The sequence below is a fragment of the Rhinoraja longicauda genome, chromosome 41, assembly GCF_053455715.1.
Source record: "Rhinoraja longicauda isolate Sanriku21f chromosome 41, sRhiLon1.1, whole genome shotgun sequence".
Lineage (NCBI taxonomy): Eukaryota > Metazoa > Chordata > Chondrichthyes > Rajiformes > Arhynchobatidae > Rhinoraja > Rhinoraja longicauda.
In genome coordinates this window covers 6,467,906-6,612,084 of record NC_135993.1, presented here as the reverse complement: position 1 = coordinate 6,612,084, position 144,179 = coordinate 6,467,906, and the positions used below count along the sequence as shown (strand labels likewise).

The 144,179-nt window shown below is 47.7% G+C and overlaps 3 protein-coding genes across 3 annotated transcripts; 2 read left to right on the top strand and 1 right to left on the bottom strand.

Moving 5' to 3' along the window:
• Positions 1-29,356: 29,356 nt before the first annotated feature.
• Positions 29,357-51,826, bottom strand: LOC144611745 (transmembrane protein 229B-like). The gene is made up of 2 exons (XM_078430978.1): positions 51,660-51,826; positions 29,357-30,557 (listed from the first exon to the last, which is right to left on the bottom strand). Exon 2 carries the CDS (start codon positions 30,549-30,551, stop codon positions 30,012-30,014), a length of 540 nt encoding a protein of 179 aa, XP_078287104.1. The 5' UTR covers positions 30,552-30,557; positions 51,660-51,826; the 3' UTR covers positions 29,357-30,011.
• A 3,246-nt stretch (positions 51,827-55,072) lies between these two features.
• paf1 (PAF1 homolog, Paf1/RNA polymerase II complex component) lies at positions 55,073-87,228 on the top strand. The gene is made up of 14 exons (XM_078430881.1): positions 55,073-55,154; positions 63,468-63,497; positions 67,571-67,663; positions 68,598-68,719; positions 69,772-69,838; positions 70,540-70,641; positions 73,186-73,291; positions 74,849-74,917; positions 76,442-76,545; positions 78,317-78,433; positions 79,801-79,929; positions 81,563-81,674; positions 85,415-85,496; positions 86,501-87,228. Exons 1-14 carry the CDS (start codon positions 55,111-55,113, stop codon positions 86,905-86,907), a joined length of 1,584 nt encoding a protein of 527 aa, XP_078287007.1. The 5' UTR covers positions 55,073-55,110; the 3' UTR covers positions 86,908-87,228.
• A 6,162-nt stretch (positions 87,229-93,390) lies between these two features.
• On the top strand, positions 93,391-129,012 carry clptm1 (CLPTM1 regulator of GABA type A receptor forward trafficking). The gene is made up of 14 exons (XM_078431025.1): positions 93,391-93,499; positions 100,753-100,883; positions 103,196-103,319; positions 107,297-107,455; positions 108,478-108,595; positions 110,659-110,744; positions 110,851-110,971; positions 112,704-112,948; positions 116,121-116,214; positions 119,182-119,372; positions 120,584-120,679; positions 123,856-123,991; positions 128,324-128,491; positions 128,595-129,012. The coding sequence occupies exons 1-14, from the start codon at positions 93,446-93,448 to the stop codon at positions 128,759-128,761; spliced, it is 1,890 nt and encodes a 629-aa protein (XP_078287151.1). The 5' UTR covers positions 93,391-93,445; the 3' UTR covers positions 128,762-129,012.
• The last annotated feature ends 15,167 nt before the right edge of the window (positions 129,013-144,179 follow it).

Sequence of the window (144,179 nt, the reverse complement as noted above, 5' to 3'; positions counted from 1 at the left end):
TCGACCTGAAACGTCACCCATCCCTTCTCTCCAGAGATGCTGCCTGTCCCGCTGAGTTACTCCAGCGTTTTGTGTCTGTCTTAGGCTCCTTCCTACATAGATTGCCCCTGGTGTGTGTAGGATAGTGTTAGTGTGCTGGGGGCAGCAGGTCAGTGTGGACTCGGTGGGCCGAAGGGCCTGTTTCCGTGCTGTATCTGTAAACTAAACTAAACTAAACTTGATCGGAGATAGAAACATAGAAACATAGAAAATAGGTGCAGGAGGAGTCCATTCGGCCCTTTGAGCCTGTACGCACCGCCATTTAATATGATCATGGCTGATCATCCAACTCAGTAACCTGTACCTGCCTTCTCTCCATACCCCCTGATCCCTTTAGCCACAAGTTGTGGGCTTCATACAAATCTGGATAATGTAACTATACGGCACGGTGGCGCAGCGGTAGAGTTGCTGCTTTACAGCGAATGCAGCGCCGGAGACTCAGGTTCGATCCTGACTACGGGTGCTGCACTGTAAGGAGTTTGTACGTTCTCCCCGTGACCTGCGTGGGTTTTCTCCGAGATCTTCGGTTTCCTCCCACACTCCAAAGACGTACAGGTATGTAGGTTAATTGGCTGGGTAAATGTAAAAATTGTCCCAAGTGGGTGTAGGATAGTGTTAATGTGCGGGGATCACTGGGTGGCACGGACTTGGAGGGCCGAAAAGGCCTGTTTCCGGCTGTATATATATGATATGATATGATAAGTGATAGCTGGAGTAGTTACATATACATAGTATAGTTTATTGTCACGTGTACCGAGGTACAGTGAAAAGCTTTTGTTGTGTTCTAACCAGTCAGCGTAAAGACAATGTATGATTACAATTGAGCCACTCACAGTGTCCAGATACAGGATAAAGGGAATAACGTTTAGTGCAAAGTAAAGCCTGATCATAGATAGTCCGAGGGTCTCCATTGAGTTGGATAGTATCTCAGGAACGCTCTCTAGTTCCTCAGGAACGCAGCATCAGTAAACTTCAATACATTCAAAACTCCGCTGCCCGTCTACTCACCCACTCCCCGATCCGTGACCATATCACCCCCGTCCTTTACAAACTCCACTGGCTCCCCATCCCCCAGAGAATCCAATACAAAATCCTCCTCATGACCTACAAAGCCTTCCATAACCTGGCCCCATCCTACCTGACTGACCTCCTCCACAGGCATACTCCCACCTGCACCCTCCGCTCTGCTGCTGCCAATCTCCTGTCCCCCCCCCCCATCCGGACCAAACTCAGATCCTGGGGGGACAGGGCTTTCTCCATCGCTGCTCCCACCCTATGGAACTCACTACCCCAAACCGTCAGAGACTCCTCCTCACTCACCACATTCAAAACATCACTGAAGTCTCACCTCTTCAGCACTGCCTTCAACCACTGAAGGTCACCTCACCTTCTGTCTCCTTTCTCTGTTCGTTTACTTATTTATCTATTTATTCACTTCTCTATGTTCTGGAAATCCCTGTAAAGCGTCTTTGAGTGTTTGAAAAGCGCTATATAAATGTAATGCATTATTATTATTATTAGTTGTTGGTCAGATGGTAGTTACTCAGTCAAGGCACTCCCAAGGCGTTGTTCAATTAAACTTTGACCCTGTGATGTGGCACAGTGGCGTAGTGGTAGAGTTGCTGCCTCACAGCGCCAGGGACCCAGGTTCAATCCCGACTACGGGCGCTGTCTGTACGGAGTTTGTACGTTCTCCCCGTGACCTGCGTGGGTTTTCTCCGGGTGCTCCGGTTTCCTCCCACACTCCAAAGACGCGCGGGTTTGTGAGTTAGTTGGCCTTGGTTTAACTGTGAATTGTCCCTAGTGTGTGTGTAGGAGTGTGTCAGTACCAGTGACAGACATAGTTAATTCAGAAACAACGGTTCTGAACTTAAAGAAAGGTAACTTTGAGGGCATGAGACGTGAATTGGCCAAGATAGACTGGCAATTGATTCTTAAAGGGTTGACGGTGGATATGCAATGGAAGGCATTTAAAGACCGCATGGATGAACTACAACAATTGTTCATCCCAGTTTGGCAAAAGAATAAATCAGGGAAGGTAGTGCATCCGTGGCTAACAAGAGAGATTATGGATAGTATCAAAACAAAAGATGAAGCATACAGATTAGCAAGAAAAAGCAGCCTACCAGAGGACTGGGAGAAATTCAGAGTCCAGCAGAGGAGGACAAAGGGCTTAATTAGGAAAGGGAAAATAGATTATGAAAGAAAACTGGCAAGGAACATAAAAACTGACTGCAAAAGCTTTTATAGATATGTGAAGAGAAAAAGATTAGTTAAAACAAATGTAGGTCCCTTGCAGTCAGAAACAGGTGAATTGATCATGGGGAACAAGGACATGGCAGACCAATTGAATAACTACTTTGGTTCTGTCTTCACTAAGGAAGACATAAATAATCTGCAGGAAATAGCAGGGGACCGGGGGTCAAATGAGATGGAGGAACTGAGGGTAATCCAGGTTAGTCGGGAAGTGGTGTTAGGTAAATTAAATGGATTAAAGGCCGATAAATCCCCAGGGCCAGATAGGCTGCATCCCAGAGTGCTTAAGGAGGTAGCCCCAGAAATAGTGGATGCATTAGTGATAATTTTTCAAAACTCTTTAGATTCTGGAGTAGTTCCTGAGGATTGGAGGGTAGCTAATGTAACCCCACTTTTCAAAAAGGGAGGGAGAGAGAAAACGGGGAATTACAGACCAGTTAGTCTAACATCGGTAGTGGGGAAAATGCTAGAGTCAGCTATTAAAGATGTGATAGCAGCACATTTGGAAAGTGGTGAAATCATTGGACAAAGTCAGCATGGATTTATGAAAGGTAAATCATGTCTGACGAATCTTATAGAATTTTTCGAGGATGTAACTAGTAGAGTGAATAAGGGAGAACCAGTCGATGTGTTATATCTGGACTTCCAGAAGGCCTTCGACAAGGTCCCACATAGGAGATTGGGGTACAAACTTAAAGCACACGGTATTGGGGGTTCAGTGTTGAGGTGGATAGAGAACTGGCTGGCAGACAGGAAGCAAAGAGTAGGAATAAACGGGTCCTTTTCAGAATGGCAGGCAGTGACTAGTGGGGTACCGCAAGGCTCAGTGCTGGGACCCCAGCTATTTACAATATATATTAATGATTTGGACGAGGGAATTGAATGCAACATCTCCAAGTTTGCGGATGACACGAAGCTGGGGGGCAGTGTTAGCTGTGAGGAGGATGCTAGGAGGCTGCAACGTGACTTGGATAGATTAGGCGAGTGGGCAAATGCATGGCAGATGCAGTATAATGTGGATAAATGTGAGGTTATCCACTTTGGCGGCAAGAACAGGAAAGCAGACTATTATCTGAATGGTGGCCGATTAGGAAAAGGGGAGATGCAACGAGACCTGGGTGTCGTGGTGCACCAGTCATTGAAAGTAGGCATGCAGGTGCAGCAGGCAGTGAAGAAAGCGAATGGTATGTTGGCATTTATAGCGAGGGGATTTGAGTATAGGAGCAGGGAGGTTCTGCTGCAGTTGTACAGGGCATTGGTGAGACCACACCTGGAGTATTGCGTACAGTTTTGGTCTCCTAATCTGAGGATAGACATTCTTGCCATAGAGGGAGTACAGAGAAGGTTCACCAGATTGATTCCTGGGATGGCAGGACTTTCATATGAAGAAAGACTGGATAGACTCGGCTTGTACTCGCTGGAATTTAGAAGATTGAGGGGGGATCTTATAGAAACTTACAAAATTCTTAAGGGGTTGGACAGGCTAGATGCAGGAAGATTGTTCCCGATGTTGGGGAAGTCCAGAACAAGGGGTCACAGTTTAAGGATAAGGGGGAAGTCTTTTAGGACCGAGATGAGAAAGTTTTTTTTCACACAGAGAGTGGTGAATCTGTGGAATTCTCTGCCACAGAAGGTAGTTGAGGCCAGTTCTTTGGCTATATTTAAGAGGGAGTTAGATGTGGCCCTTGTGGCTAAAGGGATCAGGGGGTATGGAGAGAAGGCAGGTACGGGATACTGAGTTGGATGATCAGCCATGATCATATTGAATGGCGGTGCGTACAGGCTCGAAGGGCCGAATGGCCTACTCCTGCACCTATTTTCTATGTTTCTATGTTTCTATGACAGTGCCAGTGTGTAGGTACAGGCGGACAGTTTGGGTAACAATGCTAGTGCGTCTGTACAGGTGGACAGTATCAGTAACGGTGACAGTGTGTGGGTACAGGCACACAGAATGGACAACAGTGCTAGTGTGTGTGTACAGGCGCGCGGTGCCAGTAACGGTGACAGTGTGTGGGTACAGGCACACGGTGTGGGTAATAGGGTCAGTGTGTGGGTACAGGCACACACAGTGCCAGAGTGTGGGTGCAGGCGCGCGGTGCCATTAACAGTGTCAGTGTGTGGGTACAGGTACACAAGGCCAGCAACGGTATCAGTGAGTGAATGCAGGCACACAGTGTGGGAATCAATGTCAGTGTGTCTGTACAAGTGTAGCGTACCGGCCATGGTGTCCTTGTGTGGGTACAGGCACACTGTGCCAGTAACTGTCTGTGTGTGTGGGTACAGGCACACTGTGCCAGTAACTGTCTGTGTGTGTGGGTACAGGCACACTGTACGGGTAACAGTGTCAGTGTGTGTGGGTACAGGCACACTGTACGGGTAACAGTGTCAGTGTGTGTATACAGGCACACAGTGCCAGTAACAGTGTCTGTGTGTTGGATCAGACAAACAGTGCCAGTAACTGCCTGTGTGTGTAGGTACAGGCACACAGTGCCAGTAACAGTGTCAGTGTGTGTGTACAGGCACACAGTGCCAGTAACTATGTGTGTGTGTGTGGGTACAGGCACACAGTGCCAGTACCGGGGTCAGTGTTGGGTACAGGCACACTGTGTCGGTAACTGTCTGTGTGTGTGGGTACAGGCACACAGTGCCAGTAACTGTCTGTGTGTGTGGGTACAGGCACACTGTGCCAGTAACTGTCTGTGTGTGTGGGTACAGGCACACTGCATGGAGAAGGGCTCCACAGACTGACTCTCTCTGCCCTCTCTGCCCCTCAGGGTCCAGCAGTGCTGGCAGCTGGAGCAGGAGCTGCTCACTGACTGTACCCGCTTTGACATCGTGATGCAGAGGGCGGAGGCTATCGCCAGGGTCCCTGAGTCATCGCTGGTCTGCTACTCGCAAGCGAAGGAAGAGCTCGACAAGTTTGAGGTAGGAAATCTGCCCGCCATCCCCCCGGAGTTCAGGATCATCGCTCAGAGCCAGGGTTGCCAACTGTCCTGTATTATTTAGAACAAAGATGAGGAAAAACTTTTTCAGTCAGAGAGTTGTGAATCTGTGGAATTCTCTCCCTCAGAAGGCAGTGGAGGCCAATTCTCTGAATACATTCAAGAGAGAGCTAGATAGAGCTCTTAAGGATAGCAGAGTCAGGGGGTATGGAGAGAAAGCAGGAACGGGGTACTGATTGAGAATGATCAGCCATGATCACATTAAATGGCGGTGCTGGCTCGAAGGGCCGAATGGCCTACTCCTGCACCTATTGTCTATTGTCTATTGTCTATTGTCTATTAGCCAGGACATCCCGCATTTTGGGCTAAATTAGTTTGTCCTGTACGGGACCGCCCTTGTCCCGTATTAGTAGGGTTGCCAACTTCCTCACTCCCAAATAAGGGACAAAGGGTGATGTCACCGCCCCGCTCCCCACGTGACCTCATCCAGCCAGCGGCCACGTGCTCCCGCTCCACCAATGGCGGTTAATCTGTGGAATTCTTTGCCACAGAGGGCTGTGGAGGCCAAGTCAGTGGGTATTTTTAAGGCAGAGATAGACAGATTCTTGATTAGAACGGGTGTCAAGGGTTTTGGGGAGAAGGCAGGACAAAGTGATGAGGAGGCAGAGATCAGCCATGATTGAATGGCGGAGTGGACTCGATGGGCCGAATGGCCTGATTCTACTCCTGTAACTTGTGGAGCTTGTGAACTTGCGAACCTCCTGGGATTGGAGCATCTCCAGCCATGACTGCGCAGTGAGGAACTAGTGAAGTCCATCTCTACCTTACTGGCTACAAACAGCTGCCACCATTCCCACTTGAGATAACAACTTGGCATCCGTCGGACACTGGAGTGGCTCAGCGGGATCTCTGGAGACCATGGCTCGGTCACGCTTCGCCTTACCGCGAATGCAGCGCCGGAGACCCGGGTTCCATCCCGACTACGGGTGCTGTCTGTACGGAGTTTGTACTTTCTCCCTTGTGACCTGCGTGGGTTTCCTCCGAGATCTTCGGTTTCCTCCCACACTCCAAAGACGTGCAGGTGTTTAGGTTAATTGGCTTGGTAAATGTAAAAATTGTCCCTAGTGGGTGTAGGATAGTGTTAGTGTTAGTGTACAGGTATTGCTGGTCGGCACGGATACGGTGGGCCAAAAGGGTCTGTTTCTGCGCTGCATCTCTAAACTAAACTAAACTCAACACCTTCGCCCAGTCCGCTTTAAACAACACCTTCGCTCAGTCCGCCTTAAACAACACCTTCGCTCAGTCCGCCTTAACCAACCTGATCTCCCAGTGGTTGAGCACTTCAACTCCCCCTCCCACTCCCAGTCTGACCTTTCTGTCATGGGCCTCCTCCAGTGCCATAGTGAGGCCCACCGGAAATTGGAGGAACAGCACCTCATATTTCGCCTGGGCAGCTTGCAACCCAACGGTATGAACATCGACTTCTCCAACTTTAGATAGTTCCTCTGTCCCTCTCTTCCCTCCTCCTTCCCAGATCTCCCTCTATCTTCCTGTCTCCACCTATATCCTTCCTTTGTCCCGCCCCCCTGACATCAGTCTGAAGAAGGGTCTCGACCCGAAACGTCACCCATTCCTTCTCTCCCGAGATGCTGCCTGACCCGCTGAGTTACTCCAGCATTTTGTGAATACCTTCGATTTGTACCAGCATCTGCAGTTATTTTCTTACACTTCTAATCTAAACTAAATCCGTTTTTGCTTGGATAGTCTCTTCGGAAAGAAGTGGAAGAGACGATGGTCTGGTTGGAGGCGATGGACCAGAAATACAGATGTGGTCTAGCCAGCGAGCCAAGGGCGGGACTGGCCAGTGACCTGAAGAGGGTGGTCCATGATGGCAACCAGAGAGGGGACGTCCTCCACAGGAGAGTTGGCACCATCTGCAGGAGGCTAGAGGTATCTCAACCCGTTCTGTCCCCTTGGCTGGCTTTTACCCTCAAACCGCATCACAACACCAATCAGGGTGGGCCCAGGTTCTGCAGGTACTAGAGTGGCCTGTCTTAGAAACATAGAAAATAGGTGCAGGAGGAGGCCATTCGGCCCTTCGAGCCTGTACGCACCGCCATTCATTGTGATCACGGCTGATCATCTACAACCAGTAACCCGTGCCTGCCTTCTCCCCATATCCCTTGATTCCACTAGCCCCTAGAGCTCTATCTAACTCTCTCTTAAATCCAACCAGTGATTTGGCTTCCACTGAGAATTCCACAAATTCACAACTCTCTGGGTGAAAAAGTTTTTTCTCACCTCAGTTTTAAATGGCCTCCCCTTTATTCTAAGACTGTGTGGCCCCTGGTTCTGGACTCGCCCAACATTGAGAAATTTTTTCCTGCATCTAGCTTGTCCAGTCCTTTTATAATTTTATATGTTTCTATAAGATCCCCTCTCATCCTTCTAAACTCCAGTGAATGCAACCTAGTCTTTTCAATCTTTCCTCATATGACAGTCCCTCCATCCCAGGGATCAATCTTGCGAATCTACACTGCACTGCCTCAATTACAAGGATGTCCTTCCTCAAATTAGGAGACCAAAACTGTACACAATACTCCAGATGTGGTCTTACCAGGGCCCTATACAACTGCAGAAGAACTTCTTCACGGAAAGGAACACAAAAGCTGGAGCAATTCACCGGGCCAGGCAGCATCTCTGGAGAATGTGGATAAGTGACCTTCTCGAGAACCTTCGTTGAGCCTGAAGGCTATCAAGGCCCCCTCTCCATGTTCTCCAGGGGCGCTGCCTGACCCGCTGAGTTATTCCAGCACTTTGTGTTTTTTTCTTGCAAGGTTGACTGGGTTTAGTTTGGTTTAGTTTAGTGCTACAGCTTTGAAACAGGCCCTTTGGCCCACGGAGTCCATACCACCCAGCGATCCTCACACACTAACACTATCCTACACACACTGGGGACAACTTTACACTGATATCAATCCAATTAACCTACAAACCTGCACGTCTTTGGAGTGTGGGGGGAAACCGAAGATCTCGGAATAAACCCATGGGGAGAACGTACAAACTCTGTGTTTACTGGTGCTTCGTGCTGGCTTCTTGTTTACAGTATTTTATAAGCCAGAGGGAAGAGTTTGAAAGCAAATGGGTTCGTCTGTGGGAGCAGCTTATGGACTTGGAGAGCAGACTGACGCAGCTGGAATATTGCTTCAGAGACGGGGCAGCTGAAACGATGGACCATTTGCAGGTAACACAGTCAAATCCTCAGCAAAGGAAGCTTCCCTCCCACCTGATCCCAGTGAGGAGACGGTCGGAGAAGGAGAGAGTTGCAAGGAGGGTTTAGTTTAGTTTAGTTTAGAGATACAGTGCGGAAACAGGCCCTTCGGCCCACCGAATCCGCGCCGACCAGCGATCCCCGCGCACTAATACTATCCCACACACACTAGGGGCAATTTATAGTCACACCAAGCCAATTCACCAACAAACCTGCACGTCTTTGGAGTGTGGGAGGGAACCGAAGATCTCGGAGAAAACCCACGCAGGTCACGGAGAGACCGTACATTGGCGCTGCGGTAGAATTGCTGCCTTCCAGCAATTACAGCACCAGAGACACAGGTTCGATCCTGACTACGGGTGCTTATCTGTACGGAGTTTGTACGTTCCCCCCGTGACCTGCGTGGGTTTTCTCCGAGATCTTCGGTTTCCTCCCGCACTCCAAAGATGGCGAGGTTTGTAGGTTAATTGGCTTGGTGTAAATGTAAAGGTTGTCCCTAGTGTAGGATGGTGTTAGTGTGCGGGGATCGCTGGTCGGTGCGGACTAGATGGGCCGAAGGGCCTGTTCCGTGCTGGATCTCTTAAACTAAACTTACACCATTGTACACACACAAGGGACAATTCACAATTTACAATGTTACCGAGCCAATTAGCCTACAAACCTGGACGTCGTTGGAGTGTCCCTTCAGAGGCTGCCCGCAGTTCTACAACGGGACCACCTCTGATGGGATCATCACCCCTTCACTCCATAGACCATGCTCTTACCAACCAGAGAGCAGCCCTGACCTCCCATCTACCTCATTGGTGACCCTCGGACTATGTTCAATTGGACTTTACTGGACTCTATCTTGCACTAAACATTATTCCCTTTATCCTGCATCTGTACACTGCGGACGGCTCGATTGTAAACCCATGTTGTCTTTCTGCTGACTGAATAGCAACAAAAAGTTTTTGACTGCACTTCAGTGCACAAGTCAATAAACTAAACTAGGTTTATGAACTAAAGTAAGATAAACTCAGCTAACCTAAACTAAACTAGACTAAAGTAATCTAAGCTAGGGTAAGCTAAGCTAAGCTAAACTAAACTAAACTAAAGTAATCTAATCTAAGCTTAGCTAAGCTAAGTTAAGCTAAGGTAACCTATAGTAAACTAAACAAAATTATACCCAGTGCGTAGATAGACTTTCTGTCATCAATGGGACCACCTCTGATGGAGCCCCCCAGTGTATGGCCCCTCATTGATGCCCCCCCCCACATCCACTTGACCCTTGGTGCAGGACCCTTAACCACACGACCCTCACTGACTGGGCTCACATTGACCGAGTTCTCAACGCTGTGGCCTCAACGCCTGGTCCCCCTCATCACAAACAGAGGCCTCACAACACAGGGTCCCTCAGGCTTTGCCTTGTGTCTCTCTCCATTGCTTGAACGTTTCTTTCTTTGCCCCCCACCCCCTCCCCAAACCCTTGTGTCTCCAGCAGGAGGTGATGTGCATTACGGACGGGATGGACGGGCTGCTGGAGGCGGCTGAGACCCTGCTCCAGAAAAGCGAGCCCTCGGACGCGGAGACCATCAAAGCCAAGGTGTGGGATCTCCTCCAGATCCAGTTCGGTCTGTTCGCACGGATGGTCCAATTCCCAGAGAGATGCCACCAGGCAGTAAGTGTCCAGTTTGGTTCAGTTTAGTCTAGTTTCACCTAGTTTAATTTGGTTTAGTTCAGTTAAATTGAGTTTAGTTTAATTTAGTTCAGTTAAATTTTGTTTAATTTAGTTTAGTTTAATTTATTTTAGTTTAGTTAAATTTAGTTTAATTTAGTTTAATTTAATTTAGTTTAATTTAGTTTAGTTAAATTTAGTTTAATTTAGTTTAATTTAATTTAGTTTAGTTTAGATTAGTTTAAATTAGTTTAGTTTAATTTAGCTTAGTTTAGTTAAATTTAGTTTAATTTAGTTTAATTTAATTTAGTTACATTTAGTTTAATTTAGTTAAATTTTGTTTAATTTAGTTTAATTCAATTTAGTTTAGTTTAATTTAGTTTAGTTATATATAGTTTCGTTTAGTTTAATTTAAAGGTCCAATGTAAATTGGAGGAACAGCACCTCAAATCTCGCTTAGGCAGCTTACACCCCAGCGGTATGAGTATTGATTTCTCTAATAACTCCAGCATTCCCTTTTCCCCTGCTCCCCCACTCTAGTCATCCCACTAGTCCCACTGTTCGCATCCCTGTATGCCTTCGTTATCATCTCTTCCCCAGTCAACAATGTGCCATTGTGGGCTCTACTCATCCTTGCTCACCTATCGCTGGCCCTGCTTTGCGCTGGCCTTTTCCTATCTCCAGTTCCCCCTCCCTGTCCACATTCAGTCTGAAGAAGGGTCCCGACCCGAAACGTCACCTATCCATGTTCTCCAGAGATGCTGCCTGACCCGCTGAGTTATTCCAGCACTCTGTGAAATGTCACCCATCCGTGTTCTCCACAGATGCCGCCTGACCCGCTGAGTTACTCCAGCACTCTGTGAAACGTCACCCATCCATGTTCTCCAGAGATGCTGCCTGACCCGCTGAGTTACTCCAGCACTCTGTGAAACGTCACCCATCCATGTTCTCCAGAGATGCTGCCTGACCCGCTGAGTTACTCCAGTCGTTGGGCTGTTTGCTGATATTTTGCTGTTCCCGTTGTTGCAGGAACCTGCTGGGTTATCCCGCGGGGAAGCTGACTGTCCCTGCGAGAGGGAGCTGGGGGAGGGCGGGAGCATCCCAGCCCAGGAGGGGGGTCCGAGTGATGCCGACTCCGGCCGCTCGAGCCCCAGCAGCCTGGACTCGCTGGCCCTGGAGTGGGACCCCTCGGTTGACGGTGGAGACGTGAACGTGGACGAGGAGACAGACGGACCTCACAGCCCAGCGGCAGGTGCGTGCTGCAGCTTCCGTGTCTTCCCGGTGTACATAGAAACATAGAGACATAGAAAATAGGTGCAGGAGTAGGCCATTCAGCCCTTCGAGCCTGTACGCACCGCCATTCAATATGATCACAAGATAGCCACAAAAAAGCTGGAGTAACTCAGCGGGACAGGCAGCTTCTCTGGAGAGAAGGAATGGGGGATATATTTTGGGTTGAGACCCTTCTTCCTCTCTGGGCCTCGACCCGAAACGTCACCCCATTCCTTCTCTCCAGAGACGCTGCCTGCCCCGCTGAGTTACTCCAGCTTTTTGTGTCTATCTTTGCCTTTGTGGAATCCGGTTTTGCTGCCAGATTTTCTCACCTGACTACACCGCTTTATAAATGCTGAGGCGTGCGTGTCCTTTGCAAGATGGTCCTGAGGGAGACGGCTCGGGCTGCAAGCTGTGCAATGCCCCAGAGCCTCTCCAACTCTCGATATATTTAGTATATATCTAGTCCTGGGATGGCAGGACTTTCATATGAAGAAAGACTGGATAGACTCGGCTTGTACTCGCTGGAATTTAGAAGATTGAGGGGGGATCTTATAGAAACTTACAAAATTCTTAAGGGGTTGGACAGGCTAGATGCAGGAAGATTGTTCCCGATGTTGGGGAAGTCCAGAACAAGAGGTCACAGTTTAAGGATAAGGGGGAAGTCTTTTAGGACTGAGATGAGAAAGTTTTTTTTCACACAGAGTGGTGAATCTGTGGAATTCTCTGCCACAGAAGGTAGTTGAGGCCAGTTCATTGGCTATATTTAAGAGGGAGTTAGATGTGGCCCTTGTGGCTAAAGGGATCAGGGGGTATGGAGAGAAGGCAGGTACGGGATACTGAGTTGGATGATCAGCCATGATCATATTGAATGGCGGTGCGTACAGGCTCGAAGGGCCGAATGGCCTACACCTGCACCTATTTTCTATGTTTCTATGTTTCTAAACCAGCGTCTGCTTTTCCTTCCGATAGATTCCACAAAGGCAAATGTGTTTACTGATTGCAGAGTTATTGAGCTTAGTTTTAGTTGAGTTTTGAGATAGAGCTTGGAATCAGGCCCTTCGGCCCACTGAGTCCACGCCGACCATTGAGTCTACTTTAGACTTTAGAGATGCAGTGCGGAAAAAGGCCCTGAGTCCGTACTGAACAGCGATAACTAGTTCTATCCTACTCACTAGGGACAATTTACCGAGGCCAATCAACCTACACATCTTTGGAGTGTGGGAGGGGACCAGAGCACCCGAAGATTGGGTGGGATTGGGCTCGATTGGGTCGAGAGTTGGCGCAGCGGTTGAGTTGCTGCCTCACAGCACCAGCGATCCGGGTTCGATTCTGACTGCCGGTGCTGTCTGTACGGAGTTTGCACGTTCTCCCCGTGACCGCGTGGCCTTTCTCCGGGTGCTCCGGTTTCCTCCCACACTCCAAAGACGAGCCGGTTTGTAGGCCATTTAGAACGGAGATGATGGAAAAAGTTTTCAGTCAGAGAGTTGTGAATCTGTGGAATTCTCTGCCTCAGAAGGCAGTGGAGGCCAATTCTCTGAATGCATTCAAGAGGGAGCTAGATAGAGCTCTTAAGGATAGTGGAGTCCAGGGGTATGGGGAGAAGGCAGGAACGGGGTACTGATTGAGAATGATCAGCCATGATCACGTTGAATGGTGGTGCTGGCTCGAGGGGCCAAATGGCCTCCTCCTGCACCTATTGTCTATTGTCTATTGCCTGCTGTAACAATTGTCAAATTGCCCCTGGCGTGTGGGACAGTGGTATCAGTGTCTGGTGTAATGGCTGGTTAGCCTGGACTCAGTGGGCCAAAGGGCCTGTTTTGCACTGTATCTCTAAAGGCTCTAAAATCTAAAACGTTAGAGAGACACAAAATGCTGGGGTAACTCAGCGGGTCAGGCAGCATCTCTGGAGAGAAGGAATGGGTGACGTTTCGGGTCGACTTCTGAAGAAGGGTCTCGACCCGAAACGTCACCCATTCCTTCTCTCCAGAGATGCTGCCTGTCCCGCTGAGTTACTCCGGCCTTTTTGTTTTGTGTCCATCTTCAGTTTAAACCAGCACCTGCAGTTCCTTCCCATGCTGTTTCTAACTTTAGGCAGGTTCGCAGGCCTGGCGTGGACGAGCTGTGGGATGGGTGACTGGGACTGGCGATGGTCAGAGGCTGAGTGGAGCTCACCAGAGCAGGTGAGAACAGTGCGGTCTCCTTCCTCGTGGGGTCCAGGGCCCATCAGACACAGGCCAACCTACGGTTGCCAACTTCCTCGCTCCCAAATACGGGACAAATGGTGACGTCACCGCCCCGCGCCCTACGTGACCTCACCCAGCCAGCGGCCATGTGCTCCCGCTCCACCAATGGCAGACCTGTGTGAGTGTATGTGTATGTTAGACTATGAGTGTGTGTGTCAGACTCTGAGTGTGTGATTGTATGTGTGTGTCAGACTCTGAGCGTGTGTGTGTGTATGTATGTGTGTGTCAGACTGTGAGTGTGCGTGTGTGTATGTGTGTGTCAGACTCTGAGTGTGCGATTGTATGTGTGTGTCAGAGTCTGAGCGTGTGTGTGTGTATGTATGTGTGTGTCAGACTGTGAGTGTGTGTGTGAGTATGTGTGTGTCAGACTTTGGTCTCTCCATTAGCACCAAAAAGTCTGAAGTTATGTACCAGGCCGCGCCTGGAAAGCCCCACCAGGAACCACACATCACGGTGAAGGGGCAGAATCTACAGGCAGCCGACAGCTTTACCTATCTGGGTAGTACACTCTCACGAGTGGTGAACATTGACGCTGAGGTCAACAACAGGATTGCCAAGGCCAGCGCTGCCTTTGGGCGACTCCGTGGGAATGTTTGGGAGCGGAGAGGACTCAGCCTCACCACCAAGCTGAAGGTCTACCATGCAGTGGGACTCACCACTCTTCTCTATGCCAGTGAGACCTGGACTGTCTACAGCAGACATGCCAAACAGCTCAACCACTTTCACTTGAGCTGCCCACGCAGACTCCTTCACATCAGGTGGCAGGACAAAATTCCCGACACAGAGGTCTTGGAACGGGTCGGAATCCCCAGCGTCCACACCCTCCTACGGAAAGCCCAAGCCAGATGGGCAGGCCATGTCATCAGAATGCCCGAGAGTCGACTGCCAAAACAGCTTCTGTATGGAGAACTGTGTCAGGGCAAGCGCTCAGTAGGAGGACAGAAGAAACGGTTTAAGGACTGCCTCAAAGTGTCCCTCAAAGACTTGGACATCAACCTCAGCACTTGGGTCTCTTGCTCTGGACCGTCCAACCTGGCGTAGCAAGCTCACCACAGGAGCTCGTGCAGCAGAGAACAGACGCACTGCAGAGGCCCAGAGGAAACGCACCGCGCGCAAGGCCCGGGCTACCTCCACTTCCACTGCAGCACCCATCCACTTGTGTCCTACGTGTGGGCGTGCCTTCCAGGCCCGGATTGGCCTCACCAGTCACTTCCGGACCCACAGACACCAATCCTCCAACTGAAAGTGAAGTCATGGTCATCTTCCAACCCGACGGATGAACAACAACAACAACAACAACAACAACATGTGTGTGTCAGACTCTGCGTGTGTGTGTGTGTGTGAGAGAGACTCTGAGTGTGTGTATATGTGTGTGTCAGACTTGTGTGAGTGTGTGTGTGTATGGAATTTAGAAGGATGAGAGGGGATCTTATCGAAACGTATAAGATTATTAAGGGGTTGGACACGTTAGAGGCAGGGAACATGTTCCCAATGTTGGGGGAGTCCAGAACAAGGGGCCTCAGTTTAAGAATAAGGGGTAGGCCATTTAGAACGGAGATGAGGAAAAACTTTTTCAGTCAGAGAGTTGTGAATCTGTGGAATTCTCTGCCTCAGAAGGCAGTGGAGGCCAATTCTCTGAATGCATTCAAGAGAGAGCTAGATAGAGCTCTTAAGGATAGCGGAGTCAGGGGGTATGGGGAGAAGGCAGGAACGGGGTACTGATTGAGAATGATCAGCCATGATCACATTGAATGGCAGTGCTGGCTCGATGGGCCGAATGGCCTCCTCCTGCACCTATTGTCTATTGTCTATGTCAGACGATGAGTATGTGAGTGCATGTGTGTGTTAGACACTGAGTGAGACCATGCTGCTCACAGTGTTTAATCCCTGTCCTCCTTCTCCCCAGGTTTGTGTGGGGCGTCAGTGTGTGTCTGACATTGGAGACGTATCGTGTGAGCAGGGGCCGGGTGAGGCAGGGATACTGAAGGCCAGTGCTGGAGGCGGTCAGGGTAAGTTAATATGGGTTGCCAACTGTCCCGTATTAGCCAGGACATCCCGTATTTTGGGCTAAATTAGTTTGTCCCTTCCCTTGTCCCATATTAGCAGGGTTGCCAACTTCCTCACTCCCCAAAGAAGGGACAAAGGGTGACGTCACCGCCCCGCGCCCCACGTGACCTCACCCAGCCAGCGGCCACGTGCTCCCACTCCACCAATGGCGGCCGCCATTGGTGGAGCGGGAGCACATGGCCGCTGGCTGGGTGAGGTCACGTGGGGCGCGTGGCGGTGACGTCACCCTTTGTCCCTTATTTGGGAGTGAGGAAGTTGGCAACCTTAGTGGACACAGACAGCGATCAGTGTGGGGCGGTGGGGCCTGTAGTCGGGGAGTTCCGCTTGCTGGATGGGTGTCGGCGCGGCGATGCAGCCAGAAGATGTGGGAAGAGCTCAGAGATTGCAAGGGATTAGAACAGCACAGGGCAGGAACAGGCCCTTCGGCCTGTTAAGTTTGTGCTGAACAGGACCTGCACTCTCTTTAACACTTCCACATCCTCGCTGCCATGGGTTGACCAGAACTTCACGCAGTTTTCGGGCGGTCACGGTGGCGCAGCAGTAGAGTTGCCGCCTTACAGCGAATGCAGCGCCGGAGACCCGGGTTCGATCCCGACTACGGGCCCCGTCTGTACGTAGTTCGTACGTTCTCCCCGTGACCTGCGTGGGTTTTCTCTGAGATCTTCGGTTTTCTCCCACACTCCAATGACGTGCAGGTTTGGAGGTTAATTGGCTTGGTAAATGTAAAAATTGTCCCTAGTGTGTGTAGGATTGTGTTAATGTGCAGGGATCGCTGGTCGGTGCGGACTCGGTGGGCCGAAGGGCCTGTTTCCGTGCTGTATCTCTAAACTAAACTGAACTAAATGCTGCTTGTAGGTTAATTGACCCTCTGTAAATTGCCCTAAGTGTGTAGGGAGTGGATGCGAAAGGGGATAGCATAGAACTAGTGTGTTGGAGGGCCAAAGGGCCTGTATCCATGTTTTATCTGCAAAACAATACTGCAGATGCAGGAGTCAAGCAAAACACAATGTGCCTAAGAAACTCAGTGTGTTTGGCAGCATTGTTTAGTTTAGAGATACAGTAGGAAATAGGCCCTTCGGCCCACCAGGTCCGCGCCGACCAGCGACCCCCCACACATTAACACTATCCTACACCCACTGGGGACAATTTTTACATTTACACTAAGCCAATTAACCCACAAACGCGCACGTCTTTGGAGTGTGGGAGGAAACCGAAGATCTCGGAGAAAACCCACGCAGGTCACGGGGAGAACGTACAAACTCCGTACAGACAGCGCCCGTGGTCGGGATGGAACCCGGGTCTCCGGCTCTGCATTCGCTGTAAGGCAGCAACTCTACCGCTGCACCACAGTGTACAGGGAATAGATAGTCGACGTTTTGGGTCGGGACCCTTCCTCGGACATGAATGGTGATGGATTCCACAGGGATTTTGGGCGGATTCAGAGGGAAGGACCCTGGAGGAGATCAAGGGGAAAGTGGGTGTAGGTCGGTCTGGTAAGTAGGTGGGTTGAATTGTTCTTGCAAAGAGAGCTGGGGGTTAAGGACCGTGTGATATGTATGGAGTTACCTGCAGCTCCAGCATATCGCATCTGGGCTTCAGGACCATGGATAGCTACCCACATTTTAGTTTAGTTTAGAGATGCAGCGTGGAAACTAGGCCCTTTAGCCCACCGAGACCACACCGACCAGCGATCATCCGTACACTAGTTCCATTCTACATTCAAGGGACAATTTGCAGAGGTCCATTAACCTACAAAACCTGTACATCTTTGGAATGGAGGAGAAAAAGCCCTTTCCCCTTCATCTTAAACCTATGTAAACTTTCTCTTCTCATCTTAAACCTATGTTAACTTTCCCCATTTCTCCCTCATCTTAAACCTATGTAAACTTTCTCTTCTCATCTTAAACCTATGTTAACTTTCTCTTCTCATCTTAAACCTATGTTAACTTTTTCTTCTCATCTTAAACCTATGTTAACTTTCCCCATTTCTCCCTCATCTTAAACCTATGTTAACTTTCTCCTCCCGCAGGCTGACATTTTCAGCATTTTCTGTTGTTTGTTTAGTTTAGAGATACAGCGTGGAAACAGGCCCTTCGGCCCACCGAGTCCGCGCCGACCAGCGATCCCCACACATTAACACTATCCTACACACACACACTAGGGAACAATTTCCATTTACACGAAGCCAATTAACCTACAAACCTCTCGACCCGAAACGTCACCCATTCCTTTTCTCCTGAGATGCTGCCTGACCCGCTGAGTTACTCCAGCATTTTGTGTCTCCCTTCTATTTTACCAGCATCTGCCATTTTTTTTCCTACTAACCTACAAACCCGTACGTCTTTGGAGTGTGGGAGGAACTCAAAGATCTCGGCGAAAACCCAAGCAGGTCATGGGTAGAATGTACAAACTCCGTGCAGACAAGCATGATCGAACCCGGGTCTGTGCCATAGAGGGAGTACAGAGAAGGTTCACCAGATTGATTCCTGGGATGGCAGGACTTTCATATGAAGAAAGACTGGATAGACTCGGCTTGTACTCGCTGGAATTTAGAAGATTGAGGGGGGATCTTATAGAAACTTACAAAATTCTTAAGGGGTTGGACAGGCTAGATGCAGGAAGATTGTTCCCGATGTTGGGGAAGTCCAGAACAAGGGGTCACAGCTTAAGGATAAGGGGGAATTCTTTTAGGACCGAGATGAGAACGTTTTTTTTCACACAGAGAGTGGTGAATCTGTGGAATTCTCTGCCACAGAAGGTAGTTGAGGCCAGTTCATTGGCTATATTTAAGAGGGAGTTAGATATGGCCCTTGTGGCTAAAGGGATCAGGGGGTATGGAGAGAAGGCAGGTACTGGATACTGAGCTGGATGATCAGCCATGATCATATTGAATGGCGGTGCAGGCTCGACGGGCCGAATGGCCTACTCCGGCACCTATTTTCTATGTTTCTAAGTCAGTAGCTCTACCGCTACGCCACCCTGCAGCCCTAGAATTTTTTATTTAAACAAAATGAGTTTTATTTTAGCTTTGACTGGAGAAGGGAAGGTGAGATTCAGGCAGGGCTTAACGCAAAGGTAACCAATCTGAGTGAACATAAACTTCACTGATCCTTCTCTCTAGGTGCTCCAGGCCTTGGAAGGACAACCGTGGAGACGAGGAGGAGGATCAAGGCAGGGGTGGACTGTCGAATGGGGCAATGTTGGGACTGTGAACCACCGGGAGTTCAGCTGGGTCGAGTCCAATTGCACCCGGAAGGGGGGCCAAGTCCGATGTACGTTTCACCTCTAAGAGACAGCGATGTGGAGAAATGGCTGGACACCACAGAGGTCAGTGAAGGTCGCGGATTCCATCAATGACAGCAGAGACCCTAATCAATAAATGGATGAACGCGTTGTTGTCACAGAACCAGGGGCCACAGTCACAGGCCCCATCCCTTCTTCCCCCCCCCCCCCCCCCCGCCCCCATCCATCACCAACCCCCAAACCATTCCACCTCCCATCTCCCTTGCCCCCAACATTTTCACCTCATTCACTGGAGTTTAGAAGGAGGAGAGGGGATCTTATGGAGATGTATAAAATTATAAAAGGACTGGACAAGCCAGATACAGGTTTATCCCTGGGATGGAGGGACTGTCATATAAGGAAAGATTGGAAAGACAGGGCTTGTATTCACTGGAGTTTAGAAGGGTGGGAGGGGATCTTGTGGAGACGTATAAAATTATAAAAGGACTGGACAAGCTAGATGCGGGAAGAATGTTCCCAATGTTGGGGGAGTCCAGAACCAAGGGCCACACAGTCTAAGAATAAAGGGGATGCCATTTAAAACTGGGGCGAGAAAAAACTTTTTCCACCCAGAGAGTTGTGAATTTGTGGAAATCTCTGCCACAGAGGGCAGTGGAGGCTGCAAATTTAAAAGAGAGCTAGATAGAGCTCTAGGGGCTAGCAGAATTCAAGGGATATGGGGAGAAGGCAGGCACGGTTTACTGATCGTGGATGATCAGCCGTGATCACAATGAATGGCAGTGCTGGCTCAAAGGGCCAAATGGCCTCCTCCTGCACCTATTTTCTATGTTTCACATGTGACAAGTCGCAGTGAAATTCTTTGCATGCATACCTGAGGTATGCAAATAGTCGCCTCATAAAGGGCGTGGACAAAGTTACAAACTATTTGCGCCAGGTCCCCCTTTGTTGTCCCCCACCCCCCACTCTGTTCTTCCCCCTCACCCCCCCCCCCCTCATGCCGGGTCCTCCATTGTTTCCATTGTCCATTGTCCCCCCCCCCTCATGCTGGGTCCTCCATTGTTTCCATTGTCCATTGTCGTCGTCCCCCCCCCTCATGCCGGGTCCTCCATTGTTTCCATTGTCCATTGTCCTTCCCCCTCCCTCACGCCGGTTCCCCTCCCCACACACAGGGTCCTCCTTTGTCCATTGTCCATTGTCCTTCACCCTCCCTCACGCCCACCCCCCCACACACAGGGTTCTCTTTTGTTCCTTTCCCCGGTAGCAGTGTCCTCACTTCCACGTGTCCGCCCTCGTCCGTCGGTCGGCGTCGCACCGACCTCTCCGCTAACGCCGCCGTGTCCTATCCGGACGCCTCGGGGCCCCAGCCGCGGGCTCCGCAGACCCGGGGGCCGTTGACTCTGTCGGCCGCGGGGCCCGGACTCGCGAGGCTCCAACCTCGGCCTGTGCCGGGAGATGTCTTCGACAGCGGCCCGCCGAGACACTATCACTCCCCCATTCTAACATGAACATCCCGATAAACGGACTCTCTCGCGGGCTGGAAGAGCTATGTACCACGTGTACACGGAGTGTGTGTACCACGTGTACATGGAGTGTGTGAGTCCGTGTACCACGTGTATATGGAGTGTGTGTGTGTACCACGTGTACATGGAGTGTGTGAGTCCGTGTACCACGTGTACATGGAGTGTGTGTGTCTGTGTACCACGTGTATATGGAGTGTGTGTGTGTGTACCACGTGTACACGGAATGTGTGAGGCTGTGTACCACATGTACATGGAGTGTGTGAGTCTGTGTCTGTGTTCCACGTGTATATGGAGTGTGTGTCTGTGTACCACGTGTACACGGAATGTGTGAGGATGTGTACCACGTGTACACGGAGTGTGTGAGTCTGTGTACCACGTGTACATGGAGTTTGTGAGTCTGTGTACCACGTGTGTACGGAATGTGTGAGGATGTGTACCACGTGTACATGGAGTGTGTGTCTGTGTACCCCGTGTGTACGGAATGTGTGAGGATGTGTACCACGTGTACACGGAGTGTGTGAGTCTGTGTACCATGTGTAGAGTGTGTGTACCACGTGTACATGGAGTGTGTGAGTCTGTGTACCACGTGTATATGGAGTGTGTGAGTCTGTGTACCACGTGTACATGGAGTGTGTGAGGTTGCAGCCCCTGTTCCAATACCTAAAGGGGCTGCTCCTTGCCTTCTGGCTGCACTTCACACCCACCGCCCTCATCTCTGGACACCCGTGTACGTAGGGGAGGGGGTAGGGGGGGCTGAGGATGTCCTGGTTGGGTTGCTCCTGGGCCTGGCCAAGTTGGCCATCCGTGAGTCACGGCGCCAGGCAGAAGAGGGCTCTGCCCGAGCCAGCTGCCTACCCCTTTTCTGGGGTTATGTCCGCGCCCGGGTGGCACTAGAGAGGGACTATGCGCTGTCCACAGGCACCCTGGGGGATTTCCGGGACCGCTGGGCACCGCGGGGGGTGGAACGTTTCCGTAATGAGGATGGGGAAATAGTGATTTAATTTTCAGTATTTAAGAATATTTGCTTTATTTTTTATTATGGTGGTGGGTTTGTTTGTATTTTTGTACTGGACATATCATTTTTGTAAATAGTTGATTAAAATTAATTTTGGTATAAAAATTCAACCATGATGATGGTTAAGGTGATTTACTGGACCTTAGAGAAATGGGACTGATGGGGTTGGTGTACCCAGACTAGGGTTGCCAACTATCTCACGCCCAAATATGGGACAAGGTGACGTCGCCGCCCAGCGCCCCACGTGACCTCACCCAGCCAGCGGCCACGTGCTCCCGCTGCACCAATGGCGGCCGCCAGGGCCGGGAGGCGGGTTGCTATGCAACCTCCGTTAGGCGGCGCCCGGGCCTCCGGACCTGCACTGTCCGGTCCTACAGCAGCTTCCAGACCTACACTGTGTGAACCTACACTGTCCGGACCTACATTGTCCAGACATACAGCGTCCGGGCCTACAGCGTCCGGGCCTACAGCGTCCGGGCCTACAGCGTCCGGGCCTACAGCGTCCGGGCCTACAGCGTCCGGGCCTACAGCATCCGGGCCTACAGCCCCCCCTGGTCCTATTATGGGACAAGGGAGGTCCCATCCGGGACAAACCAATTTAGCCCAAGATACGGGATGTCCCGGCTAATAAGGGACAGTTGGCGACCCTAACCCAGACCCAACACAGACTTGACGTGCAGGACTGACTGACCCCTTCTGTCTTCTTGGGTGAGACCAAATATACTAGAGGAGCAAGATGGACCACTCCGTTAAAATCGCCTATACTGAAGTGTAGTACGCAGAGGAGCGTAACGTCCGCCATTTTAGTAAGCAAAACCCGCCGTTCGCTATGCCTCTCGCAGTGTAATCAGTGTTTTGGGGGAACAGTACGTGTGACGATACCATTAAAATGCAGAATATATCTCATCTATCAATTCACAGATTGTTGTTATTTTTCTTTTTAAATGTTTTAAAAGTTTCTGCCTACTAAAATGGCCGCCGTGACGTATTACGGCTTTTAGGGTCGAGTGGTCTATCTTGCTCCTCTAGTGTCTTTGGGTGAGACAGAGGGAGGGATACAGGGAGTAACGCTGAGGGAGGGAGAGTGCAGCACCAAGCGGGACGGAGAGAGAGATTCGAGAGTGGAACCTGTATCCATTTTAATGCCTGTCCTAATTCTGTCTTCCCATACAGCCAGAGCAGAGCTGGAGGCTGAGAGAAACAGCGGCCTTGAGAGAGGATTCTGGAGTCAGCAACCAGTGAGTAGAGTCTTTCGCATGTTGCTTAGAAGTGTAGGAAACAGGAGAAAGAGTCAACTATTCGGCCCTTTGAATGCATGAATTAGTGTTGGAAACTGCTCCTGTCTACATCCACAAGATATTGCAGAGTGTTGTGAACAAAGCGCAGTCCTTCAAACATTCATGGTAACTCACATTTCACCGTACCTTAATTGGTACATGTCACAATAATGGGGAGAAGGCAGCAATGGGGTACTGATTGTGGATGATCAGCCATGATCACATTGAATGGCGGTGCTGGCTCGAAGGGCCGAATGGCCTCCTCCTGCACATATTATCTATTGATATGGGAAGAGGGCAGGCATGGGTTACTGATTGTGAATGATCAGCCATGATCACATTGAATGGCGGTGCTGGCTCGAAGGGCCGAATGGCCTCCTCCTGCACCTATTGTCTGTTGTCAGAGAGTTGTGAATCTGTGGAATTCTCTACCTCAGAAGGCAGTGGAGGCCAATTCTCTGAATGCATTCAAGAGAGAGCTGGATAGAGCTCTTAAGGATAGCGGAGTCAGGGGGTATGGGGAGAAGGCAGGAACGGGGTACTGATTGAGAATGATCAGCCATGATCACATTGAATGGTGGTGCTGGCTCGAAGGGCCAAATGGCCTCCTCCAATTGTCTATTGTCTATTGTCTATAATCAATCCATTTACGCAATGTATAGATACATGATAAGGGAATAACCTTTAGTGCAGGGTAAAGCCAGCAAAGTCTGATCAAGGTGTGTAGGAAAATAACTGCAGATGCTGGTACAAATGGCGGTGCTGGCTCGAAGGGCCGAATGGCCTCCTCCACCACCTATTGTCTATTGTCTATAAACTGATCTTGAAATCTCTTGAAATCTCGACCAGCCTGTCTAGGAAGGAACTGCAGACGCTGGTTCAAACCGAAGATAGACACAAAATGCCGGAGTAACTCAGCGGGACAGGCAGCATCTCTGGAGAGAAGGAATGGGTGACGTTTCGGGTCGAGACCCTTCTTCAGCTCTTAATATATACTTGAGACGGTTGATGTCACGCCGGCAGTTAGAAATAGAGTGGTCTAGAGAGGGTAGAAGGCTGTTCTGGGGAGTCCAGGAGGAGGGGGACGGGTGGAGACGGGAGAAGGCGTCATCTTTGGGCGGTGAGGACTCCTTCCTTTAGAAAAAGGCCCGGAGTGGGAGGTGATGGAAGAAAAACTCTACGTCGTGGCGGACCTGGAACCCCTTGAGGCGGGGAACAAAGGTGAGGTCTCTGCTGTGGACTGACCGTTCCGTATCGTAAAGGGGGAGGTCGGGGGGGGGGATGGTGCAGACAATACAAGGGTGGGGGGTTGGGGTTGGAGGAGAGCAGGTGAGAAGATGGAGGCCGAGGTGAGGTCTGGTGGAGGGGACCAGCCCGCTCCCTACAATGACTCCATCTACACTCCAAAGACGTACAGGTATGTAGGTTAATTGACTGGGTAAATGTAAAAAATTGTCCCTAGTGGGTGTAGGATAGTGTTAATGTACGGGGATCACTGGGCGGCGCGGACTTGGTGGGCCGAAAAGGCCTGTTTCCGCGCTGTATATATATGATATGATATGATATGATATGATACACCTTCACGATCTCTCTGGAAAGCAGCCTCCATGATCAAGGACCACTCTCATCTCCGTCGATCCCTCTTCTCCTTCTGGAGTTTAGCTATAGTTTAGTTTAGAGATGCAGCGCGCGGAAAGAGGCCCTTCGGCCCAGCGAGTCCACGCCGACCAGTGACCCCCGCACATTAACACAAGCCCACACACACACTAGGGGACAATTTACACTTGTACCAAGTACACAAACCAATTAGCCTACGAACCTGCACGTCTTTGGAGTGTGGGATGTACCAAGTACTTGTACCAAGTACACAAGCCAATTAGCCTACGAACCTGCACGTCTTTGGAGTGTGGGATGTAACCGAAGATCTCGGTGAAAACCCACGCAGGTCATGGGGAGAGCGTACAGGCAGCACCCGTAGTCGGGATCGAACCCGGGTCTTCGGTGCTGCAAGCGCTGTAAGGCAGCAACTCTACCGCTGCGCCACCGTGCCGCCCACAACTTACTCCAGCATTTTGTGTCTATCTTTGGTTTAAACCAGCATCTGCAGTTCCTTCCTACACATTTCCCCCGCTATGTACACATTGCTACACAGGGTAACAGCACTGCCTTGTCTTTTACAGGCTGCATCTCCCACCTGTGCGAGCCACGAAGAGGAATCTACCCCTTGGGGCTCCAGTCTGCCTTCACTATCCGTACCGCCTCCTCACTGCCCTCTGCATCTTCCTACTCCTTGTCCTCATGGCCGCCATCTTCCTTCTCCCTTCACTGGCAACCCAGTACGACTGGCACAGGGGGAGTACCTTCCTGTCGTTTCATTTCACGCTGACCTACACCGACGGTCCACCACCAACATAACCGGAGGAGTTGCAGGCCCTTGGTTTCGAACTTCTGGACAACTGAGAGGGGGAGCCTGCAGTGAGTGAAGAACCTGCGGCGGCCAGGAGGAGGCAGTCAAGAGCCAGAGCGCGGAGACTACTTGGGTGCATGTGAAGCTAATGTCGCCCCACCTCTGAATTCATGTCAAGCCCAGCCGCGTGGGTTTAGGGTCACAGGTTCCAGGGTCACAGACGCCTATTCTCCCAAGGTCGCTAAACATCTGCTTCCCATGACAAAGGCTCTGGTCTGCAGGGTCAGACCCCAGCATTGCACAGTGAGGGGAGGGGGGGAGGAGGTTAGATTCCAACTCAATAGTGAAAGCCCAGAGTTTAGATTAGTTTATTATTGGTACCGAGTGAATAGCCTTTTTGTTGCATGCTATTCAGTCAGCGAGAAGGCTCCACATGATTACAATTTTATGATTATTAAGGGGTTGGACACGTTAGAGGCAGGAAACATCTTCCCAATGTTGGGGGAGTCCAGAACCAGGGGCCACAGTTTAAGAATAAGGGGGAGGCCATTTAGAACGGAGATGAGGAAAATCTTTTTCAGTCAGAGAGTTGTGAATCTGTGCAATTCTCTGCCTCAGAAGGCAGTGGAGGCCAATTCTCTGAATGCATTCAAGAGAGAGCCGGATAGAGCTCTTAAGGATAGCGGAGTCAGGGGGTATGGGGAGAAGGCAGGAACGGGGTACTGATTGAGAATGATCAGCCATGATCACATTGAATGGTGGTGCTGGCTCGAAGGGCCGAATGGCCTCCTCCTGCACTTATTGTCTATTGTCTAAGCCATCCACAGTGTATAGATACAGGATAAACTCGCACATATTGTGTGCAGTTTTGGTCTCATAATTTGAAGAATGACGTTCTTGCTATTGCCGCAGTGCAGCGTAGGTTCACGAGGTTAATCCCCGGGATGGCGGGACTGTCATATGAGGAAAGATTGGAAAGACTGGGCTTGTATTCGCTGGAGTTTACAAGGATGAGAGGGGATCTTATAGAGACGTATAAAACTATGAAAGGACTGGACAAGCTAGATGCAGGAAAAATGTTCCCAATGTTAGGGGAAGTCCAGAACCAGGGGCCACACAGTCTAAGAATAAGGGGAGGCCATTTAAAACTGAGGTGAGAAAAAACATTTTCACCCGGAGAGTTGTGAATTTGTGGAATTCTCTGGCACAGAAGGCAGTGGAGGCCAATTCACTGGATGAATTTAAAAGAGAGTTAGACAGAGCACTAGGGGCTAGTGGGATCAAGGGATATGGGGAGAAGGCAGGCATGGGTTACTGATTGTGGATGATCAGCCATGATCACAATGAATGGCGGTGCTGGCTTGAAGGGTTAAATGGCCTCCTCCTGCACCTATTTTCTACGTTTCTATGTTTCTATAAAGGGTATAAACGTTTAGTGCTGAGAGGAGATTAAAAAGAACCTAGTGCATAGTTTAGTTTAGTTTAGAAACACAGTGCGGAAACAGGTGCTTCGGCAAACCAAGTCTGCACCGACCAGCGATCCCCGCACATTAACACCGTCCGACACAGTTGGGACAATTTACATTTTTACCAAGCCAATTAACCTGCGTTAATTGTACGTCTTTGGAGTGTGGGAGGAAACCGAAGATCTCAAGAGAAAACCCACGAAGGTCACGGGGAGAACGTACAAACTCCGTACAGACAGTACCTGTAGTCAGGATCGAACCTGGGTCTGTGGTGCTGTAAGACAGCAACTCTACCTCTACGCCACTGTGCCGGCCACAGTTAGTGTAAGAAATGCAACTGTTGAAATAAAGATATAATAGAGTGGGAGCAATTGTGATAAATGATAGCAGATCCACTTTGGGGAGCACCACACAAAGAGATGCCTGGCTTTGACGCCATATTGTTTAACTTCATCTTTCAGCAATGGGCCTCACGAGCAAGGCCAACATCTCACACCCAGAGAGTTGTGAATCTGTGGAATTCTCTGCCGCAGAAGGCAGTGGAGGCCGATTCACTGGATGTTTTCAAGAGTGAGATTTAGCTCTTCGGGCTAACGGAATCAAGGGATATGGGGAGAAAAGAGGAACGGGGTACTAATTCTGGATGATCAGCCATGATCATATTGAATGGCGGTGCTGGCTCGAAGGGCCGAATGGCCTATTCCTGCACCTGTTTTCTATGTTTCTATGATCCGTCCCCAGTTACCCATGACTGAGTGGCCCATTAGACCATTTTTATCAGAGGATATATTTCATTGCAGGGAAAGTAGAGAAGGTTCGCTCAGTTGAAGGGGTTAACATACGGAGAAAGATTGAACAAGATGGGCCCATACTCAATGGAGTGTGGAAAGAGGGATCTTAGTGTCAGATACAAGACATGGGGGAATTGGCAAGCGAGGTCCTATCCCCACAGAGAGGGGTATCCATAACTGCCAGGCACTGTTGAGAATAAATGGTAGCATGCAATGCAGTGAAATTCCACTGTGAGGAACCATAGCATTGCTGGAGATGGGCACAAAATGCTGGAGTAACTCAGCGGGACAGGCAGCATCTCTGGAGAAGGAATGGGTGACGTTTCGGGTCGAGACCCTTCTTCAGACTGTGTCTCGACCCAAAACGTCACCCGTTCCTTCTCTCCAGAGACGCTGCCTGTCCCTCTGAGTCACTCCAGCATTTTGTGCCGCCTTCTTAAGCCCTTTGCTCCTCTAGGGAGCACAGGCCATTGACAAATGTCCTCCACCTCACTCGGTTGTTGGCGGTTCTTTTGAGATCTCCCCAGTTGAGCCCATTTCTGCCTGGACACCTGGGCTGCATTTTGTGCCTATCTTCAGTTTAAACCAGCATCTGCAGTTCCTTCCCACACAGGACCTGAAACCTTATTCGTGACCAAAGGTCTTTGGCAGATATGAGGAATTTTAATGAGCAATAACTATCACAGCCAGATGGGAAGTCCAGGCTTCCCAGTTCCGTGCAACCTGGGGACCTGTAAGCTGCTGTAACTGCACCTGGAGTACTGTGTGCAGTTTTGGTCTCCAAATTTGAGGAAGGATATTCTTGCTATTGAGGGCGTGCAGCGTAGGTTTACTAGGTTAATTCCCGGAATGGCGGGACTGTCATATGCTGAAAGACTGGAGCGACTAGGCTTGTATACACTGGAATTTAGGAGATCTTATCGAAACGTATAAGATTATTAAGGGGTTGGACACGTTAGAGGCAGGAAACATGTTCCCAATGTTGGGGGAGTCCAGAACCAGGGGCCACAGTTTAAGAATAAGGGGTAGGCCATTTAGAACGGAGATGAGGAAAAACTTTTTCAGTCAGAGAGTTGTGAATCTGTGGAATTCTCTGCCTCAGAAGGCAGTGGAGGCCAATTCTCTGAATGCATTCAAGAGAGAGCTAGATAGGGCTCTTAAGGATAGCGGAGTCAGGGGGTATGGGGAGAAGGCAGGAACGGGGTACTGATTGAGAATGATCAGCCATGATCACATTGAATGGCGGTGCTGGCTTGAAGGGCCGAATGGCCTCCTCATGCACCAAAAGACAATAGGTGCAGGAGGAGGCCATTCGGCCCTTCGAGCCAGCACCGCCATTCAATGTGATCATGGCTGATCATTCTAGCTCTCTCTTGAATGCATTCAGAGATTTGGCCTCCACTGCCTTCTGAGGCAGAGAATTCCACAGATTCACAACTCTCTGACTGAAAAACATTTTCCTCATCTCAGTTCTAAATGGCCTACCCCTTATTCTTAAACTGTGGCCCCTTGTTCTGGACTCCCCCAACATTGGGAACATGTTTCCTGCCTCTAACGTGTCCAACCCCTTAATAATCTTATACGTTTCGATAAGATCTCCTCTCATCCTTCTAAATTCCAGTGTATACAAGCCTAGCCGCTCCAGTCTTTCAATATATGATAGTCCCGCCATTCCGGGAATTAACCTAGTAATCGTCTAGACACCTATTGTCTATTGTAACCCCCCAATGACAGTCAGTATCTGTGGAGCCTGTGCCTCAGTGGGAGACAGCATTTAAGGGAGCTGTACCCCCTGGTACACTACATCCACATCCGTCCAACATGCATTAGATTGAGAAACCGAGTGCCTTGAGGGGACCAAGAGTGAATGGTGGAAACAGTGTGTCAGCGATATCTTGATGGGTTTTATTGAAACAACTGCAGCAATGTTTAATTAGGCGGTGGAAGTGATAGCAGCCCTCGGACAACAATCGGGCACGCGTGGCTTCCGCGCTGAGGTTCAACGTCCAAGAGCACACAGTGTCCCGTCTGTGGTGGCATCGTATCTCGTCCGCAGAGAGAGAGAGAGAGAGAGTTCGACGCAGTCGTACGTATCCCCTGCCACCACTGCTCTCGAACAATCTGAGGGTGAATTATTGCAAAGAAGCTGCAAGGAAGCAAAAGGGTTTTAGGTGCGACTTTTGCACGGGCTTTGTGGCCACTTCCACAAACCCCTGGGGGGGGTGTGTCACAGAGTAGCAGAGCAACTCCCCAAAAGCAGCGACTGATTTGTGGAGGTTAGTTAAGAGATTTAAGGAGCTGAAATAAATTAGTATAAACACATCTGGTGATCCGCTGGCTTGAGCCATGATGATAAAATACTTGCCGATAATCACTGCATGCACTAGCGGTGTGGACACCACACAGAGTGCATCGACCAGGTCACAGAACACTGGAGCCTGAACTCCTGATAAAGCTATTCCTGAAGGTACAAAAACAAACGGTCTGGATGGTTGTCCCTGGGCCAGCTCTGGAAAGCATCGAATTCAGCGCAAGGACGCCCACTTCACTCCTCTTTCCTCAGCGTCAAGTGGTCCCACAGTGTAGCTGGGGCAACGGAGGGAGAGCGCGGCTCCCCATTCTCATCGAACCGCAGACACAGGGTGTTCCTGATCACCAGCTTCTCCATTATAATGGAGGCGCAGAACCAGGGCACTGCGTACTCCAGAGTAACCAACCCCATGAAGTCGTAGTCGAACTGGGAGTAGTCCCAGGGGCAGGCGTTGAACTGGCGAAGGATGAGGCCCGTGGAGAACTCCCAGACGTAGGTCCACAGTGTGTAGATGAGGCACCTCACCAGACCTGGGCACCGGTTCTTGAGGGACAGGTACATTTGCTCCACCACCATGATGGACGTGCCGTAGATGAACAGAGCCCACACGCTGGTAACTCCCGGGAACTTCCAGTTGAAATTGATGACAAACTCCCAGGCGGCCGTGAACATGACCTCACAGAAGTATCCGTGGATGGCGTAGAGGTACCAGCGGGAAAGGGCTCCAAGAGGTTCCAGCGCTCCCACCATCCTCTTGGCCTCTTTATGTTGCATCGAGACCTGCACAGACAGAGATCAGGAATGAGTGGGTTAACATACCATGAGCGCTCGACAGCACCGGGCCTGTACTCACTGGAGCTCAGAGGGACGAGGGGGAGGGACTGCATTGAAACTTACCGAACAGTGAAAGTCCTGGACAGAGTGGATGTGGAGAGGATGTTTCCACTAGTGGGAGAGTCTTGGACCAGAGGCCATTCATTCCGAATTAAAGGACGTTCCTTTAGGAAGGAGATGAGGAGCAATTTCTTTAGTCAGAGGGTGGTGAATCTGTGGAATTCTTTGCCACAAAAGGCTATGGAGGCCACGTTAATGGATATTTTTACGGCAGAGATCGAAATATTCTTGACTGGTACGGGTGTCAGGGGTTATGGGGAGAAGGCAGGAGAATGGGATTAGGAGGGAGAGATAGGTCAGCCACGATTGAATGGCGGAATGGACTGGATGGGCCGAATGGTCTAATTCTGCTTGAGTACACCACTGCACACTGGGGACAATTTACGATTTTTACCGAAGTCAATTAACCTACAAACTTGTACGTCTTTGGAGTGTAGGAGGGAACTAGAGCACGCGGTCACGGGGAGAACAGACAGCGCCTGTAGTCGGGGTTGAACCCGGGTCTCTGGCGCTGTAAGGCAGCAACTCTACCACTGGGCCACGTGCCGCCTCTGTGCCACCATGATGGCTTGCTTATTTATCCGGTGAATTTGGAGTATTTTGAAGAAGCACACAAGTCTACATTAATGACAGATAAAAAGGACTGAAGCTTTTGAGGAGAAATTTACTGGTGGCATGTTGGAAAACAAAGTTCCAACGTAGTGTGGACTACATAGTGGGTAGAGTGGAGGGGCTAGATGATTAGGAAGTCAGATAGAATGCTGGCTTTATTGTGTGAGATAAGGAGTACAAAAAATGAGAACATTTGGTACATTGTCCTGTACCGAGTATAAAAAGATTTTGCTTGGGTAGTTTACAAAAACACAGGTGTCAACTTCTCTACATCGGCGACACCAAGCGTAGGCTCGGCGATCGTTTCGCTCAACACCTCTGCTCAGTCCGTCTTAACCAACCTGATCTCCCGGTGGCTCAGCACTTCAACTCCCCCTCCCATTCCCAATCTGACCTTTCATGGTCCTGGGTTTCCTCCATTGTCAGAGTGAGGCCCAGCGCAAATTGGAGGAACAGCACCTCATATTTCGCTTGGGTAGCTTACACCCCAGCGGTATGAACATTAACTTCAGATAGCCCTTGCTTTCTCTCTCTATCCCCTCCCCCTTCCCAGTTTGCCCACTAGCCTTACTATCTCCGACTTTGTCCCGCCCCCTCCCCTGACATCAGTCTGAAGAAGGGTCTCAACACGAAACTTCACCCATTCCTTCTCTCCCGAGATGCAGCGCGGAAACAGGTCCTTTCGGCCCACAGGGTCCGCGCCGCCCAGCGATCCCCTCACACTAACATTATCCTACACCCACTAGGGACAATTTTTACATTTACCAAGCCAATTAACCTACATATGTGTATGTCTTTGGAGTGTGGGAGGAAACCGAAGATCTCGGAGAAAACCCACGCAGGTCACAGGGAGAACGTACAAACTCCGTACAGACGGCGCCCGTAGTCGGGATCGAACACGGGTCTCCGGCGCTGCATTCGCTGTAAAGCAGCAACTCTGCCGCTGCGCCACCGTGCCGACCAGCATTTTAGGTGAGAGGGGGCAAGATTTAATAGGAATCTGTGGGGCAACCATTTCACACATATGCTGGGGGTGTATGGAATGAGCTGCAAGATTAGGTCATTGAGGTGTAGGGAAATAACTGCAGATGCTGGTACAAATCGAAGGTATCACAAAATGCTGGAGTAACTCAGCAGGTCAGGCAGCATCTAGGAGAGAGGGAATGGGTGATGTTTCAGGTCGAGACCCTTCTTCAGTGACATAGGTCATTGAGGTAGGTACAACAGTTAAAGGACACTTGGACAGGGACATGGACAGGTAAGGTTGACAGGGATATGGTCGAAATGCGGCCAAATGGGACTAGCTTAGATGCAGCATCTTGGTCGGTGTGGATGAGTTGCTAAAAGGCCAGTTTCTGTGCTGAATGACTCCAGCTCTTGCTTCAACATGCATAGAAACATAGAAAATAGGTGCAGGAGTAGGCCATTCGGCCCTTCGAGCCTGCACCGCCATTCAATATGATCATGGCTGATCATCCAACTCAGTATCCCGTACCTGCCTTCTCTCCATACCCCCTGATCCCTTTAGCCACAAGGGCCACATCTAACTCCCTCTTAAATATAGCCAATGAACTGGCCTCAACTACCTTCCGTGGCAGAGAATTCCACAGATTCACCACTCTCTGTGTGAAAAAAAACTTTCTCATCTCGGTCCTAAAAGACTTCCCCCTTATCCTTCAACTGTGACCCCTTGTTCTGGACTTCCCCAACATCGGGAACAATCTTCCTGCATCTAGCCTGTCCAACCCCTTAAGAATTTTGTAAGTTTCTATAAGATCCCCCCTCAATCTTCTAAATTCCAGCGAGTACAAGCCGAGTCTATCCAGTCTTTCTTCATATGAAAGTCCTGCCATCCCAGGAATCAATCTGGTGAACCTTCTCTGTACTCCCTCTATGGCAAGAATGTCTTTACAGGGTTTGTTGATGACACCACACCCAGATTAACCCATAGTTCCATTATCTCCTATTAGCGTTTGAGGCCCTCTGAGGGGGCGCTGTGAACTGTTTATGTATGTGCTGTGATGTTTGTGTGCCATTGTATGTTCGTTCTTAGTACCTGAACTGATGTACAGCACTTTGGTCAACGTGGGTTGTTTTTAAATGTGCTATACAAATAAAATTGACTTGACTTGGCTATTATTTAATAAGGGATATCCTTGCATTGGAGGAGAATGTAGAGGAGGTTGATTCTCCAACCATGAAGTTATAAAGATTTAATAGGAATCTGTGGGGCAACCATTTCACACATATGCTGGGGGTGTATGGAACGAGCTGCAAGATTAGGTCATTGAGGTGCAGGAAAATAACCGCAGATGCTGGTACAAATCGAAGGTATTGTAGTGGCCTGGCGGAGGCCAGAGAAAAGGCAAGACGCCAGGCAGTGTTTTGTTAGATTCTTTATTAGGCTGTGAGCTGGTGCCCACAGCGTAGTTCTCCAAGGGATGAACCACGCCTTCCCTTGGTCTGGCTTTTAACCCCTTTCACCTGTCCGTCACGTAACGAGGGGGCTGACCCGAGGAGTGGCCTGATCCGCCACAGGACCCCCCCCAAGAACCGGAGGTACAAAACGGACAGGAGGGCGCACGAGGCGACCAGCCCGGGTGCGCACCATGACCGGCGCAGGGACCGGCGACTGACCGACAGGTGGAGGGGTCGTAGCAGACACTGGAGGGGGTAGCTTGGACGGGGGGCGACCGCGCGGGCGGGGCTGTGCAACCGGCACCGGCCGATCAATGTCCACGTGTGCCGGCTTCAGCCGTGCGATCGAAACAGTCTCTCTGCGACCCCCCATGTCCAGAACGAATGTGGCCGAGCCGTGTTGTAGGACCCGGAAGGGGCCCTCGTACGGCCGCTGGAGAAGTGATCGGTGTGCGTCCCTGCGCAGGAACACGAACTGGCAGTCCTCCAGAGCGGCAGGGACGTGTGGCTGGAATGTCCCATGACGTGATGTGGGCACAGGTACCAGCCTGCCCACCGTCTGCCGAAGACGTTGCAGGGCGTCAGAAGGCTGCTCCACTCGACCGTGCGCTGGTGGGATGAAGTCCCCGGGAACCGTCAAGGGGGCCCCGTACACCAACTCGGCGGAGGAGGAGGCCAAGTCCTCCTTGGGTGCGGTGCGGATCCCCAGCAAAACCCACGGCAGGGCGTCCACCCAGTCTGGGCCCGTGAGCCGAGCCTTCAAGGCAGCTTTCAGCTGGCGGTGAAAGCGTTCCACCAACCCGTTCGACTGTGGATGGTACGCCGTAGTGTGGTGTAGGCTGACACCCAAGAGTCTTGCCATGGCCGACCACAGTTCCGAAGTGAACTGTGGCCCCCGGTCGGATGTAATGTCCAGTGGTACCCCGAACCGGGCGATCCAGTGCGCCGCCAAGGCCCGCGCGCAGGTGGCCGTCGAGGTGTCTGCCAGCGGAATGGCCTCCGGCCACCGCGTGAAGCGATCTACCACAGTGAAGAGGTGGGTCATGCCCCAGGCGTCAGAAGGCTGCGTGTTCAAATCACGTCGGGGTCACCAATGTAGTGGCCTGGCGGAGGCCAGAGAAAAGGCAAGACGCCAGGCAGTGTTTTGTTAGATTCTTTATTAGGCTGTGAGCTGGTGCCCACAGCGTAGTTCTCCAAGGGATGAACCACGCCTTCCCTTGGTCTGGCTTTTAACCCCTTTCACCTGTCCGTCACGTAACGAGGGGGCTGACCCGAGGAGTGGCCTGATCCGCCACAGTATCACAAAATGCTGGAGTAACTCAGCAGGTCAGGCAGCATCTAGGAGAGAGGGAATGGGTGAATGTTTCGGGTCGAGACCCTTCTTCAGTGACATTTACGTTCTGTTCTTTGATCTTTTCTGCAAGTCGTGTGTATTTCTCCCTCCAGCGATTGACCCATTATTTTCAAACCTTATTACAATATCCACCAGCACCACCTCTCCCCCCCCCTTTGCCAAACACCAGGTCTGGTTTCCATTACACTCCGCCATCACAACTCAGGTGCAGCTCCACAAATGCCTCTCAACCGCATTGATTCTTCGCATGAGAGCAATGTCTTCCAAAATAAAAACACGACTCCAGAAGAACTCAACAGGTCAGGCAGCATCTGAGGAGGGAAAAGATGTATGTCGATATTTCGGGTACAGACCCTGCATCCAGCTTGTACTCGCTGGAATTTAGAAGATTGAGGGGGGATCTTATAGAAACTTACAAAATTCTTAAGGGGTTGGACGGGCTAGATGCAGGAAGATTGTTCCCGATGTTGGGGAAGTCCAGAACAAGGGTTCACAGTTTAAGGATAAGGGAGAAGTCTTTTAGGACCGAGATGAGAAAGTTTTTTTCCACACAGAGAGTGGTGAATCTGTGGAATTCTCTGCCACAGAAGGTATATTTTTTTGGTTGTGTATGTGTGGGAGGGGGTGGTGGTGTGGGGGGGGGGGGGAACTTTTCTCTTCCTCACGGCGCGGGGTGCGGCTCGGCTGCGGGGCCTAACATCGCCCGGTGCGGCTTGACCGCTGGACTTTACATCGCCCGGTGCGGCTTGGCCGCTGGACTTAACAGTGCCCGGTGCAGCTCGGCCGCGGGACTTAACATCGCCCGGTGCGGCTCGGCCGCGGGACTTTACATCGCTGGTGCGGTTCGACTGCGGGACTTAACATCGCCCGGTGCAGCTCGGCCACGGGACTTAACATCGCCCGGTGTGGCTCGGCTGCGGGTCTTTACATCGCTGGTGCGGCTCGACTGCAGGACTTAACATCGCCCGGTGCGGCTCGACCACGGGACTTAACATCGCCCGGTGCGGCTCGACCACGGGACTTAACATCGCCCGGTGCGGCTCGACCATGGGACTTAACATCGCCCGGTGCGGCTTGGCCACGGGACTTAACATCGCTGGTGCGGCTCGACCACGGGACTTTACATCGCCCGGTGCGGCTCGGCCACTGGACTTAGCTGCGCAAGGCTTGGTCGCGGGCCTTTCATCGCCCGGTTCGGCCGCGGGACGTTTCAGCGCCCGGTGCAGGGACTGTGGGGTCGGTCGGGGACGAGCTGTCTGTCCGTGGGCGTGGGGAAGAGAGTGGAAGTTTTGTTGCCTCCATCACAGTGAGGGGGTGTTTGGAGTCACTGTGATGGACGTTTGTGTTGGGGTCATGTGTCTTGTGTTCTTTTTTTCTATGACTGCTATGTAGTTTCGTTCGGTACTTCGGTGCCGAACGACAAATAAAGCTCTGTTATACCTGTTATACCTGTTATGTTATAGTTGAGGCCAGTTCATTGGCTATATTTAAGAGGGAGTTAGATGTGGCCCTTGTGGCTAAAGGGATCAGGGGGTATGGAGAGAAGGCAGGTATGGGATACTGAGTTGGATGATCAGCCATGATCATATTGAATGGCGGTGCAGGCTCGAAGGGCCGAATGGCCAACTCCTGCACCTATTTTCTATGTTTTTATGTTTCTATCAAGACTCGGGGGGGGGGGGGGGGGAGGGGGGGAACAAGAAAGGTTACCAGTTTGTGGCAGAGGATGGGAAGTGGGATAGATTAGTTGGTGAGATGTGGAAATGGAAGGGGAGAAGATGTGTAGGAAGGAACTCCAGACGCTGGTTTAAACCGAAGATGGACACAGAATGCTGAAGTAATTCAGCGGGTCAGGCAGCATCTCTGGAGAGAAGGAATGGGTGATGTTCCGGGTCAAGACCCTTCTTCAGACTGATGTCAGAGGAGACGGAGGTACATAGATAAGGAAGTGTATAGGTAAGGATGTGTAAGGTGTGAAAATAGGACAAAGGGAATGGAGACCAAAGAAAATGTAGCCTAGATGATTGTTGGCTGGGAGAAGGTAACACCAAAGCAAACAGAGATAAAATGTAGTCGGAGACAGTAAGACTGGTCGGAGAACTGGGACAGGGGGAGGGATGGAGAGAGAGGGAAAATAAGAGTCAATGTTCATACCGCTGGGGTGTAAGCTGCCCAAGCGAAATCATACCGCTGGAGAAGATGGGCGGATAGGACCAGGTGGAGGTTGGGAGGGGTGGATAGGCGATAGATGGAGCCAGATGGGGAGAGGTTGGAGATGAGGCTTTGCTGCAGGAACTCCCCAAATCACCAACCCCTCCCTCCACCACCCAGATCCATCAGTCCATCATCCCTCGAATCTCTGGTTCCATGGGTAAAGTCTGAGCCTCCATCCCTCCCCTCCTCCATACTGCTACCTACCGGCCCTTCCTTCCTGCTCCCCTGAACCAGTGACTGACACCCTTTTGCCACCACAGTTGCTGCTTGACCCACTGAGTTTTCTAGTGTTCTGCTGTTGATCCAGACTCTGGTGTCCTGAGTCTCTTTTGTCTTCAAACTATTCTTGTCTCCCAAAGATTGGTTGAGCAGAGTGGTCGTTTACTGGAGATCAAAGGAATTACGGTGAGGGGCATCTGAAGGTGGATACTGGAAACATGTTTCCCCTTATGAAGGTATATGGGGTATAGTTTCAGAACAAAGCGGGCTCAAGGAACAATTGCTTCTCTCAAAAGGTGGGCTTCACAGGGCACAGCGGTAGAGTTGCTGCCTTACAGCGCCAGAGACCCGGGTTCCATCCTGACTATGGGTGCTGTCTGTACAATGTTTGTACGTTCTCCCTACGACCGCGCGTGTATTTTCCGGGTGCTCCAGATTCCTCCCACACTCCAAAGACGCGCGGGTTTAGTTTAGTTTAGAAATACAGCACAGAAACAGGCCCTTCGGCCCACCAAGTCCGCGCGGACCAGCGATCCCCGCACACTAACACTATCCTACACACACTGGGGACAATTTACAATGATACCAAGGCAATAGAAACATAGAAACATAGAAAAAAGGTGCAGGAGTAGGCCATTCGGCCCTTTGAACATGCACCGCCATTCAATATGATCATGGCTGATCATCCAGCTCAGTAACCTGTACCTGCCTTCTCTCCATACCCCCCGATCCCTTTAGCGACAAGGGCCACATCTAACTCCCTCTTAAATATAGCCAATGAACTGGCCTCAACTACCTTCTGTGGCAGAGAATTCCACAGACTCACCACTCCCTGTGTGAAGAAATGTTTTCTCATCTCGGTCCTAAAAGACTTCCCCCTTATCCTTAAGCTGTGATCCCTAGTTCTGGACTTCCCCAACATTGGGAACAATCTTCCCGCATCTAGCCTGTCCAACCCCTTAAGAATTTTATATGTTTCAATAAGATATAGGGCGGCACGGTAGCGCAGCGGTAGAGTTGCTGCTTTACAGCGAATGCAGCGCCGGAGACTCAGGTTCGATCCTGACTACGGGTGCTGCACTGTAAGGAGTTTGTACGTCCTCCCCGTGACCTGCGTGGGTTTTCTCCGAGATCTTCGGTTTCCTCCCACACTCCAAAGACGTACAGGTATGTAGGTTAATTGGCTGGGTAAATGTAAAAAAAAAAAATTGTCCCTAGTGGGTGTAGGATAGTGTTAATGTACGGGGATCGCTGGGCGGCACGGACTTGGTGGGCCGAAAAGGCCTGTTTCCGGCTGTATATATATGATGATATGATATGAAGATCCCCCCTCAGTCTTCTAAATTGCAGCGAGTATAAGCCTAGTCTATCCAGTCTTTCTTCATATGAAAGTCCTGCCATCCCAAGGATCAATCTGGTGAACCTTCTCTGTACTCCCTCTATGGCAAGAATGTCTTGAAGGCTAGAAGGCAATTAGCTGACAAATCTGCACGTCTTGGCCCTTGCTGTCCTGCCAGCACCCGAGGTCAGGATCGAACCCAATTCTCTGGCACTGCGAGCCAGGGGCTCGGCCATCCGTGCCGCCCTTTTTTAACCACATTTCCAATTTACGCCAATTCGAACATTGTAAACGTTTGCTGAATTATTTAGAGTCTTTACCTTTTTGACAGAGTGAAGCGAGAGAGAGAGAGAGAGCGAGAGAGAGAGTTGGCAGGAAATACCACTGTCTACCACAATGTTCAATTAACACGTCTTAAACAACTTCTCTTTTCGGGTCACTTCCTCCTGATAAACAGCGTTGTTATGGGAACCCACGTACTTTTAGCCGCAACGCAATTTAATCTTTGATCTCGTTCTCTCTCCATCCGCTTCCTCCAATGGTTTCATTTAGTTTAGAGATACAGTGTGGAAACAGGCCCTTCGGCCCGCGATCCCCGTACACTAATACTATCCTACACACACTAGGGGCAATTTACAATTTTAGCAAGCCAGTTAACCTACAAACCTGCACGTCTTTGGAGTGCGGGAGGAAACCGAAGATCTCGGAGAAAACTCACGCAGGTCATGGGGAGAACGTGCAAACTCCGTAGACAGCACCCCTAGTCGGGATCGAACCCGGGTCTATGGCGCTGCAAGTGTTGTAAGGCAGCAACTCTACCGCTGCGCCACCATGCCGCCCTTAGCACGGTGCTGATGCTATGTCTGTCTCTCAATGGCCCCTCAACTTTGGAGATCCCCAAATCTCCAGGAGCTACTTAGAACCTGCAAAGACATTTCTGTCCGTTTGGCACACCTCTGGAGAAGTGAAATTAATGGTCATTGTGGAATTTTTCTAACAGATTCACAATATGACAGTGATCACAATATGATAAGTTTTACTCTACAAATTGAGAGGGAGAAGGGAAAATCGGAAGTGTCAGTATTACAGTATAGCAAAGGGGATTACAGAGGCATGAGCTGGCCAGAATTGACTGGAAGGAGGCCCTAGCAGGGAAGACTGTGGAACAGCAATGGCGGGTATTCCTGGGAATAATGCAGAAGTTGCAGGATCAATTTATCCCAAAATGGAGGAAAGATTCCAAGGGGAGTAAGAGGCACCCGTGACTGACAAGGGAAGTCAAGGACAGCATAAAAATAAAAGAGCAGAAGTACAACAAAGCAAAGAAGAGTGGGAAGCAAGAGGATTGGGACTCTTTTAAAGACCAACAGAAGATGACTAAGAAGGCAATACGGGGAGAAAAGATGAGGTACGAAGGTAAACTAGCCAATAATATAAAGGAGGATAGTAAAAGCTTTTTTAGGTATGTAAAGAGGAAAAAAATAGTCAAGGCAAATGTGGGTCCCTTGAAGACAGAAGCGGGGGAATTTATTATGGGGAACAAGGAAATGGCAGACGAGTTGAACCGGTACTTTGGATCTGTCTTCACTAAGGAAGATACAAGCAAACTCCCAGATGTTCTAGTGGCCAGAGATCCTAGGGTGACGGAGGAACTGAAGGAAATCCACATTAGGCAGGAAATGGTGTTGGGTAGACTGATGGGACTGAAGGCTGATAAATCCCCAGGGCCTGATGGTCTGCATCCCAGAGTACTTAAGGAGGTGGCGCTATAAATTGTGGACGCATTGGTGATCATTTTCCAATGTTCTATAGATTCAGGATCAGTTCCTGTGGATTGGAGGGTAGCTAATGTTGTCCCACTTTTTAAGAAAGGAGGGAGAGAGAAAACGGGAAATTATAGACCAGTTGGTCTGACATCAGTGGTGGGGAAGATAAAAGTCAATTATAAAAGACAAAATTGCGGAGCATTTGGATAGTAGTAACAGGATTGTTCCGAGTCAGCATGGATTTACGAAGGGGAAATCATGCTTGACTAATCTTCTGGAATTCTTTGAGGATGCAACTAGGAAAATTGACAGGGGAGAGCCGGTAGATGTGGTATACCTTGACTTTCAGAAAGCCTTTGACAAGGTTCCACATAGGAGATTGGTGGGCAAAATTAGAGCACATGGTATTGGAGGTAGGGTACTGACATGGATAGAAAATTGGTTGACAGACAGAAAGCAAAGAGTGGGGATAAATGGGTCCCTTTCAGAATGGCAGGCAGTAACTAGTGGGTACCGCAAGGCTCGGTGCTGGGACCGCAGCTATTTACAATATACATTAATGACTTGGATGAAGGGATTAAAAGTAACATTAGCAAATTTGCAGATGATACAAATCTGGGTGGTAGTGTGAACTGTGAGGAAGATGCTATGAGGTTACAGGGTGACTTGGACAGGTTGTGTGAGTGGGCGGATGCATGGCAGATGCAGTTTAATGTGGATAAGTGTGAGGTTATCCACTTTGGTGGTAAGAATAGGAAGACAGAGTATTATCTGAATGGTGTCAAGTTAGGAACAGGGGACATACAACGAGATCTGGGTGTCCTAGTGCATCAGTCACTGAAAGGAAGCATGCAGGTACAGCAGGCAGTGAAGAAAGCCAATGGAATGTTGGCCTTCATAACAAGAGGAGTTGAGTATAGGAGCAAAGAGGTCCTTCTGCAGTTGTACAGGGCCCTAGTGAGACTGCACCTGGAGTACTGTGTGCAGTTTTGGTCTCCAAATTTGAGGAAGGATATTCTTGCTATTGAGGGCGTGCAGCGTAGGTTTACTAGGTTAATTCCCGGAATGGCGGGACTATCATATGTTGAAAGACTGGAGCGACTAGGCTTGTATACACTGGAATTTAGAAGGATGAGAGGAGATCTTATCGAAACGTATAAGATTATTAAGGGGTTGGACACGTTAGAGGCAGGAAACATGTTCCCAATGTTGGGGGAGTCCAGAACAAGGGGCCACAGTTTAAGAATAAGGGGTAGGCCATTTAGAACTGAGATGAGGAAAAACTTTTTCAGTCAGAGAGTTGTGAATGTGAAATTCTCTGCCTCAGAAGGCAGTGAAGGCCAATTCTCTGAATGCATTCAAGAGAGAGCTAGATAGAGCTCTTAAGGATAGCGGAGTCAAGGGGTATGGGGAGAAGGCAGGAACGGGGTACTGATTGAGAATGATCAGCCATGATCACATTGAATGGCGGTGCTGGCTCGAAGGGCCGAATGGCCTCCTCCTGCACCTATTGTCTATTGTCTAACCCACGGGTTTTCAATCCTTCCTAAATATTCCTCTTCCTCTCTCTCTCAGAGATACAGCACGGTAAAAGGCCCTTCGGCCCACTGTCCGGGTAGAGAAGATTTATGAGGATATTGCCAGGACCTCTAGTCTCCCCCTCCTCGATTCTCAGTCTGATGAAGGGTCTCGACTGACTGAGAATCAAGTTACCTGAATGGTGTCAAGTTAGGAACAGGGGACATATCATATCATATCATATATATACAGCCGGAAACAGGCCTTTTCGGCCCACCAAGTCCGTGCCGCCCAGCGATCCCCGTACATTAACACTATCCTACACCCACTAGGGACAATTTTTACATTTACCCAGTCAATTAACCTACATACCTGTACGTCTTTGGAGTAGATCTGGGTGCCCTAGTGCATCAGTCACTGAAAGGAAGCATGCAGGTACAGCAGGCAGTGAAGAAAGCCAATGGAATGTTGGCCTTCATAACAAGAGGAGTTGCGTATAGGAGCAAAGAGGTCCTTCTGCAGGTGGACCTATTCCCTTTGTCTAGAGATGCTGTTTAATCTGCTGAGTTACTCCAGCGTTTTATGTCTATCTTAGGTGTAAACCACCATCGGCAGTTCCTTCTTACACCTATAACGACCTCTTATCCTTCTTACACCTATAATGATCTCTTGTCCTTAATGTTTATTCTAATTCTGTCAGCAAGTCATAGAGTCATACACCGTGAAAACAGGTCCTTCAGCCCAACATGCCTACGCCGACCAATATCCCCATCCAAAATAGTCCCATCTGCCCGCGTTTGTCCCATATCCCTCCAAACCTGTCCTATCCATGTGCCTGTCTAAATGCTTCTTAAACGTTGCGATAGTCCCTGCCTCAATTACCTCCTCTGGCAGCTTGTTCCATACATCCACCACCCATCATGTAAAAAAGTTACCCCTCAGGTTACCATGAAATCTTTCCCCCCTCACCTTAAATCTATGTCCTCTTGCTCTTGATCCCGTTACTCTGGGCAAAAGACTCTGCGTTTAGCCAAGCTCGCTGTCAAAATTCTGAAGCTCTGCAGTCTGAAGAAGGATCCCGACCTGAAACGTCACCTATCCAAGCTCTCCTGAGATTCTGCCTGTCCTGCTGAGTTACTCCAGCGCTCTGTGTCTTCTTCTGTCACGATCCCACGGCGTTTTGGGCTTCCTCTTTGTTATCTCTGTGCTCCGGCAATCTTCTGGCCGGTGCTACTTTGCGTTCTGCTGCATTTGTGGCTGGCATTTCCTCATTCACAACTTCTCCATCTCCATCTTCACTTCCTTCTCCACAAAAACCCCCATTATTCTTGCAAACTCATCTCGTCTCGAAAGCAGCTTAAGATCCTGGAGTTGCAGGTCTGACCCTGCAAATGGGGAAATGGTCGAGTCTCTCTTCCACCTTGCCCACCTCTATTTCATTTTGTACTACTCCTTAATAGCTTGCCTCCCATTCTTTCGTGCACTTGCATATCATTCTGTCTCCATTCGAATTCTGTGCTTTTCCCATCTGAACACATCTCTCTCTCCACATTCTCAGTCTTATTGCCTTACTTCTTTTACCTTCTCTTTAACACATACCTCCAGTTTCAGGAACAGTCTCTTCCCAGCAGTTATCATAGAAAAAAACATAGAACATAGAAAATAGGTGCAGGAGGAGGCCATTCGGCCCTTCGAGCCAGCACCGCCATTCATTGTGATCATGGCTGATCGTCCACAATCAATAACCCGTGCCTGCCTTCTACCCATATCCCTTGATTCCACCTAGCCCCTAGAGCTCTATCTAACTCTCTCTTAATTAAGGAGAGGAAGTATAACATAGCAAAGAAGAGTGGGAAGACAGAGGATTGGGACTCTTTTAAAGAGCAACAAAAGTTAACTAAAAAGGCAATACGAGGAGAAAAGATGAGGTACGAGGGTAAACTAGCCAATAATATAAAGGAGGATAGCAAAAGTTTTTTTAGGTACGTGAAGAGGAAAAAAATAGTCAAGGCAAATGTGGGTCCCTTGAAGACAGAAGCAGGGGAATTTATTATGGGGAACAAAGAAATGGCAGACGAGTTAAACCGTTACTTTGGATCTGTCTTCACTGAGGAAGATACACACAATCTCCCAAATGTTCTAGGGGCTGGAGAACCTAGGGTGATGGAGGAACTGAAGGAAATCCACATTAGGCAGGAAATGGTTTTGGGTAGACTGATGGGACTGAAGGCTGATAAATCCCCAGGGCCTGATGGTCTGCATCCCAGAGTACTTAAGGAGGTGGCTCTAGAAATAGTGGAAGCATTGGAGATCATTTTTCAATGTTCTATAGATTCAGGATCAGTTCCTGTGGATTGGAGGATAGCAAATGTTATCCCACTTTTTAAGAAAGGAGGGAGAGAGAAAACGGGTAATTATAGACCAGTTAGTCTGACATCAGTGGTGGGGAAAATGCTGGAGTCAATTATAAAAGACGAAATTGCTGAGCATTTGGATAGCAGTAACGGGATCGTTCCGAGTCAGCATGGATTTACGAAGGGGAAATCATGCTTGACAAATCTACTGGAATTTTTTGAGGATGTAACTAGGAAAATTGACAAGGGAGAGTCAGTGGATGTGGTGTACCTCGACTTTCAGAAAGCCTTCGACAAGGTCCCACATAGGAGATTAGTGGGCAAAATTAGGGCACATGGTATTGGGGGTAGGGTACTGACATGGATAGAAAATTGGTTAACAGACAGAAAGCAAAGAGTGGGGATAAATGGGTCCCTTTCGGAATGGCAGGCAGTGACCAGTGGGGTACCGCAAGGTTCGGTGCTGGGACCCCAGCTATTTACGATATACATTAATGACTTAGACGGAGGGATTAAAAGTACCATTAGCAAATTTGCAGATGATACTAAGTTGGGGGGTAGTGTGAATTGTGAGGAAGATGCAATAAGGCTGCAGGGTGACCTGGACAGGTTGTGTGAGTGGGCGGATACATGGCAGATGCAGTTTAATGTAGATAAGTGTGAGGTTATTCACTTTGGAAGTAAGAATAGAAAGGCAGATTATTATCTGAATGGTGTCAAGTTAGGAGGAGGGGGAGTTCAACGAGATCTGGGTGTCCTAGTGCATCAGTCAATGAAAGGAAGCATGCAGGTTCAGCAGGCAGTGAAGAAAGCCAATGGAATGTTGGCCTTCGTAACAAGAGGAGTTGAGTATAGGAGCAAAGAGGTCCTTCTACAGTTGTACCGGGCCCTGGTGAGACCGCACCTGGAGTACTGTGTGCAGTTTTGGTCTCCAAATTTGAGGAAGGATATTCTTGCTATGGAGGGCGTGCAGCGTAGGTTCACTAGATTAATTCCCGGAATGGCGGGACTGTCGTATGTTGAAAGGCTGGAGCGATTGGGCTTGTATACACTGGAATTTAGAAGGATGAGGGGGGATCTTATTGAAACATATAAGATAATTAGGGGATTGGACACATTAGAGGCAGATAACATGTTCCCAATGTTGGGGGAGTCCAGAACAAGGGGCCACAGTTTGAGAATAAGGGGTAGGCCATTTAGAACGGAGATGAGGAAGAACTTTTTCAGTCAGAGGGTGGTGAAGGTGTGGAATTCTCTGCCTCAGAAGGCAGTGGAGGCCAGTTCGTTGGATGCTTTCAAGAGAGAGCTGGATAGAGCTCTTAAGGATAGCGGAGTGAGGGGGTATGGGGAGAAGGCAGGAACGGGGTACTGATTGATAGTGATCAGCCATGATCGCATTGAATGGCGGTGCTGGCTCGAAGGGCTGAATGGCCTACTCCTGCACCTATTGTCTATTGTCTATTGTCTAAATCCATCCAGTGATTTGGCTTCCACTGCCCTCTGTGGCAGAGAATTCCACAAATTCACAACTCTCTGCGTGAAAAAGTTCCTTCTCACCTCAGTTTTAAATGGCTTCCCCTGTATTCTAAGACTGTGGCCCCTGGTTCTGGACTCCCCCAACATTGGGAACATTTTACCTGCATCTAGCTTGTCCAGTCCTTTTATAATTTTATACGTTTCTATAAGATCCCCTCTCATCCTTCTAAACTCCAGTGAATACAAGCCTAGTCTTTTCAATTTTTCCTCATATGACAGTTATCAGGCAACTGAATGTTCCTCTCATCGGCTGGAGTCCGGTCCTGACCTCCCACCTTCCTCACTAGAGACCTTTGAACTTTCAATGTTTAGTCTTTGCACTAAATGTTGTACCCTTTAACTTTTCACTGTGAACAGCTTGATTATATGCATGTATAGTCTTTCTTCTTGACTAGATAGCATGCAAACATGGCACGGTGGCGCAGCGGTAGACTTGCTGCCTTACAGCTAATGCAGCGCCGTAGACTCAGGTTCGATCCTGACCACAGGTGCTGCCTGTACGGAGTTTGTACGTTCTCCCCGTGACCTGCGTAGGTTTTCTCCAAGATCTTCGGTTTCCTCCCACTTCGGTTAACTCCAAAAACGTACAGGTATGTAGGTTAATTGACTAGGTAAATGTAAAAATTGTCCCTAGTGTGTGTAGAATAGTGTTAATGTGCGTGGATCGCTGGGCGGCGCGGACTCGGTAGGCCGAAGGGCCTGTTTCCGCGCTGTATCTCTAAATCTAATCCTGGTCGGTCCTGTATCCTGGTCGGTACACAGGACAATAATAAACTAATCTATTTATTTTCGCTCTCTGTATCTTGCTGGCCACATTAATTTTATCTTCCAAAAATCTCATCCCGAGTTAATCCCTTATATCTGGGCTTCTGTCTTTCTACTATCCTCTTGTTTTTTTTCTACCCCCACCCTTTCCTATCTCTCTCCCTCCACATCTCCCTTACCCCAGTCTCATGTTTAGTTATAGTTTAAATTAGAGGTACATTGCAGAAACAGGTCCTTCGGCCCACTGAGTCCGCGCCGACCAGCGATCCCCGTACACTAACACTATCCTACACACGAGGGGAAAATTCACAATTTTGTTTCACAATTAACCTGCAAACCTGTAAATCTTTGCATTGTGGGAGTAAACTGAAGCACCCGGGGAAAACTCACGCGGTCATGGGGAGAAGGCAGAAACTCCGTACCGACAGCACCTGTAGTCTGGATCAAACCCTGATCTCTGGCGCTGTAAGGCAGCAACTCTACCGCTGCGCCACCATGCCGCCTTTACTGGAAATTACTCTCCTATGACTTTGTCCCTCCGTTTTATTCCCTCCGCACCGACCACCCATTCCCTGTTATCATCATATCATATCATATATATACAGCCGGAAACAGGCCTTTTCGGCCCACCAAGTCCGTGCCGCCCAGTGATCCCCGTACATTAACACTATCCTACACCCACTAGGGACAATTTTTACATTTACCCAGTCAATTTTGTTCAGTAAGATACTTTCTTCCTGTCTTTGTCGGTCCCTTTTCTGGATTTGTTTCTCTCACATTTCCCCTTCTCACTTTTTACCCCTATCATTGTCCGTCCCCGCTTCCTTGTTTCATTTTATATCTCTCACTCTCTGATTCTCTCACACTATATTTCACATTCTGTACAGTTTAGTTTATTGCCACGTGTACCAAGGTACAGTGAAAAGCTTTTGTTGCGTGCGATCCAGTCAGCGGAAAGACAATACATGATTACAATCGAGCCATTTACAGTGCACAGATACATGATAAGGGAATAATGTTTAGTGCAGGGTAGAGCCAGCAAAGTCCGATCAAGGACTTCTACGTCTAGCACTCTCTTTCACATGTGAAGAGTCTACTTGTCTTTTTCCCTCAATATCATCACACCTTGCTTTCTCCCCTGTGTGTGTATTGCTTTATGAATGCTCTGCATTTCTCCGCTTCTCTCAGTCTTTATCATTCCCTTTCTCTCTCCCTTACACATATGCCCCCACTTTCTTGTTCTTAGGATTCTCTCCTCTCCTTCCACAGTCTAGGTGTCTGTTTCTTTGCACTCTCTCATAATATCTTCATGGTTTTACAGTAGCCAATAAGCCCACCATTCTGCATAACGTTCGGATGCAGGTGGAAACCAGAGCATCCTTTTAGAAGGATTAGGGGGGGGACCTCATTGAAACTTAACACATAGTGAAAAGCCTAGACAAAAGTGGATGCGAGAGTCTAGGACCAGAAGCCGTAGCCTCAGAATAAAAGGACACACCTTTAGAAAGGAGATGAGGAGGAATTTCTTTAATCCAAGGGTGGTGAATCTGTGGAATTAATTGCCGCCAACAGCTATGGAGGCCATCATCGGGTATTTTTAAGGCAGAAATTGACAGATGCTTGATTGGTAAGGGTTTCAGGGGGTTATGGAGAAGGCAGGAGAATGGGGTTGAAAGGAAATGATAGATCAGCCAAGATTGAATGGCGCAGTAGACTCCAAGGGTCTCGACCCGAAACGTCACCCATTCCTTCTCTCCAGAGATGCTGTTGACCTGCTGAGTTACTCCAGCTTTTTGTGTCTACCTGCGCAGTCGACTCGATGGGCCGAAAGGCATACTTCTACTCCTACTTAGGAACTTATGAACCCAGCCGGTCACAGGAAGAATGTGCAAACTGCACAGGCAGCATGGATGTCAGGATCGAACAGGGGGTCTCTGGAACTGCGGGCCAACAGCTCCACCAATTGCACCATAAAACCCGAATCTGCTGGTGGGCTCTCTATAAATGTTCTCTCTTATAACACACAAATCAATTGGCATGTAGTTCTGGTCGTCCCAATGTATGTAAGATGTGGAGGCTTTGGATAGGGTGCAGAAGAGGTTTATCGATATGATGCCTGGATTATCGATAGGTTATAAGGAGATGCTGGGAGATGTTCAACTCGAGGACGTGCACAAGTTGAGGGGAGACCTGATAGAACTATATAAAATTGTGAGAGGCATAGATAGTACAGATAGTCAGCCCCTTTTTCCCCCAGGGCAGAAATGTCAAAGACTAGCGTGCATAGCTTTAAGGTGAGAGGGGCAAAGACTGGCGTGCATAGCTTTAAGGTGAGAGGGGCAAAGACTAGCGTGCATAGCTTTAAGGTGAGAGGGGCAAAGACTAGCGTGCATAGCTTTAAGGTGAGAGGGTCAAAGACTAGCGTGCATAGCTTTAAGGTGAGAGGGGCAAAGACTAGCGTGCATAGCTTTAAGGTGAGAGGGGCAAAGACTAGCGTGCATAGCTTTAAGGTGAGAGGGGCAAAGACTAGCGTGCATAGCTTTAAGGTGAGAGGGGCAAAGACTAGCGTGCACAGCTTTAAGGTGAGAGGGGCAAATTTAAAGGAGATGTGGGGACAAGTTTTTTTTTGCGCAGAGGATGGTGGGTGCCCGGAACATGCTGCCAGGGGAGTCATAGTCATACAACATGGAAACAGGCCCTTCGGCCCAACTTGCCCACACCGACCAACAAGTCTCATCTACACTAGTTCCACTTGCGTTTGGCCCATTCTATATACTAAAACTCTTGTTTGTTTGTTCCTGAACTACAGCCAAATTGATACACGATAGCGCGACAATTTTAGGCCCACCTTACTCACCATCGTCCCTTTGGTACCAATGCAAGAGGTTTCATTGAAATCGGTGTTATATTTTTAAGGTTATTCACATTTTAAAGTTTAAATCTATCTCCTAGGGAGGGAGGGAGGGGGTGGAGCGAGCAGAGGGAGGGAGGGGGGAGGATAAGAGGGGATGAGGGGGATGGAGTGGGGGGGAGAGGAAGGGGGAGGGGAGGGAGGAGAGAGGGGGAGGGGAGGGTGCTGCACCAATGCAGGAGAGGTTTGGGCCCAACAGGTCCACTTGGTCTAGTATCCCTCTAAACCTGTCCTATCCAGGAGGTGGAAGCAGATATGATAGTGTCATAGAAACATAGAAAATAGGTGCAGGAGTAGGCCATTCGGCCCTTTGAACCATTCAATATGATCAACCAAAATCAGTACCCCGTCCCTGCTTGCTCCCCGTATCCCTTCATTCTGTTAGCCCCAAGAGCTAAATCTAACTCTCTCTTGACAACATCCAGTGAATTGGCCTCTGCTGCCTTCAGTGGCAAAGAATCCCACAGATTCACAACTCTCTGGGCGAAAAAGTTTTTCCTCATCTCAGTCCTAAATGGCCTACCCCTTATTCTTAAACTGTGTGACCCCTGGTTCTGGACTCCCCCATTTAAGAGGCACATGGATTATGTAGGGAACAGAGAGATACAGATCATATCCAGGCAGTTGAGGCTAGTTGGTCTTGGCATCACGTTCGGCACAGACATTGTGGGCCGAAGGGCCTGTTCCTGTGCTGTACCTTTCTATATTCTGACTGCGTACCAGTTGTCGGCACCGTCCCCCTCACCCCCTACCCACCGATTTCCCTATTCGACCATCAACTAACTACCTCCCTAACCTAACCTGCTGGGAGACGGTGGATGCCCCTCAACCTAACCTGCTGGGAGATGGTGGATGCCCCTCAACCTAACCTGCTGGGAGACGGTGGATGCCCCTCAACCTAACCTGCTGGGAGAACGTGGATGCCCCTCAACCTAACCTGCTGGGAGATGGTGGATGCCCCTCAACCTAACCTGCTGGGAGATGGTGGATGCCCCTCAACCTAACCTGCTGGGAGATGGTGGATGCCCCTCAACCTAACCTGCTGTGGTGAAGGCTGGATCTCAACCTAACCTGCTGGGAGAAGGTGGATGCCCCTCAACCTAACCTGCTGGGAGACGGTGGATGCCCCTCAACCTAACCTGCTGGGAGATGGTGGATGCCCCTCAACCTAACCTGCTGGGAGGTGGTGGATGCCCCTCAACCTAACCTGCTGGGAGACGGTGGATGCCCCTCAACCTAACCTGCTGGGAGATGGTGGATGCCCCTCAACCTAACCTGCTGGGAGATGGTGGATGCCCCTCAACCTAACCTGCTGGGAGACGGTGGATGCCCCTCAACCTAACCTGCTGGGAGATGGTGGATGCCCCTCAACCTAACCTGCTGGGAGGTGGTGGATGCCCCTCAACCTAACCTGCTGGGAGATGGTGGATGCCCCTCAACCTAACCTGCTGGGAGATGGTGGATGCCCCTCAACCTAACCTGCTGGGAGATGCTGGATGCCCCTCAACCTAACCTGCTGGGAGACGGTGGATGCCCCTCAACCTAACCTGCTGGGAGATGGTGGATGCCCCTCAACCTAACCTGCTGGGAGATGGTGGATGCCCCTCAACCTAACCTGCTGGGAGATGCTGGATGCCCCTCAACCTAACCTGCTGGGAGACGGTGGATACCCCTCAACCTAACCTGCTGCCCACTGGTGGGAATGCTCCTCAACCTAACCTGCTGGGCTGATGGCCAAACCACAACCTAACCTGCTGCCGGGACTTGCTCTTCAACCTAACCTGCTGGGGTGAAGGCCGGTGCTCAACCTAACCTGCTGGCGGTGGGTTGCCGTGCAACCTAACCTGCTGTGGTGATGGCCAAACCACAACCTAACCTGCTGCCCACTGGTGGGACTGCTCTTCAACCTAACCTGCTGGGGTGAAGGCCGGTCCGCAACCTAACCTGCTGGCCGCCGGCAGGTCCCCGCTTCCATCGGTTACCTTTGAGAGATCAATGGACGAATAACCGGCGGCGGGCTTCAGCTCGGCTCCGACCGGGGCGACTGTCGTGGGGCTGGGCGGCCTCCTGCTGTCCCGGGAGCGGGCGGGCGGGCTGGCGGCGCGGTGGATGGGCAGCGAGCTCAGGCTGCCATCCCTTCCTCCCTCCCCGCCGGACGCAACGTAAACATTGCGCCGTGACGTCACGGAGGACGCGGAGGAGGAGGCGGGGCGACGTGGTCCAGTCCCCAGCAGGTTGGACACATGGGCACATGGACACATGGACACATGGGCACATGGACACATGGGCACACGGACACATGGGCACACGGACACATGGGCACACGGACACATGGGCACACGGACACATGGGCACACGGACACATGGGCACACGGACACATGGGCACACGGACACATGGGGACACGGACACATGGGCACACGGACACATGGGCACACGGACACATGGGGACACGGACACATGGGCACACGGACACATGGGCACACGGACACATGGGGACACGGACACATGGACACATGGACACATGGGCACATGGACACATGGGGACACGGACACATGGGCACATGGACACGGACACATGGGCACATGGACACAGGCACATGGTCACATGGACACATGGGCACATGGACCCGGCACATAGGCACATGGACACATGGGCACAAGGACACGGACGCATGGGCACATTAAATGTGTTTTTAAATGTGCTATACAAATAAAATTGACTTGACTTGACTTGACTTGACATGGTCACATGGGCACATGGACATGGACACGGGCATATGGTCACATGGACACACGCGCACATGGACACATGGACACATGGACACATGGGCACGTGGACACATGGGCAACAGGTACAGGAGTGGGCCATTCAGCCCTTCCAGCCCAGCCAGCACCGCCCTTCGATGTGATCATGGCTGATCATCCACAATCAGTACCCCATTCCTGCCTTCTCCCCATATACCCTTGAGCTCTATCTAACTCTCTTTTGAAAACACCAAATGAATTGGCCTCTACTGCCTTCTGTTGCATAGAATTCTACAGATTCACAACTCTCTGGGTCATCTCAGTTCCAAACAAAGATACTAGAGGAGCAAGATAGAGCACTCGACCCTAAAAACATTCAAGTATGTCAGTCTGAAGAAGGGTCTTGTCCCGAAACGTCACCCATTCCTTTTCTCCTGAGATACTGCCTGACCTGCTGAGTTACTCCAGCATTTTGTGAATAAATACCTTCGATTTGTACCAGCATCTGCAGTTATTTTCCTACACTAAAGTATGTCATGGCACCATTTTAGTAGGCAGAAACTTGCAGAAACATTTTAAAAGAAAAATAACAAAATCTGTGTATTGATAGATGAGATATATTCTGCATTTTAATGGTACCATCACATATACTGTTCCCCCAAAACACTGATTACACTGTGAGAGGCATAGCGAACGGCGGGTTTTGCTTACTAAAATGGCGGACGTTCCGCTCCTTTGCGTACTACACTTCAGTATAGACGATTTCAACGGAGTGGTTCATTTTGTTTCTCTAGTATCTTTGGTTCTACAGGGCCTAGCCCTTATTCGGGACTGACATGTGAAAGAATGCATCGACTGGGCTTGTATTCACTAGAATTTAGAAGGATGAGAGGGGATCTTATAGAAACATATAAAATTCTTGAAGGATTGGACAGGCTATATGCAGGAAAATGTTCCTGATGTTGGGTGAGTCCATAACTAGGGGTCACAGTTTAAAAATTAGGGGTGGGCCATTTAGGACTGAGATGAGGAAAAACTTATTCACCCAGAGAGTCGTGAATCTGTGGAATTCTCTGCCACAGAAGGCAGTGGAGGCCAATTCACTGGATGTTTTCAAGAGGGAGTTAGATTTAGCTCTTCGGGCTAACGGAATCAAGGGATATGGGGAGAAAGCAGGAATTGATTTTGGATGATCAGCCATGATCATATTGAATGACAGTGCTGGCTCAAAGGGCTGAATGGCCTACTCCTGCAAGGGTCTCGACCCGAAATGTCACCCATTCCTTCTCTCCAGAGATGCTGCCTGTCCTGCTGAGTTACTCCAACATTTTGTGTCTATCCGCGTGTCAATCGACCTTTCCTGGACACTGCACACGGACACAATAACAAAAAAGGCCCACCAGCAGCTTTTTTTCCTGAGAAGACTGAGGAAGTTTGGCGTGAATGCCAGCATCCTCACAAACGTCTACAGATGCACCATCGAGAGCCTGCTGACGGTCTGCATTACAGTCTGGTACGGGAACTGTTCTGCCCACAGCCACAAATCACTACAGAGAGTGGTGAAGACGGCACAGCACATCACTGGCAACTGTCTCCCGGCCATTCAGGACATTTTCTACCGGCGGTGCCTGCGGATGGCACGCAGCATCATCAAGGACCACAGCCACCCGTGAGCACGCAGGCTGTTCTCCTTGTTACCGTCAGGCAGACGATACAGGAGTATGGCTGCGCGTACCACCAGACTTAAGAACAGTTTCTACCATCAGGCCATCAGGCTTCTGAACTCATAAACACATTTCAAATCATATATGTTGATTATTTTTAATATTGTCTTTTTACCTATTTTTAATATTGTCTTTTTACCTTACTAATGCCATTTATTTATCCTTGGAATATTACTGCTGAGGTGACCCGTTGTCTTGTCAAATACATTTCATTGTACCGTTGACCTTGTGCCAACCTACATATGGCAAATAAATTTATTATTATTAACCAGCTTCCACAGTTCATTCATACCTACTGTATGTTGCTCTTGCTGCAAGGGGCGGAGTCTGTGCAAGGGAGGCGGGGTCAGCGTCAGGGGCGGGATTAGCGCGGGGGGGCGGGATCAGCGTCAGGGGCGGGGTTAGCGTCAGCGGCAGGATCAGCGCCAGCGGCGGGATCAGCGCCGAGGTGGGCGGGGTCATCGTCAGGAGCAATTTCAACGCCCGGGGGGGCGTGGTCAGCGTCAGGGGCGGGATCAGCGCCGGGGGGGGGGGGGGGGTGGAGTGCGGGGTCAGCGTCAGGGGCGGGATCAGCGCCGGGGGGGGGAGTGGGGCGGGGTCAGTGTCAGGGACGGGATCAGCGCCGGGTGGGGGGGGGCGGGGTCAGCGTCAGGGGCGGGATCAGCGTCAGGGGCGGGATCAGCGTCAGGAGCGGGATCAGCGCCCGGGGGGGGGCGGGGTCAGCGTCAGGGGCGGGGTCAGCGCCGAGGAGGGTGGGCGGGGTCATCGTCATGGGCGAGATCAGCGCCCGGGAGGGGCGGGGTTAGCGTCAGGGGCGGAATCAGCGCCGAGGTGGGCGGGGTCATCGTCAGGGGCGAGATCAGCGCCCGGGGGGGCGTGGCCAGGGCTGCGCGGGGCAGGCTGGGACTTGTAGTCAGCTGACCTTCTCTCCCCTCCCAGCAGTCCCCGCGCGGCGCGGTGCCATGGCGCCCACAATACAGAACGCTCAGCGGGACGACGGACACAGGTAGGCCCGGGGCTCGCTTTTACCTTTAAAAACATGCCAGACGGGTTGGTGATGCATCGAAGCGGGGTCCGAGTGATCGATGTACCCCAAAGCTCCGATTCAAACCACCCCCAAATCTCCTTGGGGATGGTGAACCCCACCATTGTCTGTGGGTGAACCCCACCATTGTCTGTGGGTGAACCCCTCTTGGGGTGAGCTCCCTCCCTCCCGCCGCTCCTTGCCCTTCCTCTGATCATCTAGGGGGAAAGCCCCCTCCGCGATCATCTGGGAGGGTAAGCTCGCTTCCCCCCCACCCCCCCACAGATCCACTGTGAGGTTAATGTGTAGGAAAGTCAAGTCAATTTTATTTGTATAGCACATTTAAAAACAACCCACGTTGACCAAAGCGCTGTACATCAGTTCAGGTACTAAGAACGAACTAGGTACTAGGAAAGAGCTTCTTGTACACAAACTGCTGCCGTTTTCCTTCCAGACAGGTGCAATTCAGCTACTGACAGTATCCCACATCAGAGTAGTATAAGAAAATAACTGCAGATGCTGGTACAAATCGAAGGTATTTATACACAAAATGCCTGAGTAACTCAGCGGGTCAGGCAGCATCTCAGGAGAGAAGGAATGGGTGACGTTTTGGGTCGAGACCCTTCAGACTGATGAAGTATCCCACATCAGAACACTGTTGGCTCAAGCACTCTCTCCAGAGTCACAGACACCTGGAGTGTTATTGAATACAATCCTGAGGGAGTCCTGAACTTTTACGAGCAACACCTGTAATGCAAAATGCCAATAATACGAGGCCTTGAATGCTTTACAATATTCAGTCTGAAGAAGGGTCTCGACCTGAAACGTCACCCATTCCTTCTCTCCTGAGATGCTGCCTGTCCTGCTGAGTTACTCCAGCATTTTGTGAAATAAATACCTTCGATTTGTACCCGCATCTGCAGTTATTTTCTTACAATATTCCAAGGCATTAATTAAAACCAGGGGTGTTATGCTCAATATTATGGCCCACATTTATCCCTCAAACAACATTTCTAGCGAGGAATCTGTTGGAGGGAACTTTAGATGCTGTTTACACTGAAGATAGACACAAACGTAACTCAGACGGACAGGCAGCATCTCTCTCTCTCTCTCGAATCTATAGAAGGGTCTCAACCCGAAACGTCACCCATTCCTTCTCTCCAGAGATGCTGCCTGACCCGCTGAGTTACTCCAGCATTTTGTGTCTATCCACTGAGGGTAAACTCCCCTCCCCCTCTGATTATCAAGGGGTAACTTCCCTCCTTCTGACCTTTGGGCGTAACCCACAAGTCCCTCTAACATCTTTGCATTTGCTCCATAACCCCCTCCCACCTCCTCCTCCACCCCTTAATCCTCTAGAACAGTGCTTCTTAAACTTCCACACCCAAGGGTGAATGAAATTATTTTGGGGTGAATGAAACTGGAGGGGTAAATGACCTAATTTATTCGGATATTTATTTTTTTTTTTCTCATAAGGGAGAATAAGATAAAATTTACCCAAAAACGTAAGAAAATTTAGTCGAGGGTGAATGAAATTTTGTGATAAAGACTCAAGGGTGAATGACACTGAAATAGTTTAAAAAGCACTGCTCTAGGAAGCACTGTCCCCTCTCCCCGATCGTCTGTGCCTAAGACACCAGTCCCCCTACCCTCTAGACATATGTCCTATCAACCCCAATCCCCACCCAGATCCTCTGGGGGTAACTCCCCCTCCCACCCCCGATCCTTCGGTTGAAAGTCCCCAATCCCCCTATCATCTGGGCATATGCCCCCCCCCCCCCCCCACAGATCCTCTCGCGGTGTACTGCCTTCTCCCTCTGATCCGTTAAAGGTGAGCTCCCTTCCCCCTGAACCTCTTGAAATTAGGGGGGAAGGGGGTAAGCTCTCTCCCCATCCCCGATTCTTCTGTGTCACTGAAGAAGGTTCCCGACCCAAAACGTTATCTATCCTTGTTCTCCAGAGTTGCTGCTTGATTTGCTGAGTTACTCCAGCATTTTGTGATTATCTTTTGCAATTCTTTTACTTCTTATATTTGTGTAAACAATCATAATTGTTACTGTGGAGGGAAAGGATGGATGACATTGTGGGTGAGGAACTTTGTTCAGTCTGAAGAACAACATCATCGATTCCCTCCATAGTTGCCGCTTGACCCGCTGTGTTTTGCCAACACTTATATTTTTTGTTCGAGATTCCAGCATCTACTGTCTCTTGTGTGTACATTTTATTATTGTTACCACCTAATCTTTCCTCATTGTCAATAGACAAAAGACAATAGGTGCAGGAGTAGGCCATTCGGCCCTTTGAGCCAGCACCACCATTCAATGTGATCATGGCTGATCATTCTCAATCAGTACCCTGTTCCTGCCTTCTCCCCATACCCCCTGACTCTGCTATCCTTAAGAGCTCTATCTAGCTCTCTTGAATGCATTCAGAGAATTGGCCTCCACTGCCTTCTGAGGCAGAGAATTCCACAGATTTACAACTCTCTGACTGAAAACGTTTTTCCTCATCTCCGTTCTAAATGGCCTACCCCTTATTCTTAAACTGTGGCCCTTGGTTCTAGACTCCCCCAACATTGGGAACATGTTTCCTGCCTCTAACGTGTCCAACCGCTTAATAATTTTATATCATCATATCATATATATATATATATAGCCGGAAACAGGCCTTTTCGGCCCACCAAGTCCGTGCCGCCCAGCGATCCCCGTACATTAACACTATCATACACCCACTAGGGACAATTTTTACATTTACCTATGTTTCGATATGTGTCAATGTGCACCTTACATGTGCTTTTTCATTGTCCTATTATGATTCACAACTATCGTATGAAGCTGCCAGTTAACATTTTTCATTTAATTTAGATGGGAAGGCAACCTTGACTTGAGCCCAATCTTACCCACTGGATACTGAATAGTCAAATCGCCTCTTTGATATTCAGCTATTGCGTATTTATTATTTTACGTGTCAAATTGATTCCTGTATTTTGAAGATAGACACAAAATACTGGGGTAACTCAGCGGGACAGGCAGCATCTCTGGGGAAAATGAATGGGTGACGTTTTGGGTCGAGAACCTTCTTCAGATCTTTTGCAATTCTTTTACTTATATTTATGTAAACATCCATAGTTGTTAGTGTGGATGGATGACATTGCAGGTGAAGGGTCTCGACCCGAAACGTTACCCATTCCTTCTCTCCAGAGATGCTGCCTGTCCCTCTGAGTTACTCCAGCATTTTGTGTCTATATCTTCGGTTTAAACCAGCATCTGCAGGTCCTTCCTATACATGTTTCCTCAGGCTCTGGTCCCTTTCCAATTTCTTGAAATTGATGGTTGAGAGAATAAGAATAAGTTTAAGAATAAGGGGTAGGCCATTTAGAACTGAGATGAGGAAAAACTTTTTCAGTCAGAGAGTTGCGAATCTGTGGAATTCTCTGCCTCAGAAGGCAGTGGAGGCCAATTCTCTCAATACATTCAAGAGAGAGCTAGATAGAGCTCTTAAGGATAGCGGAGTCAGGGGGTATGGGGAGAAGGCAGGAACGGGGTACTGATTGAGAATGATCAGCCATGATCACATTGAATGGCGGTGCTGGCTTAAAGGGCCGAATGGCCTCCTCCTGCACCTATTGTCTATTGTTGAGTATTTTTATGTACAATTATAACTAAGAGATATGGGGAGAAAGCAGGAACTGATTCTGGATGATCAGCCATGATCATATTGAATGGCGGTGCTGGCTCGAAGGGCTGAATGTCCTACTCCTGCACCTATTTAGGTGCAATTACCTCTGTCATATGTCCCGCCCCCAGTACCAGCTTAGTTGGGTCCCCTGCTAAGTGCGAAGAATTCGCTAAATTTTTCACCAACAAAGTTGAGAACATTAGAATGAACATTTCCCCTCCCACCCGTGACCTAGCTGTCTCACTAGTCTGTTCATCTAAATTGGACTGCTTCCAACCCGTCACTCTATCCTCCCTTGCAAAGCTTGTCTCCGCTATGAAACCTGCAACCTGCCCCCTTGATCCTGCCCCCACTGCCCTTCTGAAGGATGTCATTGCAATAGCCGGTCCCAGCATCCTCTCTATTATCAACAGTTCTCTGGCCACTGGCACTGTTCCAACCAGTTTCAAGCACGCGGTGGTCCAGCCCCTACTGAAAAAACCTAACCTAGACCCCACCTTGCCTAGCAACTACAGACCCATTTCCAAACTGCCATTCCTGTCAAAAGTCCTTGAAAAGGCAATTCTAAACCAATTAGTGCCCTACCTGCACCAAAACACCATCCTGGAAAGTTTCCAGTCAGGTTTCAGAGCCCACCACAGCACAGAGTCTGCCTTGTTGAAGGTACACAACAACCTGCTTCTCGCCATCGACACCGGCGACTGTGCAATCCTGCTCCTTCTCGACCTCAGCGCAGCGTTCAATACAGTGGACCACACCATCCTTATTGACCGTCTCCGGTACGCGTTTGGCATTGATGGCACTGCCCTGAGCTGGTTCGCTTCGTACCTCAAAGATAGGAGTTTCGCCATCAACATAGGCAGTTATTCCTCTGCTCCAGCTAGCCTCTCCTGCGGAGTTCCACAAGGCTCCATCCTAGGCCCCATTCTCTTCTCTCTATACATGCTCCCCCTTGGCCAAATCATTCAAAGGCACGGCATTTCTTTCCACTGCTATGCCGATGACACTCAGCTGTACCTCCCCCTGAAACCCAACAACCAGTCAAATTTAAACAGCCTCTTACACTGCCTTGAGGACATAAAATGTTGGATGGCACAGAACTTCCTCCAATTAAATGAGAGCAAGTCTGAGGTCATCCTATTCGGCCCCCCCGACTCCATCAAATCGATAACAGGCAATCTTGGAAGTCTATCCTGCCTAGTCAAACCGCATGTCAAAAACCTTGGCATGATATTTGACTCTGCATTAAAATTTGATAAGCAAGTCAACGCTGTGGTAAAAGCCAGCTTCTTCCAACTTCGAACCATAGCTAAAATCAATCCTTTCCTCCAATTCGACGACACAGAAAAAATCATTCACGCTTTCATTTCCTCCCGCCTAGACTACTGCAACTCCCTATACACTGGGATCAGCCAATCTTCCCTGTCCCGCCTGCAACTGGTCCAAAACGCCGCAGCGAGACTCCTGACGGGTACCCGTAAAAGGGACCACATCACCCCGATTCTGGCCTCTCTCCACAGGCTCCCTGTACGGTACAGAATCAACTTCAAGCTCCTCCTATTCACGTATAAAGCCCTAAATGGACATTCCCCCCCCCCCCTACATCAAAAATCTTCTAACCCCCCTCTCTAACTCCAGGTCCCTCAGGTCAGCCGACTTGGGGCTACTCACTATCCCGCGGTCTAGGCTTAAGCTCAGGGGTGACCGCGCTTTTGCGGTTGCAGCTCCTAGACTGTGGAACAGCATCCTTCTCCCCATCAGAACTGCCCCCTCCATCGACTCCTTTAAGTCCAGGCTCAAAACCTATTTCTACTCCCTAGCGTTTGAGGCTCATTGAGGAGGCGCTGTGAACTGTTTGCGTGCTACTGTATGTTTCATTTTTATCCTTAGTACCTAATCAGATGTACAGCACTTTGGTCAACGTGGGTTGTTTTTAAATGTGCTATACAAATAAAATTGACCTATGTTTTCTTTTCCTTCATAACTCCAGATTATTAGCTCCAAATCCACCAATTTACTCTAGGTAGGCACAAAATGCTGGAGTAACTCAGCGGGTCAAGCGGCATTTCTGGAGGGAAGGAATGGGTGACGTTTCGGGTCGAGACCCTTCTTTAGACTGCCCTCCGACAAGAAGTTCTCCATTAATATACTGTTGTTCAGCTTGCACTGAATCCAGTCCTTGAATAAACTCCAACAGGACATCAACCTCCAAATGCGCAGAGTTCTTTTGAACATTTCTTTGGAATCCATCCCCATTCTGAAGAAGGGTCTCGACCCGAAACGTCACCCATTCCTTCTCTCCTAGATGCTGCACGACCTGCTGAGTTACTCCAGCATTTTGTGATACCTTCGATTTGTACCAGCATCTGCAGTTATTTTCCTACCCATTTTACCATGTATCGTTTGATGTCACAGGATAATTGTTTCCCCCCCCCCCCCCCCCCTTTCAATTACTGGTACTCCAGTATTCTTACCCTTCCCTGTTACTTGTGCATTTACTTCCCCACCTTGTGTATTAGTCTACATTACTTTAGAGATACTGCGTGGTATCACGCCCTTCGGCCGAGTCCATCGATTCCACGCTGGCCAGTGGAGTACATTAACACTATCCTACACTCTAGGGACAATTTTACAAATTTTACCAAAGTCAATGAATCTACAATCCTGTACGTCTTTGGAAGAAACTGGAGCACTCGGAGAAAATCCAGATGGTCACGGGGAGAATGTACAAACCTTGCACAGATACCCGTAGTCAGGATCGAACCTGGGTCTTTGGCGCTGTAAGGCAGCGACTTTACTGCGCTGTGCTGCCCTATTAGTGATTGATTACAATTCCTATTCTGCTTCAAAACACAAGGCAAATCGTTGTTATTCTTTGATTTCTCAAATCTTACAATGGCTGTAACAAAAAAGTGCAGACACAAAACGCCGGAGTAGATCGGCAGGTCTGGCAGCATCCCTGGAGAACATGGATAGGTGACGTTTGGGTCGGGACCCTTCTCAGCACAGGTTGTCCAGGGATACTGCCTGACTCGCTGAGTTATTCCAGCGCTTTGTGTCTTCTTTTTGTCAACCAGTATCTGCAGCCCCTTGTTTCTACAAGGGGTGTAATAATCTATTTTCAGAATCCCTTCCTGTTGCTATTTTACTGCTGTATCACAGCTTTATATGGCAAAGTAAGTGCAGCTCACCAATTTATTTGCTACAAACCACTTACTTTTACACATGCACTCTAGCCTTGCCATAGATTGCATTTCTCCTGCCTGATGTATCCTCTTACTTAATGCCCTTAATCCTCAGTCCCTCGTGCTTCATCCTCTTCTTGGCTTCATCTGGTTTTCTTCGCAGCAAATTTCTAGACCAGGTCACGGGGAAAACGTACAAACTCTGTACAGACAGCAGCCGTAGTCAGGATCGAATAAGGGTCTCTGGCACTGTGAGGCAGTAACTCTACCGCTGCGCCACCCTTGTTAATTTTATATTTTTTATACATTTTCATTAACCAAAGATATTTAACGGTTTGGGGAGAAAGGGAACATGGAATTAGGTCACAAGTCAGCCACTATTTAATTGAATAGGATAAGCTTCACGAGGAGGAAGATTAAATAGGAGCTTGAGGGTCATCATTTTCACACAGAGTGATGGCTATGTGGACACAAAATGCTGGAGTAACTCAGCGGGTCAGGCAGCTTCTCGGGAGAGAAGGAATGGGTGACGTTTCGGGTCGAGACCCTTCTTCAGACTCGACCCGAAACGTCACCCATTCAATAGACAATAGACAATAGGTGCAGGAGGAGGCCATTCGGCCCTTTGAGCCAGCACCGCCATTCAATGTGATTATGGCTGATCATTCTCAATCAGTACCCCGTTCCTGCCTTCTCCCCATACCCCCTGACTCCGCTATCCTTAAGAGCTCTATCCAGCTCTCTCTTGAATGCATTCAGAGAATTGGACTCCACTGCCTTCTGAGGCAGAGAATTCCACAGATTCACAACTCTCTGACTGAATTTTTTTTTCCTCATCTCAGTTCTAAATGGCCTACCCCTTATTCTTAAACTGTGGCCCCTTGTTCTGGACTCCCCCAACATTGGGAATATGTTTCCTGCCTCTAACGTGTCCAACCCCTTAATAATCTTATACGTTTCGATAAGATCTCCTCTCATCCTTCTAAATTCCAGTGTATACAAGCCATTCCTTCTCTCCCGAGATGCTGCCTGATCCGCTGAGTTACTCCAGCATTTTGTGTCTAGCTTTGATTTAAACCAGCATCTGCAGTTTTGTTTCCTGCCGTTGGAGGTGGTTGAGGCAAGTTCTGTAACAGCACTGGGACAGGTACATGGATAGGAAAGGTTCAGAGGTATATGGGCCAAATTGGACGAGCTTTGATAGGGTATCTTGGTCAGCATGGATGAGTTGGGCCTGTTTCCATGGTGCATGATTCTGACTTGGAATTAATTATACGTAAATCTGGTAAATGAATATTGAATGACTATGCTTTGAAGCAGGTGCGTAAGTATTTGCTGCCTTTTTTATTGGCCATTTTGCTGGCCAGAACTGTATGATGAATGTTGGCATACTGAAGGCTTGTGCTCCTTTCTCTTCATCATTGTGTTTCAGGTCCAATGCACACAGAGCAGCACCTGAGAGGTAAGTGATGCAGTGCCCACCACTCACCATTTTCACTCGCCAAGCAAAAGCTTCCGCCTCCACTCTTTAAGCTTTCTCTCCCCACCCCCTGCCCCACATTCAGTCTGAAGAAGGTTCCCACCAGAAACAACGCCTATCCACGTTCTCCAGAGATGCTGCCTGACCCCGTTGAATTACTCCAGTACTTTGTGTCTTTAAAAAAAATAAACCAGCATCTGCAGTTCCCTGTTTTCACAGGCTGAGTGTCCTCAGTGCAATACATGTCTGTCTCCCTTTTTTTCCTGACGATAGATGCAAAGTGCTGGAGTAACTCAGCGGGTCAGGCAGCATCTCTGGAGAAAAAGCATGGGTTACATTTCGGGTTGGGACTCTCCTGACTGGTAAATCCTGTTTTTTTCTCCTGTTATGGCAGAGTCGTATAACTAATAGGAAAGGCCGAACAAAGTTAGGTTTATTTTTCAGGGAAGAAGTAAATAAGCTGAACAGTGACCTTTAATTTAGTTTAGTTTAGAGGTACGGCATGGAAGCAGCCCCTGTGGTTCACAGATGACCAGCGATCCCTGTACACTAGCCCCAAACTACATACTAGGGACAATTGACAATTTTTACCAAAGCCAATTAACCTACACGCCTGCAAATCTTTGGAGTGTGGGAGGAAACCGGAGCACCCGGGGAAAAACCACGCGATCACAGAGAGCACGCACAAACTCTGTCGGAAGGAACTGAAGATGCTGGTTTAAACCAAAGATAGACTGGAGTAACTCAGCGGGACAGACAGCATCTCTGGAGAAAAGGAATAAGATACGATAGAAAATGTAATCTATTTCTTTTCTCTAGAGATGCTGTCTGACCCACTACGTAGAAACTCAATTGCCTACAAACTACATTAACCTGTTTGAAGATGTTAGGATTTTGAAAGGTTTTGATTGGCTGGTTTCAAGACAGTTACTAAATCAAGTGGAAATTCAAGAGAACATGCCAAGGATGGGCTGCACGTTTAGAGACACAGCGCGGAAACAGGCCCTTCGGCCCACCGGTTCCGCGCCGACCAACGATCCCCGCGCATTAACACTATCCTACCACCCACTAGGGACAATTTTTACATTTACCAAATTTACCAATTTAATTTACCGATTAACCTACATACCTGTATGTCTTTGGAGTGTGGGAGGAAACTGAAGATCTCGGGGAAAACCCACACAGGTCACGGGGAGAATGTACAAACTCCGTACAGACAGCACCCAGTCAGGATGGAACCCGGGTCTCTGGCGCTGCATTCACTGTAAGGCAGCAACTCTACTGCTGCGCCACCGTGACCGCCACTTAATTATCTCTTAATTGTCTCTTGTAAATTATTTCTCAGTTAAATAGGAAAAAGAAACACAATAAAATGCGAATGTTGTCAATCTAAAATTTATTTTTAAAATGGTGCTGGAAATTCTCAGCGAATCTGACAACAACTGTGGAGAGAGAGAGGAGCAGAATTAATACTTCAGGTCTGTTCTGATCAAAATTATCACCCTTGAAACATTAACCGCCTCTCTTTCAACAGAATGCTGCCTGATCTGAAAATATTCAGCATTTGCAGTTTCTATGGAGGTTTCACACAGAGACAATAGACAATAGACAATAGGTGCAGGAGTAGGCCTTTCAGCCCTTCGAGCCAGCACCGCCATTTAATGCGATCATGGCTGATCACTCTCAATCAGTACCCCGTTCCTGCCTTCTCCCCATACCCCCTCACTCCGCTATCCTTAAGAGCTCTATCCAGCTCTCTCTTGAAAGCATCCAACGAACTGGCCTCCACTGCCTTCTGAGGCAGAGAATTCCACACCTTCACCACTCTCTGACTGAAAAAGTTCTTCCTCATCTCCGTTCTAAATGGCCTACCCCTTATTCTTAAACTGTGGCCCCTTGTTCTGGACTCCCCCAACATTGGGAACATGTTTCCTGCCTCTAATGTGTCCAATCCCCTAATTATCTTATATGTTTCAATAAGATCCCCCCTCATCCTTCTAAATTCCAGTGTATACAAGCCTAATTGCTCCAGCCTTTCAACATACGACAGTCCCGCCATTCCGGGAATTAACCTAGTGAACCTACGCTGCACGCCCTCAAGAGAGTGGTGAATCTGTGGAATTCTCTGCCACAGAAGGTAGTTGAGACCAGTTCATTGGCTATATTTAAGAGGGAGTTAGATGTGGCCCTTGTGGCTAAAGGGATCAGGGGGTATGGAGAGAAGGCAGGTACGGGATACTGAGTTGGATGATCAGCCATGATCATATTGAATGGCGGTGCAGGCTCGAAGGGCCGAATGGCCTACTCCTGCACCTATTTTCTATGTTTCATTCGCTGGAATGTTAGTCTAAGCTTTAGTTTGTAGTTCTATGTCATAGGTTCCTGCTTATTTTTAACCCACGCTGTTTTTAAGCTTGATTAATGGATCAATTACTCTTTAAATTGTCAGCTCCATTGTGAGGTTGGGGGTGTGGGTGCAAGTCTAATACAGTCAAGACTTGAGGGGCCTGACAGTGACCTTCATAGAGTCATACAGTGTGGAAACAGGCCCTTCCGCCCAACATGCCCATGCCAACCAACATGCCCCACCCACACCAGTCCTACCTGCCTATGTTTGGCCCATATCCCTCTAAACCTATCCTATCCATGTACTTGTCCAATGTTTTTATTAAGATGGTGTGACTATACCTGTCTCAGCAGATCATTCCATATACCTACCACCCTTTGTGTAAAAAGAAAATTGCCCCTCAGGTTCCTATTAAATCTCCCCCCTCACCCTAAACCATGTAATCTGATTCTCGATTCCCCTACTCTGGGTAAAAGACTGTGCATTACCTTCTATCCCTCTCATGATTTTGTACAACCCTATAAAATCATCCCTAATCCTCCTGCAATCCAAGGAATCCATGTCCTAGCCTGCTCAACCTCCCCCTAAAGCTCATGCCTTCCAGTCCTGGCAACATCCTCGTACATCTTCTCTGCGCCTTTTCCAGCTTAACAGCATCTTTCCTACAGCAGGGGGCCAAAACTGAACACAATACTGTAAATGTGGCCTCGCCAATGTTCTGTACCTCCATCGAGAATCTAGTTTTGTGGCTCCCGGCTAAAAATGCTTAGACTATGGGGTGGTGGTGGGAAGACCCAGCACTGAGCTTTGTGTTTGGGTCTGATAAACTTCAGCCAGCAGGGGAATGCCAAAGGGGGTCAGACTGTGGAGGTTGGATTGATGAGTCACTGGCAGTGTTGCGGTGCTAATTGTTTAGGTGCCGGAGCTGTCACTGGTGCCGGTGCGGCCGCTGTTAAATTCCCCGCTAGTTAAAATTTCCCACTGTTTATTTTAGACAATAGACAATAGGTGCAGGAGGAGGCCATTCGGCCCTTCGAGCCAGCACCGCCATTCAATGTGATCATGGCTGATCATTCTCAATCAGTACCCTGTTCCTGCCTTCTCCCCATACCCCCTGACTCCGCTATCCTTAAGAGCTCTATCTAGCTCTCTCTTGAATGCATTCAGAGAATTGGCCTCCACTGCCTTTTGAGGCAGAGAATTCCAGAGAAATTTGACCTTTTTTTTACAGAGGTGCCAGGGCGGCGCTCCGGTGAGCTCCGGCAGCACTGCCCCCCCTGGTCACTGACTCTGGGAATTATTGGGGCTAGGAAGTCCTGATCCACTTGGAACTCCATTTTAGTTTAGTTTAGAAATACAGCGCGGAAACAGGCCCTTCGGCCCACCTTGTCCGCACCGACCAGCGATCTCCGCACATTAACACTATCCTACACGCACTAGAGACAATTTACACATATCAAGCCAATTAATCTACAAACCTGTACGTCTTTGGAGTGTGGGAGGAAACCGAAGATCTCTGAGAAAAGTCACAGGGAGAACGTACCAACTCCGTACAGACAGTACCTGTAGTCGGGATGGAACCCGGGTCTCTGGCGCTGTAAGGCAGCAACTCTACAGTTGCGCCACCGTGGCTGCCCTGGCTCCGCGCCAGTGTTGACTTTTGTTTTGCTCCATGACTGCGTGTTAATATATATCTGCTTCTTTCCAGGTCCGGAGTTGTGTGTCGGGTCAAATACTGCAATTCACTGCCCGATATTCCCTTTGACCCCAAATTTGTGACATATCCGTTTGATCCCAACAGGTATGATAATAGTTGTTTCTGTTTAGTTTAGAGATACAGCACGGAAACAGGCCCTGAAAGGTTTAGGTCAGGTTCTTCTTCTTGCGTGTGAGGCAGCAGAAATTATGTAACGCCCTCCAGGCGCTGTGGCCAGTGCAACGTGCTGTTGTCGAGGGCCGTGAGGTCTACCCCTCCACCAGGGGGACGGAGGACAGTGCAGTCGAGAATGCCGTGCTGCGCTGTTTGCTGGTCTGCTCCACACACGCAGGCTGCTGATGGACGCAACCCCCAGTGATGCATGTTGGTGTTGAACCGGCCGACCCCTGTGTGGAGCCGGTTCAGGGCGACCCACTCTTTGCGGGGCATGTTGACAAGGAAGAACTGCTTCCAATGTCTGAAGGATAGACAGCTTGAGGGTGCGGGGAGTGGTGAAGATCTGGAATGTTCTGTGATGGTTGAATGATACAGATTAGAGAAGCCTTCAAAAGGGTCTTTGACACAATACTTGATGGAGGGAAGTAATTGCAGCAGTTAGGGGGCCCAAGAGATGGATAGAACAAGATTACTGTCGACAACATCTTAAACTGATTGTTTAGTTTAGAGGTTCAGCGCGGAAACAGGCCCTTCGACCCACCGAGTCCACGCAACCGGCGATCCCCGCATACTAGCACTGTCCTACACACTAGGGACAATTTACAATCCTTACCAAAGCCAATTAACCTACTAACCTGTACGTCTTTGGAGCGTGGGAAGAAACTGGAGCACCCAGGGAAAACCCACGCAGTCACGGAGAGAACGTACAAACTCCATACAGACAGCACCCGTAGTCAGGATCAAATCCGAGTCTCTGGCGCTGTGAGGCAGCAACTCTACCGCTGCGCCACCGTGCTCCTTCTGCAACGTACGATGCTTTACTTTGACAACACTGAACTTTTTTTCCCAATTTATTTCCCAGGTTTGTACAGTATAAAGCTACCTCCCTTGAAAAACAGCACAAACATGAACTGTTGACAGAGCCAGATCTAGGAGTGGTGATTGATCTGATTAATCCAGATACGTACAGGATCGATAACAATGGTAAGTCCCTGACCAGCAGCAATACCTCTGTTATTGGGACTGTGTAACTGATCCCGCCTGTGTATCTGGGCCCAATCCATATCCCTGTTGCATTCTTTTAGAATAATAGAAAATAGGTGCAGGAGTAGGCCATTCGGTCCTTCGAGCCATTCAATATGATCATGGCTGATCATCCAAAATCAGTACCCCGTTCCTGCTTTTTCCCCATATCCCTTGATTCTGTTAGCCCTAAGAGGGCTAATATAGCCTAAGAGAGTCTGAGGGCTATCTAACACTCTTGAAAACGTCCAGTGAATTGATCTCCACTGCCTTCTGTGGCAGAGAATTCCACAGATTCACAACTCTCTGGGTGAAAAAGTTTTTCCTCATCTCAGTCATAAATGGCCTTCCCCTTATTCTTAAACTGTGACCCCTGGTTCTGGACTCCCCCGACATCGGGAACATTTTTTCTGCATCTAGCCTGTCCAATCCCTTAAGAATTTTATATTTTTCTATAAGATCCCCTCTCATCCTTCTAAATTCCAGCGAATATAAGCCCAGTCGATCCATTCTTTCATTATATGTCAGTCCCGCCATCCCGGGAATTCACCTGGTGAACCTACGCTGCACTCCCTCAATAGCAAGGATGTCCTTCCTCAAATTAGGAGACCAAAACTGCACACAATACTCCAGGTGTGGTCTCACCAGGGCCCTGTACAACGCAGTAGGACCTCCTTGCTCCGATACTCAAATCCTCTCGCTACGAAGCTTTTCTTTGGCGTCGGAAGTGGGAACAGTCTTTCCGCACTGCCCTGCGCTGTAACGTTAGCTGCCTTCCTTCACATTAGCGACGTTAAAACGTCTCCCTCCACTCTCCTTCAAATAGCGTCGACCCGTTCCTCAAAAAACACAAACCCTTGGGTCTGAAGAAGGGTCTCGGCCCGAAACGTCGCCCATTCCTTCTCTCCAGAGATGCTGCCTGTCCCGCTGTTATTCCGGCATTTTGTGTGTAGCTTTGGCGTAAACCATCATCTGCAGTTCCTTCAGGTGTTCTGTCTACTTCTCTTTTCCAGTACTCCTCGACATTGCAGATGAGAAATTACTGGAGGAAGAAATTCAGGCACCGACCAGTTCCAAACGGTAAGTGATCGGTTGCACCCTGTAATTCGTGGCCAGGGGTGTCTTTCAGTGGTTTGCACTGTTCTGCCTGGCAAGGAGGCCACTTTTCTTCCTCTTGAATTCTGCATGGGTGTGACTCGGGGTTGCTGCATAGAGCTGAAAGGTGGGGGGTGGAGGGGGTGTTTAATGTTGGAGTGTGGGATTCAGTCTACCTTCAAGATAGACCGTAAAATGCTGGAGTAACTCAGCGGGTCAGTAACTACCACTGTTTGGTATCTACCACAGTAACTACCACTGATTGGTATCTACCACAGTAACTACCACTGAAGGATCACTGCCTTGAAAGTTCGTAAGTTCATAAGTGATAGGAGCAGAATTAGGCCATTCAGCCCATCATGCCTACTCCGCCATTCAATAATGGCTGAACTATCCTTCCCCCTCAACCCCATTCTCCTGCCTTCTGCCCACAACCCCTGACACCCGTACCGATCGAAAGCTTGGCTGTTTCTCCTCCACAGATGTTGCCTGACCTGCTGAGTATCCCCTGAATTTTCCGTTTTATTGTTTGCCTCCCACCAATGTCTTGACCTGTTTCTTAGCTGCGCCCCAAATTGATTCTCTCTACTGCCTTTGCAACATTTATTAACTGGGGAGAAAATTGGCACCTGAACTATTGACCTCCAATTTTACAAGTTTTTCTTTTGTGTGATCTCTGGGTTCAGGTCACAGCAGCATGCCAAGGTCGTGCCTTGGATGAGAAAGACAGAATACATCTCCACTGAGTTCAATCGCTACGGAATCTCCAATGAGAAACCTGAAGTCAAGTAAGTAATGAATGAATGAATGAATGAATGAATGAATGAATGAATGAATGAATGAATGAATGAATGAATGAATGAATGAATGAATGAATGAACTAATTAATTAATCAATCAATCAATCAATCAATCAACCAATCAACCAATCAACCAAATAATTAATCAAATAATCAATCTATTGATTAATTAATTAATCAATCAAGTGATTAATTAATTGATTACTTGATTAATTTATTGGCCAAGTATGTACACATGCACGGAATGTGCCTTGGTGCTCCGCTCGCAAGTAACAACAAGAACATACAGTGAACAATTACGAATAATGCATAAAACATTAAAACGTTAAAAATACAACATTACAGTTTAAACATGTGAGTGAAATAAACTAGAGCAAAAAGAGACTGCAGACTTTTGGTTGTTGAGTCGAGCTACTACTCGTGAAAAAAATGCTGTTTTTATGTCTGGTTGTGGCTGCTTTGACAGTCCGGAGTCGCCTTCCAGAAGGAAGTGCTTCAAAGAGTTTGTGGCCAGGGTGAGAGGGGTCAGAGATGATCTAGCCCGCTCGCTTCCTGGCCCTTGCAGTGTACAGGTCGTCAATGGGGGGGAAGGTTGCAGTCAACAACCTTCTCAGCTGATCGAACGATCCGTTGCAACCTCCGGATGTCGTGCTTGGTGGCTGAGCCAAACAGTTGTAACCTTCGAGAAATATTTAATTGGGGCATTTAATCTTATGCTCTGAAACAGGCCCACCTTGGAGCCAGCCACGAGTCACGTTCAATTAATTAAAGTGTTAAAAAAAATAACTGGTGGCCAGATGGTTAGCGCTGACTGCATTCAGGGACAATAGTTGTGGGAGCGAGAGATGGGGAATAGTTCCCATCTATATCTACTCAGTCACTCGCTCCCCCCTTCCCACCCTCCCTCTCTCCTTCCTCCATCCTCCTCCCCCTCCCCTCAGGCAAGAGGTATAGAAATGTGGAAACGCACACCTCCAGATTCAGGGACACTTTCTTTCCAGCTGTTTTCAGGCAACTGAACCACTCTATCAACAACTAGAGATCTCTTCTCAGTCAGTCAGTCAATTTTTATTTGTCACATACACATAAATGTGCAGTGAAATGAAAGATTACCCACAGTCCAACAATAAGAGCAATAAAAATAAGCAATAACACACACAATCATAAACCAACACCAAACAAAAAGAAACATCCATCACATTGAGTCTCCTCCAGTCACCTCCTCACTGTGATGGAAGGCCAGAATGTCTTTTCTCTTCTCCTGCCGTCTTCTCCCGCGGTCAGGCTGTTGAAGTTGCCACGTTCCAGGCCACGCCGGACGGTGAAAGGCCCACAGCGGTCCGACCCAGTCCCGCGACTCGGGGCGGGCGAAGATGCTGTCGCTGCCGGAGCTCCCGATGTCGGCCCCCACTCAGGGGCCTGCGAGCTTCCGATATCCACGCGGCCCGCGGCCGAAGAAGCCTCCGAAGGCGAGCCGCTCCCGCAGCGCCACCATGACTATCTATCTCATTGGAGACTCTTGGGCTATCTTTAATTGGACTTTATCTTGTACTAAACGTTATTCCCTTTATCATGTACCTGTACACTGCGGACGGCTCAATTGTAATCATGTATAGTCGTTCTGCTGACTGGGTTGGCATGCAACGGAAGCTTTTCACTGGTACACGTGACAAATCCATCCTCTCCTGAGGGAACATTATTCAGATGTGTAGGAAAAAAAACTGCAGATGTTGGTTAAAATCGAAGGTAGACACAAAATGCTGGAGTAACTCAGTGGGTCAGGCAGCATCTCAGGAGAGAAGGAATGGGCGACATTTCGGGTCTCGACCCAAAACGTCACCCATTCCTTCTCTCCCGAGATGCTGCCTGACCTGCTGAGTTACTCCAGCATTTTGTGTCTAACTTCATTATTCAGATGTGCACAGTTACTAGGCAAGTCCTCTTTCGTATTCTGCAGCCAGAATTGGGAAAGTTCCCTCCTCCAGTTATTTTGGTGCCAAATCCAGGTTTGGAGGTCTGTAAATCAATGAGCCTCTTCGCAAGTTCTCCAGAGCATATTAAGGAATAAGTGCAGTCCTGTGACACTGGTATTCAAAGTATATAAGTATACCCAAAACGATATATTTGGTGCACTGTTATAATTTTGCTGAAGCTTCAGATTAGATGAGGAAAGTTGGGTAAAGATAGTTAAGAAGATCTTACAGGTACACCTCAGCTTACGATGGGGTTCCGTGCCGTGCTTAAGGCTGTAAGAAATTACAGTCTTTAATTTCGACTGTATTAAAGTCGAAATGCATTTAATACACGCGATCACGTGGCCGGAAGCGAGCTGCATCTGGCTGCGGTTCGCACCATCGCAAAGTCGAAATATCGCAAGTTGAAGCATCGTAAGCTGGGGAGCACCTGTATTCGTGTGATCATTGTTTGCCTTTAGAATCGGTGTTTGAACTCCATGCTGTTGCCAACGCTCTTATTGTAGTGTTTCTTGTCCCGCGTCTAACTGTTTTATCTTCTCTTCGCTCCCAAAAAACAGGATTGGTGTTTCTGTCAAGCAACAGTTTACAGAGGAGGAGATCTACAAGGACCGTGACAGCCAGATAGCAGCAATTGAAAAGACCTTTGTTGATGCAAATAAAGAGGTAAACAATAGACAATAGACAATAGGTGCAGGAGGAGGCCATTCGGCCCTTCGAGCCAGCACCGCCATTCAATGTGATCATGGCTGATCATTCTCAATCAGTACCCCGTTCCTGCCTTCTCCCCATACCCCCTGACTCCGCTATCCTTAAGAGCTCTATCTAGCTCTCTCTTGAATGCATTCAGAGAATTGGCCTCCACTGCCTTCTGAGGCAGAGAATTCCACAGATTCACAACTCTCTGACTGAAAAAGTTTTCCTCATCTCAGTTCAAAATGGCCTACCCCTTATTCTTAAACTGTAGGAAAGGAATATACAGATGTAGTGAGCACCACAATCTGCCACAGGAAAGAACTAGGGAGAATACTGCACATAGCACCCCAGACAACTTTAAAACCTCCAATAACAGACACAAAATGCTGGAGTAACTTAGCGGGTCAGTCAGGATCTCTGGAGAGAAAGGATGGGTGAGGTTTCGGGTCGGAAACCTTCTTCCTCCAATATCTCGTGATGAGCTTTACCAGGGTATATGCTTATTTCAATCCCAGTGTAATGGTAGACTATTTAAAACTCTCCCTCCCAAACTATCCTTTTCTTCTTAGGCAAACTTTTGGATTGAACCAAGTCAAGTCAATTTTATTTGTATAGCACATTTAAAAACAACCCACGTTGACCAAAGTGCTGTACATCAGTGCAGGTACTAAGAAGCGAACATACAATGGCACACAAACATAACAGCACATACATAAACAGTTCACAGCGCCCCCTCAGAGGGCCTCAAACGCTAGGAGGTACCAGACATGCTTCCAGTTCTGAGGTGACAATTGAGGTCATTATGGGCCCCTCAAACTGCAACAAAGATATAGAAGAGGTGCCTGCAGGGCCGTTTTTACAGCATTATGGGCCCCCGGGCAAAGCAGTGTACTGGGGCCCCTACCGTTACTCTCCCCCACCCCCCTTTCCCTACCAGCCCCCCCCCTGTCGTGCCGGCGAAAAGCACTTAGCGAAAAGCACTTAGCGATGGACTTAGGGTGCTACATTGTTGCGAAAAGCCTTACAGATCGCTGTGAGAAGCACTTAGGGACCAAAAATGTTGCGAAAAAAGCACTTATTGAACCTACATTTTTAAAGTAGTATTTATTTATTGCAAGTCACTTAACATACACAGATCAGCATGGGGCCCCTATGCTTGTGGGGCCCCGGGCAAGTGCCCATCAGGCCCATGCGTTAAGACGGCCCTGGGTGCCTGGTGGTGCAAGTCGGTGGGGAGTAAGAAAATACTTCTACCACTGGCACCAGATATCCCCATCCTCCCTACACACATACTGGGAAGTTCTTGGTGTCGTCCCGAAAGCTCTTTCCCCATTTTGAGTAGTGCTGGACTGGGGGTTCCCGGGAGTCAGTGTGGATGGTGCATTTTTTCCCAACAGCTCAGTCTCCGAAGCTGCAGAGAAAACAAAGTTGGTTCAACCTCTCCTTATAGCTAACCCTCTCCTGTTGCTGTGAGCTCGTGTTGTGTACAGGTTGTTGTTTACTCTCCTGTCTCGCTCCGTTCCCTAGGTTACTCAACATTACAGCAAACCTCGCGTTACCCCTGTGGAAGTAATGCCTGTCTTTCCTGATTTTAAGGTAAGGCCTGCGAATACACTTTCCTAAACGGATGTTTTAGACTTTAGCAATAAAACGCAGAAACAGGCCCTTCGGCCCACTGAGTCCATGCCGAACAGCAAACGCCCCCGACACTAGCACTATCCAACACACGAGGGATGATTTACAATTTTTTTTTTAAACAGAAGCTAATTAACCTACAAACCTGTTTAACGAGGAAAAGAAAAATTATTATAAAAAAGTTAGAAAGTGCTGGAATAACGATACAATTTCTCTTTAGAAAAGTAGAAACATGGAACTGCGGAAGCTGGTTTATCAAAACAAAAGATGCAAAGTGCTGGAGTAACTCAGCGGGCTGAGCAGCATTTCTGGAGAACGTGGATAGGTAACGTTTTGGGTCAGAACCTTTCTTCAGTCTGAAGGAGGGTCCCGACCTGAAACGTCACCAATACATGTTCTCCAGAGATGCTGCTTGACAATAGACAATAGGTGCAGGAGGAGGCCATTCGGCCAGCACCGCCATTCAATGTGATCATGGCTGATTATTCTCAATCAGTTCCCTGTTCCTGCCTTCTCCCCATACCCCCTGACTCCGCTATCCTTAAGAGCTCTATCTAGCTCTCTCTTGAATGCATTCAGAGAATTGGCCTTCACTGCCTTCTGAGGCAGAGAATTCCACAGATTTACAACTCTCTGACTAAAAAAGTTTTTCCTCATCTCAGTTCTAAATGGCCTACCGCTTATTCTTAAAACCCGCTGAGTTACTCCAGCATTTTCTATCTAACCTGCCTGACCTACTGAGTTGCTCCAGCACTTTGTGTGTTTTCTTTTTGTAAACCGGCGTCTGCTATTCTTTGTTTCTACTCTTCCAAAGAAAAACAGTATCTTTAAGGGAACCAGGGCTGTGTATGCCGATGACGCCACCCACACGGGTGAGAGTTCCCAGTGCTATGTAAAGGTGACATTTCCCTGTTAAAACTAATTGTAAAAAGAGTCCTGGCTTGTGAACCAAATACTGAATGTAAATGTAAGGAAGAAAAAAAAATTGGGTGGCACGGTGGCGCAGCGGTAGAGTTGCTGCCTTACAGCGAATGCAGCGCCGGAGACCCAGGTTCCATCCTGACTACGGTTGTAGAATTTGTACATTCTCCCCGTGGGTTTTTTTCCGAGATCATCGGTTTCCTCCTACACTCCAAAGACGTGCAGGTATGTAGGTTAATTGGCTTGGTAAATGTAAAAATTGTCCCTGGTGGGTATAGGATAGTGTTAATGTGTGGGGATCGCTGGTCGGCGCGGACCCAGTAGGCCGAAAGGGCCTGTTTCTGCGCTGTATCTCTAAACTAAACTAAACTAAACTAAAATAAGATTAATGTAGGATAAGTGTCAATGGGTGTCAAATGGTTGACATGGCCTTGAGCGGACTGGAAAGGCAGCTCCATGGCTCTGACGCCCACTGTATATGGATGGGGATGTGGTCACATTTATGCAATATTGAGACCGTTTGGGGACGATTTCAAATCTCGAGTTCTTTTTTCCTTTCCCTAGATGTGGATAAACCCATGTGCGCAGGTCATCTTTGACTCTGACCCGGCCCCGAAAGAAATCGCTGGTCCAGGTGCCGTGGAGATGATGTCCCAGGCTATGATCAGGTGAGGCACACTACCTCGTTGCTAGTGAAGTGAAAATGTCAGATACTGTTGGGGTTTCAAGGTTACAAATTACTGAAATCCCAGGCACAAAAAAGGCACAAAGTGCAAGAATAACTCAGCAGGCCAGTCAGCTTCTCTGAAGAACGTGGAGAGGTGATGTTTAGGGTCGGGATGTTTCATTTTAGGACCCTTTTTCTGAGTTTGAAGAAAGGTCCCGACCCGAAACGTTACCGATCTATGTTTGCCAGAGATGCTGCCTGACCTGCTGAGTTGCTCCAGCACTTTGTGTCTTTTTGTGTAAACCAGCATCTGCTGTTCCTTGCTTGCACTGAAACTCAGCTCAGAGTTTATTGCATTTAAACAGACAAATGCAGAGCCATTAGTTTACCAGGCAAAGGATGCAGTTGCGTTAGATCTCAGTGGGGCTGCAGCTTAGTGAAGATAACTGAGACTGCAGATGCTGGAATCTGTGGTTAATAGGACTTTATTTGTCACATGTACCAAGATACAGTGAAATTCATTTTTGTATACAGTTCAGTACAAGTATCACTATACACAAACACGAAGATACTCCTTAGGTATGCATCTCCGATACAGAACGTATATAGCATTAGGACACTGAGATTGTTTATAGAGTCAAAGATAGACACTAAAAGCTGGAGTAACTCAGCGGGACAGCCAGCATCTCTGGAGAGAAGGAATGGGTGACGTTTCGGGTCGAGACCTTTCTTCGAACTGAAAGTCACGGGTAAGGGAAACGAGAGATATAGACGATGTAGAGAGATAAAAGAACAATGAATGAAAGATATGCGAAAAAGTAACGATGATAAAGGAAACAGGCCATTGTGTGGCAGTTGTCAGTTTGGCGCCATTTTCAAGTCCTAGTAGTTTGTAAGTGCTGGGTTCTTGACCTGACAGAGGAGGCCTGTTTTCCTGGCGGTGCAACAGGCGGGTCAGCCTGGCCAAGCGATCGTGATGTGCGGCACAGGTCGGGTCGCCCAGGTCTCCCAGCCACAGAAAACCCTCGTGATCACAGGGAGAACGTAAAACTCCGTACAGGCAGCACCCGTAGTCAGGATCAAACCCAGGTCTCTGGCGCTGTAAGGCGACAACTACTGTTGCTGCCACAGTGCCCCCACAAGGAATTGTTTGGAATTACTCGTGTCGCAGTGTTGAGCAAATACTGAGACAGGAAAAAATGTATCGGAAGGAACTGCAGATGCCGGTTTAAGCCAAAGTTAGACACAAAATGCTGGAGTAACTCAGCGGGTCAGACAGCATCTCTGGGTAGAAGGAATGGGTGATGTTTCGGGTCGAGACCTTTCTTCAGACGGATCTGAAGTCTGAAGAAGGGTCGCAACCTGAAACGTTACCCATTCTTCTACCCAGAGATGCTGCCTGTCCCGCTGGGTTACTCCAGCATTTTGTGTCTATCGGAGGAAAAATTCTACCCAGAGATGCTGCCTGTCTCACTGGGTTACTCCAGCATTTTGTGTCTAACACAGGAAAAATGCATGTGTGGAATGGAGAGCTGTAGATCTCCGCTAGGGATGGGAACTGAGGAGAGGTGTATGGTGCGTGGCAAAAGGGGATGGAGATGGGACAGGCAAGAGGCAAAAGCTGAGTCTAAACGAGGCGCAAATGATCATAGAGGGAGCGTTGCCGGGATCTGTAATGGGATCAGAGGTTTGGAAATGAAACTGAAACACATATTAAATGTGCAAGTCCACGATGGAGATTCATTGAAATATGACCGCTTCTTCCCGCTCAGGGGCATGATGGACGAGGAAGGAAACCAGTTTGTCGCTTACTTCCTTCCCAGTGAGGAAACCATAAGGAAGCGGAAACGAGACGACGACGAATGTATTGATTACATGCCTGCGGATGTGTAAGTCCACCGTTTCAGAATGTAAAACTTCACACTTGTCCTACGAAACGCGAAGGAATGGCAGAGCTAAGCATACTGCGGGTTTCAGCACAGTGACACAAACAGTGGGTACATCACTGCTTGGTATAGGTATTGGTTTACTATTATCATGTGTACCACAGTATACGTTGATGAGATTAATCAGAGATAAACTTTACTTTGCGTGCTATTCCAGCAAATCAAATCGTATGTGAGTGCATTAGGAGTGCAAAAGAGAAAATAAACAGTGGTGTACAGCTACAGAGAAAGTGCAGATTAAAAAAAAAGTGCAAGGATGTGAGTTGGATTGGAAAATCAGGAATTCCTCCTTACCTTATGACATTTAAGAGTCTGACTGGACCAAGTGGACCCGTTGGACCCAAACCTCTCCTGCATTGGTGTAGCACCCTCTCCTCCCCCCTCCCTCTCCACTCCCTCCCTCCCCTCCCCCCTTCACCTCCCTTCTCCCCTACCCCATCCCCCACTCCCTCCTCCACTCCCCCCTTATCCACTCTCCTCCTTCCTCCCTCCCTAGGAGATACATTTTAAACTTTAAAACATGAATAACTTTAAAAATATAACACCGATTTCAATGAAGCTACTTCCATTAGCACCAAATTAGAGAATGATCAGCCATGATTACATTGAATGGTGGTTCTGGCTCGAAGGGCCGAATGGCCTCCTGCACCTATTGTCTATTGTCAAAGGGATGACGGTGAGTAAGGTGGGCCTAAAATTGTTGCGCTATCGTGTACCGTTTTGGCTGTAGTTCAGGAACAAACAAACAAACAAACAAACGAGTCTTTTAGAATATAGATAACAGCAGGGAAGAAGCAGCTCTTGAATCTGGTGATATGCGTGTTCAAGCTTTTGTGTCTTCTGCCCATGGTAGAAGAGGGAACGACAAGGGTGTGCGGTCCTGGATTATGTTGGCTGCAGTCCTGAGGCAGTGTGAAGTACAGATAGATTTGAAGGGAAGGCTGATTTAAGTGAAGGACTGGGCTGCGCTCACAACTCACTGCAATTTCTTGTGGTCTTGGGCCAAGCAGCTGGCGTACCAAACTGGTGCGATGGGATATAATGCTTTCTATGGTGCAATGGTATTCTACGGTTTTTAGGGTTGAGCGGTCTATCTTGTTCCTCTAGTATCTTTGATACAGAGTTTCCTTGGCATTATTCCAGCCAACCTGCCCAAGTTAGCCACAAGCAAGAGTTCAGTACTGGGTATGGCTGTGGGTGTTAAGTGGTTCCCTAGTGTATTGAAAGTGAGTATGAAGTGGTTCTGAATCCCCATTGTATCTGATGACCAGGTTGAATGCCCAATGTGCAATGAATGTCTTTGTTTTCAGATACGAGTACAAGATATCCAGAGAATACAATTGGAACGTGAAGAACAAAGCCAGCAAAGGATACGAGGAAAACTATTTCATCATCTTCCGTGATGGAGATGGAGTCTACTACAACGAGCTGGAGACCAGGTGGGTGCCCATCCACACACACTGTCACTGACACCACACACCAGTTGTTGGGAACTCCTTGCAGTTTAGTTTTATTTAGAGATGCAGCGTGGAAACGGGTCCTTCTGAAAGGCCCACTGAGTCCACGCCAGTCTTCGACCTCCCGTTCACACTTGTCCTCTGTCATCCCACTTCCTCATCCACTCCCTACGCACTTGGGACAATTTACAGAGGCCAAATAACCTTACAAACACGCAGGTCTATGGGAGGAAACTGGAGCACCCGGATGAAGCCCACGTGGTCGCAGGGATCACGTGCAACCTCCACACAGACAGCTCCCGAGGTCGGTCTCTGCAGCTATTTAATTAATTTGCACCTACACCTGCACCTCCTCTGTTTCCTTAAAGCCCCCAGATTAAAGGTAATCATTTCATATCTTGAGCAGCTTTAAACTGAACAGATTCTAGTCCGTAGCGATTAATTAAAAAAATCCAAACTCCTAAATTATTCTGCCATTCCTCCAGCCACATACATTATCAGCGTGAAAATCAGTTCCTCCAACTCCATCCTCCAGAATGCCCTTTTGATTTTACCGACTGCAGCTTTAGTATTGCTTGCCACTCTTCTATCCATTTCAGTCCCCCACTATGTTTCCTAAATAATCACCTCTTTTTATATGATTCTTCTCGAACCTTTAGATTTTAGAGATACAGTGTAGAAACAGGTCCTTCGACCCACCGAGTCCGTGCCGATTAACGATCACCCTCTACACTAGCATTATCCTAAATGCTATCGTACAACTTTAGATAGTTCCTCTGTCCCTCTCTTCCCCTCCTCCTTCCCAGATCTCCCTCTATCTTCCTGTCTCCACCTATATCCTTCCTTTGTCCTGCCCCCCTGACATCAGTCTGAAGAAGGGTCTCGACCCGAAACATCACCCATTCCTTCTCTCCTGAGATGCTGCCTGACCTGCTGAATTACTCCAGCATTTTGTGAATAAATACCTTTGATTTGTACCAGCATCTGCAGTTATTTTCTTATCCTACATGCTAGGGTCAATTTACAATTTACAGAAGCCAATTAACCACAAACATGTGTAGGAAGGAACTGCAGGTGCCGGTTTAAACCGAAGATAGACACAAAATGCTGGAGTAACTCAGCGGGACAGGCGGCACCTCTGGAGAGAAGGAATGGGTGATGTTTCTGGTCGAGATGAAGGGTCTCGACCCGAAACGTGACCCATTCCTTCTCTCCAGAGATGCTGCCTGTCCCGCTGAGTTACTCCAGCATTTTGCGCCTAACCTACAAACATGCACGGCTTTGGAGTGTGGGAGGAAACCGGAGCACCCGGACAAAATCCACATGGCCACGGGGAAGAACGTACAAACTCTGTACGGACGGCACCCGTTGTCGGGATCGAGCCCGGGGCTCTGGCGCTGAAAGGCAGCAACTGTACCGCTGCGCCTCCGTGCCGCCCCAGTGAACCTGTGCCATGGTTGGCAGCTCTCCTGCTTGCTTCCATCTTTACCTCCCTTCAGCTGGAGCTTCCCGCTGTGGCTTTCTGTGCTGAAAGGCCTCCTGTGGTAAGTTACCATGAATGCGATCCAAATACCCACGGCTTCCAGATAATCGGCTGCGTGGTCTATTTTCACAGAGTGCGTTTGAGCAAGCGGCGTGCAAAGGGAGGCCATGGTGTTCAGTCCAATACCAATGCAGTGTTGGTGGTGAAGCACCGAGACATGAATGAGAAGGAATTGGAGGCTCAGGTAAGTGAAGCTGCTCCTGGTTCACCCATCTAATGACCGTACAGTTCAATGCTTCCACATGGATATCTGATCCTTTCCACAACATTTTCAAGTGCGAGAGAGACTGCATACAAGTCTGTGTTGGCTATCAATTAAAATGGTCGTGAAGAAAGCAAAGAAAGGATATGGAATAAAACAAAGGGCAATCAAAATCACAGCCCAAAGATGCTGTGTGACTCCAGAAAGATCAAGGGGTTAACAGTGGAGTCGGGATCAAAGCTGATTTATTCATATGGTGATGGAGGAAGTGGATAATGCTTTAATAAATGTGGTTATCTTCTCAAAAGGGTGGAGTGATGCAGAATTGTAGTTGATGAGATGCTAGAAAAAAGATGCTACTAAACTGGAAAGAGGGCAGGAAAGATTTACTGGAAGTTGCCAAGACTCGCAGGCCTCAGTTATTGGGAGAGATTGGGCAGGCTTGACCTCTATTCCTTGGAGTGTAAGGGACTGAGGGGTGATATATTTAGATATGTAGGAAAGAAAACTGCAGATGCTGGTTTAAATCGGAGGTAGACACAAAATGCTGGAGTAACTCAGCGGATTAGGCAGCATCTCTGGAGAGAAGGAATGGGTGACGTTTCGGGTCGAGACCCTTCTTCAGACTGATGTCGGGGAGGGGGCGGGACCAATTATGTTATAGTGATATTATAGAGATATTAGATTATGGTGATATTATAATGGTGTATAAAATCATGAGCAACGTAAGGGGGAATGCACATAGCCTTTCTCCCCACCGTTGGGGAATCCAGAACTAGAGGGCATAGATTTAAGGTTAGAGGAAAAAGATTTAATAGGAAGCAGAGGGGCAACTTCTTCACACACAGGGTGGTGGGTACATTGGAAAAAGCTGCCTGTACCTGAGCTTGTTGTAGCTGCCAACTTCAATGAACTATTTATTCACAAAATGCTGGAGTAACTCAGCAGGTCAGGCAGCATCTCAGGAGAGAAGGAATGGGTGACGTTTCGGGTCGAGACCCTTCTTTAGACTGATGTCAGGGGGGCGGGACAAAGGACGGATATAGGTGGAGACAGGAAGATAGAGGGAGAACTGGGAAGGGGGAGGGGAAGAGAGGGACAGAGGAACTATCTCAAGTTGGAGAAGTCAATGTTCATACCGCTGGGCTGTAAGCTGCCCAAGCGAAATATGAGTTGCTGTTCCTCCAATTTCCGGTGGGCCTCACTATGGCACTGGAGGAGGCCCATGACAGAAAGGTCAGAATGGGAGGGGGAGTTGAAGTGTTCAGCCACCGGGAGATCAGGTTGGTTAAGGCGGACTGAGCGAAGGTGTTGAGTGAAACGATCGCCGAGCCTGCGTTTGGTTTCGCTGATGTAAAGAAGTTGACATCTAGAGCAGCGGATACAATAGATGAGGTTGGAGGAGGTGCAGGTGAACCTCTGTCTCACCTGGAAAGACTTCAATGAACTAGTTGAGGCAGGTACAATAACAATATTTAATAGACATTTGGACAGGTATGAAGATAGGAGGTTTAGAGGGATGTGGGCCAAATGCAGGCAAATGGGACTACCTTAGATTGATTGCCATGGACGAGTTGGGATGAAGGGTTTGCTCCCACACTGCTTGACTCTTCAGATGAAGGAGGTGAAATATTGAACGGGGTAAACAGTGTGTACCTTACTATACAATAACCACTAAATATGTGGAGAGGAAGGGAAGGGGGAGGGGAAGGGAGGGGAAGGAGGGACCGCAAATGCTGAATGGGATTAAAAGTAAAAGGAAGTATGATGAGGTATATTTCCAGCCTGGATGTAATATATCAGTCTGATTAATTTTGAATTGAATTGAATACGTTTATTGGCCAAGTATGTACACATACAAGGAATGTGCCTTGGTGCTCCGCTCACAAGTAACAACACGAACATACAGTAAACAATTAAGAATAAAGCATAAAACATTTAAAAAAATTAAGAATACAACATTTATAGTTTAAACATGCAAATTAAATTAAATACCAGAGCAAAAGGAGGCTACAGAATTTTGATTATTGAGTAGAGCTACTGCTCGTGGAAAGAAGCTGTTTTTATGTCCGGCTGTGGCTGCCTTGACAGTCCGGAGTCGCCTTCCAGAGGGAAGTGCTTCGAAGAGTTTGTGGCCAGGGTGAGGGGTCAGAGATGATCTTGTCCGCTCGCTTCCTGGCCCTTGCAGTGTACAGTTCGTCAATGGGGGGGAAGGTTGCAGACAATAACCTTCTCATCTGTGCGAACGATTTTTACGATATACCCCCAAGGCAAATATATCCTTTGTTGGAAATACGGACTACATTCTGGTTATTTATTTCACAAAATGCTGGAGTAACTCAGCAGGTCAGGCAGCATCTCGGGAGAGAAGGAATGGGTGACGTTTCGGGTCGAGACCCTTCTTCAGACTGACGTCAGGGGGGCGGGACAAAGGAAGGATATAGGTGGAGACAGGAAGATAGAGGGAGAACTGGGAAGGGGAGGGGAAGAGAGGAACAGAGGAACTATCTAAAGTTGGAGAAGTCTACATTCTGGGTGCACTCACATTTGGCCTTGCTTTATTCCAACGTCACGAGCGATCTTCATCATTTTCCATCTCGATCCATGGCCTCTTTGTTATACAGACACTCGCTGACTTGAGCGATAGGTGACTTACGTAAACTCGCACTTGCGCAAACAATCTTGCACTCAGTCCCCAGTGCAATCAAGGCAGGTTGGGTTGTAAATTTCCACAACACTGTACAATCGCTGAAGTTTACATCAGAAACGAGCCGGCAATGACGACAGTGCTTGCCCAGAAGGCCGTGTGTTGCAGAAAGTGCCCCAGAGTCTGATTCTGACTTGCATGAAGTCTGACTTGTGTAAGGGTTCACGGGGGGATAACCCTTATGTAGGTCAGGGAGTGTCTGCATTATCCCACTGAGTTACCCCAGCATTTTCATAAGTGATAGGAGAAGAATTAGGCCGTTCGGCCCTTCAAGTCTACGCCATTCAACATGGCTGATCTATCTCTCCCTCCTAACCCCATTCTCCTGCCTTCTCCCCACTACCTCTGACACCTAATCAAGAATCTATCCCTGCCTTAAATATATCCACTGACTTGGCCTCCATCGGCAAAGAATTCCACAGATTCATCGCCCTCTGACTAAAGAAATTCCTCCTCATCTCCTTCCTAAAAGAACGTCCTTTAATTCTGAGGCTGTGATCTGTAGTCCTAGACTTTCCCACTGGTGGAAACATCCTCTCCACATCCACTATATCCAAGCCTTTCACTATTCTGTACGTTTCAATGAGGTCCCCCTCAATCTTCTAGAGTCCAGCGAATATAGGCCCAGTGCAGCCAAACGCTTATCATATCTTATATCTTATATATTTTGTGTCTATCTTCGGTTTAAACCAGCATCTGTAGTTCCTTCAGTCTAGGGTGGCCAATTAGCCGGGACATCCCGTACTTTGGACTAAATTGGTTTGTCCCTTACGGGGCTGCCCTTGTCCCGCATTAGTAGGGTTGCCAACTTCCTCACTCCCAAAGAAGGAACAAAGGGTGACGCCCCGCGCCCCACGTGACCTCACCCAGCCAGCGGCCGCCATTGCAGATGTTGACGTACCGGTCACTGCGACTCAGGGGGAAGGTAAAGGGGAGTGAGGGAACCTCACTGGGATCACTGTGCTTAGGGAGATCAATCCTGGAAATATTTGCCTGAATATTTGTTACTCCACAGGATGCCCGTAGAGCTCAATTGGAGAATCATGAACCAGAGGACGAGGAGGAAATGGAGCGCAGCAAACGCATCGTGGGATCAGGTGAATGCTTCATGGCCAAATTCCTTTTGGTCTTTCAAGGGTTCCACTGGTTGCCAGGGTTCCACTAGTTGCAAGGGTTCCACTGGTTGCAAGGGTTCTACTGGTTGCAAAGGTTCTATCAGTTGCAAAGGTCCCACCGGTTGCAAGGGTTCCCCTGGTTGCAAGGGTTCTATCAGTTGCAAGGGTTCCACTGGTTGCAAGGGTTCCCCTGGTTGCAAGGGTTCCCCTGGTTGCGGGGGTTCCACTGGTTGCAGGGGTTCCACTGGTTGCAGGGGTTCCACTGGTTGCAGGGGTTCCACTGGTTGCAGGGGTTCCACTGGTTGCAGGGGTTCCACTGGTTGCAGGCATTCCACTGGTTGCAGGGGTTCCACTGGTTGCAGGGGTTCCCCTGGTTGCAAGGGGTTCCACTGGTTGCAAGGGTTCCACGAGTTGCAAGGGTTCCCCTGGTTGCATTGGGTTCCACTGGTTGCAGGGGTTCCACTGGTTGCAGGGGTTCCACTGGTTGCAGGGGTTCCACTGGTTGCAGGCATTCCACTGGTTGCAGGGGTTCCACTGGTTGCAGGGGTTCCACTGGTTGCAGGGGTTCCACTGGTTGCAGGCGTTCCACTGGTTGCAGGGGTTCCACTGGTTGCAGGGGTTCCCCTGGTTGCAAGGGGTTCCCCTGGTTGCAAGGGTTCCACTGGTTGCAAGGGTTCCACGAGTTGCAAGGGTTCCCCTGGTTGCAAGGGTTCCCCTGGTTGCAAGGGTCCCTCTGGTTGCAGGGGTTCCACTGGTTACAGGGGTTCCACTGGTTGCAGGGGTTCCACTGGTTGCAGGGGTTCCACTGGTTGCAGGGGTTCCCCTGGTTGCAGGGGATCCACTGGTTGCAGGGGATCCACTGGTTGCAGGGGTTCCACTGGTTGCAGGGGTTCCACTGGTTGCAGGGGTTCCACTGGTTGCAGGGGCTCCACTGGTTGCAGTGATATCCCCCCCACCCCCTCACACCCTCTGTTTGTTTTCATTAGATGATGAAAAGGACAAGGAGAGTGGGAGTGAGAAGGCGCCCAGCGGGGACGAGCGCTCGGGCAGTGAGAGCGAGCATGAGGAGGAGGACAAGGCGAGCAGCAAGAGTGGGGGCAGCGACAGTGACAGCGGGGAGGATCGGCAGGCCCGCGAGGCCCGCGACAAGGAGGAGATCTTCGGCAGTGAGGACGACAGCGGGGGCGAGGGCCGGCAGAACGAGAGCGGGCAGGAGGAGAGCGGCAGCGACGGCGAGCCGCAGAGCGAGGAGGAGGACGGGCGGCGCAGCAGGAGCCCGTCCAACAGCGGCAGCGAGCACTCGGACAACGAGAACCAGCGGCCCGCGCAGAGCGGCAGCGAGCCGGGCACGGAGTCCAGTGAGGGCGAGGAGAGTGGCAGCGAGAGTGACTGAACAGCTGGGCCCTCACCAGCCTGCAGTGGGTTCCAATGGACAGACCCACAACCTTATAAACTCAGAGACTCTGGCCATCCCCCTTCCCCTCCCCTCACCCCCACCCTCCCTCCCTCTCAACATATTTGGTGAGTATTGCATAGTAAGGTACATACTGATCCTTGAGTGATTGACCCAGTGGTGTCGAGGGATGGGCGGGCTTCTGTGAACATCCAGCCAACTGCTGGCGTTAATGCTCATTTTTTAATAATTATTTGTATAAAACTGCATCATTCTATAAATGGAGATTAAAAGCCCGTGTGTTAAAGCTAACACTGAGGTGGCAATGGAAAATGTGTGAGGTCGTACATGCGGAGAGACTCATGGGAACACCAGACACTGGACCCGGATGAAATATTTATTTGGATGAAAATCTCATCTAATTTTGTACTTTACTTTTCTGAACTTTGTATAGAGTGAAACGTTATGGAACAATGAAGCTGAATCCTGGCTGTAATTGTGAGCAGCTTGTCACAGATTCCAGCATTAACTAGGCAATGTTTTACGATGAGGTTTTGGGAGGGGGGAAGTTAATCTCATTTCACTAATTTTGTTTGATCTCTGCATCTTTTCCAATTTGATGATGTTCTTCACTGAGATGAGGAAAATCATGAAGCGTTGGTTCAGACAGTGAACTAGAAAAGATGGGTGAAAAGATAGTGTAAGAAAATAACTGCAGATGCTGGTACAAATCAAAGGTATTCAGTCTGAAGGGTTTCGACTCGAAACGTCACCCATTCCTTCTCTCCTGAGATGCTGCCTGCCCTGCTGAGTTACTCCAGCATTTTGTGAAATAAACCCCTTCGATGGGTGAAAAGATGTTCTTCCTGAAGATGATGTTGGGAAGGGAAAAAAACTGGTTAAAAGGTAGACAAAATGCTGGAGTAACTCAGCGGGTCAAGCAGCATCTCGGGAGAGAAGGAATGGGTGACGTTTCGGGTCGAGACCCTTTTTCAGACCGAAGGCTGTGTAGGAAGGAACTGCAGATGCTGGTTTAAACCAAAGATGGACACACCATGCTGGAGTAAACAGTGGGCCAGACAGCATCTCTGGAGTAAAGGAATAGGTGACGCTTCAGGTCGAGAACCTTCTTCAGATCCTCCTTAAGGTTCTCGACCCGAAACGTCACCTATTCCTTCTCTCCAGAGATGCTGCCTGACCCGCTGAGTTACTCCAGCTTTTGTGTCTATCTGGAGCAGTAGAGATGCTGCCTTACAGCGCCAGAGACCCGGGTTCGATCCTGACTACGGGGCGCTGTGTTTGGAGTTTGTACGTTCTCCCCGTGACCTGTGTGAGTTTTTTTCCGGGAAGATCCTGTTTCCTCCCACACACCAAAGACGTACAGGTTTGAAGGTTAATTAGCTTGGTGTAAACGTAAATCGTCCCTAGTGTGTGTAGGATAGTGTTAGTGTGCGGGGATCGCTGGTCGGCGCGGACCCGGTGGGCCGAAGGGCCTGTTTCCGCGCCGTATCTCGAAACTAAACTAAACAGACGATGATTATTTCACAAAATGCTGGAGTAACTCAGCAGGTCAGGCAGCATCTCAGGAGAGAAGGAATGGGTGTCGTTTTGGGTCGAGACCCTTCTTCAGCCTGAAGAATGGTCTCGATGTGAAACGTCACCCATTCCTTCTCTCCTGAGATGCTGCCTGACCTGCTGAGTTACTCCAGCATTTTGTGAAATAAATACCTTTCGATTTGTACCAGCATCTGCAATTATTTCCTTAAACAGAAGACGATGTGAGAGAGTCAGGTCTTTACTGATGCAAGCGGTGGCTGGTAACAATGCATCTCAAGCCTTCTGCAAACTGCGGGCTCTTTAACAGCGGCCTGGCCGAGAGAACACAAAGGTCCTGGCACTAATCCCAGGTCCTGGTCTGAAGTGAAGTCCAATAAGCTCACTCGCAGCCTACACATGCACAGTCAATGAGCCCGCCCTCCTTCCCTAACATGCAAACAACAATCAACTATGTTTTTAAAAGTAGGGGTAGCCTCCTTGGAGATGGGAGCAGGGCAAAAAATCGGCAATATTTTTGATATCGGGATTGAGCTACCCTCTCTGAAGAATCCATCTGAAGACGAGTTTCAACACAGAAAATTATCTGTAGAAACAAAGAACGGCAGATAGACAAGAGTGTTGGAGTAACTCAACAGGTAAGGCAGCATCTCTGGAGAAAAAAGACAAGTAACGTTTCAGGTCGGTATCCTTCCATGTTTTATGCTAATAGACAATAAGTGCAGGAGTAGACCATTCGGCCCATCGAGCCAGCACCGCCATTCAATATGATCATGGCTGACCATTCTCAATCAGTACCATTCTTAGTATCAGTATCATTCTTAATCAGTACTAAAGGATACAGAGTGCTGGAGTAACTCAGCGAGTCAGGTAGCATCTCTGGAGAACATGGATGGTTCTTCAGAAAGCCGAAAATTCACCTATCTATTTTCTCCAGAGATGCTGCTTGACCTGCTGAGTGATTCCGCACTGTGTTTTGCTCACAATTCCACCATCTGCAGTTCTTTGTGCCTCCATTTTCGAGCTAATCTCAGAGGTCTCTGAGAAGAAAGTTTGTCTTGTCTTACTACGTACTCTTTGTTCTTGAGGCTACATGATCAGGGACCTCATTATTTACTAGCTCTTACAGTTGAGCCCAATTATTTTCCCAAACACCTAATTGTTTTTCCAAGTGAGCCTACTTGCTCAACATAGGAACTGTTAGCAGACATTTCAATCTTGGCTGTGAAGACGTTTAACCCTGACAGACTTGTGTACATACATTTGTTCCTATGAATGGCAGAACCAGTTTCTTCTCTAATCGGAAGTAGGGTCCCAACCTGAAACATCATCTGTCCACATTAGGCCGAATGGCCTAATTCTGCTCCTATCATCTATGACCTGTCTGTAAGGAGTTTATACGTTCTCCCTATGACTGCGTGGGTTTTTATCTGGATGCTCCGGCTTCCTTCCATACTCCAAAGCCATACAGATTTGCAGGTTAATTGGCTTTGGTAAAATAGTAAATTGACCCTCGTTTATAAGATAGTGCCATGGTACGGGATGATCGCTGGTTGGCGCGGACACGGTGGCGAAGAGCAGGTGGGATTGGATAGCAAAAGCAATAGACAATAGATGCAGGAGTAGGCCATTCGGCCCTTCGAGCCAGCATCACCATTCAATGTGATCATGGCTGATCATTCTCAATCAGTACCCCGTTCCTGCCTTCTCCCCATACCCCCTGACTCTGCTATCTAGCTCTCTCTTGAATGCATTCAGAGACTTGGCCTCCACTGCCTTCTGAGGCAGAGAATTCCACAGATTTACAACTCTCTGACTGAAAATGTTTTTCCTCATCTCCGTTCTAAATGGCCTACCCCTTATTCGTAAACTGTGGCCCCTGGTTCTGGACTCCCCCAACATTGGGAACATGTTTCCTGCCTCTAACGTGTCCAACCCTCTTAATAATCTTATATGTTTCGATAAGATCCCCTCTCATCCTTCTAAATTCCAGTGTATACAAGCCTAGTCGCTCCAGTCTTTCAACATACGACAGTCCCGCCATTCCGGGAATTAACCTAGTGAACCTACGCTGAACGCCCTCAATAGCAAGAATATCCTTCCTCAAATTTGGAGACCAAAACTGCACACAGTACTCCAGGTGCGGTCTCACTAGGGCCCTGTACAACTGCAGAAGGACCTCTTTGCTCCTATACTCAACTCCTCTTGTTATGAAATGAAATGCACAGGTTCCTCACGGGGCAAGAGAGCAGCACCAACTCAGTTGTCAATCCCAGGTAGGATGGAAACAAATGGTGTTCCACGTATCCCACCATAGCCCCTATGTCCCTACACAAATGTCCCTATTACCTCCACAGATACGACCAGGCCACCTGAGTTCCTCCAGCACTTTGTGTTTCCCCCCCTCTCTCCTCTTCGTAATTGTTCATTCTTATTAGTATTGTGCTTTTGATGCCATTCATTACAAGACTGTGGAGGTATGGTTACCACGGTGATTTTTCTGTACTTACATGGATGTCTGGAAAACCTTTTTAACTTTGGATGGCCTGGGATTGAGTGAGAGACATTTGCTGTTCATTGTACAGACACTGTTTAGTTTTCCCTCCCTCTTAATTCCCTCTGCTTGCTAACTGCACTAGCAACTCACGCACATTTATACAAAGAATTGCACAACTAACAAGCTTCAGCGAGTCCCTCAACACATACTGTACTCCTGCAGTCTGGAACGGACCTGTCGGCAATATTCTCTGATGGACATCTCGTTGTACCGGAAGACCAACAACCTTTGGGCAAACCAAAGAGCGTCTTCCACTGAGTTGAAGGTCATCCCATAGCAGTGATGTCTGTCTCCAACTGTGCTGTTGTCGACCTTCCAAGTGGCAGAGAAGGTGAGATGGGAAAGTAATGAGGAAGATGCAATGATTTGCACCAGGGAATCATATTACAGCAAGGAAAAGCTCGTAGTTGAGGAAATAACATGCAATGCAGGGATATTCTAGGGGGTGAATTATGAATAAAATATTAAGTTGTTTTACCAGCCACTATCATTACTTATTGAAGTGAATTTCATAGATACAACACAGAAACAGGCCCTTGAGTCAGCACCAACCATCATCCACCCATTTTAACATTAGTCCTGCACCAACCCATTTTAATCTCCACACATTATTGCCACCCCTCAGATTTTACTTCTGGAGGGGGTGGGGGTGGTAGGCCGATGGTTGGACGATGGCTTGAGATGAAAAAGGTCGAATGTTTTATTGTCATATGTTTCAGATGGAACAATTAAATTCTTACGCAGCAGCACAACAGAATATGTAAACATTGTACACTGTAAACAATATACCATTGTTTACAGAACACAGACAAACACACACACATATATATATATATATATATATATATATATATATAAACACTTGTGCACATAAAAACAAACAATAATAGTGTAATAATAATATCTATGTAGTTGAGAGCTTATTGGAGGTTGTGTTTAATAGCCTGATGGCTGTAGGGAAGAAGCTGTTCCTGAATCTGGGCGTTACAGTTTTTAGGCTCCTGTACCTGCTTCTCAATGGCAGGGGCAAAGTGAGTGCGTGGCCAGGGTGGTGTGGGTTTCTGATGAGGCCGGTTGCCTTTTTGAGGCAACAACTCCTGTAAATCCCTTCGATGGAGGGGAGGTCAGGATCCTTGATGGAATGGGCAGTGTTCACAACTATGTGACACGACAAAAGCATCTCCAGAGATGCTGCCTGACCTGAATTGCTCCAGCATTTTGTGTCCATCTTCGGTGTAAATCAGTATCTGCAGTTCCTTCCCACACTCTAAAATGAACATGAAGGTAGACACAAAAAGCAGGAGTAACGTAGCGGGTTGGACAGGATTTCTGGAGAGAAGGAATAGGCGACCTCATCTAATCCTTGTCTCCAGAGATGCTGCCTGACCCGTTGAGTCACCCCAGCATTTTACATAGAAACATAGAAAATAGGTGCAGGAGGAGCCCATTTGGGCATTTGAGCCAGCATTGTGATCATGGCTGATCATCTACAATCAGTAACCTGTGCCTGCCTACTGCCCATATCCCTTGATTCCACTAGCCCCTAGAGCTCTTATCTAACTCTTAAATTCATCCAGTGAATTGGCCTCCACTGCCTTCTGTGGCAGAGAATTCCACAAATTCACATCTCTCTGGGTGAAAAAGTTTTTTCTCACCTCATTTTTAAATGGCCTCCCCTTTATTCTTAGACTGTGTGGCCCCTGGTTCTGGACTCCCCCAACATTGGGAACAATTTTCCTGCATCTAACGTCTAGTCCTTTTATAATTTTATGCGTCTCTATAAGATCCCCTCTCATTCCTAAATTCCAGTGAATACAAGCCCATTCTTTCCAATCTTTCCTCAGAGAAACATAGAAAGTAGGAGTAGGCCATTCGGCCCTTCGAGCCAGCACCGCCATTCAATATGATCATGGCTGATCATACAAAATCAGTACCCCGTTCCGGCTTTTCCCCCCATATTCCTTGGTATTCCCTTAGATATAACCATAAGAGCTGTATCTAACTCTCTATTGAAAACCTAAAATTAACATGGACAGGTACTGTAAGAAAATAACTGCAGATGCTGGTACAAATCGAAGGTATTTATTTCGCAAAATGCTGGAGTAACTCAGCGGGTCAGGCAGCATCTCAGGAGAGAAGGAATGGGTGACGTTTCGGGTCGAGACCCTTGATCAGTCTGAAGAAGGGTCTCGACCCGAAACGTCACCCATTCCTTCTCTCCTGAGATGCTGCCTGACCTGCTGAGTTACTCCAGCATCTTGTGAAATGGACAGGTCCTGGCGTGGGTGGGAAGCGGGCGCTTCCATCCGCCTGTATCAATGATGGCGGCGCGCCAGTCGGCACAGAGGGGGGAGGGGCTGAGAGGCGGAGGGTCACGTGGGGCGCGAGATCGCGTCCGACCCCGCGGTTCGCCAGTGAAGGAGGAAGATGGCGGCGCGGGAGAGCGAGGTGGCGGCCGGTGAGGCCACGGCAAACGGCGAGGTAAGGGACAGGTCCCCCTCCTCCTGGAGTCCCGCCCGCACCCTGACACACACGGGCTACGCTCCGCCGCCACCGGGATGCCGAGCGGCCCCGGGCCTTCAGCTGTCGGAGTGCCGGCAAGCCGCGGCCTCCGGTAATCGGGACCCGCCGGGCCCTCAGGCTCAGCTGTCGGCAAGCCGCGGCCTCCGGTAACCGGGACTCGCTTCCCCGGGTCCGGGCCTTTAGCCGTCGGCAAGCCGCGGTCTCCGGTAACCGGGACCCGCCATCCCCGGGGCCGGGCCCTCAGCTGTCGGCGGACCGCCGTCTCCGGTAACCGGGACTCGCATCCCCGGCCTTCAGCTGTCGGCAAGCCGCGGCCTCCAGTAATCGGGACGCGCCGGGCTCTCAGGCTCAGCTGTCGGCGGTTCGCGGCCTCCGGTAACCAGGACCCGCATCCCCGGGGCCGGGCCTTCAGCTGTCGGCGGGCCGCGGCCTCCGGCCCAGGGCAGCACCTCGAAATCACGGGCCTCGGCCTCTCGTCCGTTGCTGTCACTGGTCTTGGGCCGTGTGTCAGCCGCGGAATCTCCCCCCCGCCCCCCTGCCCTGGGACCCTCGCCTCGGCGCGGCCCCAAGGTTGCTCCATGGTCGCTCGAGTCCCCAAGGGCTCACACACACTGTTGCCGCAGAAATGGCATCTCATCGCCGTGACCGCCTCCGGCAAAATTGCTTAATCCAGATTCCCATTTAAAGTCGGGGTCAGGGAAGAAAGAACATCTGTTTCCAAGCTTTAAAACGTACCCCAAACCCCTTTTGGCCAACGAAGCCTTTTAAGTTTGTTGTCATCCTCTTTGTAAATTAACAAGGGCAGCCAAACTGAACTCCCTAGGCAATGACAAATATGTTTTAGTTTTGTTCGCTGTTGGATAACAAGCGATGGGGACACTGAGGACTAATTTCTCTTCTAATTGCATAATCCTTCCATCCACGAGAAAGGCGGATAAGATTTTGTTTAACCCGCTATCAATGCCAATGTACTATTCCTTCGATTCTGGAACAGTTTGTCAACCGGGATTATGTTTTTAAATCTGCGGTGAGGTTTATACTCTCAATAATTTAACGCGGTCATAAAATTGTGATGTAAACGGTATTAAGAGTAAATGGAAATTAGGAAAAAAAAACCCATCTTAATTGTGATCTAATAAAGGAAATTATGGTCACCTATTATAGTGGTTAATGCTGGTAAAATTTGTATTGTATTAGCCTGCAACTCAAATATTCACTGCTGGTAGAATATGACTCAACATAAATTCTGCAAGGGTTAAATCTTCCATTTGAAGGCTAGTTTTTACATATGCTGAAAACTACTTGGAACGATACTCAAGGTAGAAGTCAGGGATGTACAAGAGATGCTGAGAATCTGGTCGGAAATGGGTTTAATAAATCACTTGAAGTTGAGAACAATGGTAAGGCTGTGGGTGTTACTTGAACTCAAAGTCCAGACTATTGAATGTGCCATATTCACAAAATGCTAGAGTAACTCAGCAGGTCAGGCAGCATCTCAGACCTCGGCTGGGGGAAAATGCCAAGGCTTGGAAAGGGTGCAGTGAAGATTCAGCTACAGTGCCCTCCATAATGTTTGGGACAAAGACCCATCATTTATTTATTTAATAATAATAATAATAATAATAATGCATTACATTTATATAGCGCTTTTCAAACACTCAAAGACGCTTTACAGGGACGCTTTATTTGCCTCTGTATTCCACAATTTGAGATTTGTAGTAGAAAAAATCACATGGTTAAAGTGCACATTGTCAGATTTTATTAAAGACCATTTTTATACATTTTGGTTTCACCATGTAGAAATTACAGCTGTGTTTATACATAGTCCCCCCATTTCAGGGCACCATAATGTTTGGGACACATGGCTTTACATGGTAATTGCTCGGGTGTGTTTAATTGCCTCCTTAATGCAGGTACAAGAGAGCTCTCAACACCTAGTCTTTCCTCCAGTCTTTCCATCACCTTTGGAAACTTTTATTGCTGTTTGTCAACATGAGGACCAAGTTGTGCCAATGAAAGTCAAAGAAGCCATTATGAGACTGAGAAATAAGAATAAAACTGTTAGAGACATCAGCCAAACCTTAGGCTCACCAAAATCAACTGTTTGGAACATCATTAAGAAGAAAGAGACCACTGGTGAGCTTACTAATCGCAAAGGGACTGGCAGGCCAAGGAAGACCTCCACAGCTGATGACAAGAAAAATTCTCTCTATAATAAAGAAAAATCCCCAAACATCTGTCCGACAGATCAGAAACACTCTTCAGGAGTCAGGTGTGGATTTATCAATGACCATTGTCCGTAGAAGACTTCATGAATAGAAATACAGAGGCTACATTGCAAGATGCAAACCATTGGTTAGCCGCAAAAATAGGATGGCCAAGTTACAGTTTGCCAAGAAGTACTTAAAAGAGCAACCACAGTTCTGGAAAAAGGTCTTGTGGACAGATGAGATGAAGATTAACTTATATCAGAGTGATGGCAAGAGCAAAGTATAGAGGAGAGAAGGAACTCCCCAAGATCCAAAGCATACCACTTCATCTGTGAAACACGATGGTGGGGGTGTTATGGCCTGGGCATGTCTGGCTGCTGAAGGTACTGGCTCACTTATCTTCATTGATGATACAACTGCTGATGGTTGTAGCATAATTAATTCTGAAGTGTATGGACACATCCTATCTGCCCAAGTCAAACAAATGCCTCAAAACTCATTGGTCGGCGGTTCATTCTACAGCAAGACAATGATCCCAACATTTAACCTACTGCTCAAGCAACAAAGGAGTTTTTCAATGCTAAAAAATGGTAAATTCTTGAGTGGCCAAGTCAATCACCCGATCTGAACCCAATTGAGCATGCCTTTTATATGCTGAAGAGAAAACTGAAGGGGACTAGCCCCCAAAACAAGCATAAGTTAAAGATGGCTGTAATACAGGCCTGGCAGAGCATCACCAGAGAAGATACCCAGCAACTAGTGATGTCCATGAATCGCAGACTTCAAGCAGTCATTGCATGCAAAGGATATGCAACAAAATACTAAACATGACTAATTTCATTTACATGACATTGCTGTGTCCCAAACATTATGGTGCCCTGAAATGGGGGGATGGGGGGGGACTATGTATAAACAAGGCTGTCATTTCTACATGGTGAAACCAAAATGTATAAAAATAGCCTTTATTGAAATCTGACAATGTGCACTTTAACCACACCTAATTTTCTCTATTACAAATCTCAAATTGTCGAGTACAGTGGCAAATAAATAAATGATGGGTCTTTGTCCCAAACATTATGGAGGGCACTGTAAATGATAAGAATGGATGAGGGATTCCATTTCTGGAGCATCCGCAGAACCTGAAATTGCCCGTAGAATAGAGATTAAGGGAAGATTTGAGGTCATGGTTTTGATTAAGAAACTGTCGCCCCTAACAGGGTTATTGGTAACCAGAAGCGAAGAGTGAGGGATGAGAATTCTTAATACCGTAGTTTATCTGGAATGTACCAACTGTAAAACAATGGAGACAGATTCAGTATTAACCTTTGAAAGGGAATTATATATATTTGGAAGTATCTTGTATAGGAGTGGGACTATATAATCAGTTATCTGTTGATTTAAACCAGAACTGAATAACTGATATAATTGTCCCGACCCGCATCCAGAGATGCTTGCTGCCTGTCCCGCTGAGTTACTCCAGCATTTTGTGTCTATCTTTGATATCATTTGTCAGATGTTGCTCAAAGCCACTTAATTGTGGATTTTGTCTGTTTATGTCCTTGTGAAGCTCCTTAAAGTGCTAAAAACACGACAGCTTTTAAATATAAAAGGCTTCAATGTCACCAAAATAATGGAGAACTGAAAGTCCAATCTTGAAGAGATAATATCTATAACTGATAAAGAAAAGATGTGTGAGTAATTAATGGAAGTAGAAGGTGATAAATTGGAATACAACATGGATCAATACTGGAACATTGATTATTCATAATTTATATATATGATTTATGGTTTGCAGCACAGAAACAAGCCATCTAGTACAATATACACTGATCCCATTTACCATTACTTGGTCTGTAGCCTTCTATAGCGTGGCATTTCAAGTGCTTGCTTAGATAGTAAAATACTGTGAGAATCTTTGCCACCATCACCCTCTCAGCCAGTCCATTACAAACTTGAGCCACCCTCTGGGTGACAATTAAAACATTCTTCCTCATCTAGATTCTTCCTCATCTAAACCTCATATTTCTTACCTTTAAACTTATGGCCTCTGGCGTCTACAATGGTAAAAACTGACTCTTGTCAGCTCTATATATGCTCCTCATAATTTATGCACCTTTATCTAATACTACACCGAGGAAAACAAACAGCCGATTCTAATAATAAATCCATGTACCATATCTAAGATTGTCGCAGCTGGCTTAGTTTCCTTAAGTGTATGGTGAGGTGAAAAATGTGGGCAGGTTAAGTGACAAGGAACGAAGATGGCTTATGGAGTAGATTGTGGGAAATTATTCACTTCAATCGGGGAAAAAAGGAAACGGGTGGTTTAAATGGCGAGGAATCATGAAATGCTGGAAGGGAGGTTCCACGATGCACAATTTATACAAAATTGCCAAAAAGTGAATTACTGCAGGTATACCATCAGTTTTTCCAGCAACCCTGGGTTGCAGAACCTTGCTGGATCATTTGTTATGCTGCACCAATGGACTGGCTGAGAGGGTGATGGTGACAAAGATTCTCACAGTATATTACATTGTACTAATAATAATAATGTTGGTTATTGCCTCTGCTCGACACGTTGATTTATCCAGAGAACAAGAAGGAAGATGATGGGAGATATGAGAGTACAGTGAAAGTGAAAGTGGCCAACAAATCAAGCTGGGCTGCCATTCAGGGACGACATAGCTGTGCGCTCCGTCTGTTCTCGAGCAAAGCAGCCCACGCCCCTGAGGCTCATACACGCTCACGATAAGATTTTTTTTTTAAACATGGAATAAAAGGATTCCACAGACATTTCGAAAGGCATGTGGAAGACTGGAGCACTGGCATATACTGCAGCTGCGAAGAAGCTTTTCCATGTCGTAATTTTGTCCGGATTAACGGAAGTATCGGACCATCAGTTGGCGGAAAATCATAGCAGTACCTGTACATATACCAGCAGCAGAAGAGTGACCAATCCAAGCATAGAAACATAGAACATAAGTGCAGGAGTAGGCCATTCGGCCCTTCGAGGCTGCACCGCCATTCAATATGATCATGGCTGATCATCCAACTCAGTATCCTATACCTGCCTTCTCTCCATACCCCCTGATCCCTTTAGCCACAAGGGCCACATCTAACTCCCTCTTAAATATAGCCAATGAACTGGCCTCAACTACCTTCTGTGGCAGAGAATTCCACAGATTCACAACTCTGTGTGAAAAAAAACTTTCTCATCTCGGTCCTAAAAGACTTCCCCCTTATCCTTAAACTGCGACCCCTTGTTCTGGACTTCCCCAACATCGGGAACAATCTTCCTGCATCTAGCTTGTCCAACCCCTTAAGAATTTTGTAAGTTTCTATAAGATCCCCCCTCAATCTTCTAAATCCCATAAGCTGGGTTACTTGGAGTGTTACACAGTGCAGAAACATTTGACTGTATAAATGCTTATATTCATCACGATCTTTCACCCCTTCATCTTGCCCAACCTAAATATCCTATTTCACATTTAGTGTCCCATTGACAGTATGCTTCTGCTTCGATTAAATCCTTGTGCTTGTAACTTCCAAAATAAGAATGATAACCACAAGGTAAAAATGTGTTGCCCCTGTTATTTATTAGGAATTATTTTTGCCATCAAGTTGGGAGCATCTCCATTTCTCCATGTTATTCAAGGATCAGATCACACCTTCCTGGAGAAGAGGCCTAGCCTATAGTAACTCCCATGAAATAACTAATCTATTTCTATTGTAACCTTCAATAGTGGTGTATAGTGGGATCATGCAGTTGGTGTTATTTATTTTAACTGATTTTCTAATGGTTGCTATCGTGGCTCTATTGCACCTTTTGGACATTACGACAATCATTATATCAAACCCAACAAATAAATGTTGGGTGATTCTAGACACAAGCTGCTGGTGTAACTCAGTGGGTCACGCAGCATCTCTAGAGATAAAAGACGGGTGACGTTTTGGGTCGGGACCCTTCTTCAGAGTCTGAAGAAGGGTCCTGACTCGAAACGTCACCAGTCTGAAGAAGGGTCCCGACCCGAAACATCACCCATCCTTTTTCTCAAGGGATGCTGCCTGACCCACTGAGTTACTCCTGCACTGTGTGCCAATCTTCCTTTCCACACAATGTTAAGTGATTACTTTGATTGGAAACAGGAAGAGAGGGAATATAAACTGAAAGCCTTGAACAGGGTGCAGAGACGGAGACCGTTGGATGCATTAACAGAAAGTTAGTTTAGTTTAGAGTTACAGCAAGGAAACAGGCCCTTCGGCCCGTCGAGTCCGCGCCGACTAGCACACTAACAGTATCCTACACACACGAGGGGCAATTTACAATTTTACCAAGCCAATTAGCCTACAAATTGTACATCTTTGGAGTGAGAGGAAACTGGAGCTCCTGGAGAAAACCCGCGCAGGTCACGGGGAGAACGTACAAACTCCGTCTAAACAGTATTCGTAGTCAGGATCAAAACCCCGTCTCTGGCACTGTAAGGCAGCAACTCTACTGCTGCACCACTGTGCCACTCTTTGAAGATGGCAAGGTTTTTGAGATGTCTGTATCCTACTTTCATTCTATCCTTGTATTAGCCAAGGCTTTGTACTCATTGAAGATATCACAAAATGCTGGAGTAACTCAGCAGGTCAGGCAGCATCTCAGGAGAGAAGGAATGGGTGACGTTTTGAGTCGAGACCCTTCTTCAGACAGTCTGAAGAAGGCTCTCGACCCAAAACGTCACCCATTCCTTCTCTCCTGAGATGCTGCCTGACCTGCTGAGTACCTCCATTTTGTACCAGCATCTGCAGTTATTTTCCTACAAAGGCTTTGTACTCAACTCTGCAGATTACAACTTGAATCCATGACCCACAGCTTGGGCTCAAGTGCTGTGCATTGCTGAAAAATATTTCCTCACAGTGTCCATGACCTGCTTTCAATTGTTTCGCTTGGGTTGTGTGTTTCTCTTTCCTCTAGTGAACGTACTTTTGTAACTCGTTCACCGTTGCATCCTACAGGTCAGCAGTGAGGTGGTAGCTGATGGCCAGGTCCAGGTATTGGAAGGTAATCAGGTTGAGACGCAACCACCGCCACAGCAGCCGCAGCAACCTCCCAATGCCTGGCAAGTGATAAAAGGTGTTTTATTCAGGTGAGTGTAACGCGTTCAAATTTGTATTATTTTCCAATAGAAATTGAGTATTTACGAGAACAGTGTTATGAAAATAAGCCTGCAGAAATCGGATGCAGAAAATAGACAGACTGTTTGCACTGGTTGGAATCTAGAACAAGGGCGACACTGGACTCGCTGGAGTTTAGAAGAATGAGGGGGGACCTCATTGAAAAGTATAGAATAGAGAAAGGCTTGGGTAGAGTGGATGTGGAGAGGATGGTGGGAGAGTCCAGCACTAGAGGTCATAGCCTCAGAATTAAAGGATGATCTTTTAGGAAGGAGATAAGGAGGAATGTCTTTAGTCAGAGTGTGGTGAATCTGGAATTCTTTGCCACAGAAGGCTGTGGAGGGCAAGTCAGTGGATATTATTAAGGCAGAGATATAGATTCTTGATTAGTAGAGGTGTCAGAGGTTATGGGGAGAAGGCAGGAGAATGGGATTAGGAGGGCGAGATAGAACTGCCATAATTGAGTGGTGGAATACACTTGATGGGTTAAATGGCCTAATTCTGCTCCTATCACTTATGGTCTTATGACACGTTGGCGCAGCAGGAGAGTTGCTGCCTTACAACACCAAAGACCTGTGTTTAATCCTGACACGGGCGCTATCTGTACGGAGTTTGTATGTTCTCCCCATGACCTGCATGGGTTTTCTCTGGGATCTTACAAACACCTGTGAACCCATGTGTCCTAAACATTATGTGCCCTGGAATGGGGGGGGGGGGGGGACTATGTATAAACACTGCTGTAATTTCTACATGGTGAAACCAAAATGTATAAATATGGCTTTTAATAAAATCTGACAATGTGCACTTTAATCACGTGATTTTTCTTTCTATTATAAATCTCAAATTGTGGAGTACAGAGGCAAATAAATAAATGATGGGTCTTTGTCCCAAACATTATGGAGGGCAATGTATATCATTTCGGCTGTAATTCATGTCAAAGCACTAATTCACAAATCTAGTGCAAATGTTTACCGTTCTACTCAAATTCTGGATACTAAAGAATATTTCAAAATTGACATTTCTCGGTTTTTGACAGGGTTGCAGTACCTAGATGGGTCAGTTGAGTTCAACCACAATCCAGTTGAGTGGTAAAACTGATTTAAAGGACTGATTTGTGAACCTCCTGTGTAATATTAAAACAGGGTTTGAGGGAGAAGATGATGAGTAACACCATAATGGCTTAAACTCATCATCAGAAGAACAAAGCAGGAAGAAATTTGAATTAATTTTCGAAGAGTGCGTTGGAATGCTTTACTGCAGATCGCTGCAGAATTTCAATGGTGTCTTGCGATCATTAAATTATAATGAATAGCAAAGTCAACAAAGCCCAGCCTAAAACATTGCAAGAAGTAGTTAATATTTGAACATGAAACATGAACAATTCCAAGGAAATTCCAAGTGGAAATTTTAATTTTTGGATTTGATGTGTTGAACAGTCACCTGCCCTGTAAATGTTTAATTCAAAAATATGTTCACTGTCACAGTCATGCAGAATGGAAGCAGGCTGTTTGGTCCGCTGAGTCCACACTGACCATCAAGCACCTGTTTACAATATTCTACACTCGTCCTATTTTCTTTTTCTCAGATTAACAACTCCACCAAATTCTACCAGCAATCCTACACGTTAGAAGCAATTTGAAATGGCTAGTTAACCAACCCAATGTGTTTGGGATGTGAGAGGAAATTGGAGAAATGCAAGCAGTCATAGGGAGAATATGCAAGCTGTACACAGACAGCACCAGAGATCAAGATTGAGCCTGGGACACTGGAGCAATGATGCAGCAACTCTATAGCTGCGTTATTGTGCCGTCTCGGACAGTTTCTGGTTTAGTTTCTGACCAAAGTCCCTTTCAATGACGAAGGTAGGCACAAAATGCTGGAGTAACTCAGCGGGACAGGCAGCATCTCGGGAGAGAAGGAATGGGTGATGTTTCGGGTTGCTGAACTCTCGTCGGAGAGAGGAGGAGAACTTCTTCACAGTTCCTTTGAATTCCAACTTGTATACGTTAATTAAATTCCCAATTTAATCCTCAATTTAGTGATCCATAATCCTCCGTCTGAAGAATGGTCTCGACCCGAAATGTCACTCATTCCTTCTCTGCAGAGATGCTGCCTGTCCTGCTGAGTTACTCCAGCATGTTGAGTCTATCTCTATCTCTCGTAATTTAATTGTCCTTTGCTCATTCTGAGGAGAATGTGTTATAAAAGTGCAAGCTTTTGTGCGACTGGTGGGAGGTTTTATTTCTTACAGAGCAGTGGTTTTTAATTTTTTTTTGCATTGCAGGATTTTTATCATTTGGCTGATAAGCAGTTGGTTCCGTCGAGGAAGCACTCCTCCAGAACAGAGCGATCCAACTGGTACAGTGAGGCAACCAAGTCGCAATCTTTTCCCCAAAGACACACTTATGGTAAACTGTCTTTTTCCAATATTAACGATAAATTCTCAAAGATTATCGAAGTAACCATTTTCCATCAGTTCATTCAACCTTCAGTATAGAAGTCGTTGATAATTGGTCTGAATGTTAATCATTTAACCATTGAGTTGGATGTGAGCCAGAACAAATTAGATTTCAAGTTATTCATCAATCAATAGCATTCACTGATTTTTGTTTTCATGTCATCTATTGTTCACCACTCTCCCATGCATACTCAATAGAAATTGCTAGTGTCTAAGCAAAGTCAAGGGTTAATGTTTTTGACGTTGTGTATCACTATGAGCAATGTTTGGTGTGTGTATTTACCATATCTACTTTTACTTAAGGTCTCAAGGTAAAGAAAAAAACCATTTGTACAGTATTGCGATCTCAATTGTTCCAGATCTTTGCAACCAATGGACAACTTTTGAAGTAGAAGCCTTGCATTTATAAAGGGCCTTTCATGTATGGGCTTTTCTGACTATTCCAAGTACTTTCACAAGTAAACTGTGGTATATAGAAAAATGGCAGTCAACCTTCCTCAAACAGTGACAACCAAATTACTCACTGGAAGTTGAATGTTAATCATTGGATCATTGTGGGCTCCAACCTTCCTTGGTTCATCGGTGCCGGCTCTGATTCGAGCCTTTCTGAACCTTTTCATACCTCTAGTTTCCCTCTCCCCGGGCTCTCGGCCTGAAGAAGGGTCTCGACCCGAAACGTCACCTAGTCCTTTTCTCCAGAGATGCTGCCTGTCCTGCTGAGTTACTCCAGCATTTTGTGTCTATTATCTTCAGTATAAACAGCATCTGCAGTTCCTTCCTACAGATTCTCGCTAGAAATGTTGGTTGAGGGATAAACGTGAGCCATATTGAGGATGGCACCCCTGGGTTTAATTAATGCCATAGATTATTGTAAAGCATTCAGGGCCTTGAATTAGCATTTCGCATTACAGATGTTGCTCGTAAAAGTTCAGGACTGTATTCAATAACACTCTAGGTATCTGTGACTCTGGAGAGGGTACTTGAGCCAACAATGTTCTGATGTGGGATACTGTCAGCAGCTGAATTGTACCTGTCTGGAAGATAAAACGGCAGCGGTTTGTGTACAAGAAGCTCCCTCAGAGCAGTGTGGCGATGACCAGCTGATGTGTTTTGTCTGCTACAGGCTTGGACATTGACCACACCATGGGAGGAGGCCTCCACTGCTCTCTCAGGTGTTGCATTAACCTGAGTTGGATGTGTGCCACGACAAATTTCACACGTTAAAGATGATGTTGTAACATTACGATAGGTGCCCAGTTCAAAAAATGCAATTCCCAGTGGTGTAGCATAGTTGGTTATCATTATACACCTTGGCTCACTGAATCCATGCTGACCATCAGCCATCCATTTTGCTAGTTCCATTCCCATGACGTTTCATCCTTGATTTTTGTGCTCGAGGATGGAACCCACTGCCATCTGATTTAGTGAAAATGGCACGACCTGAACTAACAGTGAGGCTTGCTGTTTTCCATTGTGTTTTGTAGAAGTTGATGTATGGGTGTTCTGCAGGGGACAGAATTTGGACCTGTTAATTCTGAGGTACTTGTGATAAAGGTCCCAGGTACCCGAACCCAATGTGGAGCCTCACTAACTCTTTCTTGTTTGTCATGCTGTGTCTACCTAGGATTTCATGACATTTCTTTCAGTGCCTTCTGATCTTTTACCCATAACAGATGTGACGTTGAATTTCTACATAGCATGGGTTGAACTTTGGATGGAAGAGCGCTGTTCTGGACAGATTTTACAGTTGTGAAAAGGGTACAACAAAGATGCACTAAATGTAGATAATGAGGGGGTTAGGAAGGAGAGAGTTGCTTTAAAATTTAATGGAAGAAATCTGGTCATACAGTGCGGAAACGGGACCTTCGGTCCAACTTGCCCATATTGAACAACATGTCCCATCTACAGTAGTCCTACCTGCCTGCATTTGGCCCATATCCCGCTTGGCCTGTCTTAACTGTGTACCTGTCTAAATGTTTCTTAAATTTTGCAATAGTGCCTGCCTAAACTCCCTCCTTGGCAGTTCGTTCCATACACCTACGAATCTTTGTATGAAAAAGTTACGACTCAGGTTCCTATTAAATTTTTCTCCCCTCACTGTAAACCTATCTCGTCTGCTTCTCGATTCCCCTACTCTGAGCAAGAGACTGTGCGTCTACCCGATCTATTCCTCTGGCGATTTTGTACACCTCTATAAGATCAGCCCTCATCCTCCTGCGCTCCAAGGAATAGTGTCCTAGCCTGCTCATCTTCTCCCTATAGCTCAGGCCCTCGAGTCCTGGCAACATCCTTAAATCTTTTCTGTGTACTTAAAAAAAAAATCAAATTGATGCACAGGTTTCAAATAAAGAATGCTCCTAGTTTGCTTAAACTGACATCACTAGCCAAAAAGTTACATAATTCATGCGGATATAACTACGGGAATTAAAACTATTCATGTGGAATCGGAATGCTGGAATTTTAAGGCCTGGTAGTCTCTATGGAGGGACCCAGGTTTGGTCGTGTCCTTGAGTGATTGTACATAGTTTGTACGTTCTCCCCGTGACCTGTGTGGGTTTTCTCCAGGATTTTCAGTGTTCACCCACACTCCGAAGACATACAAGGTTTGTAGGGTAATTGGCTTGGTACAATTGTAATTTGCCCCTCGTGTGGAGGATAGTGTTAATTTGTGGGAGTTGGCGCGGACTCGGTGGGCCGAAGGTTCTGTTTCCGCGCTGTAAGTCTAAACTAAACAGTTGCTCTCCTCTTTCATCCCACTGAAAAGAAGAAATTGAGCTACTCATTATAAAATTGACAATAGAATGACCTCTTTGTCCTGGGGCTCCTCCATTGTCATAGTGAGGCCCAGCTCAAATTGGAGGAACAGCACCTCATATTTCGCTTGGGTAGTTTACACCCCAGCGGTACGAACATTGACTTCTCTAACTTCAGGTAGACCCTGCTTTCCGTCTCTATCCCCTCCCCTTTCCCAGTTCTCCCACTAGTCTTCCTGTCTCCGACTACATCCTATCTTTGTCCCACCCCCTCCCCTGACGTCAGTCTGAGGAAGGGTCTCGACCCAAAATGTCACCTTTTCCTTCTCTCCCGAGATGCTGCCTGACCCGCTGAGTTACTCCAGCATTTTGTTTTTACCTTCAATAGAATAATGAAATGATTTACCAATAATCTTCGACCTTGTATCTTGCAAATATTAGACTTGACCTCGCACTGGGAAAAATTAGATAGCTGATGTATTCATTCAGTTGCTACTGGTCAATAGACAATAGGTGCAGGAGGAGGCCATTTGGCCCTTCGAGCCAGCACCACCATTCAATGTGATCATGGCTGATCATTCTCAATCAGTACCCCGTTCCTGCCTTCTCCCCATACCCCCTGACTCCGCTATCCTTAAGAGCTCTATCTAGCTCTCTCTTGAATGCATTCAGAGAATTGGCCTCCACTGCCTTCTGAGGCAGAGAATTCCACAGATTCAAAACTCTCTGACTGAAAAAGTTTTTCCTCATCTCCGTTCTAAATGGCCTCCCCCTTATTCTTAAACTGTGGGCCCTGGTTCTGGACTCCCCCAACATTGGGAACATGTTTCCTGCCTCTAACGTGTCCAACCCCTTAATAATCTTATATGTTTCGATAAGATCCCCTCTCATCCTTCTAAATTCCACTGTATACAAGTGTATTCCAGTGTATATGGTCCTTCAACAGCCATCGTGTAACTTCTTTCAACCCATTCTGGGCACATTTCTGGGATAGGTAGTGTTTTTGCCGTGTTTTATATTTGTTTTGTGTGATCAACAGTTAATTGGTGTCCAGCAACCAAACATATTGTACAAAATGTACAGTTTTTCTTCAGCAAATCTGAGCAAACTGATTTTTTTTTCTTCATGAATTGTACTTCATAGTAGTAATCGAAATTGTTCTTGACCCTTGCAGGACCTGCGAGTTTATATCTCAGAGAATGAACACTTCACAGAGTTTAATAGTAGTGCTCCACTTTTCTGGGAAGTTCTGGACCTGGTTTATGGCGACTGGACAAGTGGAGAGTTGGGGACGGGATGTTATGAACACAATGGAGAAATAGAGACCACTGAGGTAATGAAAATTCTGCTTAGGATATTTTGAGGTAATATAAAGCAAAATAAAATTGTCTCGGAGTTGAGCTTCATTACTTTGTATGGATCAGTCTGAAGAAGGGTCTCGACCAGAAACGTCACCCATTCCTTCTCTCCCGAGATGCTGCCTGACCTGCTGAGTTACTCCAGCATTTTGTGAATAAATACCTTCGATTTGTACCACCAGCATCTGCAGTTATTTTCTTACACTTCATTACTTTGTTGCTTAGTTTTAGTTTAGAGATACAGAGTTGAACAGGCCCTTCAGCCCACCGAGTCTGCGCCGGTCAGCGAACACCAGTACACCAGCTCTATCTTAGTCTTTAGGGCCGATTTACAGAAGCCAATTAACCTACAGACCTGCATGCGGTTGGAATGTGGGAGAATTCTTTCCAAATTCCAAAGCTTTTGAACCTAATGAGTTGGAGAGAGCTAGTGTACGGGGTGATTGTTGGTCGGTATGGACTTGGTCGGAAGAAGGACCAGTTTCCATATTGTATCTTTAAACTAAATTAAGTTCTAAGGGTCTCGACCCGAAACCTCACCCATTCCTTCTCTCCCGAGATGCTGCCTGACCCGCTGAGTTACTCCAGCATTTTGTGTCTACCTTCTCTCTGGAGAATGTCACTTGACCATATGAATTACGCCAGCACTTTGTGTTTGTTTTTGATAACTTATTTGATCTTGTTACTTCCATAAGAAATAAACAGAAGGTATCACAAAATGCTGGAGTAACTCAGCGGGTCAGGCAGCATCTCTGGAGAGAAGGAATGTGTAACGTTAAGGGGTCGCGACCCTTCTTCAGTGATACCTTCGATTTGTACCAGCATCTGCGGTTATTTTCCTACCTAAGAAATAAACATATTGGTGTTCGGGTATTCCTTATCTACGGTTGCTATAAATGAGGCATAAACATCTGCAAATTGCCCGGATTCCTAATTTCTCGAAGACATTCAGAACTGGAGAGAGTGTGGATTAAAACCAAGATTGTTCTTTTTACAGCATATAAGGTCCAATGGTTCTATGTTCATCCACATATATTTCACCAAGAGTGGGTTTCATCCAGATCCGATGAGGAAAGCTCAATACAGGCGACTAGCCACAGTCTCCACAACAAAAAGTAAGCTGAATGATAGTTTAAAAAAAAAATGCTGTTGCCTTGATGTCCTGGATCGTCTCACTGAAATGTGCGTCCATCCTTGGTTTTGCTGCACATGTCATAGTTACCGGTGCTCCTCAACTTATGATGGGGTTACGTTCCGAGAAACCCATCCTGGACCGAAAATATCGTACACCGAAATGCATTTAATACACGCGCTCGCGTGGCCGGAAGCGAGCTGAGGCTCGCTACGGGTCGCTGCCGTTTGCACCATCGCAAAGTCGAAATATCGCAAGTCGAAACATCGTAAGCCGGGCAGCACCTGTACTTGAGTGGGAAGTTAATATTGGAGCTCGCATAATTATTGTTCTTGTGCTGCTGTTCTACAATGGCCAATACTTTCTCTGTAACTGTAAAATGCTGTAATGCTATATTGTGCTTTCTGATGCAGAATATTTCTCTTTGCACTACGTGTTGTACTTGTGAAATAATCATAAGCACAATGCAGGCCCTTCAGCCCAACTTGACCAACATGCCTCATCTAAGCTAGTCCCGTTTGTCCATGTTGAGTCCATATCCCCTTCTGGTGCAGTAAGCTATCTTTGTCTAGTCTAATCATGCAATGCCCACACCTCAACGGGTTTCATGCCTGTTGAGCTCTTCTTCCTTCGCCCCTGGGCCTTTTACTATGGGGGGAAAAAAGCTTCACCTCCCAGTGACAATCCCTTCCATATCAGTCTGTAGAAGGGTCTCGACCCGAAACGTCACCCATTCCTTCTCTCCTGAGATGCTGCCTGACCTGCTGAGTTACTCCAGCATTTTGTGAATAAATCCCTTCCATATCCATCATTCCCCCACCTCTTGGACCCCCTCGTCCACACCGGCCTTCTACCCTCTTTGGACCTTATTTCCAACTGCTGGCGCAACATCAACTGTCTTGACTTCTCGACTCACCTCACCCACTCCAATCTCATCCCCACTGGGTGCACAGCCCTCTGCTCAAGGCCAGAGGAATGGTCCCTACCTGAAGCGTCACCTATCCATGTTCCCCAGAGATGTTGCTTGACCCGCTGAGTTGGAAAATAAAGCGGAAGTGCAGAGGTTGGCCATTCACAGAGATCATGGCTGATCATTTGCCTTATCGCCGCTTACCGACCTGAATTTATATCATGAATCTCCTGTTGCCTCCAGCTTCATGTCTTTTGATTAAATAAGCAGACTAAATGATAGAGCAATCATGGTGTTATTTTGCCAAAGTCCTGTGCATATCCATATTCTTATCTTTTGGTTTTGCATTAAAGGCATTGATTCTTTTTGCGTTCCTAATTATGTAATGTACTTGCTACACAGGCCCCTTTCGTTTTCGCATATATAAGACCGAGACGGAGCAGAATTATGCCATTCAGCCAACCGTGTCTACTCCACCATTCAATCAATTTTCCCTCTCAACCCCATTTTCCTGCCTTCTCCCCATAATCTTTGACGTCCCTCCTAATCAAGAACCTATCAATCTCCACCTTAAAAAAAATACCCAATGTCTTGGCCTTCGCGGCCGTCTGTGGCAATGAATTCCACATATTCACCACCCTCTAGCTAAAAGAATTCCACCACCTGCATTTTGAAGGTACATCCTTTTATTCTGAGGCTGTGCCCTCTGTTCTTGATTCTCCCATTACTGGAAGCATCCTTTCCATATCCACTCTATCTAGGCCTTTCATTGTCTGCCTGTTTGATCTATACCTCTTTAAAATAATATGCTTGTTCCTTTACTACCAAAGCTTGATTTAGGCGCTGGTATTTTCAGAATAACGCACTCAAATTTACTGCTGTCAGCGTAGCCCTGCATATGTTTAATGTAATGCATGTTTGACTTGCATGCTATTTTTCGAGCGTAACCCCACTTTAAGATGGCAGGTTCCTGTACTGTGTTCTTTGAGCCCTTAAATGACTTAAGTCAATCTGTTGGACAATTCAAGATGGGCTATAATTCACTGGCTTAGCCAGCAAAGCCCATGTTTTCACAATGAATAAAAAATCTCTACAGTGGCAGTCATGAATTAATTACTGTGCACATTTCACTATAGTGTTAAACAAATACAAGAGGAGAAAGTTTCAAAAGACAAAAAATCTTTTGACTGGACAGACAGACGCTGATCCTGAAGTAATTAAGGTACTATTTAAAATGCTTTATTATTTTGCTATTTGGTATGTTCTTTATTGCATGTGAGAACCTTTCAATGCTGTTCAATAATATTCTTTGCACACTTTTCTTGCAGCGAGCTGAAGATTATGGGCCGGTTGAGATAATTTCCCACTGGCACCCAAATCTCACAGTTCATATCGTGGATGATCACACATCATGGGCAATGGGTGCAGTGCCACCTCCTCTTGATCAGTGTAAGTGAATAATCCTTGGCCCTTAACCTTGTGTTGTATGCTCCGTCATTATAGACATGGTAGTAATATGTTTCCAGCTGACACTATGTTTGCAGTACAGTTTAGTTTATCGTTGCGTGTACTGAGGTACAGTGAAAAGCTTTATGTTGCATGTTAAGCAGTCAGCAGAAAGACAATACGTGATTGCAATCGATCCGTGTGCAGTGTATAGATACATGATAAGGGAATAACGTTTAGTGCGAGGTAAAGCCAGCAAGTCTGATCAAGGATAGTCCGAGGGTCATCAAAGAGGTAGATAGTAGTTCAGCACTCAATAGTCAATAGTCGTTTATTTGTCACATACACATAAATGTGCAGTGAAATGAAAAAATTACCCGCAGTTCAACAATAAGACCAATAAGAATAATCAATAAAAATGCAATAACACATACAATCATAAACTAACACCAAACAAAAGAAACATCCATCACAGTGAGTCTCCTCCAGTCACCTCCTCACTGCTCTCTGGTTGTGGTAGGATGGTTTAGTTGCCTGATAACAGCTGGGAATAAAGTGTCCCTGAATCTGGTGGTGTGTGTTTTCACTCTTCTATACCTTTTGCCAGAGGGGAGAGGGGAGCACACTAACACAATGCTACACTCTAAGACAGGTACAGGCACTGAGTCTGAGTGGATGAGAGCAGCCACATATTATTTGATAATAGATAAAAGAATCAGAATTATAAAGGGTGAAAGTTGCTTGAATTGGAGTGATATAAATTTTGTTTGATTACCAGCCATATGAGAATACTGGTCCCCAACGTAATGCCATCTGATTTGTAATTTAATAGCCTCCACGTGACACTTCTATGCCTTTTTGCTTTATCCTGAGCACTGACTTATAAGAAGATAACTGCAGATGCTGGTACAAATCGAAGGTATTTATTCACAAAATGCTGGAGTAACTCAGCAGGTCAGGCAGCATCTCTGGAGAGAAGGAATGGGCGACGTTTCGGGTCGAGACCCTTCTTCAGACTTTGGGTCTCGACCCGAAACGTCGCCCATTCCTTCTCTCCTGAGATGCTGCCTGACCTGCTGAGTTACTCCAGCATTTTGTGAATAAATACCACGGCACAGACTTGATCGTTCCCCACCCTGCTTTCCCGCTGCTGCCCACACCTCTTCTCCCCAAACCACTGATCGTTAGGAATGTTTTATCGTCCCCTTGATTTCAGCTTCCATTAGCTGGGAAGCCACTGAACTGTCTATGGGGCAGCGTGCAGAAAATGAGTGGAGGTTCTGTCATCAACCTTTGAAGAGCATCTACATCTCTTCTCCAGCAGCCTCGTCACTTGGAGCCCGTCCCCCCGGCATTCATCTCACTTACTCACTAACGCTGAGCCTTCTTCCTGCCTTCAGTGTAGGAAGGAACTGCAGATGCTGGTTTACACCGAAGATGGACACAAAATGCTGGAGTAAATCACCGGGGCAGGCAGCATCTTCTCTCCAGAGATGCTGCCTGTCCCGCTGAGTTACTCCAGCACTTTGTGTCTATCTTCCTGCCTTTTATATTGACTGCAGCCTCTCTCCGCCCTCAGTTTCAAAGTTCAATGTATTCATTTGAATAGCCAGCCACACATATTAACTTTCCTTCAGAAGGCAATGTCTCTAATAGCATTAACATTCCCAAAAGCTTGCGATTTCATTTGGATCTAGTTTTCCCTTTTTTTTAAAAATCTCCTCCCCTCATACAGATGTGAAGTTTGACCCTGTCAGTGCTGACTATTATCCGATCATTTACTTCAACGATTACTGGAACCTGCAGAAGGACTACTTCCCCATCAACGAGTCGCTGGACACTCTCCCCTTGCGAATGACCTACTGCCCTTTGTCACTGTGGAAATGGCAGCTGTATGCAGCACAAAGTACCAAGTCACCCTGGAACTTCCTGGGAGATGATTTATACGAACAACCTGATGAGGAGCAGGATTCCGTCAAGGTTAGTTTCAATAGACAATAGGTGCAGGAGGAGGCCATTCGGCCCTTCGAGCCGAACACCGCCATTCAATGTGATCATGGCTGATCATTCTCAATCAGTACCCCGTTCCTGCCTTCTCCCCATACCCCCTGACTCTGCTATCCTTAAGAGCTCTATCCAGCTCTCTTGAATGCATTCAGAGAATTGGCCTCCACTGCCTTCTGAGGCAGCGAATTCCACAACTCTCTGACTGAAAAAGTTTTTTCCTCATTTCAGTTCTAAATGGCCTACCCCTTATTCTTAAACTGTGGCCCCTTGTTCTGGACTCCCCCAACATTGGGAACATGTTTCCTGCCTCTAACGTGTCCAACCCCTTAATAATCTTATACGTTTCGATACGATCTCCTCTCATCCTTCTAAATTCCAGTGTATACAAGCCATGTCGCTCCAGTCTTTCAACATATGATAGTCCCGCCATTCCGGGAATTAACCTAGTAAACCTATGCTGCACGCCCTCAATAGCAAGAATATCCTTCCTCAAATTTGGAGACCACAACTGCACACAGTACTCCAGGTGCGGTCTCACTAGGGCCCTGTACAACTGCAGAAGGACCTCTTTGCTCCAATACTCAACTCCTCTTGTTATGAATGCCAACATTCCAATGGCTTTCTTCACTGCCTGCTGTACCTGCATGCTTCCTTTCAGTGACTGATGCACTAGGACACCCACATCTCGTTGTACGTCCCCTGTTCCTAACTTGACACCATTTAGATAATACTCTGCCTTCCTATTCTTACCACCAAAGTGGATGACCTCACACTTATCGACATTAAACTGCATCTGCCATGCATCCGATGTTTCCTGCCATGTTTCCTTAATATCCAACTGATATTGAGGTCAGTTTCTCCGTTAAATTCTCCATTCTATTTATCAGTCTGACTTGAGAACTAACGATCGTCCTTGATATCTTGGTCAGTTTAGTTTATTGTCACATGTGCCCAGGTGCAGTGAAAAGCTTTTGTTTGCCTGCTAACCTGACAGTGGAAAAATTATACACAATTACAATGGAGCCATCCGCAATGGACAAGATGCATGATCTCCAGGTCCACAGCAAGATCCACTCTATCTCCAGGTCCCTCAGGTCGGCCGACTTGTGGCTACTGACTATCCCGCGGTCTAGGCTTAAGCTCAGGGGTGACCGCGCTTTTGCGGTTGCAGCTCCGAGACTGTGGAACAGCATCCCTCTCCCCATCAGAACTGCCCCCTCCATCGACTCCTTTAAGTCCAGGCTCAAAACCTATTTCTACCCCCTAGCGTTTGAGGCCCTCTGAGGGGGTGCTGTGAACTGTTTATGTATGTGCTGTTATGTTTGTGTGCCATTGTATGTTCGTTCTTAGTACCTGAACTGATGTACAGCACTTTGGTCAACATGGGTTGTTTTTAAATGTGCTATACAAATAAAATTGACTTGACTTGATCAAGGGAATAACATTTAGTCGAAGGTAAAATCCAGTAAAGTCAGATTAAAGATAGTCCGAGGGTCTCCAATGAGGTAGATAGTAGCTCTGGGCTGCTCTCTAGTTTTTAATAGGGTGCTTCAGTTGCCGGATAACAAACATCCTTTATTTCCACAGTATCTGCAGTCAAACTCCATCGCAGTCGTTTACCCCACAAATGTGTGGCAGCTCAGCGAGTCGGGCAAAGGAAGGAAATGGACTGATGATGTTTTCGCCTGGGACCCTTCAATCTGAAGGATCGCAGCTCAAACCATCGCCTGTCCATTTCCCTCCACAGATGCTCCCTGACCCACTGTGTTCGTCCAGCACTCTGTTTTTCTGCTCAAGATTCCAGCATCCGCAGGCTCTTCTGTCTCCACGAAAGTCTCTGAATAGCCAATAGGTGCAGGAGTAGGCCATTCAGCCCTTCGAGCCAGCACCACCATTCAATGTGATCATGGCTGTTTTAGAATTGGGAATCTTGCAAGCTTCTTCGAGCCCAAATTATGTTTTTTTGTATTTGACATCTTCCTTCGTTAAATTGTACACGCCAAGTTAGTTTAGTTTAGAGGTACCTCGCAGAAACAGGTCCTTCGGCCCACCGAGTCCGCGCAGACCAGCGATCCCCGCACAATAACACTATCCTACACACACTAGGGACACTTTTCACATTTATGCCAAGCCAATTTACCTACAAACCTGTGCATCTTTGGAGTGTGGGAGAAAACCGAAGATCTCGGACAAAACCCGCCCGCGCAGGTCACGGGGAGAACGTACAAACTCCGTACAGCCAGCACCCATAGTCGGGATCGAACCCGCATCTGCAGTGCTGCAAGTGCTGTAAGGCAGCAACTCTACTGCTGCGCCACCGTGCCACCCTTTTCTTTATCTGAAAGTGAATCATAGCAAAAGTTGGATGCGCCAAATGTATATGGTAGGTTGACTCAGTCCATTTCAGTGGCAACTCCTAACAGTTGGCGAAGATGGGCTTAATGGCCACTTAAACGGTGTAAATGTTAATATTTTCAAGTCTGTTGAAATAATCCAAAAGGAAGTGGAACTTGAGATGCTCTGAAGAAGGGTCTCGACCCGAAATGTCACCCATTCCTTCTCTCCTGAGATGCCGCCTGACCTGCTGAGTTACTCCAGCATTTTGTGAAATAAATACCTTGAGATATTTCTTGTAAGTTTCTGGGAAGGGTTGTGGAGGACGATTGGTTTTAATAACATTGACATTTCTGTTGTATTTATTTCTAACCGTTCTGAGACATTTTGAGGTCTCCACTCCTTTGTGCGCTGTGCATAGACATTTCTTGCTTCTACTTCATAAACACAGTTGAGTGGAGTCACATTTCTCTCAGCCCAAAGAAATAGCCAAATGCTCTCCTAATGAACATCTTTAACATTTATAAAGCAGTTTGAAAAGGTCGGTGTTAAAATGTTATCAAGTGTAGGAGACTAAAATTACCGCTCATAAATCTAATATAGTCACTGGGAGATTGGGCTGCAAAACGCTCTGGGACTCATTGATTGAGGAATTAGCTATTATAATTGAGGTGCAAATTCATTTATAGCTTTAGATTTTTTTGCGTAATAAGCACATAATTACCAAGTAACATTGTATTTCGAAGGCAGTTTTGTATTGAATTTCTAATCGCTTAATTTTTCTAGCAAACGATCTTTTTCTTCGTGACAGGTTGCACTATTGGAAACCAATCCCTATCTCCTGGCAGTAACGATTGTCGTGTCAATTGTGCACAGTGTGTTTGAATTCCTGGCCTTCAAAAATGGTGAGCCACAATTGGAAATCCATTTTGCGATCCGTTTGTCAGTTTGTGTAAAAAAAAATCGAGTTAACAATCTCCTTGTCAGCCCGTTCAACAAAACACTAACTTAAAGCTCTGGTCTAATACCTACGGAATACTGTTATGCATTTAATTTTGTTGGCAGCTCTACATTTATCTGTTAAATTACTTGGCATTGCCCTGTTGTTATAGATAGTGCCCACGTCTCCACCTCTGAGAATGTTCTCAAGCATGCTTGGGGGGTGGTGGTGGGAGAATGATAAAAGTTAACATCCTTGCTTACCCAGAGTAGAGGAATCAAGAACAAAGGGGGAGCCGGCATGCTTTGTAACTTTGCCAGCGCTGTAGCTGGCCGCTATTTGCGTACCTTGGGTATGCAAGCAAAGAATTTCACTGTGCCATGTCACATGTGACAATAAAGTATTCCATTCCAAGAACCAGAGGACTCTAGTTTAAAGTGAGAGGGGAACGATGTAACAGGAACCTGAGGGACAACTTTTCATACAGAGGGTGGTGGGTATATGGAACGAGCTGCCAGAGGAGGTAGTTGAGGCAGGTTCAATGACACCCAGAAGACTTTTGGACAGGTACATGGATAGGACAGGTTTGGAGGGATAATGGGCCAAAACTGGCAGGTGGGACTAACATAAATGGGGCATCTTGGTCGGTATGGAGAAGTTGGGCTGACTCCCTGTTTCCACACTGTGTGACCCTTGGTGGGGTAAGGCAACACATCTGGGTAAGCAGTCTCTTCAACTGGAGGATTCAAGGGTCAAGTGAAAACTGCAGTTAGGGTACAGAATCTCCCAAATCTGTGGAATTCTTTGCCGCAGAAGGCTGTGGAAGCCAAGACAATGGGCATTTTTTAAGGCAGAGATAGATAGGGTGTCAGGGGTTATGGGGAGAAGGCAGGAGAATGGGGTTAGGTGGGGGAGAGAGATCAGCCATGATTGAATGGTGGAGTATTCTTGATAGGCTGAAAGGCCTAATTCTGCCCCCATCACATATGACCTATGCAGTCTCTCCATCCTCCAGCCCCGTTGATCTTGCAGGGCGTGCTGCAAATCCACAGAAATGGAGTGGGAGCAAGTCATTCATTCCCATGGGATTAGCTGGGGAGGGTCAATGGGCATTCCTGCATGTGGGGAAGAGGATGCCACCACATCCCCACCACCAGAGACCAGTCAACCCGCATCCAAAATGAAAGCTACGAGCAGACAATAAAGGGCTTAGTCAGCGCTACTGTAGGTCAGAAAACCTCATTTGAAAATTAATGAAGCTGTTTTCTGCCTCCAGCCTTTTATGCCATTATACTAAAATGTTATAAATAAAAGAAAAGGCTATAATTATCATGAAAGCTTCTCTCTAGAGAGACAGCTAAGTGAGCTAATGCAGATAGTACTAGTGAGTGAAGACGTTTCTCTCCATGGGATCCAAAATGGTGGTCACAAGCTAGTAGTGCTGCAGCCTTACAGCACCAGCAACCCAGCTTTGATCCTGCCATCCTGTTTAGTTTAGAGATGCAGTGCGGAAACAGGCCCTTCGGCCCACCGAGTCCGCACCCTCACCCTCACACTATCCTACAGACACTGGGGACAATTTTTACATTGATACCAAACCAATTAACCTGCAAACCTGGAGTGTGGGAGGAAACTGAAGATCTCGGAGAAAACCCAGGCAGATCACGGGGAGAACGTGCAAACTAGCAGCCACAGTCAGGATCGGACACGGGTCACTGGTGCTGTGAGGCAGTAGCTCTACTGCTGCGCCACCATGCGGCCCTGTGCTCTCTCGGTGGAGGTTGCACGTTTACCCTGCGACCGCGTGGGTTTCCCCCAGGCCCTTGGCTTTCCTGCCACATCCCAAAGACTTGCAGGATGGTGGCCTAATCAGTTGCTGTAAATAGTGGCCAGTCCACAGGCCACTGCTGGAATCTTGGAGGAGGTTGATGGGGATGTGGGGCAGAGGCTGCAGGGAAAACTGAGCAAACGCAATTGTTTTGTGAGCTGGTTTGGACGATGGGCTTAGATTCCCTCCGATTTCATTTGGAAGTATGAGAAAGAAATGTACAAAATAGAACCAGTAAGTTCAGTCTAGAATTTGGAGAAATTGTGATTGAATAGGATTTACAATGAAGTTGAGGCTACATCGGCGAGACCAAGCGCAGGCTCGCCGATCGTTTCGCTCAACACCTTCGCTCAGTCCGCCTTAACCAACCTGATCTCCCGGTGGCTCAGCACTTCAACTCCCCCTCCCATTCCTAATCTGACCTTTCTGTCCTGGGCCTCCTCCATTGTCAGAGTGAGGCCCAGTGCAAATTGGAGGAACAGCATCTCATATTTCGCTTGGGCAGTTTACACCCCAGCGGTATGAACATTGACTTCTCTAACTTCAGGTAGTTCCTCTGTCCCTCTCTTTCCCCTCCCCCTTCCCAGTTCTCCCATTAGTCTTCATGTTTCCTACTACATCCTATCTTTGTCCCCCCCCCGACATTAGTCCGAAGAAGGGTCTGGACCTGAAACGTCACCCATTCCTTCTCTCCAGAGATGCTGCCTGACCCGCTGAGTTACTCCAGCATTTTGTGTCTACCTCCGATTTAAACCAGCATCTGCAGTTTTCTTTCCTACAATGAAGTTAACATGCACGAAGGTGAGAATAGATGTGGTGAGGGAAAAAAACTGCAGATGCTGGTTAAAATCTCAGGTAGACACAAAATACTGGAGTCACTCAGCGGGTCAGGCAGCATCTCGGGAGAGGAGGAATGGTTGACGTTTCGGGCGACCCGAGACGTCACCCACTCCTTCTCTCTCGAGATGCTGCCTGACCCGTTGAGTTACTCCAGCATTTTGTGTCTACAGTAGATATGGTGTCATGGATAAACTCTGACATAGACTAGTTTGGACCAAATGGCCTGTTGTGCCATAAATTCATCACACTGACATTATTTTTCAGACATTCAATTTTGGAACAGTCGCCAGTCTCTCGAGGGTCTGTCTGTACGTTCGGTGATATTTGGTGTCTTCCAGTCTGCCGTTGTCCTGCTGTACATCCTGGACAATGAGACCAATTTCGTGGTGCAGGTCAGCGTATTTATTGGCCTCTTGATTGATCTTTGGAAGATCACCAAAGTCATGGATGTGAAGGTAAGAATGCTCTCTTCCGCAAAACACTTTTGGTGTTTCTTGCCAGCAATGTTTTGATGACCAAGTTGTCAGTCTATGATTCCGGCTTCCAAATTGGATTTTTGCCACAGATAGTTCTGATTTAAACTGAAATTAGATTTCAGACCATAACATTTTAAGATCTACTTTAGTTTAGAGGTACAGCGCGGAAACGGGCCCATCGGCCCAGCGAATCCGCGCCAACTTGCGATCCCCGCACAGTGGTACTATCTTTTATTGTCATATGTCCCAGCTAGAACAATGAAACTCTTACTTGCAGCAGCACAACAGAATATGGAAACATAGTACATTGTTAGCAATATAATAAACGAGAGAGAAAAAAAAAGTTCAGTGTGTGTGTGTATATATATATATATACACATATTCACAAATACACACATATATAGATCATTTATATATATATGTATGTGTGTATATATATATATATACACGCACTAGTACACACAAACACACGCACACACAAATACGCGCACACGCACACATAGAAAATAAACAATAACAGTGGCCACAGTTTAAGAATAAGGGGTAGGCCATTTAGAACTGAGATGAGGAAAAACATTTTCAGTCAGAGAGTTGTGAATCTGTGGAATTCTCTGCCACAGAAGGCAGTGGAGGCCAATTCTCTGAATGCATTCAAGAGAGAGCCAGATAGAGCTCTTAAGGATAGCGGAGTCAGGGGGTATGGGGATAAGGCAGGAACGGGGTACTGATTGAGAATTATCAGCCATGATCACATTGAATGGCGGTGCTGGCTCGAATGGCCTCCTCCTGCACCTATTGTCTATTGTCTATGATAGTCTCTGTAGTTCAGAGCTTATTTGTAGTGTTTAATAGCCGAATGGCTGTAAGGAAAAAGCTGTTCCTGAACCTGGGCGTTCCAGTTTTCAGGCTCTTCCCGATGGCAGGGGTGAAATGAGAGCGTGGCCAGGGTTCCGACCTAAATACGTCATCCACCCTTTTTCTCCAGGGACGCTGCCTGACCCACTGAGTTATCACTTTGTGTCTATCTTCGGTCTCAACCGTGGTCCATTTGGGCCGCGAGGCAGGCTAACTACTGCACCACAGTGTCGCCCACAAATTAAAGTGCTCAGTGAACACTTAATTCTTCAATTATTATGTGTACTTTAAAAGTTATTGTGCATAATATTGATTAACGTTTTGTTTTATTGCAGCTTGACCGTGAAAATAAAGTGGCAGGAATCTTCCCTCGCTTGACATTCAATGATAAATCAACATATATAAAGTCCTCAACCAAGATCTATGATGATGTGAGTACAAATACTATGCCTGTATGTGTGTGAAACTAATTTTAAGAATACAGGTGCTCCCTAACTTATGATGGGGTTACGTTCCGACCTTATTGCGCTTATCAAGGTCATGAAAACCATGGATAAAGTGGAGCTTGGCCGTTATTTTGCAGGATAGAGGATTGTAAAACTAGAGGGCACAGGCTTGTCCTCTAGGTGGACTTTTATTCCAAACAGACCAATGGATTTTATTCCAAACACCCCCCCCCCCCCCCCCCAACGAAAACCTCAACTTCACAGTTTAGCCTCTCAGCCTCATCGATCAGTTTTAACAACTGGGTTAAAACAAGACTCGTCAAAAGCGGGAACAAAATCGAACCGAAGAGGCGAAGAAAAAACATAATTGTGCTGAGATTACGGACAGGGCCATTTGATGCCTTGAACATACAGCTGTAAAATATTATAATGCTCGGATATTTTATTGATGTCCTATCGAGGGCAATGAAACGCATTTGTGTTTTCAAGCATTTGCTCCAACAGCAAAATGTACAGAAAGATTAAGGAATATTTATAATGGCTGTTGCTTATTCTTAGCTTTGTGATATCTAATTGTGAGAGTAACAGAGTTCCTCCCCTATGGTTGCAAAGGGGAAATGCAACATACTAGTTGGTTAAGGAGTGGCCTCCGATATGCACGGAACTGTTGGGTATGTACACCGATCAGCCAAAACATTATGACCACTGACAGGCGAAGTGAATAACATTGATTATCTTGTTACAATGGCACCTGTCAAGGGGTGGGATATATTAGGCAGCAAGTGAACAGTCAGTTCTTGAAGTTGATGTGTTGGATGCAGGAGAAATGGGCAGGAGTAAAGACCTGAGCGACTTTGACAAGGGCCAAATTGTTATGGCCAGACGACTGGGTCAGAGCATCTCTGAAACGGAAAGGCTTGTGGGGTGCTTGAGTGTAACGATGCGCGAAGGTAACGAAGGCTATCCCGTCTGGTCCGAACCGACAGAAGTCACAGAAAATTGTAATGGTGGTCACGGGAGGAATGTGTCACAATACACAGTGCACCGCACCCTGCTGCGTATGGGGCTGCACATGGTGGACCAACAGCATATTAGGCAGGTGGTCATAATGTTTTGGCTCATCGGGTCATCATGTTTTGGCTGATCGGTGAATCTGCACTGTGGAGTCGACCTGGCCAAGCATCGTCCGCCACCACTGCTATAGGCTGCATCCTGTCCATACGCTCGGCCTGTTGGAGTGGAGCCCAGTCCAGCCGAGCCCCAGCCTGTTGCAGGGCCTCCAGCGGCCCACTCCACCATTGAGGCCCTGCACTGTCTCCTGCAGCTGTTCCGCTTAGCGGCGCTCCGTCCCACTCCTCCCACTCTGGGCGGGTGAGCTTGGGGGGGGGGGTGAGATGACTTTGAGCTAAATGTAAGCAAATGGGACTGGGCCAACATGCATGGGCAAGGTTGGCTGAAGAACCCGTTTCCACATGGTATAGCTCTATGACTATACTATCAGGTGCTAGTTTAGTTTCGAGATTCAGCGCGGAAAAAGGCCCTTCGGCCCACCGAGTCCGTGCCGACCAGCGATCCCCCGTACATTAAATTGTCCCAAATGTCTGTAGGACATTGTTAGTCTTTTCATATCATATCATATATATACAGCCGGAAACAGGCCTTTTCGGCCCACCAAGTCCGTGCCGCCCAGCGATCCCCGCACATTAACACTATCCTACACCCACTAGGGACAATTTTTACATTTACCCAGCCAATTAACCTACATACCTGTACGTCTTCAAACTTGCATTATTCCAAGGAACCTAATGCTGGGGTAGGAGACAGAATTCAGGAGATGGACACATTCTCTTTGATCTCTCCATCCTTCTACCTGCAACTTAAAAGACACTTGTTTCTCACTTTCTCAGTTCCAATGGAGGGTCATGGTCCAGAAACCTTTATCGTTTCTCTGTCCACCGAAGCTACTTGACCCATTCAGTGCTTCCAGCATGTCCTCTTTTTACTTCAGATTTCCAGCATCTGATTTTTTAATCATTAATAAGGAATTCGGGAGGATATCTTTCTTAATGGTTGAAATATGTAACCCTTCCAGTTGGGGTGGTTCAAGCAAAGAGCCCAAGGGCGAGGGCTCTATTCCTTGGAGCGTAGGAAGATGAGGCGTGATCTTGTAGAGGTGTACAAAACCATGAGAGGAATACATCGGGTCGAAGCACAGTCTCTTTCCAAAAGTAGCTAAATCAAGAACCAGAGGACATGGGTTTAAGGTGACGAGGGAAAGATTTAATAGGAACCTGAGGGGTGACTTTTTCACTCACAGGTTGGTGGGTGTATGGAACGAGCTGCTGGAGGAGGTAGTCGAGGCAGATACTATCGCAACTTTTAGGAGACATTTCGACAGGTACATGGATAGGACAGGTTTGGAGGGATATCGGCCAAACACAGGCAGGTGGGACTAGTGTAGCTGGGACATGTTGGCCGGTGTGGACAAGTTGGGCCGAAGGGCCTGTTACCACGCTGTAAGACTATATGAGAGCTTGCTCTGTGGTAAAACATACAACACCTGCCCTCAGTGCATTCATGAAAAGCACGATATCCGATTTTCCCACTTTTGGTCATGCAGCATTCTGTTAGGATTTCCATCAACAGGTAAATTCCGGAGTTTGGAAGTTGAAATTTCCATGATTTTCAAAAAAAACTATTGTTGACGCTGTCATTTGTGATTCAATGTAGGTGCAATTGTTAATATACACCAGTTGTTTGAAGATGTTAATAGTATGCCCCTACTCGAGCGCTCGGGTCTTCTGATGCCGCCGGCCTGTTAGCCACTCAATGCCGCAGCCTTTTTTAACTAGGCCCCAAGCTGTGGAACCCTACCCAGAGCGATGAGACGCCCACTCAATTGACATTTTTAAACGGCAGCTAAAAACTTATCAGTTTGATTAAAAAGATTTTACTTCCTTTGTTCTTTTACACTCCCAATTTTACATTTTATATTTTTATATATAAATCTGTGCTTTGTATGCTACTATCTGCCCATGTCCTTACTGTTTTAAATTGTATTTTTGTTTAGACATGTGTTTGTTTTTGTGGAAAGCACTTTGGGCTGCATTCAATTGCATGAAAAGTGCTATATAAATAAAGTTTATTATTATTATTTTCAGATGGCTTTTAAATATTTGTCCTGGATTCTCTTCCCGTTGTTGGGCTGTTATGCTGTGTACAGCTTGTTGTACTTGGAGCACAAAAGCTGGTATTCCTGGGTACTGAGTATGCTCTATGGCTTCTTATTGACATTTGGTAAGTATACACGAATTGTGAACATTTGTGTACCAGACTCGAGAAACTGCAGATTTGCCATTTAAAGCAAATTAACTTGAATCATTGATTTAAGTTCATTTTATCATCAAATTGCTATACCTCATCTGGGCATCAAAGTTTAATTTAGAGATAATGTGGAAACAGGTCCTTCGGCCCACCAAGTCCAAGCTGACCAGCCTGTACATTAGTTCTATCCTACACACTCGGGGCAGCTTATAGAGGGCAATTAACCTACAACACTGCACGTGGGAGGAAACCGGAGTAAACCCACATGAGCACGGGGAGAACGTCCAAACTGTGTACGGACAGCACCCATTGTCAGGACTGAACCTGGGTCTCTGGCGCCGTGAGGCAGCAACTCTACCGCCGTGCCACTGTGTATTCTAAATGCAATAACAAGGAACTGCAGGTGCTGGTTCATACCAAAGAAAGACACAGAATGCTGGAGTAACTCAGCGAGTCAGGCAACATCTCAGGAGAACATGGATATCCATGTTCTCCAGAGATGCTGCCTGTCCTGCTGAGTTTTTCCAGCACGTTGTGTCTTTATCTAAGCATCATCAATGACATTTCTTGGGCTGAATCCCAATGGGGATTCTCACCAATTAACTAATTTCTGGTGTTTAATCTCGTGTCTAGAAGGAGAGGTGAACTACCTCCACCAAAGGGAAGGTAAACCAAATGCTTCAAATTGCGTGAGATTGTTTTGCCTTCAGTGGCATTGGAGTTATCCAGGCAGCATCTCTGGAGAAAAGGCATAGGTGACATTTAGAGATGAACCCCTGAATGTTTTCTCCAGAAACCCTTTTAGAAACATAGAAAATAGGTAGGAGGAGGCCATTCGGCCCTTCGAGCCAGCACCGCCATTCATTGTGATCATGGCTGATCGTCCCCAATCAATAACCCGTGCCTGCCTTCTCTCCATATCCCTTGATTCCACTAGCCCCCAGAGCTCTATCTAACTCTCTCTTAAATTCATCCAGTGATTTGGCTTCCACTGCCCTCTGTGGCAGAGAATTCCACAAATTCACAATTCTCTGTGTGAAAAAGTTTTTTCTCACCTCAGTTGTAAATGGCCTCTCCTTTATTCTAAGACTGTGGCCCTTGGGTCTGGACTCGCCCAACATTGGGAACATTTTTCCTGCATCTAGCTCGTCGAGTCCTTTTATAATTTTATATGTTTCTATAAGATCCCCTCTCATCCTTCTAAACTCCAGTGAATACAAGCCTAGTCGTTTCAATCTTTCCTCATATGTCAGTCCCGCCATCCCAGGGATCAATCTCATGAACCTACGCTGCACTGCCTCAATTACAAGGATGTCCTTCCTCAAATTAGGAGGCCAAAACTGTACACAATACTCCAGATGTGGTCTTATCAGGGCCCTATACAACAGCAGAAGAACCTCTTTATTCCTATACTGAAATCCTCTTGTTATGAAGGCCAACATTCCATTAGCTTTCTTCACTGCCTGCTGTACCTGCACGCCAACTTTCAGTGACTGGTGTACAAGGACACCCAGGTCTCACTGCATCTCCCCCTTACCTAACAACTCCATTGAGATAATAATCTGCCTCCTTGTTTCTGCTTCCAAAATGGATAACCTCACATTTATCTATATTATACTGCATCTGCCCACTCACTCAACCTGTCCAGGTCACCCTGCAACCTCCTAACACCCTCTTCACAGTTTACACTGCCACCCAGCTTTGTGTCATCCGCAAACTTGCTAGTGTTGCTTCTAATTCCCTCTTCCAAATCATTAATATATATGGTAAACAGTTGTGGCTCCAACATCGAGCCTTGCGGCACTCCACTCGCCACTGCCTGCCATTTTGAAAAGGACCCGTTTACTCCTACTCTTTGCTTCCTGTCTGCCAACCAATTCTCTATCCATGTCCATACCCTACCCCCAATACCATGTGCTCTAATTTTGCTTACCAATCTCCCGTGCGGGACCTTATCAAAGGCTTTCTGAAAGTCTAGATACACTACATCCACTGGCTCCCCTTCATCCATTTTACTTGTCACGTCCTCAAAAAATTCCAGAAGATTAGTCGAGCATGATTTCCCTTTCATAAATCCATGCTGACTTGGACTTATCCTTTTACTGCTATCCAAATGCACCGTTATTACCTCTTTAATAATTGACTCCAGCATCTTTCCCACCACCGAAGTCAGGCTAACTGGTCTATAATTCCCCGTTTTCTCTCTCGCTCCTTTCTTGAAAAGTGGGATAACATTTGCTATCCTCCAATCCACAGGAACTGATCCTGAATCTATTGAACATTGGAAAATGATCACCAATGCGTCCACTATTTCTAGAGCCACCTCCCTGAGTACCCTGGGATGCAGACCATCAGGCCCAGGGGATTTATCATCCTTCAGTCCCATACCCAATACTATTTCTCGCCTAATGAACATTTCTTCCAGTTCCTCTACCCCCCCTAGATCCTCTGTCTTCCAGTACATCTGGGAGATTGTTTGTGTCTTCCTTAGTGAAGACAGATCCGAAGTACCTTTTCAACTCTTCTGCCATTTCCTTGTTACCCATAATAATTTCACCCGTCTGCCTTCAAGGGACCCATATTTGACTTTGCTACTCTTTTTCTCTTAACATATCTAAAGAAGCTTTTACTGTCCTTCTTTATTTTCTTGGCCAGCTTCCCCTCGTACTTCATCTTTTCAGCCTGTTTTGTTACCTTCTGTTGTCCTATGAAAGTTTCCCAATCCTCTGGCTTCCGGCTACTCTTTACTGTGTTATACATCTTTTCTTTTAGTTTTATTCCATCCCTAACTTCCTTTGTCAGCCACGGTTGCCTCCTACTCCCCTTAGAATCTTTCTTCCTTTTTGGAATGAAATGATCCTGCGTCTTCTGGATTATGCCCAGAAATTCCTGCCATTGCTGTTCCACCGTCAATCCTGCTAGGATCCCTTTCCAGTCTACCTTGGCCAGCTCCTCTCTCATGCCTTCATAGTCCCCTTTGTTCAACTGCAACACTGACACTTCCGATTTAACCTTCTCCCTCTCAAATTGCAGATTAAAACTAATCGTATTATGATCACTACCTCCAAGCGGTTCCTTTACCTCGAGTTCTCTTATCAGATTTCTCCAGAGATGCTGCCTGACCCGCTGTTACTCCAGCATGTTGTGCTGTAAAAGTGACAGGTTATGTCATGAAATGATAGCAACAATGCTCGTCGCTGAGTCAGTAGACGTGGGCAGGGGATTGAGTGAAGTAAAAAGGAATATATTGACCCTAGAGATATGGAAGGGGGAATCATTGAAGTGTAGACATCAGGGTGGTCTGGGATTTTTTTTTTTAAACACACACAGTGTTCTAGTAATTCAACGGGTCAGCAGCATTTCTGGAGAACATGGATAGGTGACGATCGAGTTGAGACCCTTCTTGAGAACTGAAGAAAGGGCTTGCCCCGGAACGTCATCTATCCATGTCCTCCAGTTACTCCAGCCCCTTGTGTCCTTTTGTGTATTGACCAGATTCTGCAGTTCTTTGTTTCAACATCTCTGGGAAAACATGGATGGTTTGGGTCGGGACTCTTCTGCAAACTGGATTGTAGAGGGGAGGGGGAGGAAGAAAGTTGGGAGAGAATTGATTTATAATATTTTGGGTCAGTGTCTTTGACCTGAGAGAGAGTGCAATTTGCAGCTGAATAATTTTCTTAGGAGGTGTGAGAGAGATGGACAGGATAAAAGGAATAAACACAAAGCTGGAGGAACTAGGTGGGACAGGAGCATCTCTGGAGGGAAGAATGGGTGACGTTTCCAGTCAAGACCCTGCTTCAGACCCTGAAAGTCATAGGAAAGGGAAAGGAGAGAGATATAGACGATGATATAGAGAGATATAGGGTGGCGCAGCGGTAGAGTTGCTGCCTTACAGCGAATACAGCGCCGGAGACCCGGGTTCCATCCTGACTATGGGCGCTGTCTGTACGGAGTTTGTACGTTCTCCCCGTGACCCGCGTGGGTTTTCTCAGAGAACTTCGATTTTCTCCCACACTCCAAAGACGTACAGGTTTGTAGGTTAATTGGCTTGGTAAACGTAAAAATTGTCCCTAGTGGGTGTAGGATAGTGTTAATGTGCGGGGATCGCTGGTCGGCGCGGACCCGGTGGGCCGAAGGGTTTGTTTCTGCGCTGTATCTCTAAACCAAACTAAACTAAACAAAACGAATGAATGAAAGATATGCCAAAAAGTGACAACGATGAAGGAAACAGACCATTGTTAGTAATGTTTGTGTGTTGTGCAGGGATTTTTGAAGGTGATAAATATTTGCTTTGTTTCCTCTCAGGGTTTATAACAATGACACCTCAGCTATTCATTAATTATAAGCTGAAGTCAGTAGCCCATCTACCATGGAGGATGCTCACCTACAAAGCACTAAATACTTTTATCGATGATCTCTTTGCATTCGTAATCAAAATGCCAATGATGTACAGAATAGGATGTTTGAGAGACGGTGAGTTTAAAGCCTCGATGAAACGCAAATCAAAAACTCATGGCTTTTCAAATTCACGACAGTCCCAATTAATGTGCATTCTTTTTTCCGTTTTGCAAACTAGACGTGGTGTTTTTTATCTACCTGTACCAACGCTGGATCTATAGAGTGGATCTTACCCGGATGAACGAGTTTGGGACGAGTGGGGAAGATATCGTGAAGTTGTCAAAAGATGATAGCTCACCAAAGGCTCTGATGGAGAAAGGAGAGGAGGACAAGAAAAACGATTAAATGTCAATCTCTGCATTGTCACACCTTAATGTTTCACTGTAAAGGCAAAAGTGAGACCATGGACTGTAATAATCAAACTCCCAATTTTTGTATTAATATAATCCTGTTGAAGACAAGTGAATTTGAAGTCCAGGTTAATGTGCTGTAGTGTATTTGTTCTGAAACATATCTGTATTTAAGTATGATAACTTTGTAATCATTGTATTCCATTGTGGAATATTTGGTACATTAAATTGCTAATAACGTTTAAATTGTGGCCGTTTGTTGAAAGGGCAGCCTCTGTTTATTTAGAGGGGGATTGATAACAGATTTTAGTAATAAAGATTCTATTCCATTCATCTGAAATTCTGATTCCTGTTTCAATAAACAAACCGATGTTAACTTATTAGCTATGGAACTAATTTTGAAGCAGGATTTGTGAACATGTTAGCCTCGCCAGTGAATACTTGTTAATGGTTTAGTACAATTGCATTTAAGAAAGTTCCCACAGTGTTGATTCCAAGGCCATTTAGTGGCTGCTGATGGTAGCTGGGTACATCTGTGCAGAATACCCTACTGTGAATATGGTGTTTATTTCTAATAATAGAATCCATTTAAAAAAAAAATGTTTGTGTAAATTACTCAAGTGGTGCTCAAAATTAATATTTACTTGTGGCTAAATTGCAGCACCGAAATAAAAGTAGAGGTTAGTTGATTTAAAATCAGTTCCTGCCTCTGGTGCTTGTTTTTTTTCCCCATCTCCATGGTTTACCTAAAGAGCTGAGTGGAAACACTGCTCCCGTGGGCTGAGGTGATGTTGGCACAACACGCTACCTTTTGGCCGCGCCAAAGTTTCGATCCTGCTTACCCTCTGGTTTTTAATTTAGTTTAGAGACACAGCATGGAAACAAACCGTGTTTGGCCCACCGAACCAGCGATCCCCGCACACTAACTCCATCCTACATACACACACACACACACACAAGGGGCAATTTACAATTTTACTAAGCCGATTAGCCTACAAACCTGTCCGTCTTTGGAGTGTGGGGGGGAAACCGGAGCACCCGGAGAAAACTCCCCGTGAGTCACGGAGAATGTACGTACAAATTCCGCACAGACGGCACCCGCAGTCAGAAACGAACTCGAGTCCCTGGCGCTGTAAGGCAGCAACTCTACCGCTGTGCCAACTTTTAATTAAAGAATGGATCGACTGGGCTTATATTCACTGGAATTCAGAAATGGTGAGGGGATCTTATAGAAACATATAAAATTCTTAAGGGATTGGACAGGCTAGATGCAGGAAAAATGTTCCCGATGTGGGAGTCCAGAACCAGGGGTCACTGTTTAACAATAAGGACGGGCTAGGCCATTTAGGACTGAGATGAGGAAAAACTTTTTCGCCCGAGAGTTGTGAATCTACGGAATTCTCTGCCACAGAAGGCAGTGGAGGCCAACTCACTGGATGTTTTCAAGAGAGTTAGATTCTGCCCTTGGGGCTAACGGAATCAAGGGATATGGGGAGAAAACAGGAACGGGGTACTGATTTTGGATGATCAGCCATGATCATATTGAATGGCAGTATTGGCTCGAAGGACCGAATGGCCTACTGCACCTATTTTCTATGTAATATTGGTTCCTGGACTTGATGGACATTAACTAATTATTTATAAACACATGTTTGAATTCAACATCAAATTTACTCATGAGCAAAATAATCATTGGTTATTCTCATAAGCCTCACAGTGCAATTTATTATTGTTCCGTGTACTGAGGTACAGTGAAAAGCTTTATATTGCATGCTATCAAGTCGGTGAAAAGACTACACAATCACAAAAAGCTGGAGTAACTCAGCGGGTCAGGCAGCATCTCTGGAGAGAAGGAATGGGTGATGGAAGGGTCTCGACCCGAAACGTCATCTATTCTTTTTCTCCAGAGATGCTGAGTTACACGAGCATTTTGTGTCGATCTTCGGTATAAACCAGCATCTGCAGTTCCTTCTGGCACCCATAGTTATACAGTTGGCTGCACTGACATTAACCATTGTCAACAGCAGGTGGAGCACTTGACCACTACTGACGACAAGCTAACCCTCGTGATTCCTCCCAGTTAATTGACTATAATGTTGTTAGGACTCAATGGATTCACAATGAAGAGATGTTGGTGGAGACAAATATGGCCAAGAAATAAATACAGCTACACCAATAAACACAATGCTAATTGCACAGGGTGTCTTCGAGGCAGCAACTCTACCGCTGTGCCACCTTGCTGCCCAATGAAAAGACTATATATGAATGCAATCAACCCGTCCAATGTACAAATAAATGATAAAGGGTACAGCTTTCAGTGCAGGATGTAACATTGGAGTCCTATTAAGAAAGTTCAAAGGTTTCCATTGAGGAAGATGGGAGGTCCACACTCTAGCCGATGAGAGGCCCGTTCAGTTGCCTGAACACAGCTGGGAAGAAACTGTCCCTGAATTTGGAGGTTTGCGTTTTCACACTTTTGTACCTCTTGCCCGATGGGAGAGGGGAGAAGAGGGAGTGGCCGGGGTGAGGCTGGTCCTTGATTATGTTAGTGGCCTTACCGAGGCAGCGCAAAGTGTAGATGGAGTCAGTGGAAGGAGCATGCTTCAGAAGGAACTGCAGATGCCGGTTTAAACCGAAGGCAGACAGAAAAAGCTGGAGTAACTCAGCGGGACAGGCAGCATCTGTGGAGAGAAACATAGAAACATAGAAAATAGGTGCAGGAGTAGGCCATTCGGCCCTTCGAGCCTGCACCGCCATTCAATATGATCATGGCTGATCATCCAGCTCAGTAGCCTGTACCTGCCTTCTCTCCATACCCCCTGATCCCTTTAGCAAAAAGGGCCACATCTAACTCCCTCTTAAATATAGCCAATCAACTACCTTCTGTGGCAGAGAATTCCACAGACTCACCACTCTCTGTGTGAAGATATGTTTTCTCATCTCGGTCCTAAAAGACTTCCCCCTTATCCTTAAGCTGTGACCCCTGGTTCTGGACTCCCCCAATCTTCCCGCATCTAGCCTCTCCAACCCCTTAAGAATTTTATATGTTTCTATAAGATCCCCCCTCAGTCTTCTAAATTCCAGCGAGTACAAGCCCAGTCTATCCAGTCTTTCCTCATATGAAAGTCCCGCCATCCCAGGGATCAATCTGGTGAACCTTCTCTGTACTCCCTCTAAGGCAAGAACGTCTTTCCTCAGGTTAGGAGACCAAAACTGTACACAGTACTCCAGGTGCGGTCTCACCAAGGCCCTGTACAACTGCAGCAGAACCTCCCTGCTCCTAAACTCAAATCCTCTTGCTATGAATGCCAACATACCATTCGCTTTCTTCACTGCCTGCTGCACCTGCACGCTTGCTTTCAATGATTGGTGCACCATGACACCCAGGTCACGTTGCATCTCCCCTTCTCCCAATCGGTCACCATTCAGGTAATACTCTGCTTTCCTGTTCTTGCCGCCAAAGTGGATAACCTCACATTTATCCACATTATATTGCATCTGCCATGCATTTGCCAACTCGCCTAATCTATCCAAGTCACGGAGAGAAGGAATGGGTGATGTTTCGGGTTTCTGAAGAATGGTCTCGGCCCAAAAGGTCACCCATTCCTTCTCTCCAGAGATGCTGCCTGACCCGCTGTGTCTATCAGTGGAAGGGAGGTTGGTTTGTGTGATGGGCTGGGCTGCGTCCACAACTCTCTTATCATTTCTTGCGGACTCGGATGGAGCTGTTCCCAAACCAAGCCGTGATGCTTTCTACGGCGCATCTGTAGAAGTTGGTGAGGGTTGCTGAGAACAACTGCCTAAGCCTTCGAAGGAGGTACAGGCGTACAGGGGGGGTGGGGGGGGGTGAGTGAGTGAGTGTGGGCTATAGGGTTGCTAACTGTCCCGTATTAGCCGGGACATCCCATGTTGGGCTAAATTTGTTTGTCCCGTGCGGGACCGCCCTTGTCCAGTATTTGGCCTGGAGGGCGCTGTAGGCCCGACACTGCAGGCCCCAACGCTGTAGGTCCAGACAGTTTAGGTCCCGACACCTTAGATTTCCGACATTTTAGCTCCGGACAGTGTAGGCCCGGGCACCGCCTAATGGAGGTTGCCTAGCAACCCGCCTCCCGACCCGGGCGGCCGCCATTGGTGGAGCGGGAGCACGTGACCGCTGGCTGGGTGAGGTCTCGTGGGGCGGTGACGTCACCTTGTCCCGTATTTGGGAGTGAGACCCCTAGTGGGCCTAATACGGGGACAAGTGCGGTCCCGTACGGGACAAACCAATTTAGCCCAAAATCCGGGATGTCCCGGCTGATACGGGACAGTTGGCGACCCTACGGGTGATGGCCAGGCCCTTGGTGAGGAGTTAGCGCTGTCCCTGGTCCTCGGCCTCCGGCGTGTGATGTGGAAATGCTCGGGGGTTGAAAGCCGCAGCCTGAGCTTGGAGCACCACTCGATAGATGCGTCGCATTAGAGATCAGAGACTGCGGGGCTTGGCTGGGGGCAATGAGAATGTGTGTGATCTTTGCTCTCTGGCGGACTTCAAAGGGGCAGTGAGGAGTGAGGGCAGGAGGGAGGGAGCTCTCTCCGCTGTGTTTGTGTGGCCCGACACAAGGGCCCAGGTGCCAGTTGATTTGTATTGCGGTGGGAACTTTGATCAGCGGTCTATTTACACCAGAGGCCACTCGAGTGGATCAGACGCTGCATCTTTGCACCACTTGTATCCTTCTTCAGTCAAGTACCTGAGCAACATCCTCTTTGCCTGTGTAAGAAGGAACTGCAGATGCTGCTGGTTTAAACCGAAGGTGGACACAAAAAGCTGGAGTAACTCAACAGGGCAGGCAGCATCTCTGGAGAGAAGAAGATGAGGAGGCATTTCTTAAGTCAAAGAGTGGTGAATCTGTGGAATTCACTACCACAGACAGCTGTGGAGGCCAAGTCAAAGGTGAAGATTGATAGATTCTTGATTAGTGCGGGTTTCAGGGGTTATGGGGAGAAGGCTGGAGAATGGGGTTGAGAGGGAGAGATAGATCAGCCATGATTGAATGGTGGAGTAGACTTGATGGGCCGAATGGCCTAATTCTGCTCTGAGAACGTATGAACGTCGAACTAGTGTACAATGGTGATTGAAGGTCGGCACGGGCCCAGGTGGGCCGAAGGGCCTGTTTCCACGCTGTAGCTCCAAACTTAACTAATAGAAGATAGACACAAAAAGCTGGAGTAACTCAGCGGGTCAGGCAGCATCTCTGGAGAGAAGGAATTGGTGACGTTTCGGATCGAGGCTAAAAATGTCACCCATTCCTTCTCTCCAGAGATGCTGCCTGTCCCGCTGAGTTACTCCAGCTTGCTTTGTCTATCTTTAGCTTCTTTCCTTGGGCAGCTTGTAACCCAGCGGTATGAATATTGATTTCTCCAACTTCAAGTAGCCCCAGCATTCCCTCTCTCTCCATCCCTCCCCCACCCAAGTTGCACCAGCTCCTCGTTTTCACGCAACAAACAGCCAACAATGGTCTGTTTCCTTTATCATCGTTACTTTTTTTGCATATCTTTCCTTCATTGTTCTTTATCTCTCTACATCGTTGCCTATATCTCTCGTTTCCCCTTATCCTTAACTAGTTTGAAGAAGGGTCTCGACCCGAAACGTCACCCATTCCTTCTCTCCGGAGATGCTGCCTGACCCGCTGAGTTACTCCAGCATTTTGTGCCTGTTTTCGGTTTAAACTAGCATCTGCAGTTCCTTCCAACACATTTCATCAGCCCCTTGTAAAGCAGCCTGAAGATCAGGGCCAGTGAGATAGATGCATGATAAGATTTATGTCAAAAAGAAAGGAGAGATATGGATTAGTTTAGTTTTTTTTGTTTAGTCTATTGTCACGTGTACCGAGGTACAGTGAACAGCCTTTGTAGCGTGCTAACTAGTCAGCGGAAAGACAACACATGGTTACAATCGAGCCGTCCACATTGAACAGATACAGGAGATTTTGTCGTGGTTACCGGTGTTCAAAAATGAAGCAGATGACACGGAGAATTCTTCAAGAAGTTAAAAGCCTTTATTTGCAAACAACGGCTGGAACAATCAGGATGTCAACCATCTGACTGCCCACTTAGTACACCGGGCAGCCTATTTTTATAGGATTATTCTAAACCTTATCTTCTTTACATTACCTCATACCCACACTCCTTTCTTCAGTCCTTCATTGCTTTGTAGTACCTGTTTGTCCCGCCACCATTAAATCCCATTTAGTAATATATCCTTATCTCAATGCTCACATCCCTTCATATTTCGCCTCCCTTATTTCCTGCTAGTCCATCCCTCACATCCATCCATCCATCACCCCAAGGCCTATGTCTTTCCTTATCTCTTCTCTTGCCACCATTAAATCCTACTCATTGATGAATGTCTGCATCCCTTCACATTCTGCCACCCTTATCGTCTAGGCTAAAGCAAAGGTAAAGGCTAAAGCAAAGGAGTGTTATGTTACAGACACGTGTCAAGGGTAAGTAATGTCTAGAGCGCCTTAATTAGTTGCAGAGAGGGCACCTAATGCCTAAGTAGTTACAAACCTTAAACAACAATGTATAAAATAATACCGTAACAATGTCTAATGTATAAAATAATATCGTATTATCTCCCATATTATGAGTCCAGTTTATTGTCGCGTGTACCGAGGTACAGAGAAAGCTTTTTGCTGAGTGGCGGCACGGTGGCGCAGCGGTAGAGTTGCTGCCTTACAGCGATGGCAGCGCCGGAGACTCGGGTTCGATCCTGACTACAGGCGCCGTCTGTATGGAGTTTGTACGTTCTCCCCGTGACCTGCGTGGGTTTTCTCCGAGATCTTCGGTTTCCTCCCACACTCCAAAGACGAACAGGTTTGTAGGTTAATTGACTGGGCAAATGTAAAAATTGTCCCTAGTGGGTGTAGGATAGTGTTAGTGTGCGGGGATCGCTGGGCGGCGCGGACTCGGTGGGCCGAAGGGTTTCTGCGCTGTATCTCTAAATCTAATAATCTAAATCCAACCAGTCAGTGGAAAAACTATACAGTACATGATTACAATCGAGATGTCCACAGTGTGCAGATACACGCTAAAGGGCATAACGTTTAGTGCGAGGTAAAGATAGAAGTAAAGAAGCTTAGTCAGGGCGGCACGGTAGCGCAGCGGTAGAGTTGCTGCTTTACAGCGAATGCAGCGCCGGAGACTCAGGTTCGATCCTGACTACGGGTGCTGCACTGTAAGGAGTTTGTACGTTCTCCCCGTGACCTGCGTGGGTTTTCTCCGAGATCTTCGGTTTCCTCCCACACTCCAAAGACGTACAGGTATGTAGGTTAATTGGCTGGGTAAAATGTAAAAATTGTCCCTAGTGGGTGTAGGATAGTGTTAATGTGCGGGGATCGCTGGGCGGCACGGACTTGGAGGGCCGAAAAGGCCTGTTTCCGGCTGTATATATATGATATGATATGATGTGATAGGTGCTGTGTCCACTAGTCACAGAGTGATGCGGTGAGCAAACATGCCCTCTAGTTCAGCTTGCCCACATTGGCCAACATGTCCCACCTGCCTGCGTTTAGGCCCATGTCTAGCACGATCCTACACACTAGGGACAATTTGCGATTTTTACCAAAGCCAATTAACCTACGAATCTGTACGTCTTTGGAATGTGGGACGAAACCGGAGCACCTGGAGAAAACCAGACAGACCCGTAATCAGGATCGAGCCCGGGTCGCTGGTGCTGTAAGGCGACAACTTTACCTCTACGCCACCGTGCCACACGAAATCTGGTTGGTATTATCGCACTGAACTGTGTTCCTTGCTAAACTGGGTGCAAAATGCCCTGACATCATACAAGATGCAACAGACAGGAACTTTATTGATTACCCACAGTTTCTCAGGATCAATTGGGGATGAGAATCAATGCCTCTCTCCTTCCTCCCCTCCCCTCCCCCCAATCCTGACCACCCGTCTTCCCTGATGCCTGGGTAGACTGGCACTCACTGCCCTGTTTACTACAAACCCCGTCCCTCACAACAGACCAGCTAAACACCTGCCACTCTCAGAAGCAAGTCACGGAGTCACATAGTGTGGAATGAATGAACGAATAGGTTTATTGGCCAAGTATGTGCACGTACAAGGAATGTGCCTCGGTGCTCCGCTCACAAATGGCAACACAAACATACCGTTAACAATTAAGAATAAAGCTCGGTGCGGCTCGGCTGCGGGACTTTTCACCGCTGGTGCGGCTCGGCTGCGGGACTTAGCTGCGCAAGGCTTGGTCGCGGGCCTTTCATCGCCCGGTTCGGCCGCGAGACGTTTCAGCGCCCGGTGCGGGGACTGTGCGGGTCGGTCGGGGACGAGCTGTCTGTCCGTGGGCCTGGGGAAGAGAGGGGAAGTTTTGTTGCCTCCATCACAGTGAGGGGGTATTTGGAGTCACTGTGATGGACGTTTGTGTTGGGGTCATGTGTCTTGTGTTCTTTTTTTTTTTTTGTATGACTGCTATGTAGTTTCGTTCGGTACTTCGGTACCGAACGACAAATAAAGCTCTGTTATACCTGTTATAACCACATCAAAACAATAAGGATACAACATTACGGTCTAAACATGCGGGTGAAAATAAACCAGAGCAAAAAAGAAACTACAGACTTTGGTTATTGAGTAGAACTATCACTTGTGGAAAAAAGCTGTTTTTTATGTCCGGCTGTGGCTGCTTTAACAGTCCCTTCGGCCCAACTTGCCCACAACGGCCAACATGCCCTATCTACACTAGTCCCACCTGCCCGTGTTTGGCCCATATCCCTCCATGTACTTAGGGCGGCACGGTAGCGCAGCGGTAGAGTTGCTGCTTTACAGCGAATGCAGCGCCGGAGACTCAGGTTCGATCCTGACTACGGGTGCTGCACTGTAAGGAGTTTGTACGTTCTCCCCGTGACCTGCGTGGGTTTTCTCCGAGATCTTCGGTTTCCTCCCACACTCCAAAGACGTACAGGTATGTAGGTTAATTGGCTGCGTAAATGTAAAAAATTGTCCCTAGTGGGTGTAGGATAGTGTTAATGTGCGGGGATCGCTGGGCGGCACGGACTTGGTGGGCCGAAAAGGCCTGTTTCCGGCTGTATATATATGATATGATATGATATGATACCTACCTGTCTGACTGTTTCTTAAACGTTGGGATAGGCCCAGCCTCAACTACCTCCTCCGGCAGCTTTCGATGTTCCATACACCCACCACCCTTTGTGTGAAAAGGTCACCCCTCAGATTCTTATGAAATCTTCTCCCTTTCACAATAAATGTGTGGCCTTTTGGGCGATAACTGCAAAGTCGGGTGAAAGCTGTCAACAGTTGCTCCCAGCCCTTGGACTCTGCAGGCGTTGCCATGCCAACCTGAAGAAAAGGCACAGTGATTATCAAACCTACTTGTACCTGAAGCAATCTCTACAACTGTGGCCTGTAATCAGCTCCCACTTCCCCTGACCTCCACACCCCTTTCCATTGTACCGATTTTAACTCTGTTGGCTGCTCAAGATGCTCCAATTCATGGGAGTCATAGAATCGTAGAGGCCTATCAGCCCATCTTGTTCTTACTGGGCGAGCTCCACATGCCTGCAATTAGCCCATAGCTCTCCAAACCCCCTTCATATCCATATATCTATCCAAATGTTGTTTTAAGGGCGGCACGGTGGCGCAGCGGTAGAGTTGCTGCCTTACAGCGAATGCAGCGCCGGAGACCCGGGTTCGATCCCGACTACGGGCGCTGTCTGTACGGAGTTTGTACGTTCTCCCCGTGACCTGCGTGGGTTTTCTCCGAGATCTTCGGTTTCCTCCCGCACTCCCTTCGGCCCACCGGGTCCGCGCCGACCAGCGATCCCCGCACATTAACACTGTCCTACACACACTAGGGACAATTTACACTTACACCAAGCCAATTAGCCTACACACCTGCACGTCTTTGGATTGTGGGAGGAAACCAAAGATCTCGGAGAAAACCCACGCAGGTCACGGGGAGAACGTACAAACTCCGCACAGACAGCACCCGTAGTCGGGATCGAACCCGGGTCTTGCAAGCGCTGCAAGGCAGCAACTCTACCGCTGCACCACCCAAGTGCTGGAGTAATTAAGCAGATCAGGCAGCATATTTGGACAACATGGGTAGGTGACGTTTATGAAACATCACCTATCCATGTTAGAGGGTCCCAACCCGAAACATCACCTATCAATGTCCTGCAGAGATGCTGCCTGATCCACTGAGTTACGGCAGCACTTTGAGTCCTTTTACCTCTTCTGTCAGACTGAGAGTCAGGGGAGAGGGAAATACATAGATAAGGAAGTGTAAGGTGTGAAAAATAGGACAAAGTGAATGAAGATCAAGGAAAATGTAGAATTGATCAATGTTGGCTGGGCGAAGGTAATAACAAAGCAAACAGAGATAAAATGTAGTCGGAGACAGTCAGACTGGTCGGGGAACTGAGAAGAGGGAGGGGATGGAGAGAGAGGGTTACTTGAGAATTATTTAGAGAAGTCAATGTTTATACCGCTGGGGTGTAAGATGCCCAAACGAAATATGAGGTGCTGTTCCTCCAATTTGCGCTGGGCCGCTGAGTTACTCCAGCATTTTGTGTCTATGCTACCCCTGTTTTTTCAGATTGGAGAATGGTGAAATGCCACACTGTGATCTATCTCCAGACTGTGTATAAAACGAGAAGCAGACTACCACACAGAGGCCAGTTCATCGTCAGTGCCTATTGGAGAGGCAGCTATGAGCAATGGCCTGGTTGCTTTATCATCGTCACTTTTTTTGCATATCTTTCATTCGTCTATACACTAAAACTCTTGTTTGTTTGTTTGTTTGTTTGTTTGTTCCTGGACTACAGCCAAAACGGTCCACGACAGCGCGAGTATTCTAGGCCCACCTCACTCACCGTCGTCCCTTTGGTGCTAATGGAAGAAGTTTCATTGAAATCGGTGTTATATTTTTAAAGTTATTCACATTTTAAAGTTTAAATCTATCTCATAGGGAGGGAGGGGGAGGGAGGGAGGGATGGGGGAGGAGGGAGTGGGGAGGAGGGAGGATAAGGGGGTTGAGGGGGATGGAGTGGGGGGGAGGGGAAGGGGGAGGGGGATGGGGGAGGGTGAGGGGAGGGTGGAGGGACAGGGGAGGGGAGGAGGGAGGGAGGGTGGAGGAGGGAGGGAGGGGGGTGGAGGAGGGAGGAGGGGGGAGGAGAGGGTGCTGCACCAATGCAGGAGAGGAGGAATGGGTGACGTTTCTTCAGACTTCAGTCGGGTCTCGACCCGAAACGTCACCCATTCCTTCTCTCCCGAGATGCTGCCTGACCTGCTGAGTTACTCCAGCATTTTATGAATAAATCAATTTGTACCAGCATCTGCAGTTATTTTCTTATACTACCAATGCAGGAGAGATTTGGACCCAGCGGGTCCACTTGGTCTAGCCAGTTCTATATCTCTCTACATCACTGCCTATATCTCTCATTTCCCATCCCCCCCTGACGCCCAGCCTGAAGAAGGGTCTCGACAGTGAAGTTGTTAATGAAAGACAAGGACAGAGTGAATGTGGAGAGGATGTCTCCACCAGTGGGAGAGTCTAGGACCAGAGGTCACAGCCTCAGAATTAAAGGGCGTTCTTTTAAAAAGGAGATGAGGAGAAACTTCTTTAGTCAGAGGGTGGTTAATCTGTGCAACTCATTGCCACAGAGGGCTGTGGAGGCCAATAGACAATAGGCAACAGGTGCAGGAGGAGGCCATTCGGCCCTTCGAGCCAGCACCGCCATTCAATGTGATCATGGCTGATCATTCTCAATCAGTACCCCGTTCCTGCCTTCTCCCCGTACCCCCTGACTCTGCTATCCTTAAGAGCTCTATCCAGCTCTCTCTTGAATGCATTCAGAGAATTGGCCTCCACTGCCTTCTGAGGCAGAGAATTCCACAGATTCATAACTCTCTGACTGAAAAAGTTTTTCCTCATCTCAGTTCTAAATGGCCTACCCCTTATTCTTAAACTGTGGCCCCTTGTTCTGGACTCCCCCAACATTGGGAACATGTTTCCTGCCTCTAACGTGTCAAACCCCTTAATCATCTTATACGTTTCGATAAGATCCCCTCTCATCCTTCTGTAACAGTGGATATTGTTAAGACAGGGAGATAGACAGATTCTTGATTAGCACGGGTGTCAAAGGGTATGGGGAGAAGGCAGGAAAATGGAATTAGGAGGCAGAGATCAGCCAGGATTGAATGGCGGAGTGGGCTCGATGGGCCGAGTGGCCTAATTCTACTCCATTTTTTGCAAATCTTTCATTCAATTTCTTCTGTATCTCTTTATATCATCGTCTTTATCTCCCGTTTAACTCTCCCCTGAGTCTCAGTGCGGAGAAGGGTTTCGGCCCGAAACGTCGCCTTCTCCCTTTTCTCCAGAGATGCCTCCTGACCCGCTGAGCTACTCCGGATTTCTGCGTCCATCTTCAGTTTAACCCAGCAGCCCGCAGTTCCTTCCCACACAGGCGAACAATGCCTATTGTTATCAGAGTGTGAATGCGGAGATTGTGAAATTCCCCGCAGTGCCCTCGACTTGCTATGAGATTGGATTATGTTCTCCAAGGTTGCTGCAATAATTACATTCTATCCATTTTTCTATCAGGGTCCCTGATTATTTGCACCGTCACACTTGTTCAGTGGGATGGTACAGAACATTCCACGGTTGGCGTAGTCATGTTAGAAATTGTGCTGACAGGATAACAATGTTTAGTTCAGAATCACAGGTTCAGGTTCCCATTTGTTAAATAAAAACCACTGTGGTCTTTATGCTAGGTGTCCAGTCTTGACACAGTTCTCTTGTTATTGTGGCTTCAGTTCCTGGGATAAGTGGCTAATACTTCTCAAGTAAGCCCATGCATTGGTGCGGCACGGTGGCGCAGCGGTAGAGTTGCTGCCTCGCGGCGCCAGAGACCCAGGGTTCGATCCTGACCACGGGTGCTCACTGTGCGGAGTTTTGTACGTACGTTCTCCCTGTGACTCGCGTGGGGTTTTCTTCGGGTGCTCCGGTTTCCTCCCACATCCCAAAGGTGTGCGGGCTTTGTAGCTTAATCGGCCCTCTGTAAATAGAGGGGATGAGACAGTGGGATCACCGGTGTGAATGGGTCATCGATGCTCCGCGCGGACTTGCAGGGCCGAAGGGCCTGTTTCCAAGCTGTATCTTTACATTAAACTAAACAATCATTTTATTTCAGGCAATTATCATCGTGGTAATTGCTCTGTAAATGCCGATTAGGAGAAGGGGAGATGCAACGAGACCTGGGTGTCGTGGTGCACCAGTCATTGAAAGTAGGCATGCAGGTGCAGCAGGCAGTGAAGAAAGCGAATGGTATGTTGGCATTCATAGCGAGGGGATTTGAGTGTAGGAGCAGGGAGGTTCTGCTGCACTTGTACAGGGCATTGGTGAGACCGCACCTGGAGTATTGTGTACAGTTTTGGTCTCCTAATCTGAGGAAAGACATTCATGCCATAGAGGGAGTACAGAGAAGGTTCACCAGATTGATTCCTGGGATGGCAGGACTTTCATATGAAGAAAGACTGGATAGACTCGGCTTGTACTCGCTGGAATTTAGAAGATTGAGGGGGGATCTTATAGAAACTTACAAAATTCTTAAGGGGTTGGACAGGCTAGCTGCAGGAAGATTGTTCCCGATGTTGGGGAAGTCCAGAACAAGGGGTCACAGTTTAAGGATAAGGGGGAAGTCTTTTAGGACCGAGATGAGAAAGTTTTTTTTCACACAGAAAGCGGTGAATCTGTGGAATTCTCTGCCACAGAAGGTAGTTGAGGCCAGTTCATTGGCTATATTTAAGAGGGAGTTAGATGTGGCCCTTGTGGCTAAAGGGATCAGGGGGTATGGAGAGAAGGCAGGTACGGGATACTGAGTTGGATGATCAGCCATGATCATATTGAATGGCGGTGCAGGCTCGAAGGGCTGAATGGCCTACTCCTGCACCTATTTTCTATGTTTCTTTGTTTCTATTACCTACCTGTGGATGATCAGCCATGATCACAATGAATGGCGGTGCGTACAGGCTCGAAGGGCCAAATGGCCTCCTCCTGCACCTATTTTCTATGTTTCTGTAGGTCAACAATGAGTTAGATTTTTAGATTTAGAGATACAGCGCGGAAACAGGCCCTTCGGCCCACCGAGTCCGCGCCGCCCAGCGATCCCCGCACATTAACACTATCCTACACCCACTAGGGACAATTTTTACATTTACCCAGCCAATTAACCTACATACCTGTACGTCTTTGGAGTGTGGGAGGAAACCGAAGGTCTCGGAGAAAACCCACGCAGGTCACGGGGAGAACGTACAAACTCCGTACAGACGGCGCCCGTAGTCAGGATCGAACCTGAGTCTCCGGCGCTGCATTCGCTGTAAGGCAGCAACTCTACCGCTGCGCCACCGTGCCGCCATAATTATTATGACTATTTTCATTGGGTGTAAAATGTCGGGACTAAGGAGATGAAGGATTATTTGAATAATGTTATTTTTGCTCTTTAGTTTAGTTTACTTTAGAGTTACAGTGCGGAAACAGGCCCTTTGTTAGGCGGCCTCTGGGCCTACACTGTAGCACCCGGGCCTAATACGGGACAAGGGCGGTCCCGTACAGGACAAACCAATTTAGCCCAAAATACGGGATGTCCCGGCTAATACGGGACAGTTGGCAACCCTAGGTAGATAGTATAAGAAGTGTAAGAAAATAACTGCAGATGCTGGTACAAATCGAAGGTATTTATTCACAAAATGCTGGAGTAACTCAGCAGGTCAGGCAGCATCTCAGGAGAGAAGGAATGGGCGACGTTTCGGTTCGAGACCCTTCTTCGGAATGGGCGATGTTTCGGGTCGAGACCCTTCTTCAGACTGAGAAGGCACTTTAGAAAGTATAGCCACTCCCGTAATGTAGGTAACTCAAACAGACTATTTTCATGCAACAATCTGATATCAATCAGATTTTTTTCTGTTTAGTTCAGTTTAGAGAAACAGGCCCTTCGGCCCACCTAGTCCGTGCCGACCAGCGATCCTCCCGAACATTAGCACTATCCTACACTCACTGGGGACAATTTACAATCTTTACCCAAGGCAATTAACCTACAAACCTGTACGGCCTTTGGAGTGTGGGAGGAAACCGGAGCACCCGGAGAAAACCCACGCAGAAGGTACAAACTCCGTACAGACAGCACCCGTAGTCAGGATCGGACCCATGGTCTCTGCAGCTGTAAGGCAGCAACTCTACCTCTGTGCTACTAATTTCAATTAACAAATCCCAGCTGGGCTAAAGACTCACAGGACAGGTAAAGCAGAGGTTAGATAGTGCTGGAGTCATTCAGCAGGTCTGACAGCATCTCTGGTGAACATGGACAGGTGACGTTTCGGGTCGGGATGTCTGATGT

Excerpts from the sequence above, each read along its gene's own strand:
- LOC144611745 (XM_078430978.1), bottom strand. The coding sequence starts at position 30,551 with ATGCAACATAAAGAGGCCAAGAGGATGGTGGGAGCGCTGGAACCTCTT.
- paf1 (XM_078430881.1), top strand. The coding sequence starts at position 55,111 with ATGGCGCCCACAATACAGAACGCTCAGCGGGACGACGGACACAG. Across the intron at positions 70,642-73,185 it reads AATGAGAAACCTGAAGTCAA|GATTGGTGTTTCTGTCAAGC; the intron begins GTAAGTAATGAA and ends CCCAAAAAACAG. Across the intron at positions 74,918-76,441 it reads CTGTCTTTCCTGATTTTAAG|ATGTGGATAAACCCATGTGC; the intron begins GTAAGGCCTGCG and ends TCCTTTCCCTAG.
- clptm1 (XM_078431025.1), top strand. The coding sequence starts at position 93,446 with ATGGCGGCGCGGGAGAGCGAGGTGGCGGCCGGTGAGGCCACGGCAAAC. Across the intron at positions 108,596-110,658 it reads CACAGTCTCCACAACAAAAA|TGTTAAACAAATACAAGAGG; the intron begins GTAAGCTGAATG and ends ATTTCACTATAG. Across the intron at positions 116,215-119,181 it reads ATTCCTGGCCTTCAAAAATG|ACATTCAATTTTGGAACAGT; the intron begins GTGAGCCACAAT and ends ATTATTTTTCAG.